The sequence below is a fragment of the Pelophylax lessonae genome (genome assembly GCF_965119305.1).
Source record: "Pelophylax lessonae genome assembly, chromosome: 1".
Classification (NCBI taxonomy): domain Eukaryota; kingdom Metazoa; phylum Chordata; class Amphibia; order Anura; family Ranidae; genus Pelophylax; species Pelophylax lessonae.
This window is the reverse complement of record NC_138768.1, coordinates 381049948-381194126: the sequence shown is the minus strand read 5'-3', so window position 1 is coordinate 381194126 and position 144179 is coordinate 381049948. Positions and strand designations below refer to the sequence as shown.

The 144179-nt window shown below is 43.2% G+C and overlaps 2 protein-coding genes across 3 annotated transcripts in view; one reads left to right on the top strand and one right to left on the bottom strand.

The window, feature by feature from the left end:
- Positions 1 to 39566: 39566 nt before the first annotated feature.
- On the top strand, positions 39567 to 115724 carry BRD10 (bromodomain containing 10). The gene is made up of 8 exons (XM_082272863.1): positions 39567 to 40077; positions 55311 to 55514; positions 62350 to 63740; positions 71889 to 71968; positions 88274 to 88363; positions 94175 to 94290; positions 97767 to 97933; positions 111999 to 115724. The coding sequence occupies exons 1-8, from the start codon at positions 39704 to 39706 to the stop codon at positions 115271 to 115273; spliced, it is 5697 nt and encodes a 1898-aa protein (XP_082128989.1). The 5' UTR covers positions 39567 to 39703; the 3' UTR covers positions 115274 to 115724.
- Positions 115725 to 143998: 28274 nt separating this feature from the next.
- The window catches only part of MLANA (melan-A), a gene marked incomplete at its 5' end in the record, with an annotated part of 22105 nt that continues 21924 nt past the window's right edge, over positions 143999 to 144179 (bottom strand). For both annotated transcript variants that reach the window (XM_082246328.1, XM_082246327.1), the window contains one exon: positions 143999 to 144121. In XM_082246328.1, coding sequence (XP_082102454.1) covers positions 144053 to 144121 — 69 coding nt within the window. In that variant the 3' untranslated portion in view covers positions 143999 to 144052. The remainder of the gene's footprint in view (positions 144122 to 144179) is intronic.

Here is a 144179-nt window from a genome sequence, read left to right as displayed (position 1 = left end):
CTCCTTTGAAGTTTAGTTTTTGAGAGCAAAAGATCTCTTGACTGTCAAACCCCTGATATATTTATTGCAGTCCACAAATATCTCAAACAGGTTGGGGGGATATTTGGGGGTAAAATTAAGACCTTTTCGTAATAAGTCCAGCTCCGTAACGGTAAATACCGAGCTGGACAGATTATAAATCTTAATGGTGAAATGTTCCTGCGTTACCTACTTCTTCTTTTTGATGTTCTTTTCCCCTCTCCTCCCTCTCTTCCTCCTTCTTGTCTTTTTCTCACTGACTGTCTCTGTGGGAGTGAGCTGTGATGACTGGAGGCTGCTGGAGTGAGTCCCTCGGCAGCCCCCAGCTCTAAAAAAAGGGGGGTCATTGTGGGACTCTTGATTCCGGGGGAGACTAGATGTGAGTGGGGCTGAGTTTGCAGAATGTGTAATGTTCTTTTTGTGTCCAAAATCCCCACGTTGTGTGGAAATGTAGGTTGCACCCCTTGGTTCTGCATCCCCTTCAGAATTCTTTGAGTTTCTGGAGGGGCCGTTCGTATAGTTATCTTTTTTAGGGATACCGGAAGCATTGGTATTAGTATTCCTAGTACTCTGTCTAACACCCCACTTCCTGGTTGTGCTAGTGTCCCTAGGGTTTTTCTTTGGTTTCTTGCTCTGATGGAAATTCCATCAATTTTTTCCTTTAGAATTTGTTCTTTTTGGTTCCTGGGCACCCGAGGAAGGAGATCTGTTGTCCTCCTCCCTTTTGGAGTAGTCCCCACCTGCTAGGTATGTACATGGACCTTTTCCAATTAAATTCCCACCCCTGCTGGTAGTCCAGTCTATCCCTTTCGAATTTCCCTGATTTTTTGCTAATCAGATCAGTTTCGAAACGAATCATCTGATCATTCATGCTGTTGTTACAGGTATTAAAATATTCTATATCTATATACGAGACAAATTTTTCTTGCACACCTTTTAGATCTATGCAAATCTTCTTCAAGTTCCTTTTTCTTTGTGTTATTATGTATTGAAGGAGTAGCTTACTACATTCCTTCAACTTCCTTATCCATTCTATTTTCAAGTCAGTCTTAGACCTCTCTGTATTCTGTCCACCTTTAAATACTTCTCCAGTAGTAGGATATCCCTCCACTGGGTCATTTCTTTCTCCAAAGAATACTTCAAATTATAGAACAAAGACACCATACTGTCTTCCCTACTTAATGAGTCAATACTTGTTGTTGGGACTTCATATATTATTATCTGTTGTTCGTAGGAATCAATACTCATAGAAAAGCCTTTAGCCAAGGACAATCACCTAAGTTCTCTTTCTTCTTTAGACGGTACCATATTGGGCATATATACAGTAGTAGTCACGCCAAAAACTGTTAGCAATTCCTTATGCCCCACAGGCAATGTAACTTCTTCATCTTTTTTATACGATAAAGCTTTTTACATTAAGGATAATGCACTAGGCCGGTGCACCCTCTGTTAATTTCTTAATTCCATTGGATAGTTAGTACAGGGGCTCCTGCTGAGTTCTTCAATTTTGTCTTCGTTCAGCCTGCTACAAGGAAGACCGGGGGAAGATGGAAGCCTCTGCAGGTGTTGACAGCAGGGGGGGGGGGGGACTTTTTTTTTTTATACAGTTTACTACCGCTTTAAACTGCAAAGGTAGCAGACAGAGGTGTTCACATGCCATGGTCGTGATATTTTGCTTCGCGCTCCCAGCATAAATGATTGCACCTGCCACATTCAAGCAAATAGGGATGTGCTGTAAACACCCTGTAACTTTGTGCAGTTGCAAATAGTAAGAGAGTAATTATTTTACTAGGGTTCAAAATAATGCTTATTATGCTAACTGGTCCCTATGATAGCTGGACCCTATCTAATGGGCCCTCCTCCTCATGTGATGGCATTTCACTGGTGTTGTGCCGTGCACTTTAATACTATTGCATCCTGATCCAAATCATTATGTGGAGGGGAGATTATGGCGTGGGGTTGTTTCTCAGAGATTGGGCTTGGCCCCTTAGTTCCAGTGAAGGGAACTCTTAAGGCGTCAGAAAACCAAGACATTTTGGACAATTTCTTGTTCCCAACTTTGGGGTTGGCCCTTCCTGGTCCAACATGACTGTGCACCAGTGCACAAAGCAAGATCAATAAAAACATGGATGAGCGAGTTTGGGGTGGGGGAACTTGACTGGCCTGCACAGAGTCCTGATCTCAACCCAATAGAACACCTTTGGGATGAATTAGACTGCGAGCCAGGCCTTCCCGTCCAACATCAGTGCCTGACCTCACAAATGCGCTTCTGGAAGAATGGTCAAACATTCCCATAGACATACTCCTAAACCTTGTGCACAGCCTTCCCAGAAGAGTTGAAGCTGTTATAGCTGCAAAGGGTGGGTCAACTCAATATTGAACTCTACGGACCAAGACTGGGATGCCATTAAAGTTCATGTGCGTGTAAAGGCAGGCACCCCAATACTTTTGACAATATAGTTTATGTGAACCCAGCCTTATAACAGAAAGTAAGGGAACAGCTCCCAGAAAAGCTGGACGTTCAACAGTAGTATCCAGCAAACTAATAAACAGATTATAAACAAAGGCATTGTAAATATTATACAACCCATTACATGAGAGAATTTTTTTGCCTTAGGGATTTACATAAACGTCTGTGGCTGGAGTTGGCCTTTATTTTGTTTGTCTTTTACTCCAAGTGATAATAAAGCCATTTTTTTAAATGCTGATAGCGGCGCTTACATGGTCTTGCTGTTTTTTTTGTCCGGCCCCCTAATCTACATGCAGGGTGTCGGACGCATGGAGTTCAATGGGGTTTTTGTTTTTTTTGAAGCACGTGATTAGAGCCAGAGGCTCTAATAGGCTTCAAAAAAGGATGGGCTCGGGGCGCAGAGCCCACCCAGTTGTGTGGCAATAGCGAATTAATATTTGCTATTGTCACACGGCTCCTCCTCCTGGCCAATCAGGAAGCGGGTCCTTAGACCCGTTTCCCAATTGGCCAAAAGGAGAAACCATGCCATTGGTCATGGAGGAGGAGGGAGGAGACGCAGAAGACTGAGGGGGAAGAAGCCGCCGCCGCCGCCACTGCTGCTGCCGCCGCTGCCTGCCCTCCCTCCCTCCACATGTCCAGGCAGGGTGAGTGAGCCGGCGACCTGGGGGGGGGGGGTGGTATGGTGTTTCCGGCACAAGTGAAGTTTTCCAACTCAGATCTGGCTGGATGGGGAAGGAGCTGCTGGTGATTTGAAGGGCATGGCGTGCAATGGCCAGTTGGTGTCTGGAGCCAATAGAAAGAGGCTGTTATGGCAGGCAAGCTTCAGCTACAGGTTCTAACCTTTATGGGATGCTATTTTGAATCCTGAACACCGCATGCAGAGGCAGGGGGTACAAACACAGATAAATCATTTTACTTTATGTATTAGAAAGTTTTGTGCTTTTGCATTCTGAATTTGTAAGGGAATAGCTTTTACCATCAACCTATTATCCAGATTTGTCCCAGCCCATCTAAAGCCATCCCGCCAATGAAGGACTTGGATTCCAGCAGATACCCTTAAGATGAAGTTTTCCTTCGGAAGTTTTTTTCCATCTACATCAACCATTCTCAACCTTTTTAGCCTAGAACAGTGGCCTCCAAATTGCGGGCCTTTGCCTGCCTATATCTGGCCCTTAGGGCACTATTATTCCCAGTGACACAAATAAGAGGGCACAATTCCTCCCACTGACACCATTTGCAGTGCATTATTACTTCTCCTGACACCAATGATGGGGCACTATTCCTCCCACTGATACCAATGATGAGGCACTATTCCTTCCCCTAATATCAACAATGGGGTACTATTCTTCTCACAGACACCAATGATGGGACACTATTCCACCCACTGACACCAATGATGGGGCACCAGTCCTTCCACTGACACCAATGATGGGCACTATTCCTCCTACTGACACCAATGATGGGGCACTATTCCACCCACTGATACCAATGATGGGGCACTATTCCTTCCACTGACACCAATGATGGGGCACTATTCCTCCCACTGACACCAATGATGGGGCACTATTCCTTCCACTAACACCAATGATGGGGCACTATTCCTCCCACTTACACCAAGGATGGGTCACCATTCCTCCAACTGACACCAATAATGGGGCACTATTCCTCCCACTGACACCAATGATGGGGCACTATTCCTTCCACTGACACCAATAATGGGGCACTATTCCTCCCACTGACACCAATGATGGGGCACTATTCCTTCCACTGACGCCAATGATGGGGCACTATTCCTCCCACTTACACCAAGGATGGGTCACCATTCCTCCAACTGACACCAATAATGGGGCACTATTCCTCCCACTGACACCAATGATGGGGCACTATTCCTCCCACTGACACCAATGATGGGGCACTATTCCTTCCACTGACACCAATGATGGGGCATATTCCACCCACTGACACCAATGATGGGGCACTATTCCTTCCACTGACACCAATGATGGGGCACTATTCCACCCACTGATACCAATGATGGGGCACTATTCCTTCCACTGACACCAATGATGGGGCACTATTCCTCCCACTGACACCATTGATGTGGCACTATTCCACCCTCTGATACCAATGATGAGTTCTTTCCACTGACATCAATAATGGGACACTATTTTATGGTGTGCTGGCTGGTGATGTCCGGTGGGGGGGGGGGGGGTATAGTGTGGTCCGTCTGCCACCCGCCGGCCCATGGAGCACCAGCCGCCACTGTTCCCCAGCCATGCTGCAAAACTTCAGGTATGCTTTAAACACAGCTCAAGAGTCGCTGTCAATGACCACTGTGGAGGAGAGGTGTGGCTTTTTTTTCTGGGTCTTATGTGCTGCCTGTGTGTGCAGTGATGTAATTGGCTGCACAAAGTGGAGACCCTGGAAAGACTCCATAGGTCCTGGCAGGCACAGGAAGCAACCATATACCTGAAATCAGGCGGCATGGCAAGGGGACAGTATGAGAAGCAAGTGTAGAGGAGAAAAATTTAAACAAAAACAGCTAGAGTATGAAAGTCCAGCTATCAGCATGTTAATTTACAAAACAATGGCTTTAGTATCACTTTAACCACTAGCGGACCAGCCACTGTACATATACGTCATTACTCTGACGTTAAATACCAGGGTTTTGGCAGCTAGCCAGTATTTTTACATACAGTGGGCGATTCGGCTTTCGATAAAAGTGGTCCTGGTGGTGGCGGGAAAGATGCCCCGTGCCCCCTGCGGTCAGAACACAATAGTGTTTGTCAGGTCACCTGTGGCCAGGTGACAACTGCACCCTGTTGGAGGCAGGGGCGCAGCGCAAGGTAGTGAACCCAATAGCAGACTGCTGCAGATGGACCAAAACGTGGACCCAAGATTCCCCAGGGCGCGGAGTCTAAGACCCAGCAGGTGTTCACCAGGGCCTCTAGTGGTGAGGATGGACTTCGCTGCAGCTGGGCCCAGGTCGCGGCCCCTGGGGTCCCCCAGGTCACACTCCGTATGGAGAGAAGGGAAGCAGCCACTCAGGACACACAGAATGGTGATGGGTAAGCCGAGGTCAGGGTAACAGGCAGACCAGGGTAGTCAAGGGACAGGCCAAAGGTCAGGGTAACAGGCAAACAGGAATGGTCGGAGACAAGCCAAAGTCGGTACACAGAAGAGTAGTTCAAGCACACGGCACACAGGAAACAGGAAACGAATACTGTTGAACAGCAAGGCAGGCCTGCAGTGCGCTGGTTAATATAGGCTTCCTGTGATGACCTGGGCGGGCCAGGAACAGGAAGTAGAGGTGATAAAAGCAGCCAGAAGGAAGAGTCTGGCCCTTAATGCAGACATGAGGAACAGGTAAGCTACCAGACATTATTGCATATCCATGACAGTGTTGCAGGAGGAATTCCCCCATCAACACTGACTTTTATCTGGGAATCAAGAGATTCTGGTGGAAGAAAAGAAAAGCGAATCATCTACTGGCTTTGTTCGTTGCTGATGTTCAAAAAAGGTAAATGGTGGCAGGCAGACATACCTATGCTAATAGTTTAAGAATTCACAATTACAGTCATAAAGTCTCTGTCTTTCTTCCTAATTTCAGTGAAGAATGCATAAATCCTACACCACTGCAGTCTACGAATACTAAATCACAGACGGTGTAATTAGTGCTCCTTATACAGTGCCTTGCGAAAGTATTCGGCCCCCTTGAACTTTGCAACCTTTTGCCACATTTCAGGCTTCAAACATAAAGATATAAAACTGTAATTTTTTGTGAAGAATCAACAAGTGGGACACAATCATGAAGTGGAACGAAATTTATTGGATATTTCAAACTTTTTTTAACAAATAAAAAACTGAAAAATTGGACGTGCAAAATTATTCAGCCCCTTTACTTTCAGTGCAGCAAACTCTCTCCAGAAGTTCAGTGAGGATCTCTGAATGATCCAATGTTGACCTAAATGACTAATGATGATAAATAGAATCCACCTGTGTGTAATCAAATCTCCGTATAAATGCACCTGCACTGTGATAGTCTCAGAGGTCCGTTTAAAGCGCAGAGCGCATCATGAAGAACAAGGAACACACCAGGCAGGTCCGAGATACTGTTGTGGAGAAGTTTAAAGCCGGATTTGGATACAAAAAGATTTCCCAAGCTTTAAACATCCCAAGGAGCACTGTGCAAGCGATAATATTGAAATGGAAGGAGTATCAGACTACTGCAAATCTACGAAGACCTGGCCGTCCCTCTAAACTTTCAGCTCATACAAGGAGAAGACTGATCAGAGATGCAGCCAAGAGGCCCATGATCACTCTGGATGAACTGCAGAGATCTACAGCTGAGGTGGGAGACTCTGTCCATAGGACAACAATCAGTCGTATACTGCACAAATCTGGCCTTCATGGAAAAGTGGCAAGAAGAAAGCCATTTCTTAACCGCTTGCCGCCCGCCCGCCGTCATATGACGGCGGAGCGGAGCGACCATTATCCTGGGCCGCCGTCATATGACGGCGGCACTTTAAGCAGGGCAGGCGCGCGATCGCGTGCGCGCCGCCCTGCACTGCCGGTGTCGGGGTGTCCCCGGGACACCCCCCGTCACCGGCAGGGGGGAAACAGCCAATGGGCATGGCTGTTTCCCACGTGATCGGCTGTGTTCCAATGACACAGCCGATCACAATGAAGGCGCCCACAAGATGACCGCGCATGCGCGATCGTGAGCGCGCAGAGAGGTCATGTCGGTGGCACTGTGTTCCGTAGGAACACAGCTGTCACCGGCGGTAGTAAACAGTCACTGACAGTGACTGTTTACTATGTGATCGGCTGTGAATCCATTCACAGCCGGTCACAAAATGTAAACAAAGAGCAGTAACTCACTGTTACTAGCTCTTCTCTCCTCATACAGTTTCCAGTGTGAGGAGAGCAGAGCTAGAAATAGTGAGTTACTGCTCTGTACACCTGTCACAAAGTAAAAGCACAGAAATAAATGTCCCCACACAGTCCTCAGCCCCCCCCAATGTCACCTGTCACCCAACAGTCACCTCATCAGTGCCCAGAAATTGACACCCATAACGTTCACATGTGAGCGCAGCTATTGCGGGCAGAATCACAGCGATTCTGACCGCGATCCGGAAATCATTGCAAATCGCGGGACGCCTGTGCATTGCCCGTGATTTGCAATAGCTCCCCAAACGCTGTGCGATGTTGCCACCATTTCCGCCTGCCGAATCGCGGTAACATCGCGCAAACAACGCATGACGCCCAAAAAAGGTACAAGAGTTTCTTTGGGGCGTCATGCGTTGTTTGCGCGATGTTACCGCGATTCGGCAGGCAGAATTTGCAGCAACATCGCACAGCGTTTGGGGTGCTATTGCAAATCACGGGCAACACACAGGCGCCCCGCGATTTGCAATGATTTCTGGATCGCGGGCAGAATCGCTGTGAACGTAGCCTAAAGTTCACCGGTCACCAGAGACTGCCATCAGTACCGCCTTGCACCATCGCCCGTCACCTGTCACCCATCAGTGACCATCGCCCGTCACCTGTCACCCCATCAATCACCGTCACCTGTCACCCCATCAGTCATCGTCATCTTTCACCCTATCAATCATCGTCACTTGACACCCCATCAGTGATCGTCAATTGTCACCCCATCAATTATCGTCACATGTCACCCCGTCAGTGATTGTCATCTGTCACCCCATCAATCATCGTCACTTGTCACCTCATCAATCATCATCACCTGTCACCTCATCAATCATCGTCACCCCATCAGTCATCGTCACCTGTCACCCCATCAGTCATCGTCACCTGTCACCCCATCAGTCATTGTCACCTGTCACCCCATCAGTCATCGTCACCTGTCACCCCATCAGTCATCGTCACCTGTTTGCCATATACATGCAATCACTTACTGACCGCCAAAGACTATATGCGTCGGCCATTAAAAGCTAAATACTGGGGTTATGGCAGCAGATAGCCCCCATAACCCCGGTATTTTTTGAAACGGCGGGCGGTCGGCTTTCAGATAAGGGTGGTCCCAGTGGCGGATTCGCCGCGGAATTACCCTTACGGTGCAGGGGAAGAGGTGCCCCCCCCCTCCTGCCGCGTCCCAGACGTTTTCCCAGCTTACCGGACCCGCCGGCAGCGGGGAAAACTATCCGGTCCCGGATCCTCAGAGACAGGAAGTCGAGTGAGGGCAAGATGGCCCTCACTCGACTCTATGGACTTGGAGGACCGGAGCTACGTCAAAAGACGTTGCCTAGCAACAGGTTTAAAGGGCCGCTTTTTTCCTCTTTCAACAATTTTTTTTTTTTTTTCTTTTTTAGTGTAGTTGTGAGGTGTGAGGTCTTTTTGACCCCAGATCTCACAATAAAGAGGACCTGTCATGCCTATTTCTATTACAAGGGATGTTTACATTCCTTGTAATAGGAATAAAAATGATCAAAACATTTTTTTTTTTAAACTGTGTAAAAATAAAAAATAATAAATAAAATAAATAGGAAAAAAAAAAATTAAAGCGCCCTGTCCCCGTTAGCTCGCGCGCAGAAGCAAACGCATACGCAAGTCCCGCCCACATATGTAAACGGTGTTCAAACCATACATGTGAGGTATCGCCGCGATCGTTAGAGCGAGAGCAATAATTTGAGCACTAGACCTCCTCTGTAACTCTAAGCTAGTAACCTGCAGAAATTTTTAAAATGTTGCCTATGGGGATTTTTAAGTACCAATGTTTGGCGCCATTCTGTGAGCATGCGCAATTTTGAAGCATGACATGTTGGATATCTAATTACTCGGCGTAACATTATCTTTCACATTAGGGAAAAAAATTGGGCTAAATTTACTGTTTTCTTATTTTTTAGTTCAAAAAAGTGAATTTTTTTCAAAAAAATCGCATTTGGAAGACTGCTGCGCAAATATGGTGTGATAAAAAATATTGCAATGATCTCCATTCTATTCTCTAGGGTCTCTGCTAAAAAAAAATATATAATGTTTGGGGGTTCCAAGTAGTTTTCTAGCAAAAAAAATGATTTTAGCTTGTAAACACCAAGTGTCAAAAATAGGCCCAGTCTTAAAGTGGATAAATGGACAACTTTGTGTAAAGCGCTACTTGGATGTTAGGCCTATGTATGTGGACAGGCTGTGAAAAAGTGTTACACATGTGGTATTGGCATACTCAGGAGGAATAGCAGAATGTATTTTGGGGTGCAATTTTTGCTATGTACATGCTATGTGTTAGAAATATTGCATAAATGGACAGCTTTGTGTAAAAAAAATGTGTTTTCATTTTCTTTCCACATTTTCCAAAAACTTGTGGAAAAAAATGACATATTCAAAAGACTCATTATGCCTCAAAAATTATACGTTGGGCTGTTTGCTTTCCAAAATGGGGTCATTTTATGGGGGTTTCCATTGTCCTGGTGCTCCAGGGCCTTCAAAAGTGCGATAGGTTGTCAGGAAATTATATGTGTATTTTGTGCTCCTAGAATGCCGGACGCTGCTACTTGGAAGTTAGGCCTCTGTATGTGGCCAGGCTGTGAAAAAGTCTCACACATGTGGTATCGCCATACTCAGGAGGAGTAGTAGAATGTGTTTTGGAGTGTAGTTGCAAGTATACATGTGCTGTGTGAGAGAAATAACCTGTTAATACGGCAATTTGTAAAAAAAAAAAAAAATCTTAATTTTGCAAAGCATTGTGGGAAAAAATTACAACTTCAAAAAACTCACCATGCCCCTTATTAAATACCTTGGAATGTCTACTTTCCAAAAAGGGGTCGTTTGGGGGTATTTGTACTTTCCTGACTTTTTAGTGTCTCAAGAAATGAGATAGGCCTTCAGTACATCAGGTGTGATCAAGTGTGATCAAGTGTGATCAATTTTCAATGATTCGCACCATAGCTTGTGGACTCTATAACTTTCACAAAGACCAAATAATATACACTTACTTGGGTTATTTTTTACCAAAGATAAGTAGCAGTATAAATTTTGGCCAAAATTTGTGAAGAAAAATGACTAATTTGCAAAATTTTATGACAGAAACAAAGAAAAATGTGTTTTTTCACGATATTTTCAGTCTTTTTTTATTTATAGCACAAAAAATAAAAAACCCAGTATTGATCAAATACCATCAAAAGAAAGCTCTATTTGTGTGAAAAAAAGGACACAATTTTTGTATGGGTACAGTGTTGCATGACTGAGTAATTCTCAGTCAAAATGTGAGAGCGCTGAAAGCTGAAAATCAGTCTGGTGCAGGAAGGGGGTGAAAGTGCACTGTAGGCAGGTGGTTAAAGATATCCATAAAAATTGTTGTTTAAAGTTTGCCACAAGCCACCTGGGAGACACACCAAACATGTGGAAGAAGGTGTTCTGGTCAGATGAAACCAAAACGTTATGTTTGGCGTAAAAGCAACACAGCTCATCACCCTGAACACACCATCCCCACTGTCAAACATGGTGGTGGCAGCATCATGGTTTGGGCCTGTTTTTCTTCAGTGGGGACAGGGAAGATGGTTAGAATTGATGGGAAGATGGATGGAGCCAAATACAGGACCTCTCTGGAAGAAAACCTGATGGAGTCTGCAAAAGACCTGAGAGTGGGACGGAGATTTGTCTTCTTCCAACAAGACAATGATCCAAAACATAAAGCAACATCTACAATGGAATGGTTCACAAATAAACATATCCAGGTGTTAGAATGGCCAAGACAAAGTCCAGACCTGAATCCAATCGAGAATCTGTGGAAAGAACTGAAAACTGCTGTTCACAAACGGTCTCCATCCAACCTCACTGAGCTTGAGCTGTTTTGCTAGGAGGAATGGGCAAAAATTTCAGTCTCTCGATGTGCAAAACTGATAGAGACATACCCCAAGCGACTTACAGCTGTAATAGCAGCAAAAGGTGGCGCTACAAAGTATTAACTTAACCACTTACCGCCCGCCCGCCGTCATATGACGGCGGGACGGTGCGGCTATTATCCTGGGCGGACGTCATATGACGTGACCCAGTAAATGCACGGCAGGCGCGCGATCGCGGGCGCGCCGCCGTGCACTGCCGGTGTCGGCGTGTCCCCGGGACACAGCCGGTCACCGGCAGGGGGGAAACAGCCAATAGGCATGGCTGTTTCCCACGTGATCGGCTGTGTTCCAATGACACAGCCGATCACAATGGAGGCGCCCGGGAGATGACCGCGCATGCGCGATCGGGAGCGCGCAGCGCGGTCATGTCGGTGGCACTGTGTTCCGTAGGAACACAGCTGTCACCGGCGGTAGTAAACAGTCACTGACAGTGACTGTTTACTATGTGATCGGCTGTGAATCCATTCACAGCCGATCACAAAATGTAAACAATGTGCAGTAACTCAGTGTTACTAGCTCTTCTCCCCTCATACAGCTTCCAGTATGAGGGGAGAAGAGCTAGAAACATTGAGTTACTGCTCTGTACCCCTGTAAAAAGTAAAAAGCACACAAATAAAGGTCTCCCACACACAGTCCTCAGCCCCCCCCAATGTCCCCTGTCACCCAACAGTCACCTCATCAGTGCCCAGAAATTGACACCCATAAGGCTACGCTCACATGTGAGAGTAGCGATCGCAGGCAGAATAACCGCGATTCTGCCCGCGATCCGGAAATCATTGCAAATCGCGGGACGCCTGTGCGTTGCCCGTGATTTGCAATAGCACCCCAAACGCTGTGCGATGTTGCCGCCATTTCCGCCTGCCGAATCGCGGTAACATCGCGCAAACATCGCATGATGCCCAAAAAAGGTACAAGAGTTTCTTTGGGGCGTCATGCGCTGTTTGCGTGATGTTACCTCGATTCGGCAGGCGGAAATCGCTGCAACATCGCACAGCGTTTGGGGTGCTATTGCAAATCACGAGCAACGCACAGGCGTCCCGCGATTTGCAATGATTTCTGGATCACGGGCAGAATCGCAGTGATTCTGCCCGTGATCGCTACGCTCACATGTGAACGTAGCCTAAAATTCACCGGTCACCAGAGACTGCCATCAGTACCGCCGTGCACCATCGCCCGTCACCTGTCACCCATCAGTGACCATCGCCCGTCACCTGTCACCCCATCAATCACCGTCACCTGTCACCCCATCAAAGATCGTCACCTGTCACCCCATCAGTCACCGTCATCTGTCACCCTATCAATCATCGTCATTTGACACCCCATCAGTGATCGTCACTTGTCACCCCATCAATCATCGTCACATGTCACCCCGTCAGTGATTGTCATTTGTCACCCCATCAATCATCGTCACTTGTCACCTCATCAATCATCGTCGCCTGTCACCTCATCAATCATCATCACCTGTCACCCCATCAGTCATCGTCACCTGTCACCCCATCAGTCATCGTCACCTGTCACCCCATCAGTCATCGTCACCTGTCACCCCATCAGTCATTGTCACCTGTCACCCCATCAGTCATCGTCACCTGTCACCCCATCAGTCATCGTCACCTGTTTGTCATATACATGCAATCACTTACTGACCGCCTAACGACTATATGCGTCGGCCATTAAAAGCTAAATACTGGAGTTATGGCAGCAGATAGCCCCCATAACCCCGGTATTTTTTGAAACGGCGGGCGGTCGGCTTTCAGATAAGGGTGGTCCCAGTGGCGAATTCGCCGCGGAATTACCCTTACGGTGCAGGGGAAGAGGTGCCCCCCCCCCCTCCTGCCGCGTCCCAGACGTTTTCCCAGCTTACCGGACCCGCCGGCAGCGGGGAAAACTATCCGGTCCCGGATCCTCAGAGACAGGAAGTCGAGTGAGAGCAAGATGGCCCTCACTCAACTCTATGGTCTTGGAGGACCGGAGCTACGTCAAAAGACGTTGCCTAGCAACCGGTTTAAAGGGCCGCTTTTTTTTTTGCTTTTTTTTTTTTTCCTCTTTCAACAATTTTTTTTTTTTTTTCTTTTTTAGTGTAGTTGTGAGGTGTGAGGTCTTTTTGACCCCAGATCTCACAATAAAGAGGACCTGTCATGCCTATTTCTATTACAAGGGATGTTTACATTCCTTGTAATAGCAATAAAAATGATCAAAACATTTTTTTTTTTAAACTGTGTAAAAATAAAAAAATAATAAATAAAATAAATAGGAAAAAAAAAAAAAAATTAAAGCGCACTGCCTCCGTTAGCTCGCGCGCAGAAGCAAACGCATACGCAAGTCCCGCCCACATATGTAAACGGTGTTCAAACCATACATGTGAGGTATCGCCGCGATCGTTAGAGCGAGAGCAATAATTTGAGCCATAGACCTCCTCTGTAACTCTAAGCTAGTAACCTGCAGAAATTTTTAAAATGTTGCCTATGGGGATTTTTAAGTACCAATGTTTGGCGCCATTCTGTGAGCATGCACAATTTTGAAGCATGACATGTTGGGTATCTAATTACTCGGCGTAACATTATCTTTCATATTATGGAAAAAAAATGTGCTAAATTTACTGTTTTCTTATGTTTTAGTTCAAAAAAGTGAATTTTTTTTCAAAAAAATCGCATTTGGAAGACTGCTGCGCAAATATGGTGTGATAAAAAATATTGCAACGATCTCCATTTTATTCTCTAGGGTCTCTGCTAAAAAAAAATATATAATGTTTGGGGGTTCTAAGTAGTTTTCTAGCAAAAAAAAATGATTTTAGTTTGTAAACACCAAGTGTCAAAAATAGGCCCAGTCTTAAAGTGGATAAATGGACAACTTTGTGTAAAGCGCTACTTGGATGTTAGGCCTATGTGTGTGGCCAGGCTGTGAAAAAGTGTTACACATGTGGTATCGCCATACTCAGGAGGAATAGCAGAATGTATTTTGGGGTGCAATTTTTGCTATGTACATGCTATGTGTTAGAAATATTGCATAAATGGACAGCTTTGTGTAAAAAAAATGTGTTTTCATTTTCTTTCCACATTTTCCAAAAACTTGTGGAAAAAAATGACATATTCAAAAGACTCATTATGCCTCAAAAATTATACGTTGGGCTGTTTGCTTTCCAAAATGGGGTAATTTTATGGGGGTTTCCATTGTCCTGGTGCTCCAGGGCCTTCAAAAGTGCGATAGGTTGTCAGGAAATTATATGTGTAATTTGTGCTCCTAGAATGCCGGACGGGGCTACTTGGATGCTAGGCCTCTGTATGTGGCCAGGCTGTGAAAAAGTCTCACACATGTGGTATCTCCATACTCAGGAGGAGTAGTAGAATGTGTTTTGGGGTGTAGTTGCAAGTATACATGTGCTGTGTGAGAGAAATAACCTGTTAATACGGCAATTTGTAAAAAAAAAAAAAAAAAAAAAAAAAAAACAAAATCTTCATTTTGCAAAGCATTGTGGGAAAAAATTACAACTTCAAAAAACTCACCATGCCCCTTATTAAATACCTTGGAATGTCTACTTTCCAAAAAGGGGTCATTTGGGGGGTATTTGTACTTTCCTGACTTTTTAGTGTCTCAAGAAATGAGATAGGCCTTCAGTACATCAGGTGTGATCAAGTGTGATCAATTTTCAATGATTCGCACCATAGCTTGTGGACTCTATAACTTTCACAAAGACCAAATAATATACACTTACTTGGGTTATTTTTACCAAAGATAAGTAGCAGTATAAATTTTGGCCAAAATTTGTGAAGAAAAATTACTAATTTGCAAAATTTTATGACAGAAACAAAGAAAAATGCGTTTTTTCACAATATTTTCAGTCTTTTTTTATTTATAGCACAAAAAATAAAAAACCCAGTATTGATCAAATACCATCAAAAGAAAGCTCTATTTGTGTGAAAAAAAGGACACAATTTTTGTATGGGTACAGTGTTGCATGACTGAGTAATTCTCAGTCAAAGTGTGAGAGCGCTGAAAGCTGAAAATCGGTCTGGGCAGGAAGGGGGTGAAAGTGCACTGTAGGCAAGTGGTTAAGGGGGCTGAATAATTTTGCACGCCCAATTTTTCAGTTTTTTATTTGTTAAAAAAGTTTGAAATATCCAATAAATTTCGTTCCACTTCATGATTGTGTCCCACTTGTTGTTGATTCTTCACAAAAAAATTACAGTTTTATATCTTTAAGTTTGAAGCCTGAAATGTGGCAAAAGTTCGCAAAGTTCAAGGGGGCCGAATACTTTCGCAAGGCACTGTATTTTAGTAGATCAGACCACTTCACAGTGCTTACATGAAAATGAGCAGAGAGAAAACAGAACATCACAAATAATGCCACATGTCCAGTCATGTGATTGGTTTTGTGGCAGTGGGAAAAAGAACAAAAATATGTTTTCATTTCAGCAATTTGTTATTGCCTCCTTTTAAAAATAAAATTTTAATTTGCATGAATCTGGATCAAACTTGGATTTAGCAGAATTGCCTATATGAGCATTTCATGACCTTCTTACCTCAGAGGAACCTTTAAAATAATTATCAGGTCTCAGATAACCCCTTTTAAAATTATTATATGTATTATATCTACAGCTCATGGTACCTTTTCGTTGTACCTTTTTGCTAAGGGTTTTACAGTTATTCCATCCACATTTATTATTTCCTTTTGTCATTGCAGGCACCAATGAAACCTATTTTAATGAAGTGGTCGTGCAGAGATATTTACCTTACTAAATCACAGACGGTGTAAATAGTGCTCCTTATACAGTGCCATGCGAAAGTATTCGGCCCCCTTGAACTTTGCAACCTTTTGCCACATTTCAGGCTTCAAACATAAAGATATAAAACTGTAATTTTTTGTGAAGAATCAACAACAAGTGGGACACAATCATGAAGTGGAACGAAATTTATTGGATATTTCAAACTTTTTTTAACAAATAAAAAACTGAAAAATTGGGCGTGCAAAATTATTCAGCCCCTTTACTTTCAGTGCAGCAAACTCTCTCCAGAAGTTCAGTTAGGATCTCTGAATGAACCAATGTTGACCTAAATGACTAATGATGATAAATAGAATCCACCTGTGTGTAATCAAGTCTCCGTATAAATGCACCTGCACTGTGATAGTCTCAGAGGTCCATTTAAAGCGCAGAGAGCATCATGAAGAACAAGGAACACACCAGGCAGGTCCGAGATACTGTTGTGGAGAAGTTTAAAGCCGGATTTGGATACAAAAAGATTTCCCAAGCTTTAAACATCCCAAGGAGCACTGTGCAAGCGATAATATTGAAATGGAAGGAGTATCAGACTACTGCAAATCTACGAAGACCTGGCCGTCCCTCTAAACTTTCAGCTCATACAAGGAGAAGACTGATCAGAGATGCAGCCAAGAGGCCCATGATCACTCTGGATGAACTGCAGAGATCTACAGCTGAGGTGGGAGACTCTGTCCATAGGACAACAATCAGTTGTATACTGCACAAATCTGGCCTTCATGGAAGAGTGGCAAGAAGAAAGCCATTTCTTAAAGATATCCATAAAAATTGTTGTTTAAAGTTTGCCACAAGCCACCTGGGAGACACACCAAACATGTGGAAGAAGGTGTTCTGGTCAGATGAAACCAAAACGTTATGTTTGGCGTAAAAGCAACACAGCTCATCACCCTGAACACACCATCCCCACTGTCAAACATGGTGGTGGCAGCATCATGGTTTGGGCCTGTTTTTCTTCAGCAGGGACAGGGAAGATGGTTAGAATTGATGGGAAGATGGATGGAGCCAAATACAGGACCTTTCTGGAAGAAAACCTGATGGAGTCTGCAAAAGACCTGAGAGTGGGACGGAGATTTGTCTTCCAACAAGACAATGATCCAAAACATAAAGCAACATCTACAATGGAATGGTTCACAAATAAACATATCCAGGTGTTAGAATGGCCAAGACAAAGTCCAGACCTGAATCCAATCGAGAATCTGTGGAAAGAACTGAAAACTGCTGTTCACAAACGGTCTCCATCCAACCTCACTGAGCTCGAGCTGTTTTGCTAGGAGGAATGGGCAAAAATTTCAGTCTCTCGATGTGCAAAACTGATAGAGACATACCCCAAGCGACTTACAGCTGTAATAGCAGCAAAAGGTGGCGCTACAAAGTATTAACTTAAGGGGGCTGAATAATTTTGCACGCCGAATTTTTCAGTTTTTTATTTGTTAAAAAAGTTTGAAATATCCAATAAATTTCGTTCCACTTCATGATTGTGTCCCACTTGTTGTTGATTCTTCACAAAAAAATTACAGTTTTATATCTTTAAGTTTGAAGCCTGAAATGTGGCAAAAGTTCGCAAAGTTCAAGGGGGCCGAATACTTTCGCAAGGCACTGTATTTTAGTAGATCAGACCACTTCACAGTGCTTACATGAAAATGATCAGTGAGAAAACAGAACATCACAAATAATGCCACATGTCCAGTCATGTGATTGGTTTTGTGGCAGTGGGAAAAAGAACAAAAATATGTTTTCATTTCAGCAATTTGTTATTGCCTCCTTTTAAAAATAAAATTTTAATTTGCATGAATCTGGATCAAACTTGGATTTAGCAGAATTGCCTATATGAGCATTTCATGACCTTCTTACCTCAGAGGAACCTTTAAAATAATTATCAGGTCTCAGATAACCCCTGTTAAAATTATTATATGTATTATATCTACAGCTCATGGTACCTTTTCGTTGTACCTTTTTGCTAAGGGTTTTACAGTTATTCCATCCACATTTATTATTTCCTTTTGTCATTGCAGGCACCAATGAAACCTATTTTAATGAAGTGGTCGTGCAGAGACATTTACCTTATTACTTGCTCCGTCAAGAGTTCACTCACAAATGTCACCATAGCAGCTTTTGGTTCCGCTCCTGTGGAGGGGAAGGGGGGGTGAAGAAGACTCTCTCTTGCTGCCACTGGCATGATGTATTGGCGTTTTAATGTACTGATGTTAATTTCTGGTGCATTTACGGGCTTGTCCATTTTGTCTTCTGAAGGCAGAGAGAAATTAGCAGAATAAATAGCTCTCAGGCTGTTGAGTTGAAGCAGGTGGTGAAAAGAGAGTGGAAGAATATAGATCATGGAGGTCTTTGGTCAAGGTCGTGTTTGGCCTTATTAGCAGGGAAGTTGGCCGCTGGAAATCAAGTCGACTGACAAGGTGGATCATCAAGTGCAAAGATGGGCTTGTGTTACAGCAGAACCTGAATTTTACTGTCTTTTAGTGGCCTAGTCATGCAATGCCCATCCATGTTTTGGTATGAAGACTGTGCTACCAGGTGGGTTGAAATCAGGCAAAAATAAAGAAGATCCCATCCTAGCAAAATCAGAGCCTAATGTGTTCCCCTGAATATTGGGTGTTAGTACCCCAATTACAGTTTCATAAATATATAGCGCTACCCCTGTAGGAGCTGCTGGATAGGATGGGTCTTTCTTTGCCTCAACTGTCTCAAGAACCTCAGCCCCTCTGACACACAAGGTTAAGTGTACAAACGTACAATATCGCTGGGATGACTGAAAGTAATACTTAGTGCCCAATAGTAGTGCTATATGAAAGAGATGAGGCACCAAACAAGGTAGTAAGGGCAAACATAATATATTGTCACCCAATATGGTCGGTAACTAGACAAATATAAAATGGATTCACAATTGTAATAACACAATTTAGCATTCAAAGTGATTAACAATATAGACTAGGCATGAGATGACATGTAAAAAATTCCTAAGGTTCACGCTTGGCCGCAATTAAATTTAGACTGCTGCACCAAATATTCCCTGTATACTAGGACTGTGCAAATTTTATAAAACTGTTAATGATGCGCTGTCTCAAAAAACAAAATGTGCATATAAAAATCACCTTGTAACCATGAATAACCTGCAGCATCAATTGGTAATGCCACATCTAGTTATACAAATAATATTTAAAATACAGATTATGTGCTAAAATCCAAATATTAGAGTGCAAACAATATGCAAAAAAGTTTATTTAATGCACTTTTTCTAAAGAGTACAACGTGCAAACTTCAGTAATAAATAATTATTCATATACAAACAATACAATCCAAATAAACTTCATCTAAGTGAAAAAGAAAAAAATTATAATACAAAGTTCATACAAAAAAAAATGGAAAATTAATATCCCAATTGAGTTCATCCACATGCAGAGAAAAGTGCTCTCGTGCAAACATAATCACACATAAAGTGCAGCTCTGTCACCACCGTGCTCTTAGAGACAAATGGCCCACTTGCCAGACCATTAGATCCCACAAAGGAGATCATAAGCGCATAAGAATATTCCCAGCTAGGAAGCCGTAGCTTGTTCCTGGACGGCCCCTAAGTGTCAGGATAGATTTCACCTTCCGACTCTTGCTGTTACAATTAAGTTTTTTCCACTTCCTGGTTGAGTGAAATAACTAGGGCCTCACAGATGCATCCTGGGAAATTCCTGTCATATGTTCCAGGAGGCAGACCCAGAGTTCCAGGCAAATTATGAGGATGTGAAGGACAATAGATTTATCTACCCCATAGCTCTAACCGATATGACCTGTCTTCATCCTGCAGCCTAGAACGCAGACAGGTCATTTCTGTTAGAGCTCACTGGCAGGGGAAGATTCAGACAGAGGTGCTCTCTCTTAAACCCCCTCAGTGCCAAGTGGAATAACTTTCCCTGGCAGTTTAATCAAAAGCATCTCTCTACTCCTCCTACTGCACAGTGCATATTGGAATGTGAAGTGTAACTATTACAATATGGCTACCATCTCAAACTACAACTCCTAGGATTCTCAGCACTCTACATAGAAGTCTATGGGCTTGCTTGACTTTAGCTCTCCCCCTGTTGGCAGGAGGAGGATGGTGGAACATTACATTTACCACTTGCCGACCGGCATAAACTGCAACAAAGTGGCGATATTGTGCAAAACAACGTACCTGCATGGCATTATGTGCCATAATTGGCTAGCAGGGATGTCAATCAATGTGTCCGGTGGACTCAATATCCGCCGGCCACCCGCGATCATCCCCAGGAGAGGCAGTACGGCCATCTGCCTATGTAAACAAGGCAGATCGCTGTTTTGCAAGGGGACAAGATGGAGACCTTGTGTTCCTCCTAAGCAGGAACCAGGATCTCTGTCTTCCCCCAATCAGTGTAACCCCCCCCCCACAGTTAGTAAGCACCCCTAGGGACACACTTAACCCTTTGATCACGCCTGATGTTAACCCCTTCCTGCCAGTGTCATTAGTGCAGTGACAGTGCATTTTTTTTAGCACTGATCACTGTAATAATGTCCCCAAAAAGTGTCAAAAGTGTCAGTTAGATGTCCAATGTGTCTGCCGCAATGTCGCAATACCACTAAAAATCGCTGATCGCCACCATTACTGATAAAAAATAAAAATTACATAAAAATATTGCATCGTTTGTAGACGCTATAACTTTTGTGTAAACCAATCAATATACACTTATTGGGATTTTTTTTTTTTTTACCAAAAATATGTAGCAGAATACATATTGAACTAAACTAATGAAAAAATTTGATTTTTTAAAAAAAATTTTATTGGCTGTGTTTTATAAAAAGTATAAAAATATTGTTTTTGTTTTTTTAAATTGTCGCTCTTTTTTTGTTTCCAGCGCAAAAAATAAAAACCGCAGAGGTGATCAAATCCCACCAAAAGAATGCTCTATTTGTTGGAAAAAGGGACATAAATCTTATTTGGGTGCAGCGTCGCACGACTGTGCAATCGTCAGTTAAACTAACGCAGTGCCGTTTCGCAAAAAAATGGCCTGGTCATTAAGGTGGTAAAACCTTCCGGTCCAGAAGTGGTTAATTTCATAGTAGATGAAGAGAGGCAAATAAAGAGCAATGTCTCCTTCTCCATGTTGTTGTAGCCAAGCACCTGGCTATACTTACATAGAGCAACAATGTAAGATAGGCAGACTGAAGTCATAGCAGAAATGGGCACCCACCCAAGAATACATACAAAAATTAAAGTGACCTAGTGCAGATGCGCCTTTAAGTGTAATCAACACTTTACAATTAAAATGGTGACAAGAAAGAAGACACTACCCAAACAAAAGTATTAATAAATACAAATTATCACCAAAAACATTAGGGTAAAAAAACAAGTCCAAAAATATCAAATAGTGTCTACACAGGATATAAGAATATTTCCAAACACCATGCTTTCAAAAACAGTGAAGTGTAAATTTTTCTTACAATTCAGGCACCACGTGTAGAAAAATTAATAACCCACCAAATGTTTATGGCCAATAAAAGCCTACCACGTATTTGTTTTAAAACCACCAAGGTGGAGGAAAGATGGGTCCGATGGCACTACAAACTGTACAGCAGGTTTTCTCTAATAGGTGACAAACAACATAAGCCCATGTAGCACCCTCCTAGGCAGGTGCTAGTGAGAAAGTATAGTTTTGAGCTCTGTCTGCTTGCCAGAGGGGCTGCAGGTAAATCTATATCGTTCTCTGCCTACCAGAGAGCAGGATCTATTAGTGAGGTCTGCTCATTGTGCTCAGTATGCGATTCATTCAGTCTGGAAAGTGTTTCACGCTGGTCCAATAGGGAGGCGTGTTGGACAGTGGGAGGAAACCTGACAAATGGGTGCATAGGCTTTTGATATAGTCCTGATGATTGGCTCGGTGCATGCTGGGATACTGTATAAAAGCCAGGAGCACATGTGCTCAGGGTCTTTCGTTGGAGAGCGGAGACCCAGATGGAGGGGGTGGGTGCAGCTGCCTCCTCCTCTGTAGAGGTGCCATACCGATGCAGGAGGAAGTGCTACACCCAGATAAATAATATCTTTATAGTGTAGTATATTTATTAAAAAGTAGGGAACACAGAGATAAAAAGTTTTGCACTCACCTGAAGGGCACCAATACAAACAGCATGCAGTGGATAATCTGCAAACACTGCCACTTGCAACCACACAGCTAGCGTGCATTCCAGGGACTGGAAGTGACGTCAGAACAGGACTCGAATATGATGACAGCAGCCCAGCCTCAATGCATTTCACAAATGTATTTCCTCAGGAAGTTAACTAGTGTTAATTGTGTAGCGCTCTCCTAGATAGGTTGCTAGGTAAATTTAATTTTTGGCTTCTCTGTATTCAGTGGAGTGTTGTTGATTGCTTTTGGCTGTTCTTGTTTTCACAGGCTGCAGGTTTGTTTGCTCTCCCCTGCCTTCTAGAAAACTGTGTGTTGTTCTGGAAGATAGGTGTGGAGCAGGACAAATGGGCATTATTTAATTTTTTGTTATCGTGCACTATTGGGATTGCTGGGCCATGTAGTTCCTCTCCTGAGAGCTACATAGTTTGTGAAAGACAAATGTAATAAAAGACAAAGGAGTGTGCGTGCTAAGTACGAGCCTCACGCATGCTCTGAAATACATTGTGGTTCTCCCCCCTTCCTGGTGACATCACAAACCAAGCGGCGCTGTGCTCCAAGCTGGTCCACCTCAAACTGCACCTGGAAGACGCTGATCTGCCGGCACTCTCCCGTCCCCCGTGGTATTGCGGCTGACTCATTCTTGGACCGAAGGCGCTTTTTTGAAGGAAGTTTGTCATCGGCGTTATTGCCCCCTGATGAGCCCACTTTTTATCAGCTATAATGTGAGTGTTCATTTGTCTGCCTGCCTGATCTTTTAATAAATACTGCACTGAGAGGCCCTTTTCTTTCCTTTGCACTGGTAAGTAGGATGTATATACTAACCTTGTTTTGCTGTAGGCCATGAAGACTGATGTTTCAGCTGAAGTGTTATGTGTGCTAATACTGAAATGTGTTGACTAACCCTTTAGCTAGTGGTAGGGCTCTACCTAGTGTGACGGGAAGTCAGGTAAATCTGTGAGTGGTGTCACAGATGGGAGATACATTTCCACCTGGTTTAGAAAATTCACCAATTACTATAGGGTGTCGGCTGCAGAGGAAGCCAGGACGGCTTAAGGAAGTTGAAAGGCCTTCAGCTGTTCGGAATGAGGAAGTTAAGGCCTCTATAATTTGTACAAAGGAAGTCTATTGATTGCTGCCTCCTGATGCTGTGTGAGCTGGGGAGAGGAGGACAGTCAGATGTGTGCCTCCCAACGCTGTGTGAAGCCTGGGAGAAGGATTGCTGCCTCCTGACGCTGTGTGAAGCTGGGGAGAGGAGGACAGTCAGATGTGTACCTCCGGACGCTGTGTGAGCATGGGAGAAGACCTCCTGGAGCGATGTGCGCTGAGGAGGGTAAAAAGGGTGAAGACTTCTCAAGGTGAGAAAATGAACTATTTCTATGTGGAAGAAATAAATGAACTGTTTGCTATGTGAAGAGACAAGCAAAGGAATGGTTGCTATGTGAAGAGACAAACAAAGGAATGTGTTCTATGTGAAGAGAAAAGCAAAGGGACATGTTCAATGTGAAGAGGAAAAGGGACATGTTCAATGGACATTTGTTGTGTGAAGAGAAAATACATGGACTATTGAGTGTCTGCTGTAGGATCAGCAAAGTTTGCCCAACAGTAGGTCGGAGACAGACTCCGTAGGTAGGTTCCTATATGTGAGAAGGTAGCCGCCCACAGTGGCAAGGATTTATTTTGATGTTTTTGAGGCTTGCACTTGTGTGAAGTAAATTGCAAGAATAAACCAAACTGTTGTTTGCAACCACTTCTCGGCTATCTCCCTGTGTAAAAGCACCCCGCCAAGGGGTCATCCATACCCGCCACCGAGCTAATCTCCCACACTAGCTAGACTTTTATCATATCTGAAAATGTAAACATGTGTATATACTTTATAAGTGATAAAAGAAAAAAGGTGCGCAAACAGATGATGGAGCTATCAGCTGCAACCAAAACTCCAACCTATATGGAGTGATATGAAATGAAAAGAAGGGTATAGGTGCGCTTGATATGTGCTGAATGATCACTGTGTGAGTTGTGAGAAAACTCTAAGTGAAAATTAGTATGTGTCTGCAAAGATATACACAAATATAACACAGCAAAACTATAACACAAATTAAAGCATGAAAATATTTATAAAACAATCTCTGTGAAAGGTATAAAAGTGATGGATGAAAACAAGTCCCAATAAAGTCCAAAAACTTGTGCAGGTGAGTTATTCTTGATGTTTAAGGTGCAGATAAACCAAGGTGCAGATTTTGAATATACAAATCCCCCACAGCACCACGTGTGGATGAGGAAGAGGTACCCTTACCGACTGACAACTTTAGCATGCACTTATGATGATATAATGAACCCGTTAGGCACAGCAAAAGAATCTTCCCACTGACCAATCCTTCACCCCGTGTAAAAGTGTGTATGGACTCTTACCGGATGTCTGACAATCAATGATCATTAGGAATGGGTATCTGTATTCCCCGCTCTCCAAAAGTGGGTGTTCCTTAGGTGGTCCTGCCCTGGCTCCTTAACAGTAGGAATGTGCACTTCCTCCCTAGGGTCACTTCCAAAGGATATCCGCAGAATAGCTCCCCATATAACAAAAACGAAGGCAGGCAATAGTGCATTATCCTCTAGGTAGGATTTTATTAAAGGAAACACACTTACATTGGGTAGAAAAAGAACGAACAGAAGTATAATATGTTCGCGGCCGCGCACTTACGGTTCTTCTTATTTATTTAATAAAGTCGTAAGGATAATGCACTATTGTTCCCCCCTTTTTTATTTCTGGTGAACACCTGTGACCACCGGGACGGAGTTTAACTCCACGGGATAACAGGAAGCCATAGATTTGGGGGAACATCCAGAGTATACGCTGCTGATTGTGAGAGAAAGAAACCCAGAGGCTATCTTAGCACCTTGATTTTGATTCCATCTGGTAAGAGGCTATTTACTCTTGACCATACACAAGGTGGGCAGAGCTGGTTTTTCTATATCACTGCACCGAATGATCTTTGGAAAAGTATACTGCACCTTATTTTCACCCGTCTGGTAAGGGGAAAACCTGATAGGTGTTGGGATTCACCTGCACAATTTAAAGTATTTATTTTTGTCACAAGTTCACCTGCTGTAACTGGGATCTTCACTCAAGCACTGGTGTGACTGAACACATAAGGACTTTTATGGACTTGCTTATGGATTTATGTTTTTAGATCCCATCCTAATTTATACATTTTTGATTGGTGTCTACTCCTATATACGCATATTGTTTTAGTGTATTTTTTACACTGCTTATTTATTTATTCAGTGCACTACTATATTTATTTATCAAGAATAACTCACCTGCATAAGTTTTTGGACTTTATTGGGACTTGTTTTCATCCATCACTTTTTTACCTTGCACAGAGATTGTTTTATAAATATTTTCATGCTATAATTTGTTTTATAGTTTTGCTGTGTTATATTTGTGTATATCTTTGCAGACACATACTATTTTTCACTTAGAGTTTTCTCACAACTCACACAGTGATCATTCAGCACATATCGAGCGCACCTATACCCTTCTTTTCATGTGTATATACTTTGATGTTAGAGCTTACCTATTCAATTTGGCGTCATTCTCCTTATTTATTGTACAAAAAATTCTTTGCATTAAAAAATGTATTTATTCTGTGAAATGCCACGTGCACATATGTTAATTTGTTCTTTTCCTTTTCCCTCCAAGTTTTTATGGGATACTCTTTTCTTGGGCACAAGAGTTATTTTTGTAGTCAGGCCAATGAGGACGTCGCCTATTTTTCGTGGAGGGTGGATGTAGCACCCCTCCTAGATAGGTTGCTAGGTTGTTAGGTAAGTTACATTTTTAGCTCCTCTGTATTCAGTGGAGCATTGTTGATTGCGCTTTGCTTGTTCTGGTCTTCACAGGCTGCAGTTTTGATTGTTTGAACATAATTCTGGACTATCCCATACAATTCCCTATATCTATCTAAGTTACCCCCAAAGAAAAAAGAAACAAAAAAAAAAGAAGAAAATACCCCAAGACTGTTTATTGAGCCAATTGGACTGACTGTTGCTGTGTGTCTGACTGCCTCTGTACTAACTGGATAGAACCTCGAGACCAAATCAGCGGATCCTTTAGGGGGTGAGTGCTACCGTTGTATGAATTGTTAAAAATGAATGCTTTAGGGAAGGAAACAAATAAGTCATATGAAATAAAATGTATCCAAGATAATATATATATATATTCTGAAATAATTTATTTTTCAAAGAGTGAATTAAAATATATCTTTGAATTCTTAAAGGTATTAGGAAAAAGTGGAAAAAGAAACGGGTATAGTATAGATCAAGAAGAAGATGAGTTAGGAAAGATGAGAAGAAGATAACAAGTGCAAAATATTCTAACATTTTGAATTAATTATTGTTATTTGCAAGATACTATAGCCAAGGTTTCCATGTTTCATTGAATAAATCATTCATTTTTCATATGTTCCCTACTGTTTCAGTCTAGTCACTGGATTACATCCTAAATCCAGGCAGTGCACTTAGGTCAAGGCATCTGCATTTCCCAATTGTGATCACAGTCTTATGTCTTACTAAAAACCTATAATTTTAAAGGCTAGGAACAACATAGCGAGCCTTCTAATTTTAGGGAAGGATGTGTGATCAATTCAAAATGTTGTCTTAGATGGTATTATCTGAGAAGTCCCAGTGGTCTTTTATATACAAATTATGTACGCTCAGAAATCACATATTTTTCTTTATGATTATTTCGTTTCCTACTGAGGTTTATTATTGAATGTTTCTCTTTGTTTCACGTATGCAGTAATGCTGATCCTACATCTATTTCATAGGTAATTGTCTGTAAAATAACTGTTTTGTAGAACTTAATGCCTCCAACATTAGCTGAAAACACAGAAGCCTAAAAATGACTTTGGCAACCCATAAGTCACTACCGACTATCTTTCTTCAGTTATGACTTTTAACTTGCAGTTATATTTTTTAGGCTCAAACAAAAGTATTAAATTAATAATTGATATTAATGATAATAATCAATAATAGATGTAAATCCTGTGCTACCAATACTACAGTGTATTTAAATAAAGTGAAATCTGTCTGACAGAGGAACAAACAATGGTTTCTTCAGAATAACAAAAGAAAGTGGAGAGGAGCCATTATAGAGATACTCCTAGAGGCTGTGCTGGATCCATCCATCCGTCCAGGGGATATTGCCTCAGCTTAAGGCTTGTTTTTATCCTTGATTTGGTGAGTGCATCCCCATAGGGGGTTTTTCTTCAGAGAGCACTTGGGCACTTATGAGGATCACTTGAGCACCTTTTCAGCACCTTAGTTCCATTCAAGGGAACCATTTTGGACAGCACTTTAATTCAATATTTTTGCACTACTGCATATGGTTGCACTATGGACAATTCATGATTGCTCTTTATTTATGCACTTTAATATATATGAATTCTGTATCTATTGATCACATTATGCACTTTATTTTGTATATATTTTATAATTTTTGATTACACTATACACGGATTAATTTATTAATATTCACATCATATGTATTTATATACCTGTTAGCGCTGCCTTTTGATTGATTTTACCAATTATCTCATAGTTCTCCTCGTGCACCAGAGCTTCCAACTCACCGATTTTGCTTGGCAGACTTCTGGCATTGGTGAACAAACACTTTAAATCGTTATCCCATTTTGCACACTTATTTTGCATGTTTTTAATTTTGGTACAAATAGTACCATTTCCAATGGTTGTTTGTAACATGGGAACCTTCTTATCCTCTGCCATAACTCTCCCCCATCTTTCCCCATTCCACCCACCAATAGGGGCTGACCCCTGTCTGACCTGTCTGCCCCATTATAATCTAATTCACCCTCCCCCTCAATCCTAGTTTAAAAACTCCTCCAGCCTTTCCATAAACCTCTCCCCCAGCACAACAGACCCCCTTCCATTTAGATGCAAACCATCTTTAGCATATAGGTTGCACCCCAATGAAAAGTGAGCCCAGTGCTCTAAAAACCCAAATCCCTCCGTCTTACACCAGGTCTTTAGCCATGCATTCAGCTCTCTAATCTCCCCCTGTATTTCCTGTGTTGCGCATGGCACAGGCAATATTTCAGAGGGTGGTGGGTTTTCACATTGAAGTTGAAGAAATCTTGCATTTTGTGGAGCACCAGTTTGATTTTATCATATATGGACACTCTTGATTGATGCATTATGGACTTTTGAAACACACCATTCACTTAATATCTAACATTTGTTTGATTGTAATTTTATTTATTTTAGTTGGATTCATATATTTGTTTTAGCGCACCCTATTTTATCATAATATTTCAGAGAATATAACCTTGGAGGTCCTTCCCTTCAACTTGCAGCCTAGTTCATTAAATTGGTTCTTAAGGAGCCTCCACCTTCCATATATTCTGTCATTGGTTTCGATGTGGACCAAGACAGCTGGGTCATGCCCAGCCCCTCCCAGTAATTAATCAACCCGGTCCACCACATGCCGTTTGTATTTAGCCCCCTTTACTCTGATACCCCTAACTAAAATCTTGTGGAACCAATTGCCTTCAGAAGTCAGCTAATTAGTAAATAAAGTCCACCTGTGTGTAATTTCATCTCAGTATAAATACAGATGTTCTGTGAAGCCCTCAGAGGTTTGTTGGAAAACCTTAGTGAACAAACAGTATCATGAAGGCCAAGGAACACATCAAACAAAAAGTTGTGGAGAATTTTAAAGCAGGTTTAGGTTATAAAAAAAAATATAGCACTGAACATCTTACGGAGCACTGTTCAAACCACCTACTAAAAATGGAAAGAGTATGGCAGAACTGAAAACCTATCAAGACATGGCCGTCCACCTAAACTGACAGGCTGGGCAAGGAGAGCATTAATCAGAGAAGCAGCCAAGAGGCCCATGGTAACTCCTGGGGAGCTGCAGAGATCCACAACTCAAGTAGGAGAATCTATCCACAGGACAACTATTAGTCATGCAATCCACAAATCTAGCCTTTATGGAAGAGTGGCAAGAAGAAAGCCATTGATGAAAAAAAGCCATAAGAAGTCCCATTTGCAGTATGCAAGAGGTATGTGGTGGACACAGTAAACATGTGGAAGAAGATGATCTGGTCAGATGAGACCAATATTGAACTTTTTGGCCTAAAAGCAAAACGCTATGTGTGGCAGAAAACTTACACTGCACATTACCCTGAACACACCGTCCCCACTGTAAAAACATGGTGTTGGCAGCATCATGTTGTGGGGATGCTTTTCATCAGCAGAGACAAGGAAGCTGGTCAGAGTTGATGAGAAGATGGATGGAGCCAAATACAGGGCAATCTTAGAAGAAAACCTGTTAGGTTCTGCAAAATACTAGAGACTGGGGCGAAAGTTCACCTTACAGCAGGACAACGACCCGAAACATACAGCCACAGCTAAAATAGAATGATTTAGATCAAAGCATATTTATGTGTTAGACTGGGCCAGTCAAAGTCCAGACCTAAAGCCAATTGAGAATCTGTGGCAAGACTTAAAAATTGCTGTTTACAGATGCTCTGCATCCAATCTGACAGAGCCTGAACTATTTTACAAAGAAGAATGATCTTGATCCAGCTTGCTTCCAACCATTCCTGTCTGCTACTTGTCCTGACCCCTGGCTTCACCTCGGATTCTGTCTCTGCCTGCTGCACCTGTTGATCCTGCATCTGTTGCTGACTCTGCCTGTGACCCGACTACGCTGCTGTCTGCCCTACATGCCCGATCTGTCCGTCTGTTACCGACCCGGCTCGTCTGACCCTGCTTCCTGCTCTTTCAGCCTGCTACAGCTCCTTCAGTCCAGCTCAGCATCTTCTGGCACCTGCTTCCTACTGTGCATCCACAGTCTGTTATCAGCCAAGCCAGTCTGCCTGCTTCCAGCTATCCTACTGGCACGTCTGCCTGCTGTCTTATCTGCCTGCTGTCAGATACTCCTGGCTTCCTTCCCAGCTACTACCTGCACAGACTACTGGAATGATCTTAGGCGCTCTTACTCCACTGTACTCCAGCGGCTACTGTTTCACTACCAGTGGCCCTCGAGCTGGAGCTGTACAAGAGGCCTTCCTCCACACGTCAGGCTCACCAACAAGGTACGTGACAGATATAAATACTTTTTCAAGGCACTGTATATGCTTCTGTTAGTTTAGTTAAGCCTGTGCCTTTTGGTCTGGGATTCTATAGCTAGTTTTAGCTCAGGGTTGAATAATCAGCATAGGCTACAGACAGGTTAGACATCTGATGGCCACTCCTGGTAATTAGAGGTTCATTTGCTTGACAGATTAGAAGCTAATAGGGACTAAATGCCCCTACCGCAATCAGAAAATCGTACGAAAAATACAGTTTTCGAATTGATCGTACAATAATCTGGTCGTTAGTTAACACAGCTTTCGAGAGCCGATCATGACAATTCGTCTCATATTATCCAATCAGCAAGCATGAAGATTTTTCTTGTACAATACCAGATTGTACGATTTTCATTCAATCAGTACAGTTGTTGTTCAAAATATACAATGCAAAAACACTACAACACATTACATCACTTCCGAATTTTTATTCTGTGGTACAAGAATTTTTGTAATTTAGTAATCTCTTCATTTTTTAAATGAGCCAAAAAAAGGACGATCATTCATCCAGTAATCTCATTGTGTGTACTAGGCTTTAGACACAGAGTAGCTAGGTTGACTCTGAGTTCCAGTACCACACCACGGTTTCTGCTGGTGGGAAGCGCAATCCTGACTGGTAGGACATTGGCTGGATAATGTCTCCATCACTTCTGCTGTTGTCTTCAGTGTCAAGATGGACACTGCAATGCGATCCTACTCAGGGGTCCCTGCAACTGAAGTTTGCTGCAAGATTCATTTGGAGATATCTCTGTTATTAATTACACTGCTTAAAGAAATAAAAGGAATACTTTTTAATCAGACCATAGCATCAAGTGAAGTAAACACCTGGGATATTGATCTGGTCAGTTAAGTAGCAGAGGGGGTTGTTAATCAGTTTCAGCTGCTTTGGTGCTAATGAAATTAACAACAGATGCACTAGATGGGTAACAATAAGACGACCTCCAAAACAGAAATGGTTTAACAGGTGGAGGCCACTGACATTTTTTTTCCCTACTCATCTTTTCTGACTGTTTTTCCCTAGTTTTGCATTTGGCTAGGGTCAGTGTCACTACTGGTAGCATGAGGCGATACCTGGACCCTATAGAGGGTCCAACTCCTCCATCATGGCACATCAATACGTGCCATTGCCATAAGGTTTGCCGTGTCTCCCAACACAGTCTTAAGAGCATGAAGGAGATTCGAGGAGACAGGCTCTAGGAGAGCTGGACAGGGTTGTAGAATGTCCTTAACCCATCAGCAGGACTAGTATCTGCTCCTTTGTGCAAGGAGGAACAGGATGAGCACTGCCAGAACCCTACAAAATTACCTCCATCAGGTCACTGGTGTGAATGTCTCTGACCAAAAGTGCTCTGTGCTTTCTTCAATTAAAAATTAATACAATACTGTGTTTCATAATGTCCATATACATAAATCCAAACGGTAAGGTGCAATTCTATTCAATATCTTCAAAAGTGCTCTCATGCAAAGGAAAAGTGTTGTGACTTTCTACTTCCACCAGGTGTCACATCTAGGTGCTCTGGACTCTCACCTTAATAAGGTGTATATTGCGCCTATTCAGGGCCGGCCCTACCATGGGTCCCGGTGGGACCATGGGACCCAGGCGGCACTTAGAGAGGGGCGGCCCCCGGCCGCCTCTTCTCTTCGGCTATTGCTAAAAAAAAAAAAAAAAAGGTCCGCGGCTGGCCTGACATGCACACTGCGCATGTGCCGCCGGCCACCGCCGCTCGGAAAAGCCCGTAAAAGTTCGGCTATTTCCGGGAATAGCCGAACATGTACGGACTTCACCGAGCGGCGGCGGCGGGCGGCACATGCGCAGTGTGCATGTCAGGCCAGCCGCGGACCTTGTGCCGACGTTCGTTTCCCCAGGCACTCGGCTCTGATCGGAACTCCGCCTCCCCAGCACACATGGATTCCGCCCCTCCAGCTTCCTCCAGCCTTCTGAACTCCAGCTCCGCCTCCCCAGCCATTTTTAAAACCTAAGGCGCCCTTTAGGAACAGGTAAGTGAGACTGCTCCATACACAGCCACACTACCTGCCATTATGTGGGGCTGCATGCATGCTACAGAAGATGCAGTGCTGCGGGCATGGTACATGCCCACAGCACTGCATCTCCTGTAGTATGCCCGCAGACCCGCATTCTCCTGCACCATGCCCGCACCCTGCATTCTCTTGTACCATGCCCGCACCCTGCATTCTCCTGCACCATGCCCGCAGCCCCGCATTCTCCTGCACCATGCCTGCAGCCCCGCATTCTCTTGTACCATGCCCGCAGCCCCGCATTCTCCTGCACCATGCCCGCACCCTGCATTCTCCTGCACCATGCCCGCACCCTGCATTCTCTTGTACCATGCCCGCACCCTGCATTCTCCTGCACCATGCCCGCAGCCCCGCATTCTCCTGCACCATGCCTGCAGCCCCGCATTCTCTTGTACCATGCCCGCAGCCCCGCATTCTCCTGCACCATGCCCGCACCCTGCATTCTCCTGCACCATGCCCGCACCCTGCATTCTCTTGTACCATGCCCGCACCCTGCATTCTCCTGCACCATGCCCGCAGCCCCGCATTCTCCTGCACCATGCCCGCAGCCCTGCATTCTCCTGCACCATGCCCGCAGCACCACATTCTCCTGTACCATGCCCGCAGCCCTGCATTCTCCTGTACCATGCCCGCAGCCCCGCATTCTCCTGTACCATGCCCGCAGCCCTGCATTCTCCTGTGCCATGTCCGCCACCCTGCGTTCTTCTGTACCATGCCCGCAGCCCTGCATTCTCCTGTACCATGCCCACACCCCTGTTTTCTCCTGTACCATGCCTAGAGCCCTGCATTCTCCTGTACCATGCCCGCAGCACTGCATTCTCCTGTACCATGCCCGCAGCACTGCATTCTCCTGTTCCATGCCCTCAGCCCTGCATTCTCCTGTACCATGCCCGCAGCTCTGCATTCTCCTGCACCATGCCCGCAGCACTGCATTCTCCTGTACCATGCCTGCAGCTCTGCATTCTCCTGTACCATGTCCGCAGCACTGCATTCTCCTGTACCATGCCCGCAGCACTGCATTCTCCTGTACCATGCCCTCAGCCCTGCATTCTCCTGTACCATGCCCGCAGCACTGCATTCTCCTGTACCGTGCCCTCAGTCCTGCATTCTCCTGAACCATGCCCGCAGCACTGCATTCTCCTGTACCATGCCCTCAGCCCTGCATTCTCCTGTACCATGCCCGCAGCCCTGCATTCTCCTGTACCATGTCCTAGGCCCTGCATTCTCCTGTACCATTCCTGCAGCCCTGCATTCTCCTGTACCATGCCTGCAGCACTGCATTCTCCTGTACCATGCCCTCAGCCCTGCATTCTCCTGTACCATGCCCGCAGCACTGCATTCTCCTGTACCGTGCCCTCAGCCCTGCATTCTCCTGTACCATGCCCTCAGCCCTGCATTCTCCTGTACCATGCCCTCAGCCCTGCATTCTCCTGTACCATGCCCGCAGCCCTGCATTCTCCTGTACCATGTCCTAGGCCCTGCATTCTCCTGTACCATTCCTGCAGCCCTGCATTCTCCTGTACCATGCCCGCAGCACTGCATTCTCCTGTATCATGCCCTCAGCCCTGCATCCTCCTGTACCATGCCCGCAGCACTGCATTCTCCTGTACCATGCCCGCAGCCCCGCATTCTCCTGTACCATGCCCGCAGCCCCGCATTCTCCTGTACCATTCCCGCAGCCCTGCATTCTCCTGTACCATTCCCGCAGCCCTGCAGGGCACTGTGGCATTATAGACAGTAGAAAGCCTGGTGCGCTCATCTGCCCAGTGTCAACTGCTCTGTCCTGCTCTTGCTGTCACTCCGTACACACTCACACCCCTCTGACTGCTTTCATAGTCCTATAGAATGTGGGGGCCTTTTGGAGGGCGTGAATTTTTTTTTTTTTGGGGGGGGCAGCATTTCATTCTCGGACCCAGGCAGCACAATGTCTTGGGCCAGCCCTGCGCCTATTATATACAACTTGGTCTCCGAATCGATAGTTGAGGGCTTTTTTATCGTTCCGATATCCTGTTATGACCACGGGTGTTTCCTGTCTTGTCCGTGTCTGGGGGGTTATATGCTTTCTAGCGTCCTTAACTCCTTATCGTACCTCGGGCTGTGACATGTTGCCGCTCTGGGTGATTCTCGGTCCGAGAATCAACCAGAGCGGCAACATGTCACAGCCCGAGGTACGATAAGGAGTTAAGGACGCTAGAAAGCATATAACCCCCCAGACACGGACAAGACAGGAAACACCCGTGGTCATAACAGGATATCGGAACGATAAAAAAGCCCTCAACTATCGATTCGGAGACCAAGTTGTATATAATAGGCGCAATATACACCTTATTAAGGTGAGAGTCCAGAGCACCTAGATGTGACACCTGGTGGAAGTAGAAAGTCACAACACTTTTCCTTTGCATGAGAGCACTTTTGAAGATATTGAATAGAATTGCACCTTACCGTTTGGATTTATGTATATGGACATTATGAAACACAGTATTGTATTAATTTTTAATTGAAGAAAGCACAGAGCACTTTTGATTGATTTTGAAGAAATATTTATATTGAGTCAATTGGATATTTATTTATTTTATTTGGAACACAAGCACCCAGCACTTTTTGATATATATAGAGACAGATTGGAACCATTTAATTATTTATTTATATCTTGTATTATATTTAATCACGGTACAATTTTAAGTGACCAACTATTTCTCAGCTAAAAAAGAACACATTTTTATTCAAGGATTATATACAGATTCACATCAGTTTATAAGGCATTTGTATTTTCACTTCCGAAGCGCGCCACAAACACACAATATTTTTACCTATATAAACTGGTTTCTGGTACCAGCACCGTGGGGCTGCAGTAAGAAGGAAAATATACACCACCTCAGATAGCGCAGGAACCACCCATACATATTAAGAATGTCTCCGACCAAACAATCAGAAACAGTCTTCATGAGGGTAGACTGAGGGCCGGTGTCCTCTAGTGGACCCTGTGCTTACTGTCCGGTACCGTGGAGCTTGATTGGCATTTGCCATCGAGCACCAGAATTAGCAGGTTCGCCACTGGCGCCCTGTGCTTTTCACAGATGAGAGCAAGTTAATGCTGAGCACATGTGAAAGATGTGAAAGGGTCTGGAGAAGCAGCGGAGAACATTATACTGCCTGTAACAGTGCTCAGCATGACCGTTTTGGTGGTGGGTCAGTGATGGTCTGGGGAGGCATATCCATGGAAGGACACACAGACCTCTACAGGCTAGATAATGGCACCCTGACTGCCATTAGGTATCAGAATAAAATCCTTGGACCCTTTGTCAGATCCTACGCTGGTGCAGTGAGTCCTGGGTTTCTCCTGGTGCACGACAACGTCTGTCCTTATGTGGCGAGAGTATGCAGCCAGTTTCTGGAGAATGAAGGAATTCATACCATTGAAGGGCCCTCACGCTCGCCCGGCCTAAATCCAATAGAACACCTCTGGGACAATATGTTTTAGTCCATCCAACGCTGCCAAGTTGCACCTCGGTCTGTTTAGGAGCTCAGTGATGCCCTGGTCCAGATCTGGGAGGAAATACCCCAGGACACCATCCGCTGTCTCATTAGGAGGATGCCCCGACGTTGTCAGACATACATACAAGCATGTGGGGGCCATACAAACTACTGATTACCATTTTGAGTTGCTGCAATTAAATTTCAGCAAAATGGTCTAGCCTGCTGCATAATTTTTTTCACTTTGATTTTCGGGGTGTCTTTGAATTGAGCCCTCTCTAGGTTGATCATTTTCATTTCCATCAAACGATGTGGTATCTTTTCAGTACTAGCACATTACCCAGTTTAGATATCCAGCATGATATTTTTCCCTATTGAGATCTGATATGTTTTGAAAGTGTTCCTTTAATTTGTTTGAGCAGTGTATATATACCCAGGTATATGTTCACAATCCCACCAGGATTCCTATCGGGCCCTTCTCTAATAATACCTGTTTGTACATTGGATGTATGTACTATTATTAATCTTTTCTCATATGAAGCTTGTATTATTTCTATACTGGTAGGCATATATATACTTATGGTAATGATATATTCTGGTTGCAGTAATCCCAATTACTTTGATTAGATCAGTGCTCTCAAACCTTTTTATCGCCGCGGACCGGTCAAAGTTTGATCATTTTTCCGTGGCCCGCTGGGAGGGGGACGTCAGTGCAGAGTGACCAGCATGTCCCCAATCAATGCAGAGTGCCCACAGCATTGCCCCCAATCAATGCAGAGTGCCCACAGCATTGCCCCCAATCAATGCAGAGTGCCCACAGCATTGCCCCCTATCAATGCAGAGTGCCCACAGCATTGCCCCCAATAAATGCAGAGTGCCACAGCAATGCCCCCAATAAATGCAGAGTGCCACAGCAATGCCCCCAATAAATGCAGAGTGCCACAGCATTGCCCCCAATAAATGCAGAGTGTCACAGCAATGCCCCCAATAAATGCAGAGTGCCACAGCAATGCCCCCAATAAATGCAGAGTGCTACAGCAATGCCCCCAATAAATGCAGAGTGCCACAGCATTGCCCCCAATAAATGCAGAGTGTCACAGCATTGCCCCCAATAAATGCAGAGTGCCCACAGAATTGCCCCCAATAAATGCAGAGTGCCCACAGAATTGCCCCCTTTCAATGTAGAGATGCCAGCGTGCCACCTTTCAATGCAGAGTGCCAGCATTCCCCCCACGAGACCCGTCCGTGCACTTACCTCACTTCTCTTCAGTTCAGTCCTCGGCTTCCCGCGTCTCCTCAGTCCTCCTGCGGCGCCTCCTCCTCGGCCAATGGCGTGGGGTTTTCCTTTCGGCCAATCAGGAAGCGGGAGGACCCGCTCCCTGATTGGCCAGGAGGAGGATCAATGTGATAATAGCGAATTTTCATTCGCTATTGTCACAATGGGCGGGCTCGGGGGGGGGGGGGCGCAATGCTCTGCGTCTCGGCCACCACAGTGAAATAATTTAAAGTTCCTCGGGCGGCCCGGTACCGTTTGATCCATGGACCGGTACCGGTCCGTGGCCCGGGGAACACTGGATTAGATAACTGATTCATTTCCTAGGAAGGGAATCCCCTCTGTTCTCATAGGCTCTGTCACAGGTGGAGACACTGCCAACTTTATTATCAAACCCACTCTTCCTCTTAGCGAAGGTTCTGGTTCTCTTATTTACCTACAGGTTTACGGCAATATCCTGTTTAGGGAGGGTCATTTCTCATAACCCCCCCAAAAGCGGACTCCATACTGCAGCGCAGTGGCGCCGTCCCCCCATCCAATGCGTCCGGCCCCATAATCTGCATGCAGGGGCGCCGGACGCATGGAGTTCAATGGGGATTTTTTTTTTGGCATCACCTGATTAGAGCCAGAGGCTCTAATAGGGCGATGCAAAGGGTGGACCCGGGGGGCAGAGCAGTGCGTCCCGAGCCCACCCATTGTGTGACAATAGCGAATGAAAATTCGCTATTGTCACACCGATCCTCCTCCTGGTCAATCAGGAAGCGCGTCTGATACGCGCTTCCTGATTGGCCACAAGGCAAACCCCATGCCATTGGCCAAGGAGGAGGTGGGAGCGGAAGGACTGTAGGAGACGCGCCGCCGGTCATCGGGACTGAGGAGAAGCCGCCCGCCGCCGCCGCTGCTGCTCCAGGTAAGTAAGGGGGCATGTACGCTGATCTCTGCATTGGGAGAATGGTATGCTGGTCACTGCATTGAAGGGGGCATGTATGCTGGTCTCTGCATTGAGGGCATGTATGCTGGTCACTGCATTGAAGGGGGCAGGCACGCTGATCTCTGCATTGGGGGCATGTATGCTGGTCACTGCATTGGGGGCACGCACACTGATCTCTGCATTGGGGGAATGGTATGCTGGTCACTGCATTGAAGGGGGCAGGCACGCTGATCTCTGCATTGGGGGCATGTATGCTGGTCACTGCATTGGGGGCATGTACGCTGATCTCTGCATTGGGGGAATGGTATGCTGGTCACTGCATTGAAGGGGGCATGTATGCTGGTCTCTGCATTGGGGGCATGTACGCTGATCTCTGCATTGAAGGGGGCATGTATGCTGGTCACTGCATTGAAGGGGGCATGTACGCTGGTCACTGCATTGAAGGGGGCATGTACGCTGGTCACTGTGCATTGAAAGGGGGCACGCTGGTCACTGTGCATTGAAAGGGGGCACGCTGGTCACTGTGCATTAATAGGGGGCAAGCTGGTCACTGTGCATTAAAAGGTAGCACGCTGGTCACTCTGCATTGAAAGGGGGCACGCTGGTCACTGTGCATTGAAAGGGGGCACGCTGGTCACTGTTCATTAAAAGGTAGCACGCTGGTCACTCTGCATTGAAAGGGGACACGCTGGTCACTCTGCATTGAAAGGGGGCACGCTGGTCACTCTGCATTGAAAGGGGGCACACTGGTCTCTCTGCATTGAAAGGGGGCACAATATACCTTAATTACTGAAGGCCCCTTTCACACTTTTACGACCTCAAAGTCAAGCAATTTTTTACAGCGTTTTTTGCCGCAAAGCAATGCCTATTACATTTTTCTGTTTGCGCCCCCCCCCCCCCAAATTTTGAGCACCAGCCGCCACTGCTGCAGCGACAATTGCAGCCTCATTGCCCATGGACTAACAGCCGCCCTCGTGCTAAAGCGATGTATTTAACCATCGGGTGCTATGTGAACAAATCTATACAGCCATGAGTCACTGACCCAAAACAGGTATGCAGATCAATATATGTTCTAACTATGCTTTATTTGCTACATGCTTGTTTTCGGTCTGTAATTTAGAGACAGGCAGAAAACGACATTTTCAGAATGATGTCAGGAATGGCAGGCCACACAATTCTCTCGCTATATAATCGCATTTATCACACTCCTGCCATTCTCAATACAGCCGATCAGGTATTCAATTGTTGCCTTCTCGCACCTGTCTTAGCAATGCCAAGGTGAGAGCTGTCAAAACAAGCTGGCCCCAGCCAATCAGCTCTCTCCTCTCACCTAGCAGCCGCGGGTAAATGACGTCCTGTGATTGGCAGGCGGCGTCCAAGCTCTCCAGTGGCTGCGTTCAGCGCGGAGGGCGGGGCCGGGGAGACAGCAGGGAAGTGTTTAGCTCCTCACCTCAGTGCTTCCGGTACACCGGATTCTTCTGTGTGTGAGGCGGCGCTGTACCGGCTCCGGGGGGGTGGCTGCCGGTAGGAATGAGTCAGTGCGGGACGGGAGCGGATGTGTCAGCTGTTCCGCTATGGCTGAGGTGCCGGGTGCGGTGCTGTCACCTTTAGAGAATGCCGGAGGGACGGCGGTGGGGCGGACGCCCGGCACGGGGGCTGCGGAGGAGGTCAGCAGCAGCTCAGCGTGTGAGGAGGGTGACACCGAGCCGGTTACCGGGAGTCCGAGGGCTGCTGGGCAGGCTGAGGAGGAGGAGACGGGCACCATGTCTCTCCTCAGAATAGAAGAGAAGTACTTCGCGGGTCAGTACCGCGCTATAGACCAATTCGTCACTGACTTCAGGAGCATGCTGGAGGGCTGCTACCGGCTGTACGGCGCTGACCAATGGCTGTCCAAGCAAGCCCAGAAGCTGGAGCTCATGCTGGAGCAGAAGCTGGCACTGCTGCCCCGGTGAGTCAACACTAGGAAGCCTGACAGCTGTGCAGCCTGACCAGGGAGGAGGGCTTATTATACTGTGTACACTTTATCAATGGGCAGTACTGCTCATCTACTTCTTATATACACTCACAGCTGTGCAGCCTGACCAGGGAGGAGGGGTATTATACTGTGTACACTTTATCAATGGGCAGTACTGCTCATCTACTTCTTATATACACTCACAGCTGTGCAGCCTGACCAGGGAGGAGGGGTATTATACTGTGTACACTTTATCAATGGGCAGTACTGCTCATCTACTTCTTATATACACTCACAGCTGTGCAGCCTGACCAGGGAGGAGGGGTATTATACTGTGTACACTTTATCAATGGGCAGTACCGCTCATCTACTTCTTATATACACTCACAGCTGTGCAGCCTGACCAGGGAGGAGGGCGTATTATACTGTGTACACTTTATCAATGGGCAGTACTGCTCATCTACTTCTTATATACACTCACAGCTGTGCAGCCTGACCAGGGAGGAGGGCTTATTATACTGTGTACACTTTATCAATGGGCAGTACCGCTCATCTACTTCTCACATAAACTCAGTTGTGCAGCCTGACCAGAAAGAGGTTCTTATACAGACACCTGCTATAGGTCATTGATAAAGGAAAAGGAATTGGCAGAACTCCAGGTTGAGTCAAAATCCAGATTTATTGACTGGACATCCAAATATGACAATCGTGACAAGGTAGACACGTTTCACACACTGACTGTGTGCTTAATCATTACCTAATCGTAATGATTAAGCACACAGTCAGTGTGTGAAACGCGTCTACCTTGTCACGATTGTCATATTTGGATGTTCAATCAATAAATTTGGATTTTGACTCAACCTGGAGTGCTGCCAATTCCTTTTCCTTTATCAAGTTTTCACGGAGGCGAGCCGGGGCATGCACCGGTGTGAGTCATCAGGCAATTACACCACCTTGAGCAGTGAGTTCTTGTCTCTTCAATTGCTATAGATCATTGGCAGCATCAGTCATCTACTTCACATGTATACACTCAGCTGTGCAACATGACCAGAGAGGAGTTCTTATACTGACATCTGCTATAGATCAAAAGCCAGCACCAGTCATCTTTTACTCTTTTACTTCTTGCATACTGTTCACATGCTGTGCAGCCTGACCAAGGAGCAGCATATGCACTCACAGCTGTGCAGCCTGACCAGGAAGGTGTTCCTTTACTGATGGCTGCGCAGCCTGACCAAGGGAGGATGTCTTCTGCTGTATACTCCTGATCAATGGGTAGCGCTGGTCATCTCCTAACCCTACCTTTTTTTTTATATAAATACACATGCTGTGCAGCCTGACCAGAAAGTAGCATATGCAACCTGACTAGGAAGGAGTTACAGTGCCTTGCGAAAAGTATTTGGCCTTGAACTTTGCAATCTTTTGCCACATTTCAGGCTTCAAACCTAAAGATATAAAACTGTAATTTTTTTGTGAAGAATCAACAAGTGGGACACAATCATGAAGTGGAACGAAATTTATGAGATATTTCAAACTTTAACAAATAAAAAACTGAAAAATTTGGGCGTGCAAAATTATTCAGCCCCTTTACTTTTAGTGCAGCAAACTCTCTCCAGAAGTTCAGTGAGGATCTCTGAATGATCCAATGTTGACATAAATGACTAATGATGATAAATAGAATCCACCTGTGTGTAATCAAGTCTACGTATCTGCCCCCGTTCACACTGGGGCGACCTCGGAGCGGCCGGCACGGACTTCATAACATTGAAGTCTATGCAGGTCGCTCCGGGTCGCCCCAAAGAAGCTCCGGACCCTTTTTCTAAGTCGGAGCGACTTGTGTCGCTCCTATTAGAACGGGGTCCGCAGCTTCTCTATGGAAGGCGACCTGTCAGGCGACCAGGTCGCCTGACAGGTCGCCCCAGTGTGAACGGGGGCTAAATGCACCTGCACTGTGATAGTCTCAGAGGTCCGTTTTTAAAGCGCAGAGAGCATCATGAAGAACAAGGAACACACCAGGCAGGTCCGAGATACTGTTGTGGAGAAGTTTAAAGCTGGATTTGGATACAAAAAGATTTCCCAAGCTTTAAACCTCCCAAGGAGCACTGTGCAAGGGATAATATTGAAATGGAAGGAGTATCAGACCACTGCAAATCTACGAAGACCTGGCCGTCCCTCTAAACTTTCAGCTCATACAAGGAGAAGACTGATCAGAGATGCAGCCAAGAGGCCCATGATCACTCTGGATGAACTGCAGAGATCTACAGCTGAGGTGGGAGACTCTGTCCAAAGGACAACAATCAGTCGTATACTGCACAAATCTGGCCTTTATGGAAGAGTGGCAAGAAGAAGCCATTTCTTAAAGATATCCATAAAAGTGTCATTTTAAAGTTTTCCACAAGCCACCTGGGAGACACACCAAACATGTGGAAGAAGGTGCTCTGGTCAGATGAAACCAAAATCAAACTTTTTGGCAACAATGCAAAACGTTATGTTTGGCGTAAAAGCAACACAGCTCATCACCCTGAACACACCATCCCCACTGTCAAACATGGTGGTGGCAGCATCATGGTTTGGGCCTGCTTTTCTTCAGCAGGGACAGGGAAGATGGTTAAAATTGATGGGAAGATGGATGGAGCCAAATACAGGACCATTCTGGAAGAAAACCTGATGGAGTCTGCAAAAGACCTGAGACTGGGACAGAGATTTGTCTTCCAACAAGACAATGATCCAAAACATAAAGCAAAATCTACAATGGAATGGCTCACAAATAAACATATCCAGGTGTTAGAATGGCCAAGTCAAAGTCCAGACCTGAATCCAATCGAGAATCTGTGGAAAGAACTGAAAACTGCTGTTCACAAACGCTCTCCATCCAACCTCACTGAGCTCGAGCTGTTTTGCAAGGAGGATTGGGCAAAAATTTCAGTCTCTCGATGTGCAAAACTGGTAGAGACATACCCCAAGCGACTTACAGCTGTAATCGCAGCAAAAGGTGGCGCTACAAAAGTATTAACTTAAGGGGGCTGAATAATTTTGCACGCCCAATTTTTCAGTTCTTTATTTGTTAAAGTTTGAAATATCCAATAAATTTCGTTCCCCTTCATGATTGTGTCCCACTTGTTAATTCTTCACAAAAAATTACAGTTTTATATCTTTATGTTGGAAGCCTGAAATGTGGCAAAAAGTTCAAGGGGGCCGAATACTTTCGCAAGGCACTATCTCTACAGCTGTGCAGCCTGACCAGGGGGGGGAGCGCGTACATTGACAGCTGTGCAGCCTGAACAGGGGGGAGCGCGTACATTGACAGTTGTGCAGCCTGAACAGGGGGGAGCGTGTACATTGACAGCTGTGCAGCTTGATCCAGGGGGGGGAGTATGTACATTGATAGCTGTGCAGCCTGACCTGCAAGAAGTCCAATGGATTTAGAAAATAATCACCCTCCCTTTTTTTTTTTTTTTTTTTAAATCCCATTTTGTTGCTTTGCAGCTTGAAATGAAGACACACTGTTGTTTTTGTTTTATCCAGCTGTATTTACCACTCAAGTGAAAAGCTATACCAGCAACATGTCAGAAAAAAAACTTCAAAAACAGAATCACGGAGTTGGGAAAAGGATCACTCTCCTCCTAAAAATGACTTGTAAACTCATTCAGGTGTAGCTAATCATCTTCTCAATGGCATACAAAGCCATTTGACTTTCAACTGTGGTCATTTTGATTAGCTCAGCATGAAAATAACTTTCCTGGACCGTTTCAGTCCCTGGTAGTGCAACAGAAGCAATCCACTATGGGCAAGGCACTGTAAAAAGATCTCTGGGCTAAAGTTGTGGACAGGCACAGGTCAGTGATGGATACAAAAAATGTCAGACTTTATCAATGCGATAAAGCATCGAATCGAAGCATAGTGGAAGTCTAGTATTAGGAAGTGGAAGTTATTTGGTACAACACAGATCCTCCCGGGATCAGGACGTCACTCCAAACTGGATGAAAGAGCCAGGAGAAGACTGGTCAGAGAGGCTACCTAGAGGCCTACAGCAAGTCTGAAGCAGTTGTAGGAATTTGACAGAGTGGTCATTGTGTGCATGTGACAACCATATCACAATTTCTCCACAAATGTGGCTTGTATGGGAGGGTTGCAAGAACAAAGCCATTCCTTTAGAAAGGCCACATGGAGTCGCCACTGAGCTTTACCAAAACTCACCTCGAAGATTCTGAGACCACATGGAAAAATGTGTTCTGGCCAGATGAGACTAAAATTCGTATATGTGGCCTCTACACCAAACATTATGGTGAAAATTCAATACAGCTCACCATCCAAAAAATGCCATTCCTATAGTAAAGCATGGAGGTGGTAATATCCTGTTATGAGGGTGTTTCTCTGCAGCAGGGACTGGAGCACTTGTCAGCCATCAAATTCTTGAGGAAAATCTGCTGCCCTCTGCCAGAAAGTTGCCAATGGGAAGAAGGTTTAGCTTCCAACATGACAATGACCCAAAGCACACAGCAAAAATGACCACACAGTGGTTGAAGGAGAAAAAGGTGAATGACCTTGCACGGCCCAGTCAGAGCCCAGACTTAAAGTGGTTGTAAAGTCAGAAGTTTTTTTTTTTTTTTTTTTTTATCTTAATTAGGATAAAAGGGCTTCTGTGTGCAGCAGCCCCCTAATACTTACCCGACCCCCCCCCCCTCCTCTTGATCCAGCAATGTTCACGAATGCCTTGGTTGTCCGGGACTCTCCCTCCTGATTAACTGAGACACAGCAGTAGTGCCATTGGCTCCCACTGCTGTCACTCAAACTCAGCCTATGAGGGGGGAGAGGGGGTGGGCTGAACCACAGCTCTGTACCTGAATGGATACAAGGAGTTGCTGCTCCACTTGGGTGCCCCCATAGCAAGCTGCTTGCTGTGGGGGCACTCAACGGGAGGGAGAGGCCAGGAGCTCCAGCCAGGGACCCAAGGAGAGGAGGATCTGGGCTGCTCTGTGTAAAACCACTGCACAGAGCAGGTAAGTATAACATTGTTATTTAATTAAAAAACAAAAGAAAAGACTTTCACTTAAAATCCTATTTAAAATCTGTGGAATGACTTGAAGACTGCAGTCCACAAGCAGTCGCCATCAAATTTTACTGAACTTGAGTGGTTCTGCAAAGAATTGGGGGCAAATATTGTAAGTCTAGATGTGCAAAGTTAGTAGAGACAACCCAACAGACTCAAGGCTGTAATTAAAGCAAAAGGTGGTTCAACAAAACTCTGACACAATGGAGTGATCCTTTTTCCAACTTGGTAAGTCTGCTTTTTTCATTTTTTTTTTTTTTTTTTTTTTTTTTTTTAGGACTCAAAAGTTCTTTCACTTGGAAGTTATAAGTTGCACAGTAAACACAGCTGCATAAAACAAAAACTGTGTCTGTCTTCATTTCAAGCTTCAAAGAAACAAAATGTGATTTGTCCAAAGGGGGGTGATTCTTTTATATACCCACTGTACATACGTTGTTAGCTGTGCAGCCTGACCCAGGGAGATGTTCCTATACTAACACCTGCTATAGATCAATGGTCCGCACCAATCATCTCTTCCCCCATACCTACTTCTACATACACTTGTCACTGGCTGTGCAGCTTCCACTCCAAGTAAAATGAGTTCACAGAGCTTAAAGTGGTTGTAAACCCTTACATATACCCAGCGAAGTGACTGGCCTCAGGTGATTCACTGACATGAAACAAATCCTCCTGCATAAGTTGTACCTGTTTTATCTTCTGTCTTCTCTTCTCAACATCTGTTCAAAATTCATACAGCCTGTCCAAGTTTCCAGAAAGCAGGAAGCAGGGGGTGGGGAGCTAAAGTTGCAGCTCAGTGAGAAGAGCTGATGGAGAAAAGGGACCCCCCCCCCTTCACACAGCACACAACAACAGAGCTGCCAATCGCAGGCTGTGTGCTGGAAATACCCCATGCAGATAGCAGAGGAAGGAAGCATCAGACAGAAATTACATAGTGCTCTGAATTAAGACAAGTACACACTATAGAAGGATATGCTTTGTTCATATTTTATGTCAGGTTTACAACCACTTTAACATCTCACATTTTAAATGACTGATTTTCCTAGTTTGTGGGCATGTTGACGCCTAACTGAACTTGCAGTTTAAATCCGCAAATAAACAAGTTAAGTACATCAACTTTGCTGATTTGCAGAGTTCTAGGTCTAAATTAGCAGAAGACCTGTTGAACTTCTGCAGGGAGACCACTACTTATACACACAGAGCAAGGGTTCATCTTTGCAGCATACATTTTCGGGCTCATGCACAGGGGCAATTAGGGCCATGCACTGCCCAAGTTAGTGTATTTCTGTGGCAGATGTGACCAGGTGTTTATCAGCCAGAGACAAGAAGCCTGTAGAAATCAATGGCCATGTGATGGTGTTTGCATGAGTACATGAAGCCATTACCTGCGGTTAGGAATGGATGTGCCAGCCCCAGAAATGAACTATCTGCATCCAGGGGCACACATCCATTCCTAACCCTAGATAGTGGCTACAATCAAACAGCCACAGACTGTTAGACTTTGGTTGGTTTGTACAGGCTTCCTGTGCATGGCTGATCAGAAAGATCTGGTTAGAACTGCTGCAAAAATGCACTGATATGGGCAATGCATGGCCCAAATTGTATCTGTGCGCATGAGCTCCTACTCAGATTGTGGCTGCTTTTTAGTAAGATTATGAGCATCTTTTGTTTTTTCTGTACCTGGAATCTTTTAAGGGGTTTGAACTGAAAGTTTAGTTGGGCTTTAAAGCTGAACTCTGGAATGAGGCTACATTCACACAGATATTTAGCCTAGTGAAATTTGGAGTGGCAGGAATTTTCTGATTGCTTCTAGGTTAAATGCTATATAGAAATAAAAAAAAAAAAAGGGAGGGGGAGGGAAGAGAAGGGAAAGGGGAAATAGGGGGGTAAATTGAGTTTAGGTCTCGAACTCTGGGTTGGCGGCCACACTTTTTTGTTTTTAGTTCATGCTGGGAGAGTTCAAGTCCTGATAGGTTGATGAATAGAAGAAAGCAGTCCAAGAAGTGCACGTATCCTGGAACCTCTTCCCCATTGATGGATGGAGGAAGCAAGGTCCTGTATTTGTTGAATTTCATTTTAATTAAGCTAACCTTAAGAATTTTTTTTTTTTTTTGGGGGGGGGGGGGGTACCAGACTGTTTCCACCTTTTTATAGGTATGCAAACCCGTGTGGCATTAAGAAGAGGAACAGCCCGAGGGATTTTTTTGTAACAAATTAGTGGAATATAGTTAACGTGAAGCAAGTAATTCATGGCCTAGGTCCATCAATGGTGCACAAACTTTTGTACTACAGTAGTGTTATAACACCTGAGACAGTGTCCATTTAAAATGTACTACTCCTCCCAAACATCAGACTCATTGCCCTCCTAGTATTGTATATCAGAGCTAATCTTGGTTTGAAGGGGAAGAAGATTAGCCCTGTACATTTTATCGGGGTCAGCTGTGAGGCTGATGGGCAGGTATTTAAAGTTGGAACAGGCCCACTGAAAAAAGAAAGGGTTGTCTAATGCCTCGTACACACGCGTAGATAGTTGGCCGTGAATTTTCGGCCAGCGTCCGATCGGCAGATTTTCGGCTTGTTAGTATGATGCTTTCGACAACCGACTCCGACTTTTCGGCCGAATAAAATCTGGTGTGCAGGCTATAAAATTTTTGTTGGCTTTGGCCGTCAACACAACGGACGATTTTCCGTCAGTCAGTACAGATTTAGGCAGACAAAAATCTGATGAGCAAGACTGGGCATGCTCAGAGAAGAAAAAACACACAGAAAGTAAAGCAGCACATGACATCACTTCTGAAGTTGGTTTTTGTTGGCCGAGAAAATTTGTGCGCAGTCTAGAGCACATTTCAACCAACACAACAACACTGGACAAAAGACCAAGGCATTCGATTACCTGCTCTAGAGGGTTTGATGGAGATGTTAAGTGCGTCTGAATTGACATTGTTTATTAGAATGTCAAAGATGTCTCTATAATTAGACAGGTCCCTGAAGGTTCATCAAATTTGAGCATGCCACATCAGGGTTTGAGATGAAGAGTAAAGCCCCGTACACACGTACCGATGGTCGGCTTACAAATGTTCCTCTTTTCTCCCCGGGATGTCGGTGTCTGCTGAAAAGTGCAAAGACAGCACAAGGACAGCACAAGAATTTTGTCCGCCGACTGCAGAAGTGATGTCATGTAATGGTTAACTTTCCCTGTGTTTTCTATTTTCTGAGCATGCCCAGTCTTGCAAATCTGCGGTCTGTCGGCCGAATTGTGTACTGACAGGCGAACAATCGTCCGTTCTGGTGTCGGCATACAAATATTTTCATGTTTGCACGAAAGACTTTTGTCCGCGGATTGTGCGCAGACATCTGTCGGAGGCACCATACTAACACGCGTACAATCGGCAGATCCTTCGTCCACCGACGTTTGTATGCCGACGATCGGTACGTGTGTACGGGCCTTAAGAGCCCCTTCAGTGCCTGACTGCCACTTTTTAAAAAAAATGTTTTACATTTAACTTTATTGCTATCAGATGGGGTTAACAAGCATCCTATATAATAGCTTTGGGCAGGTGACAGGAAGGCCCCTTTCATATGGATCCTTTCTTAATGCATTAAGATAAAAAACCTTCTGCCTTTACAACCACTTTTACCACTTGCTGACCCGGCCATAGCCAAATGATGGCTACAGCTCATTTGGCTTATTCTGGCAGGGCATACAACGTCCTCCCAGAATCGTGCTTTCCGTGCGCCCCCTGGGGTGCGCACACGGAAGTGTCCATGCTCACCGGGTCCGAGGGACCCGGCGCATCACAGATCCTGGTAAAAGGCCAATGACAGCGACCCTTTACCACGTGATTGCTCTGTCCAATGACGGCGCCATCAGTTGTCAACAAACCGGCGCATGTCCAGTTTAGTTCTCTCCTCGCACGCTGTACACAGCACTCTATACAGCATGAGAGGGAGGCTGCAGCACAGCTCATCCGTGCCTCGATCATGCCCATCCTTGCCAGATCTATGCCTCATCTGTGCCCACCCATGCCACATCAGTGCTCATCCCTGCCTCATCCATGCCATGTTGGTGCTCATCTGTGCCACAAAAGTGTAATGGTTAGTCAGGAAATTACTGTGCTCCCTGAATGTTGGGCCTCTGTATGTGGCCAGGCTGTGGAAAAGTCTCACATGTGGTATAGCCATACTCAGAAGGAGTAGCAGAATGTATTTTGGGGTATCATTTGTCATTTTTGCTATGCTTTAGAAATATCTTGGACAACTTTGTGTTTAAAAAAAAAAAAGTTTTATTTTCCTTACACATTTTACAAAAACATGTTGGAACAAAATGACATGTTCAAAAGACTCATTATGCCTCATAGAATGTGTTGAGGTGTTTGCATTCCAAAATGGGGTCATTTTGTGAGCATTTCCATTGTCCTGGTGGTGCTCCAGGGCCTTCAAAAGTGTGATGGTTTGTCAGGAAATTATATGTGTAATTTATGCTACTTGGATGGTGGGCCCTCTGTATGTGGCCAGGCTGTGTAAAAATCTCACACGTGCCATACTCAGGAGGAACAGCAGAATGTTTTTTGGGGTGTAGTTGCACGTATGCCTATACAATAAGTGAGGAATAACTTGGTAATATGACAATTTTGTGAAGAAAAAAAAAATTCTTAATTTTGCAAAGAATTGTGGGAGGAAATTACAACTTCAAAAAACTCACCATGCCTCTTACTAAATACCTTTGGAATGTCTACTTTTCAAAAAGGGGTAATTTGGGGGTTAGTTGTACTTTCCTGACTTTTTAGTGTCTCAAGAAATGAGGCACGTATATCAGGTGTGATCAATTTTCCATTATTGGCACCATAGCTTGTAGACTCTATACCCTTCACAAAGACCAAACAATATATACTTATTTAGGTTATTTTTACCAAAGATATGTAGCAGTATAACTTTTGGCCAAAATTTATGAAGAAAAATTTACAAAATTTGCAAAATTTTAAAACCGAAACGAAGAAAAATGCATTTTTTTCTTTTTTCATTTATAGCGCAAAAAATAAAAAATCCAATGATGATTAAATACCACCAAAAGAAAACTGTATTTGTGTGGAAGAAAAGGATGAACATTTTATATGGGTACAGTGTTGTATGACTGAGTAATTGTCATTCAAAATGTGAGAGCACTGAAAGCTGAAAATTGGTCTGATTAGGAAGGGGGTTTAAGTGCCAAGTGAGTAAGTAGTTAAAGCAGTTCTGAAGGCAAAAAGGGGTCCAACCTGATACTACTAAGGTGTACCTAATAAAATGACTGGTGAGTGTCTATTATACACATGTGGCTTCCAGAATATATTTATCGTCAGAATGTGTATGAATTGGTGCCAGGACTCACAAGACTTAATGATCTCTCAATGCAATATAATATAGTAAAATAAATCAATTTGCATGCATTAATAGATAAACATTTCAAAAAACACAAAAATACTAGTTACATGAGCCCAATGTGAACAAATGGTGCACTGTAATATCTAAATAGTGTGATATCTTGTGTGTGGAAAAAAAAAAAGCCAAGGTATCCATAACTCTGTGTAGTAGTGCACTCTCAGGTGAATGACCACTACTGTCCACTTAAGGGTAAATGCTCACCCCCAACTCCTTCTGGTTGGCATGTCCAGTACGTGATCCAGCCTGTTCCAGGTTGGGGCATGCTGTGCACCGCTCCCGTGACCGCTGGATTGACTGGTTATGGCAATCGAATGATAACAATGTAAGCAAACTCATGAATGGATTTCCATTCATGAACCACTTGCATACAGTTGTGATCTGTAATTGGCGCAAAGCAGTGATATGGCCCCTGGCTACCTCTTCATGACAGCCAAAACGATTGCTTATTCAGTGTTCATCACTGTATAAGCAATAACAGTGTAAAGAAAAATAAAAAAAATCCCTCCCAGTAATAGTGTCACGATGGTGACCCTGAACTACTTTGAAGAAAAAAAAGTCACTAGTCTGTATCCCTGAATACTGCCACACCAGTCATATGATGCCGTTGTACTGCACTGGTGACAGTATGTAAAAAAAACAAAAATGACAATTTCTAAAAACTAGCTATGCCTCTTACAAAGTACTTTAAACTTTCTAAAAAGGGGTCTTAGGGGTACTGCCCTGGCATGTTGAGGGCCTCAAGAAATTAGACCATTAGTACATCCGGATTGATCAAAATACAGTTGTGCTCATAGGTTTACCCTGGCAGAATTTATGATTTCTTGGCCTTTTTTCAGAGAATATAAAGAACACAAAAACTTTTCCTTCACTCATGGTTAGTGTTTGGCTGAAGCCATTTATTATCAATTAACCGTGTTTACTCTTTTTTTAAATCATGACAACAGAAACTACCCAAATTACCAAAAGTTTACATACCCCAGTTCTTAATACCGTGTATTGCCCCCTTTAACATCAATGACAGTTTGAAGTATTTTTCGGTATTTGTGGATGAGGCTCTTTATCTTCTCAGATGGTAAAGCTGCCCATTCTTCCTGGCAAAAAACCTCCAGTTCCTGTAAATTCTTGGGTTGTCTTGCATGAACTGCACGCTTGAGATCTCCCCAGAGTGGTTCAATGATATTGAGGTCAGGAGACTGAGATGGCCACTCCAGAACCTTCACTTTATTCTGCTGTAGCCAATGACAGGTCAACTTGGCCTTGTGTTTGGGATCATTGTCATGTTGGAATGTCCAAGTACGTCCAATGCGCAGCTTCCGGGCTGATGAATGCAAATTTTCCTCCAGTATTTTTGATAACTGTAGCGGAATGGACACTGAGAGTGTGGTTTGTGCTGAAAGAGTGACCATAATATTACTGAACAGTGTCCCTGAGGAAATATATAAAGATATATTGCAGATTGCTAGAATATGGCAGAGGTGTTTCACAGACCCCTGCTAGTGGGGTGGGGTCTGTTATTGTGAATACCTGCATTCCATTCTATTGTTCCTGTCTGATTTGTAAGCATATTATGGGATGTGTGTTTGTGTGGAATGACTTGAAGAGGGAGGGGTTTTGGCAGAGTGTAAATCTCTTGTGTTTTCAATAAACAGGGCATTCTTGTTTGACTCCCAGAACTGTGTGGCGTCCAGTTACTGGGGGGGATTTTGCCATGGATATTGTAGCACTTCCTCAGCTCCAAGGAGGATGCAGCGGAGATACCTAGGCTGGGTATTGGAGCTCCGTTACAATAACATACTGCATTTATCTTGCCATAAATTCTGACCAAATGTCCTGTGCATTTTGTAGCTCACACATCCCCAAAACATCAGCGATCCACCTCCATGTTTCACTGTAGGAATGGTGTACCTTTCATCATAGGCCTTGTTGACTCCTCTCCAAATGTAGCGTTTATGGTTGTGGCCAAAAAGCCCAATTTTGGTCTCATCAATCCAAATGACTTTGTGGCAGAAGGTTTGAGGCTTGTCTCTGTGCTGTTTGGCATATTGTTAGCCAGATACTTTGTGGCATTTGTGTAGTAATGGCTTTCTTCTGGCGACTCGACCATGCAGCCCATCTTTCTTCAAGTGCCTCCTTATTGTACATCTTGAAACAGCCACACCACATGTTTTCAGAGAGTCCTGTATTTCACCTGAAGTTATTTGTAGGTTTTTCTTTGCATCCCAAACAATTTTTCTGGCAGTTGTGGCTGAAATTTTAGTTGGTCTACCTGACTGTGGTTTTGGTTTCAACAGAACCCCTCATTTTCCACTTCTTGATTAAAGTTTGAACACTGCTGATTGGCATTCTCAATTCCTTGGATATCTTTTTATATCCCTTTCCTGTTTTATACAGTTCAACTAACTTTTCCCACAGATCCTTTGACAATTCTTTTGCTTTTCCCATGACTCGGAATCCAGAAACATCAGTGCAGCACTGGATGAAAGATGCAAGGGTCTGTCAGGAGTCCAGAAACCCATTGACCTTTTATACACACACAATAATTACAAGCAAACAGATCACAGGTGAGGATGGTTACCTTTAATAGCCATTCAAACCCCTTTGTGTCAACTTGTGTGCATGTTATCAGGCCAAAATCACTAGGGTATGTAAACTTTTGATCAGGGTCATTTGGGTAGTTTGTGTTGTCATTATGATTTAAAAAGGGTAAACACAGTTGATTTGGTAATAAAAGACTTCAGCCAAACACCAAACATGAGTGAAAGAAAAGTTTTTGTGTTATTCATATTCTCTGAAAAATGGCCAAGAAATCATAAATTCTGCCAGGGCATGTAAACTTATGAGCAGTGTGTGTGTGTATATGTGTGTGTGTGTATGTGTATGTATATGTGTGTGTGTGTGTGTGTGTGTGTGTGTGTGTGTGTGTGTGTATATATTGTAAAGTTTGGGGGTTCTAGCTCCACCGGATTGAGTGCACAACCGTTTAAAACATAAACAAAAAGGCTTTATTTCAGCAAACTTGAACAGGCTTCCAGCAGTGCATAAATCAAACACAAAATAAAGTCCGCTTTTCTTCAGCACAAAGGAATAAAGTAAGGAAAAAAGCACATACGGTTTTGTGGATGGGTCTTCACCCCAAGGTTTGTAACAGTCCTTAATAGACCTCTCAGCAGCTTCCAGCAAACTTGCAGCTCCTTCAGACAGGTGCAACCACCAAACTACTCCTCCTCCACACTCACCTATTGCTGCTTCCTGTCTCTTAAGGACTGCTTCTCATGGGTCTTAACCCTGTGTGTGCTGGAATCCCTTATGGTCAGGGGTGGGGGCTCTTTCCCACCCGAATATCACTACAGAGCCCCCCAAATTCCAGGTCCCAAATATCTCTCTATTCAACACAGAGAGAACTGCGATTCAGTCCTCCTGATTTTAGCTATTTCCAGGAATTTCTCACCCGTCTTGGGTGACCCCCTGAACATTTCCCAACTTCCCTTAAAGAGACCACAACCCAAACACAGGAGATATATAGCGACTGTCCAGGACCCAACCTTGGCGTCCTGTACAATATATATATATATATATATATATATATATATATACTGCTCAATAAAATGAAAGGAACGCTTTGAAAGCACATCAGATCTCAATGGAGAACAATATCATGCTGGAGATCTATACTGATATGGACTGGGTAATGTGTTAGTAACGAAAGGATGCCACATTGTTCGATGGAAATGAAAATTATGAACCAATCAATCCAATTTAATGATTTTAGTGTATTTTTAGCAGAAATATTGGTTTGATAAACAGTAACGCAAATATTGTGGTGTCTTAAATAGCAGTAGCACCTTTTTAATTCTACTGGCCATGTGCTTTCAGAAAATATGTGGTTTGGGGGCTCTTTTCCAAACTGAAAGCTGTAAGTGAAAAACAAAAACCTCCAGATTTTTTTGAGAAATTTTTGCATACGTCCGAGTTTTAATATTTTTCAAAAAGGTGCAATTTAAAATGTACAAATATTTGTTATTTATTAACTTTAATACAGGTTTAGCTTTTATATTTCGAAGGGACGTAGCAGGAATTTTTTAAAATTTGCTGTGTTTGTATTTGCGAATAATGATTTTAGTGTATTTTTAGTGAAAATATTGCTTTGGTAAACCTTTGCGCAAATATCGTGGGGCCTTAAAAATCAGTAGCGCCTTCCTTTCAGAAAATATATGGTTTAGGGGTTCTTTAACAAACTCTGAAAGCTGTAAGGGAACAATGAAAACCTTCATATTTTTAGAAAAAGGTGGTCATTTTATATTTTTGCATATGTTAAATTTTCACCATTTTGCAAAAAGGTGTAATTTAAAAATTACAAATATTTGTTATTTACTAACTCAATACAGGTTAAACTTTTATATTTAGCAGGAATTTTGTAAAATTTGCTTTGTTTATATCTGGTAATAATGATTTTAGTGTATTTTGTGCGAAAAATTTATTTTGATAAACATTTGCATAAATATTGTGCCCTAAAAATCTACAGTAGCACCTTGTTTGTATTCTACTGGTCATGTGCTTTTATAAAATATATGGTTTGGGGGTGTCTTTAACAAACTCTCTAAGCTGTAAGGGATAAATTAAAAAAAGCAATGAAAAAATTACAAAAATGACCCGGCCAGATAAGTTTAAAAGTGGAGCACAGGGCCTGCCTGGCAGCGAAGGGTTAATCAAAGCAGTCTTTGATTCCTGTAAATTAGTTAATGTATATATTTCAATCTTATAGGAACCTTCGAGATGGAACCTTGTCAACTGCATCATCTACAAGTCTCTGTGGAGTGGAGGAAGATAAAGCATCAGAGTGCGCAATAACAACAAGACGGAGATCATCGGCCAGAAGTTTAGCCAGTGTTAACACTGGAGCGATGGAATCTTTAATGGTGCAGGTTCTAAAGCAAGCTGAGTTTCTGAGAGCAAAAGAAGAAAAAAGGTATAAAATGTAACCAGTAATTAAGCGACACATTGCAACTTAATTGCAATTGGATTGTACATATATGTAATGCAAGGACTTAGTTTGCTATAAATTCAAGTTGTAGAAAGTGCCTTCTAGGGTTTCGTTTTTGTAAATCTTTAAATGAGATTGTTCAATCAGGTAATGCCATGCAATCAAGTCTTGATCTGTCCTATCAACCACAGTGTTCCTGTTTGCATTTACACAGATGTTGGCCAATTTTGTTTATCTGCCACTGAAGCCACCTGTTAATGAGTTTTCTTTGTAGTTTGCCCGCACAGTATTAACACGCTTTTCCTGCTGGTGTACTCCATAGTAAAGCTGAACTTTAGGCCAAAAAAAAACAAAAAACCCTTTAAGATTAACTCCAGACAATTATTTTACATTCTGTACAGTGTTAGGGTCCATTAATGCTGCAGTTGTAGTGATGTCATAAGCAGTTGACCAACTACTCCAGGCACAGACTGCAGCAGTAGATTTGCCAGTCCTCACTCCCAAAAGCTGCGCCGACAAGGGACACATGACTAAGTTAGGTGAGTATTTTTTTTTTTTTTCCCTTAATCTGCCGAATGAGGAGGTTGCTTAAATAGGGATACCTGTTGTAGGAGGGTATTCTTTAAGTTTGGAGGGATTGTGTCATGCACAGGAACAAATAAAAGCATATGTTTTGTCTAGGGATGCACCCATACCAGTTTATAAAGACAGAGTACCGATTCTCAAGTACTCGCTGTTACCAATTACCGATACCTATTTATTGTGTGGTGACATTTTTTTTATTTATTTATTTTTAGAGTTTGTTTTACATCATGCATGCATGAAAACTGCTGGGAAAACAGCAGATTTCACTTGCAGAGACATCAGTTTTCATGTACATTTTCAGTGAGTTTTTACTGCCTGTTCACATACTGGCCCGCACGTACAGTGCTCAGCATAAATGAGTACACCCCAAGAGATTTGTCAGAAAAATTTTACTTTTAGAATCAACATTTTCTATGAAACACTATTCTACAAAATACTTCCACGAATGCGGGCCATTGATTGCAACCAAGATTTGCTAATTTGCACACACAAGTATTTTTCCTAACCCATTCATTCAAGACCATGTTGCAAAAATGAATACACCCCACTGAAAGCCTTAGGCCCCTTTCACACATACGGTCCGTTTGTCCATTTTTCATCCATCTGTTGACGGATAAAAAACAGACATCATTGCATCTCTATGTAAAAACGGATGACAATGGTTGATCATCCGTTTTTATCCGCTTCCGTCAATGTCCGTTTTTTTGGAACGGATGAATGCCTATTTTTCATCCGTCAAAAAAACGGATCGGACGAAAAACAGATGTAAACGGACAAACGGTCCGTTTTTCATCCGTTTTTGCATTGGTAGTGGATGTAAAAAAATAAAAACAGATTAAAAACGGACGCAAAATGGATGAAAAACTGATACATTTTGACATGACTGAACTGATGAACTGAACAGACCGTATGTGTGAAAGGGGCCTTAGGAGCAAAGCTAAATGTTAGACAACAAAATCCTAATTAGCAAAAATTGAACTACAGGTGAGTCTAATTATTCATTAAACAGGTGTCCAGCAGACAGCTGATTATAAAAGGGTCAGCAATGGCACCTCCATAGAAGAGAAATTTCACAAGGCCTGAGAAAGAGAAAATGTATTTACACAAGAAAGGTGAAGGCTGCAAGATAATCAGCAAAGCTTTACTTATCAGTCAGTATACTGTAGCAAAAGTAATATAAAAATGTAACAAAGATGGAACTGCAACCATCTCACAGAGAAGTCAAGGCCATCCATGGAAGCAAACGCCTGGACAGGAGCATTTTCTGATGAGAAGGGTTGAAGAAAATCACCATGCAAGTTCACTGCAGTTCGCTAAAGAAGTAGAAAGCTAAACTGGGGTAATTGTTTCCGTGAGACAATACGGCATACACTGCAGAGGAATGGCTTGCATGGGTGTCGTCTACAAAAGCAGCCTCTCCTAAAGCCCATGCACAAATAAGCCCACCTAGAATTTTGCCAGGCCCCATTCTGAAAAATAATACTACTGGGGACTATATTCTGTGGAGTGATGAGGACAAGATAAATGTTTTTAGAACTTATAGCTTCAAAACTGTATGGTGTCGCAAAGGTGAGGAGTACAAAGAAAAATGCATGGTGCCCACAGTAAAACATGGAGGTGGCAGTGTCCTGTGAGGCTGCATGAGTGCTGCTGGGTCGGGGAGCTGCATTTCATTTGATGGTATTATGAATTCACAGATCTACTACTCTATGTTGAAAGAGTTGCTACCATCCCTCCATGCCCTTGGTCGTTGTGCACTTTTCCAACATGACAATGATCCAAAACACACATCTAAGGCCACTGTTGCATTTCTGAAAAACATAAGGGCGAAAGGGATTCAGTGGCCAACTATGTCTCCTGATCTGAACCCAATTGAACACATATGGGGAATTCTGAAGAAACAAATTGAGCATCACTCTCCATCCAGCATCCAGGCTCTAAAAGAGGTCATTCTTGAAGAATGGAAAAAGATAGATGTTGCAGTATGTCTCCAACTTATTAATTCCATGCCTAGAAGACTTGGTGTTGTCCTTACAAATAATGGAGGTGATACAAAATACTAGGTGTAGTAGTTTTTGTTGTGGGGTGTATTAATGTTTTCATCAACCAATTTGCGTAAAACTGAAGATTTTGTAATCCAAGTTATATTATTAACCTTGCTTTCATGTAATGAGCTAAACAAATGTTCTATAAAACTCAGTTTTGTCAAAATTTTGGAAGTTGTTCTTGTGTTCATTGAGATATTGATCAAAATCTTACTTTTCAAAAGGGGTGTACTCATTTATGCTGAGCACTGTATGTGAACCGAGTCTGAAAGTATCGGTTTTAGTACTGGAGAATTTGTACAAGTATTCTAACAAATGCTTAGTATCTGCACCAATACCAGTGTCTGGGCAACGCTAGTTTTATCCATTTCCTACTCTACCCAAAACTAACAAAAAAAAAAAGTTTTGGCTAGATATAAGCTCGAACATGCAAGAAAAAAGACATACTGCTAGTGCTGAACTGGAAACAGAACTGTAAGATGTCCTTGCTGAACAGGCCAACATTCAAACCATCTGTGGCCGCTTTAACACTAGACGGAACCTCCTTTCCTTAGGAGAGTAGTGCAAAGGCATGTTCTTATCAATGTGCTGCCATTCTTCCATTGTCTAATCACAGTCTTGGGAAGAGGGGGTAACTAAGGCTAAGTTCACCCTATAGCGTTAACCCACATTTTTGACTAATTTTAACATGCTCTAGGCCAGGGGTGCGCAACCTTTTGAAGAGCGAGGGTCACTTAAGTGATATGGTAACCAGTCATGGGCCACAATGAACCATGGGGTTTTTCCGCCTTGCCAAACTATAAGAGCCCTTACTGCCCTGAGCCCCCTATAAGACTGCTTTCATATTACTGCGCTGTGATTTACCTGCACTGTGGGTGCAGCACATTGCACGTGCAGCTTTCCCGTGGTTGGATGTGCTTTGCTATAGACTTCTATTATATCTTGCTTGTGTGGTGCAGCTCCAGCCTGTCACATTTGACTGGGAGCAGGGCTGAATGAGGGCACCAGAAGGGAGATGCAAGAAGATTCATGTCCGAGCCGCCAATACCCTGAGTATATACCCTGAACCATCTCAGGTTTATCTGCCCCTATTGGAATACTATACTGGTCTTCCGATTATCTGGATACATGTGTAATTCCAACTGGATCTGAGGCTTCCAGGTTTTCACCTACATTGGGATATCCTGATTTTTACTGGCACCATAATCACAGTTCTCTGATAAGCACATTACCATAGGGATTTCCATTGTGGACATCTTTATTCGTGAATTATTATTTATGGACTTTTATATGGACATTTAATTCAGTTCAATTAATTCACTTATTTTTAGCGCAACTTATATATTATTTAAACCCACGGGAAAGCTTAGGTGCACTGTGCTGCCCCTGTGGATCAGTATGAAAGCAGCCTAATAACCCCTTCTTTTTTTTTTTTCTAAGTGCCAATATGTCCATTGCAGAAGCGCAGTGTATGTGTTTAAAATACTGACCTTCTCCTCTTCCAGCATCAGCTGGCATCGCGCTCCAGGCTGCTAGAAAGGTCCAGGACGAAGTGCACTTGGTATTACTGTGCCTGGGACAGGAGGCGGTGCTTTAGAGAAAGCATTGGCGTATCTGGCTCCTGCTCCCGCCGCGGCTGCCTGCTTCCATTGCTGCTCGCACTGGCACAATGCACTCTGATGCTCTGGGATGTCGGGTTGGTAACCCATTTATTGTGATCTGGGATTGCCAAACCACCATCCCAGAGCATGGGTTTCCATGGTTTGAGGCCACAGGCCACATCAGGGGACTCCCTTGGCCACAGGTTGAGCCCCCCTGCCCTAGCCCCTCCCAAGTGTTTTTTTTTTTTTTTTTTTTTATTTTGTTTTTGTTTTATTTTGTTGACAACTCCTCCCAGACTTGACATGTAGTTTTGTTTTTGCAGCGCAGCGACACGGTGTTGCAAATGATACATGTTTTTCAAATGTGAACAACTATGTTTGCTGTCTATATCATCCATAGTAGGCTTGTTTACTAGGTGTTTGGGGTGCTGCAAAAACCCCAAATGTGTTTTTCTTTTTTTTTTTTTTATGCCAGGGTGAACAGGGCCTTTTGCAGCTATTTTTTTCCCTATGATCATCGATTCCATAAAGTTTCTTATATTTTTGGGGACGTTTTTCCATCTATACTACCAGTTGCGGAACAAGCACTTTACGCTTTATTGCCAGCCCAAGGGGGCAATCCAGTGGTTTTGTCGCATTGTAAAGGAGGTTATGTCAACTGAATCATTAGCCAAGGGAGTTGCGTCCTAGAGGCCCATAGCCTTCTGGTGAGAAGCCCCTTTTTTATCAATGGGTGGAGGAGCACCATGCACTAGCACTTTATAAGAAGATTACGGAGTGCCTGGCACTTTTTTGGGGAGATTTGATGGATTTTTGTCCATGTTATGGACTTCTAGACATTGATTTTTATCAATTGTTTTTCAGACTGCACTGTTGTATTTATTCATTACACAATTTCCCATCCAGCACTCAGCACTTTGTGATTTACATTTTATTACACCATTTTACAGCGCCTCAAAATTATATCTATTCCCTTATTTCAAAATAGATTCAATTCTTTATTTTCCTCAGAATTATACAAAGAATCACCCATAATGACAACATGAACATAAGTATTCACAGCCTTTGCCATGGCACTCAAAATTGAGCTTGGGTGCATCCTGTTTCCACTGATCATCCTTGAGATGTTTCTGCTAGGAGTCCACCTGTGGTAAATTCAGTTGATTGGACGTGATTTTGAAAGGCACACACCTGTCTATATAAGGTCCTACAGTTAACAGTGCATGTTAGAGCACTAACCAAGCCATGAAGTCCAAGGAATTGTCTGTAGACCACTGAGACAGGATTGTATCAAGGCATAGATCTGAGGAAGGGTACAGAAAAATATCTGCAGCATTGAAGGTCCCAATAAACACAGTGGCCTCCATCCTCTGTAAATGGAAGAAGTTTGGAACCACCAGGACTCTTTTCCTTGAGAGGGCTGCCCGGCCAAACTGAGCGATCGAGGGAGAAGGGTCTTAGTCAGGGAGGTGACAAAGAACCCGATGGTCACCCTGGCAGAGCTCCAGCGTTGCTCTGTGAAGAGAAGAGAACCTTCCAAAAGAACAACCATCTCTGCAGCACTCCACCAATCAGGCCTGTATGGTAGAGTGGCCCGACAGAAGCCACTCAGTAATAGGCACATGACAGCCCGCCTGGTGTTTGCCAAAAGGTCCCTGAAGGACTCTTGACCATGAGAGACCAAATTCTCTGGTCTGTTGAAACAAAAATTGAACTCTTTGGACTGAACGGCAAGCATAATGTCGGGAGGAAGCCTGGCGCTGCTTATCACCTGGCCACAGTGAAGCAATGTGGTGGCAGCATCATGCTGTGGGGATGTTTTTCAGTGGCAGGAACTGGGAGACTAATCAGGATTGAGGAAAAGATGAATGCAGCAATGTACAGAGACATCCTTGACGAAAACCTGCTCCAGAGTGCTCTAGAACACAGCCAAGATAACAAAGGAGTGGCTACAGGACAACTATGTGAATGTCCTTGAGTGGCCCAGCCAGAGCCCAGACTTGAACCTGATTGAACATCTCTGGAGAGATCTGAAAATGGCTGTGAACCAGCGCTCCCCATCCAACCTAATGAAGCTTGAGAGGTCCTGCAAAGAAGAATGGGAGAAACTGCTGAAAAATAGGTGTGCCAAGCTTGTAGCATCATACTCCAAAAAACCTGAGGCTATAATTGGCGCCAAAGGTGCTTCAACAAAGTATTAAGCAAAGGCTGTAAATACTTATGTAGATGTGATTTGCATAGATTTCAAACAAACTTCTTTCACGTTGTCATTATGGGGTATTGTTTGAAGAATTTTGAGTAAAATAATGAATTTAATCCATTTTGGAATAAGGCTGTAACAAAACAAAATGTGGAAAAAGTGAAGTGCTGTGAATACTTTCCGGAAGCACTGTAAACCTGGCCAACTCAACAGAAAGCCGGGCAATATAAAGTGGGATTGTTCTTTATCTTAAGTCTTATTTATGCTATAATAGTGAATGTGGGTGGGGGTGGCAGAACCCATACAGGATTATTTATACATCTGTGTATTACCAGAAATGTGAAAATGCTGTACATACATGCTGTATTTTGTCTTTTATGTCTACACAGACTTAAGGAACAAGAACGCAAGGAAGCAGAGGAAGCTAGCCAAAAAGAAATGGAAGAATGGGACAAAAACCTCCTGGCTCTTGCTGCACCTTCATGCATGGAGACAATGTGGGAAATTCCAGCCATAGGTCATTTCCTTTGTTTAGCACAACAAATATTAAATCTTCCTGAAATAGTATTTTATGAACTAGAAAGATGTTTATTCATGCCTCAGTGCAATGTATTTTTGTCAAAGATAATGACTTCTTTATTAAGCCCTCCACATCGCAGACCAACTTTACACCGTAGGCCTAATCTCCCATACCGAGCTTGGGAAGCAGCACTTAGGCAAAAGGTTCAGCAATGGTATACAGTTATTGGTCAGGCAGAGAACCCTGAGAAATGTGCTGAGAAGCTTGGACTTTGTTCTCAATTCTTTAAGGTCCTTGGGGAAGTTAATCCTCTTGAGCAAAAGACATTTCATGAACTGACATTTCATCAGAAGGTATGGTTACTTAAAGGTCTTTGTGACTTTGTGTATGAAACACAGATCGAAGTACAGGATGCAGTTCTTGGACAGCCAATCCATGAATGTAGAGAAGTGATTTTAGGTTATGATGTTCAAGAAAATTCCTATATTCACTTCCCACAATTTTGTGGTGCAGATGTACGTGTTTACAAACAAAGGCCATTGAAAGCCCCCGAGTTTCCTATCCCTCCAATTAAAATTAAAAGAATACCGAGAGCAAGATTCAGTAGATCCAAATGTAAATTTCCAAAAAAGAAAAACGGTCAGTTTAAAACTGTTAAGCCAGTAGTAGTTCCAAACACAAGAATTAATGTGGAGCTAAATGTTGACTGCCCTGGAAACTGTCATATGGACAGTTGTGTGAGTAGCACAAAACATGATATAAAGACAGTCAGGAAGAATGAAGATGGAGATCCTTGTGACATAAATAAACCTTGTCCTTGCAAAGAGAACTTAGAAAAGCCTAGTAGCCCTGGAGAACTAGTGGGATACGGAGAACCTCTGAGTCCTGGAGAAATCAGGATTCTGGAAAATGTAGAGAAATATTCAGATACTGCCCTTCTCAAAACTGACACTAGTCCACTAAAAGAAAATGCACTTAAAACTTTTCAAGTCCATGTGAATGGCAACCACACCAACAACACTGAAGGATTTTGCCACCGAGTGGCAATGGATATTATTTTAGATCACTCTGCACTGAACCACGAAAAGCTGAAACTTCGGAGAGCAAAAAAGAAGAAGAAAAAAATAAAAGATTTTTTTGCAGAAAATACACAGGGTAGATATGAAAATCTTCAAAACACATTTAAATCTTTTAAGACTGAAATGCATAACAAATTGTTGCTTAACAAAAAAAGAGCCAAGCACAAGAAGCACAAGTCTGGTAAGTTTTTTATAAAAAAAGTTATTTGGTCAACACTAACTTAGAAGCCTTACTATTTTCAGGTTGTGATCAAAGTAACCATTGTGATTAAAAAAATAAATAAATATATATATATATATATATATATATATATATATATATATATATATATATATATATATATATATATATATATATACACACACACACACATGCATTCAAATGTAGACAAATTTGTTGGTACCTTTCTATGAAAAAGAACCCATGATTTTCTACTGAAGTAATTGGCATCCACATCCATCATTTGTTTATTTTAATTTCAAATTAAAAGAACACTTTGAAAACACATCAGATCTCAATGAGGATAAATATGCTGGATATCTACACTGATATGGACTGGGTAATGTGTGGGGTACAAAAGGATGCCACATCGTTTGATGGAAAAGAAAATGATCAACCTACAGAGGGCTGAATTCAAAGACCCCCTGAAAATCAAAGTGAAAAAATTATGCAGTAGGGTAGTCCATTTTGCTGAAATTTAATTGCAGCAACTCAAAATGGTACTCAGTAGTTTGAATGGCCCCCACATGCTTGTATGCATGCCTGACAATGTTGGGGCATACTCCTAATGAAATAACAGATGGTGTCCTGGGGTATTTCCTCCCAGATCTGGACCAGGGCATCACTGGTGCAACTTGGCGGTGTGGGATGGACCAAAACATAATGTTCAAGAGCTGTTCTATTGAATTTAGGTCAGACGAGCATGGGGGCCATTCAATGTTATCTATTCTTCATCCTCCAGTAACTGGCTGCATACTCTCTCCACATGAGGCCGGGCATTGTCATGCACCAGGAGGAACACAGTACCCACTGCACCACCGTAGGGTCTGATAATGGGTCCAAGGAGTTCATCCCCATACCTAATGGCAGTCAGAATGCTATTGTCTAGCATGTAGAGGTCTGTGCGTCCCTTCACGGATATGCCACCCCAGACCATCACTAACCGGTCATGCTAAACGATGTTACAGGCAGCATAACATCCTCTATGGCTTCTCCAGACCCTTTCACGTCTGTCACGTGCTTAGGGTGAAGCTATTCTCATCTGTGAAAAGCACAGGGCGCCAGTGGCGGACCTGCCAATTCTGGTGTTCAATGGCAAATGCCAATCGAGCTCCACAGTGCCAGACAGGCAGCACAGGGCCCACTAGAGGATGTCTAGCCCTCAGGCCACCCTCATGAAGTCTGTTTCTGATTGTTTGGTCAGAGACATTCATACCAGTGGCCTGCTGGAGATCATTTTGTAGTGCTCTGGCAGTGCTCATCCTGGTCCTCCTTGCAAAAGGAGCAGAATACTGGTCCTTCTGATGAGTTAAGGACCTTCTACGGCCCTGTCCAGCTCTCCTAGAGTAACTGCCTGTCTCCTGGAATCTCCTCCATGCTCTTGAGACTGCTGGAAGACACCGCAAACCTTCCGGCAATGGCACGTATTGATTGCCTAATGCTACCAGTAGTGACACTGACCCTAGCCAAATGCAAATCTAGTGAAAAACAGAAAAGAGGAGTAGGTAAAAAAGGTCCGTGGCCTTCACCTGTAAAACCATTCCTGTTTTGGAGGTTGTCTCATTGTTGCCCATCTAGTGCACCTGTTCATTTCATTAACACCAATGCAGCTGAAATTGTTTAACAACCCCCTCTGCTACTTAACTGGCCAGATCAATATCCCAGAAGTTTAATTGACTTGATGCTACACTCTTTTGACTTTGATGCTTACACTGCTTTCCTTTCTTTTGATTCAACAAAATATTTTGGATAAAACAAATGACAATGTCATTGACAAAAAGAATATCCTTATAGCGTATCTAAGCCCAAAAGAAAAAGTGGTCCAAAAGTTGCAGTTAGAGGACTGAGACAAACCATTTAACATTGACAGGGGTGCTTACAGTGGTCAGATTTTATTCATTTACATAAAACCTTTATACCAAAAGGTAAAAGTTGCTGTAACTGCTTAAAAATTATTATCCAGCCCCTAAGGAGTGGTGGCTGTGGTCAGGACAGGGCTGTCCCAGATTGTGATCACAGCTCACCTCCTGCTGTGCGGCCATGCCTGTGTCCCCTCTACCCTATGTCATCCTATCAGCAGGGCAGGGGGCAGGAGGAGCTGGAGATTTGCACAGAGAATGGGAGTCTTCTATTAAGGGGTGTCAAGCTCAATTTCATCGCGGGCCACATCCCCATTATGGTCGCCCTCAGAGGGTCAGTTCTATCTGTAGCCCAGCACTAACAGAAGTCAAGAGCCCCCCACCCTCTCATCCCTTACATCACAGCGCATTACCTTTACCATGTGCTGCTGCTGGGAAGAAGCTGGAGGCAGAGCTGGGAAGCAGCAACAGCTGTGTCCGGAGGAGGGCTGCAGCCCGCTGCTGGAGTCTGCTGTATGCTAAGACCAGTGGAGGTGGAGAGGAGGGGGTGCTGCAGCTGCACAAAGAGGTGCAGGATCTGTAGGAGGAGTTGTGTCCTCCTCTCTCCTGCCAACTGCTAAGTTGGAGGGGGGGGGGCGGTCCTCTCTGCAGCTGCAGGAGGAAGCACAGGATCTGGCAGAGGAGATCTGTCCTCTCTGCTGCCATCTGCAGAGACAAGGTGGGGGCAGAGATGAGGGAGATGCAGCTGCAGGAGAGGTGCAAGGGCCACATGAAATGGCCTGGAGGGCCGGATTCGGCCCGCGGGCCTTGTGTTTGACACCTGCGTATTAAGCGGTTAGGTAGGACTATGCCAAAGGTAGGACTGTGCATGGGAGGCAGAGAGTGAAAGGGGGCACTGTGATTAGAGAGAAAAAGGGGGGGGGCATTGCTGCAAGGGGCAATGTGATATAAAGGGAACTGCAGTCCCCTTTACAGCACCTCCCATCAATGCCCCCCCCTTTATAGTGCAGTTTGTGTTACATTAATGGAAAGGGGACTGCACTGTGATGCACAGAGGATTTCATGGTTATGGGGCACTGTAGTCATTACAGATCAGTCCCCTTTACTAACAGTGCACCTTTACAATGCAGTTCCATTGCCATGCACAGCACATTGAGGGATAAGTGCTTGGATCACATTCACCTTCCCTTTTTAAGTTTGAATCCTTTGATCTTGTTTCACATTGATTGCACGCTTATATGGACTAGAATTTTTGGACTGTCACGTTATTCATTTATTTTCATTTGGCACCTTGCAGATTGTTTTTTTCATGTTAATTTGTTTGATTACACCAGGGTGTTAGTGATCACTGATCACAATGCATATGTTCAGAACATTGTTGCACTAGTACTTTCACCAATTTCATTTTATTTATTACTGATGGAATGATTAATATCATTTTTGATTAATGTTATAATTAGCGCACCTTCACTTTTATACCACAATTTAGATTCCCAATATTCAGGGATTTTAGGTGCTGCTTTTTTATCCCATGTTTAGCGCATCTATTTTTTCTTATCATGCAAAAAAAGAAGCCATATCTGAACATGATCCAGAAACGCTACCATCTCCTCTGGGCCAATAGAAAGGCCTTGCATATTTCATCAAGACATAACAACAGCATGGTTTTGTAGTGGAAGAGTCCTGAAAAATATTTGGCGCATCTTGAAATGAAAAATACATCAAAGAAAGACCCAGGACTGTTAAGCAGCTAGAATCCTATATAAGGCAAGAATGGGACAACATTCCTCTTCTAAAATTCTAGCAACTGGTCTCTTCAGTTTTCAAACATTTAGGCCCCTTTTCACACTTGTGCGACCTGTCCAGCAACTTAGGACTGCCAAGTCGTATGACAAGTCGTACCCCATGATTTCCAATGAGTACCATTTTATATCTGTGCAACTTCAAGTTGCAGTGACTTTAAAGTAGTCCCTGCACTACTTTGATCTGACTTTAATGCAACTTGAGGTCCATAGACCTCAAGATTACATAGGCTTTGCTTCAAATTGCTTCAAAGTTGCACGACTTTCAGGCCGTATAACTGTGAAAGGGGTCTTACAGAATGTTGTTAAAAGAAGAGGGAATGCTACACGGTGGTAAATGTGGTCCTGTCCCAACGTTTTTGAGATGTGTTGCTGCTATCAATTTCAAAATTAATTCATTTTTTTCTTAAAATGGTACTTTCCCTCAGTTTAAACCAGTGGTTGTCAACTTATGAGCTAAAGGTGGCCTCAAATGTGGCACCTGACCTCACCAAAAGGCCACACATATGTTCAGTTTAATGTAATGCTTGAGAGGACTGTCAGAAACTGCAGACCTAATAGAGGAAATGAGGGTCAGAGAGTGTAGACATGCTACATTTCTAACTGGGGATATGCTGCAGAAGACAATATAAAACATGTTGCATGAGACTAGTAGAGACCAATGCTATTATCCTAATCACTGTTCTCACTACAAACTGCTGAGGTCAGAGGGCCACACATATACCAAAGGGCCAAATGCAGGCACCAGGGATTAAACATTTGATATGTTTTCTATTGTGAAAAAATCATGGGTTTATGAGATTTTCAAATCATTGCATTCTTTTTTATGTAACTCTTACACAGCGTCCCTACTTTTTTGGAATTGGAATTCTAGGGGTACCAATAAATTTGTCCAGGTAGTTGTAGAATATCTTTGTAGAATAAGCAGTATTTTCTTTTTTTACCTTTTTTTTTTATTTGCGCCAACATACTAAATGCATTCAAGTGCACATGAGACAATTGCTTTTCATTTTAGTTGTCCCTTTTGCCAGTTTAAGGGCCAGTTCACATCATGGAAATGCAGTCTGGATGTGTTCCAGATGCTTTTCTGCATGCGCATTTTTGATGTGTTCCAGTACGTTTTCATGCAGTCCAGTGCATTTTTTCCCTTTTCTTAACCTTAACCACTTCAGCTCCGGAAGGTTTTACCCCCTTAACTACTTCCGGACCACCTGCCGCTGATTTACTGCGGCAGGCTGGCCCTCCTACCGAACTGACATAGGTCTACGTCGGTCGCGGGCCTGCAACTGCTTTTTTTTTCACTTTCTGCTATAAAACATTCCCAATAAAAAAAAAAATCAACTTTTTTCATCAGTTTAGGCCAATTTGTATTCTGCTACATATTTTTGGTAAAAAAAATCCCAAAAAGCTTATTTTAATTCGTTTGCGCAAAAGTTATAGCATTTACAAACTACGGGATAGATTTTTGGACTTGTTTTTTTTTTTTTTATTAGTAATGGCGGCGACCAGCGATTTTTAGCGGGACTGCGACATTGCGGTGGACTGATCGGACCCCTAACTGACATTTTTGACACTTTTTGGGGACCAGTGACATTAATACAGCAATCAGCGCTAAATAATATGCACTGGTACTGTATAAATGACACTGGCAGGGAAGAGGTTAACACTGGGGATGATCAAAGGGGTTAATGTATGCCTAACTGTGCTTACTGATTGTGGAGAGGAAGGGCACTGTCACAGGCACAGAGAGATCGAAGTTTCAGCTTAGCTTAAACTCCTGATCTCTCTCTGCCTGTGTGACAGAAGACCTGTCTGCTTTGTTTGGTAGGTCTTCTGTCAGTTTCTCTGATGATCGCAGGATGCCAGCCGTGATGGCCGCCGCTCCTCCCACTGCCCATCTCCCGCTGTGTCTAATCACTGGACTGCATGAAAACGTACTGAAACACAGGCGGTCCACTGCTGCGCTCCGCAGCTCCAGTGGCACGCATGCGCCGCCGAGACTGTGTGCACAAAATCACGTAGATCTATGTGATTTTGCGCAGCCAAGCCGCCCTGCCGCAGTAAATCTACGTGGGGCGGTCGGCCAGTGATTAAATAAGGACGTGTGTTCCAGTGCATTTAGATGCGTTTTACAGCGTTCCAGTACAGTCCAGTGCAGGAAAAATGCAGCATGATCTACTTTTTTTCTGGAACTGGAATGCCCTAGGAACTGACCTCACTGGTGTGAACTATGCCATTAGAAACCATATAACCTACTTTTGCATGCGTTTTTTATGCAGAAAAAAAAAGCACTGGACTGCATGCGATGTGAACTGGCCCTAAAACTGTATAAAACTGCTCTTACTGCAATATCTGGGTTCTAGAGCTGTCCCATGCAGTAGGACAGACTGAGTACATCCCCTGAGTACAGAGGTCACGGGCCTGCCCAATGAGGAGGCATCAACACAAACACTCTGTACTCACAGTGCAAAGATGCAGAGAACAGCGCTAATGTCAATGTGTGATGTCATTGCATTACTACTGCTCTCTTTCAAAGACCGGGGAAGAAAGAAGTTTAGAAGACATCTGGAAAAAGGTAAGTAATAATAAAAAAAAAAACATAGGGGAAGGGGTGGTGTCCTTGTCGCAGGCACAAAAAGAAACTCTATGGCGCTAAGATAGCTAGGGTGGTGGGTGTGGATAAAGTCACAGGGCAAAAGGGAAAACACACAAGGTGTGTTTGGGGTAGTAAAAGTATGTGCTTATATGCGAAGTCCCAAAATTAATGTGTCTGCTTGAAATGGCTGCAGCTCCTCTGTATGTATTTAGGATATTAACTCTTGCACTGTCAAAATAAAACAAACAGAGGGCTCCTCCATCTAAGTGTAGGTTTATTGAATACAGTGCTATTAAGTGTTATTATTATTATTATTATTATTATACAGGATTTATTTAGCGCCAACAGTTTGCGCAGCGCTTTACAATGTGAAGGAAGACAATACAGTTACAATACTGTTCAAAACAGGAGGAACTATAGGGCCCTGCTCGTTAGAGCTTTTACCTTTTTTATTGTTTTAACCACTTCCATACTGGGTGATTTCTGGCACTCCGCTCCTACATGTAAAAATCATAATTTTTTTACTAGAAAATTACTCGGAACCTCCAAACATTATATATATATTTTTAGCAGAGACCCTAGGGAATAAAATGGCGGTCATTGTAACTTTTTATGTCACACGGTATTTGCGCAGAAATTTTTCAAATGCGTTTTTTAAAAAAAAAAAAAAACTTGTGAATTAAAAAAAATCAAAACACTAAAGTTAGCCCAACTTTTTTGTATAACGTGAAAGATGATGTTACGCAGAGTAAATAGATACCGGACATGTCACGCTTTAAAATTGCGCACACTTGTCGAATGACGCCAAACTTCGGTACTTAAAAATCTCTATAGGCGACACTTTAAAAATTTTTACAGGTTACCAGTTTAGAGTTACAGTAAAGGTCTTGGGCTAAAATTGTTGCACTCGCTCTAGCGTGCGTGGCGATACCTCACATGTATGGATTGAATGTTGTTTACATATGTGGCCGCGACGTATGCATGCGTTCGCGTCTGCGTGCGGGGACGGGGGAACTTTTAATTTGTTTTTATTTTTTTTTTTTTATTTTTTTTTTTTTTATACCTGTATACTTTCTCTTTTTAATTTTTTTTTTCACTTTTATTCCTATTACAAGGAATGTAAACATCCCTTGTAATAGGATCAGTGAGTGACAGGTCCTCTTTATGGGGAGATATGGGGTCAATAAAACCTTTAGATCTCTCCTACAGGCTAGAAAGCCTGAAATTAAAAAAAAAAAAAAAGATCTCAGCTGAATGCCGAGATCAGTGCAGTATTGAAACTGCCAGGCCAGGCGTGACATCATCACGTCGTGCCGGGGCCTCCGAGAGTCATAGAGACAGCCGGGGATCATCTGGTCCTCGCAGTCTCTATGGTACATTTTCGCCGGCGGCCGATTCCTTCCCCGGCTCGTCGATCGCACGGGCGAGCTGGTAGAAGCACCGGCGGGAGGGGGGGAAATCTAAATGCCGTTTTTAACCTACTTGAAGTCGTCAGTGCTGAATCCAGCAGTCCCCCCACACCAGAACCAGCAGCAATGGAGATGGGTGAGTATATCTGCTACCTGTCTCTTTGGCTATTGTAAGTCTTCTTTTAAAAAATATATTTGCTATATAGTATATGTAAATAGGAATTCTCTTTGGTTGTGTCATATTGATTTCTCCGAATTGCACAGTAGGTACAAAGAATCATGGGATGCCTGACTCTGCAGCATCCAAATCACCTTATTACATTTGAAAAAATGTTTGTATGATTTGTTTTATTTTTGCTGACTATTTTATATTGACAAATATGTAAGGATCGACCAGTTTGATGTAACTGAATACTTGTTATTTCCCTATTAATTTTTGGAAGGAAAAAAAACTCTTTCTACAAATATGGTTGTAAAGAAGAAGAAAAGTGCTGTGGCTTCATCTGCTACTCCAGAATTCCAGGTAATACATGACTGCAGTTGCAGCAGCCACTTTTTTTTTTTTTTTTTAAGCAACATTACTACCCTAAAGGTCTATAATTTCAGGAGTTATATAAAAAAACTAAATCAATTCTTAGAATTTGAAACTGATTGGGGATACATCAAGCAGATAGAAAGTCACACACGACATGCTTGAGGAACAGACCTACCCAGTATACAGTGCATTGCGAAAGTATTCGGCCCCCTTGAACTTTTCGACCTTTTGCCACATTTCAGGCTTCAAACATAAAGATATAAAACTGTAATTTTTTGTGAAGAATCAACAACAAGTGGGACACAATCATGAAGTGGAATGAAATTTATTGGATATTTCAAACTTTTTTAACAAACAAAAAACTGAAAAATTGGGCGTGCAAAATTATTCAGCCCCCTTAAGTTAATACTTTGTAGCGCCACCTTTTGCTGCGATTACAGCTGTAAGTCGCTTGGGGTATGTCTCTATCAGTTTTTCACATCGAGAGACTGAAATTTTTGCCCATTCCTCCTTGCAAAACAGCTCAAGCTCAGTGAGGTTGGACAGAGAGCATTTGTGAACAGCAGTTTTCAGTTCTTTCCACAGATTCTCGATTGGATTCAGGTCTGGACTTTGACTTGGCCATTCTAACACCTGGATATGTTTATTTGTGAATCATTCCATTGTAGATTTTGCTTTATGTTTTGGATCATTGTCTTGTTGGAAGACAAATCTCCATCCCAGTCTCAGGTCTTTTGCAGACTCCATCAGGTTTTCTTCCAGAATGGTCCTGTATTTGGCTCCATCCATCTTCCCAGCAATTTTAACCATCTTCCCTGTCCCTGCTGAAGAAAAGCAGGCCCAAACCATGATGCTGCCATCACCATATTTGACAATGGGGATGGTGTGTTCAGGGTGATGAGCTGTGTTGCTTTTACGCCAAACATAACGTTTTGCCTTGTTGCCAAAAAGTTCGATTTTGGTTTCATCTGACCAGAGCACCTTCTTCCACATGTTTGGTGTGTCTCCCAGGTGGCTTGTGGCAAACTTTAAACGACACTTTTTATGGATATCGTTAAGAAATGGCTTTCTTCTTGCCACTCTTCCATAAAGGCCAGATTTGTGCAGTATACGACTGATTGTTGTCCTATGGACAGAGTCTCCCACATCAGCTGTAGATCTCTACAGTTCATCCAGAGTGATCATGGGCCTCTTGGTTGCATCTCTGATCAGTCTTCTCCTTGTATGAGCTAAAAGTTTTAGAGGGACGGCCAGGTCTTCGTAAATTTGCAGTGGTCTGATACTCCTTCCATTTCAATATTATCGCTTGCACAGTGCTCCTTGGGATGTTTAAAGCTTGGGAAATCTTTTTTTTATCCAAATCTGGCTTTAAACTTCTCCACAACAGTATCTAGGACCTGCCTGGTGTGTTCCTTGTTCTTCATGATGCTCTCTGCACTTTAAACGGACCCCTGAGACTATGACAGTGCAGGTGCATTTATACAGAGACTTGATTACACACAGGTGGATTCTATTTATCATCATTAGTCATTTAGGTCAACATTGGATCATTCAGAGATCCTCCCTGAACTTCTGGAGAGAGTTTGCTGCACTGAAAGTAAAGGGGCTAAATAATTTTACATGCTCAATTTTTCAGTTTTTTATTTGTTAACAAAGTTTGAAATATCCAATAAATTTCATTCCACTTCATGATCGTGTCCCACTTGTTGTTGATTCTTCACAAAAAATTACAGTTTTATATCTTTATGTTTGAAGCCTGAAATTTGGCAAAAGGTCAAAGTTCAAGGGGGCCGAATACTTTTGCAATGCACTGTAAATGTGAGGGGAACTCTGACGTCTGGCTGCAGCTGTTGTGCAGAACATTCTTTTTCTCAACTACAGTTCTTAAACTATAACTAAAGGCCCTTTCTTTTTTAGTTTGGATAGAGTGGAGATGGATTCGATCACCTGTTTTATGGCTACCTCTTCCCCTCCCTATTTGTCCTGTTTATAGTTCTCATCAAAAGAAAAACCCAAATTTTGGGTTGTCCCTAGAACAGTAAAGGAAGGGGAAACCTTCCAATTTGGCCACTAGTTCTGGTGACCAGAGGGCTCCAATGGATTCCCTTAATTTGCAGAGATTTCCTACCACTATTTTGGCTATGGGACAGGAACGCAAGGAGACACAGATGGCAAAAAACATTTTTTGCCAGTAGTTCTACTTTAATTACCCCAATACAAGTGACTGGAGTTCAGTTTTAAATAATATGAATTTATTTAGCTTTTAACCAGTTCTGGACCGGAAGGATTTGCCCCCTTAATGACCAGGCCATTTTTTGCACTTCTGTACTGCCTTACTTTAACAGACAATTGCACGGTCATGCGACACTGTACCCCAAAAAAATTGATGTCATTTTTTCCCACTAGTAGAGCTTTCTTTTGGTGGTATTTGATCACCTGTGCGATTTTTATTTTTTGTGCTATAAACAGAAGAAGAGCGTCAATTCTGAAAAAAAAAACAATATTTTCTCTTTGGGGTATTGACTTCCTCTCCACAGGAGTAGCTAGGCATAAGACTTGTTAAAAGCAAAGCATTTACATAGACACACCCATGGGGGCTGTCCCACTGGTCCAATACCCCCCTGCAATTAGCCATCCCAACTTTTTCTTCTATTTTATGATTTTATTTTCTGCAAATGTCTTTTTTTCTTTGCATTACTAGCTGTTTTATTTTGTCAGCGTTAGACGGATCTTCGGATGAAGACGGCGTTCGCGGAGCTGGGAGTCGGACTGATCATCCTGGTTCTCCAGGACAGAGGGTCAGATGGAATCCCAGCCCGCCATCGAGCGTTTAGTAGGCTATGTGTTCACCCTGGCCTCAAAAACGACCCATCCCTGTCCTAAGGGATGCAGCCTGTGCGGTGGCTACCTCACCGGACATATCCACGGTTCGTCCGTGCACTACTGGTGTCCTGCGTTTTTTGGTTGACGGCACCCCTTGCCATCTGAGGGTGGGCGGTTTCCCGTTTGATATGAGGCTCCCCACGCCATCTAGTACAGGTAAGTACACTCTGTGTGGGGCCTCTGTCTGGGGCTGGCAGTCCTGTGTGTCTGTGGTATCCCCTATGTCTGTGCGTTTTGGGCTCCCTGATCCCGGTCCCTGCGGGGGTTTTCTCTCATAGCCAGCGCTGTGTGGGGTTTTTGGGGGTCCCTCTCCCGTGTCACTTTAGGGTGCTTGGAGGTACAGACACGTGCGGCGACCGGTGCGGGGTTAAAAAACGCCGGTCCGCCATTTTAGGTGTGGGCAGCATGTATGGCTTCACTATGGGCGCTTATACAGCATAATATGTAGTGTATTTTGGCGCTTTGCGGCGCCATCTTGTGTGTGGCAAATGATCGTTCCGAGCACATGTCGGCGGCCATTTTGCCGAAGCCTCCCATTACTCTCTATAGGCAACCATTTTTCCTTAGCCTGCAGCCTCAGTTCAGTCTCTGGCGGTGACATCACTTCCTTCTTTCACTCGGGAGCGACCGACTGCGGTGGTAACATACTTGTGGGGCTCTGTTCTGCTGTCCTTCTTTTATTCCCTTGTACAATCTTCCTGGCTTTCAGTTTGTCCCTGCGGGGGGTCTGTGTTCCACAGTCATTGTAGCGGTGTGCTGCGGGGGTCCGCGGCGCGCCTAAAGGGCCAGTAACAAAAAAAAAAAAAAAAACTTTTTTGCAATGGAATCCCAGGACAGCAAATTCCCTCCAGCCTTGGTGGGGGATTCAGGTTCCTCTGAATCCTCTGCCCTGACTAATTTGGCTGCTGTATTGGCAACTTTGGTGTCAAATGGATGTGCTGATGACTGAATGTGCTGCTAGAAAAAGGCCTAGGATTTCTTTTTCTTCTGATTCTGAATCTGACATGGTTGCTGTAGGTAGCGTGCCTCTGGATGTGTGTAAGAAGAAAAAGCCGCACTCCGAGTTGAAGATGAATAAAAATCTGTTTATTTGTATCAAAAAAATGATAAAAACATCTCAAAGTACATCCATAATAGCCAGAGACACAGGGGGGGCGCACAGCGGTTGACGCGTTTCACGGAAAACGTCTGCTTAGTTGTAACCATGGTTACGACTAAGCGGACGTTTTCAGTGAAACGCGTCAACCGCTGTGCATCCCCCCTGTGTCTCTGGCTATTATGGATGTACTTTGAGATGTTTTTATCATTTTTTTGATACGAATAAACAGATTTTTATTCATCTTCATCTTCAACTCGGAGTGCGGCTTTTTCTCCTTACACACACCTATTGTCTGGATTGTGGATCCTTGCCTGCACCTGTTCTTGGATGTTTTTGGGATTACTGCATCACCGGAGCGGTTTTCTTTGCCCTTGATCTGTGAGCGTGCCTCTGGAAGTGTCTCGCTTTTCTCAGTCTGAGGGGGAGGTGGAGGTTGCAGGGGTGGATGATTCCCCCCCCCTGGGACGCCCGAAGAACGCGCAGCTATGGATGTGCTGATTCTTGCCGTGAAAGAAACACTACATTTAGAGGATGAGCCCAATCCTCCGGGCGTTGTGTCCTCTTTTGGTACACACAGGACCCTCAAGACGGCGCAGGTTTTTCCTTGCCCCGCTGAGTTTCATCGCACAGTGAATGAGCAATGGCGCAGTTTAAAACACACCTTCACGGTGCCAAAAAGGTTTCAACTTCTTTACCCTTTTGCATCTCCTACGGTTTCGCGCTGGTGTGTGGCTCCTCAAGTGGATCACACTGTGGCCAGATTGAACAAGGCTACTCTGGTTCCCACTGAAGATTCTCCAGTATGTAGGGATCCTACGGATAGGAGGCTGGAATCACTTGCCCGCCATGCCTACATGGTGGTGGGTTCCATGCTAAAACCTATTTTTGCCTCTGTCATGGTGGCTCAGGCTGTGGCGTATTGGACCAAGGTGATAAGACGCACCCTCGTTACTGATTCTGCCCCCCTACTACCTTGGAGATGGTGGACCAGGTTTATCAAGGGGTCATATATTTGTGCGATGCGTGCTTAATCGTCGACTGATCTGGTTAAAAAGCTGGTCGGCTGACCAGAAGTCCAGAAAGATGGTGGCTGACATTCCATATGCGGGGTCTCCCCTTTTTGGAGACTCCCTGGATGAATTGGTTAAAGGAGTCACTGGGGGCAAGAGCACTCTGCTGCCCCAGAATCCTAGGGGCAAGTTTTTCCGCGGCAAGCGGGGTCCCGCCTTTAAACCAAATCAGGGGTCCTTTCGTGCCTTTAAGACACAGAACAAGGGTAAACCCTTCAAGGGCCAGGGTGGCCAGTGAAAGCCCTGGGCCGGCAAACCAAAATCCGGCCACGCTGGTGCGGCGGCCCAGTCCGCCTCTGCCTGAAGGGGAGCCCTCACCCATTTCAGGGGTGGGGGGACGTTTGCGCGGTTTCCTCCAACCTTGGCTGCTCCGAATTCCAGACAGGTGGGTTCAGGAAATCATTCGATCAGGGTACAAGATCGAATTTCTTTCTCGGCCAGCGGACAGATTCTTTCCCTCAAATCTTCATTTAACCCCAGGGCGGTTACAAGACCTGCACCAAGCGGTACAGGACCTCCTCGTCCAGGGGTTAATCGTCCCGGTGCCTCATCAGGACAGCTTTCGGGGGTTTTACTCAAATCTGTTCACTGTTCCCAGAAAGGAGGGCAAGGTTGAATGCGTCCGATTCTGGACTTAAAAGCTCTGAACCGCTTTGTGCCAGTTCGGAAGTTCTGCATGGAATCGCTCTGCTCAGTGGTGGCCTCCCTGAGTCCAGGGGAATTCCTGGCCTCTATCGACCTGAAGGATGCTTATCTACACATCCCCATTTTCGAGGGTCATCAGAGGTACCTCCGCTTCGCTATCGCGGAGGATCATTATCAGTTTGTGGCATTACCTTTCGGTCTTGCTTCGGCTCCAAGGGTCTTTACCAAAGTGTTGGCGCCTGTTCTGGGCCTGTTGCGGGCACAGGGCATTGCGGTCTTGGGATATCTGGATGATCTCCTGTTAAGATCAAGTGCCAGTCAGAGCCTGTTGCACGATCTGGCCATCACAGTCCAGACGCTCCAGGAGTTCGGATGGACCATCAACGTTCAGAAGTCGACCTTGTCTCCATCGGTTCGTCTCCCATATTTGGGAGTGGTTCTGGACACTGCTCAAGCAAAGGTGTTCTTACCGGAGGACAAGCTCCAGACCCGGCAGTCCAAGGTCAGGTCCCTCAGGGACAACGACTCCTCGTCACTCAGGACCTGCATGCGGTCCCTGGGGTTGATGGTGTCAGCCTTCGAGGCGATACCATTTGCACAGTTTCACACGCGATCTCTCCAAGCAGAGATCCTGGCTAGGTGGGACAGACTACCTCAGTCCTTGGACCTGAGAGTGTCACTGAGTCGCCAAACCAGAAGGGATCTCCTGTGGTGGCTTCAGTTCCCGGCTGTGTCGGAAGGAAAATCCTTCCGGCCGTTACTGTGGACGGTGATTACCACAGATGCCAGCCTGTCGGGCTGGGGTGGCGTCCTGGGCAACCTGTCTGCCCAGGGCACTTGGTTGGAGGAGGAATTCTCCCTTCCGATAAACATATTGCAATTGAGAGCGATAAGGCTGTGCCTGCTTCACTGGTCGGATCGTCTTCAGGGCCGTCCTGTACGGGTGCAGACGGACAATGCCACTGCGGTGGCTTACATCAACCACCAAGGGGGCACCAGGAGTGCCCGGGCGGCCCAGGAAGTGACCAGTATTCTGTCTTGGGCCGAGACTCATGTCCCGGCGATATCGGCAGTTCACATTCCGGGTGTAGAGAATTGGCAGGCCGATTATCTGAGCCACCAGACCCTGGACCAGGGGGAATGGTTCCTGCACCCGGAGGTTTTTCGAATGCTGTGTGCGAAATGGGGATCCCCGGATGTGGAACTGTTCGCATCTCGGCTAAACCACAAGGTGGAAAGGTTCGTGGCAAGAACGCGTGATCCTCTGGCAGACGCCTCGGATGCGCTGGTGGTGCCTTGGCATCAATATCAGCTGATGTATGCCTTTCCTCCGATTCAGTTGTTGTCCAGGTTCCTTCGCAGGTTGGCCTCGGAACAAACACTGGTGATTCTGGTGGCGCCGAACTGGCCACGCCGGTCCTGGTACGCGGACATCGTTCACCTGGCCGTCGAGCCTCCATGGCGGCTGCCGATGCGAGAAGATCTACTGTCTCAGGGACCGATCTTACATCCTGCTTTACAGTCGCTGGCTTTAACGGCATGGCTGTTGAAAGCCAGGTCCTGAGAGACAGGGGTCTCTCCTCAGAGGTCATTCCTACTTTAATCAAGGCTAGAAAAGCCTCGTCTGGTAAGATTTATTACCGAACATGCAAAGCTTATTTTGCCTGGTGTGAGTCCAGGGGCTTCCCTCCTCGTTCACACTCGGTGGCGAGAGTGTTGGCTTTCCTCCAGTCTGGTGTGGACCAGCGCCTTGCGCTGTCCACGATTAAGGGCCAGGTATCTGCGCTGGCTGTTCTTTTCCAGCGCCCTGTGGCATCAATTCCTTGATTCACACCTTCATCCAAGGTGTGCGTCACTTGGTCCCTCCTAGAAGGGAGCTCTTACCTCCATGGGACTTAAACTTGGTTCTGTCCATGTTACAACGTTCCCCGTTTTAAAACATCAGGGAGATCTCATTACCTCTGCTGTCTAAAAAGGTTGCCTTTCTGGTAGCGATCACTTCTGCTCGCAGAGTGTCGGCGTTGTCTTGCCGCTCCCCTTACCTGGTGGTTCATAGGGATAAGGTGGTCCTGCGACCTAACCCGTCCTTTCTTCCGAAGGTGGTTTTGGATTTTCACCTCAATGAGGACATTGTTTTACATTCGCTCTGTGCGAATCCTAAGCATCCTAAGGAGGTTGCCTTGCATTCTTTGGATGTTGTCAGGGCGATCAGGGTTTACCTGTCGTCGACTGAATCCTTTCGAAAATCAGATTCCCTCTTTGTCCTTCCTGAGGGACCTCGGAAGGGTATGGCTGCGTCTGCGGCGACCATTTCAAAATGGATTAGACAGACAATTGTACAGGCCTATTAGTTGAAGGAACGGTCTCCGCCCTTCCCTGTCAAGGCGCACTCTACCAGGTCGGTGAGTGCTTCCTGGGCCTTACGGCATCAGGCCTCGGTGGCCCAGGTGTGCAAGGCCGCGACTTGGTCGTCAGTGCACACCTTTTCAAAATTCTACAAAATTGATGTTCTGGCATCAGCTGATGCCTCCTTTGGCTGCAAAGTTCTCTGTGCAGTAGTACCGTAGGGGACCCTGGTTGTGTTGCAGGTCCCTGGCTGTTGGGGTTGTTTACCCCTTTGGTTTTTGCTTTCCTGGGTTGTTGCTCCTGTTGGGCTTTTTTGTTACCCAGAAGGTTACCTTGCTGTTCTTGTAAGGTTCCTTTCTCTGATGGGTACTGCGTTGCCTTTTCTGACGATTGCGTTTCCCACCCCTCATGTCTACATTGCTTTGGGACATCCCCATTGGTGAAGACTGTGTGAGTGGGCAGCGACTGTCGGAGGACGTAAGAGAAAACTGAATTTTTGTAAAATCTTAACGTAAAAATCCTTTCTCTGAGTCCCTTGACAGTCGCCGCCCCCGCCCCTCTTTTGGGGTTCTTATACACTTAACTGCTTGCTACCAAACTGAGTTGGGATGGCTAATTGCAGGGGGGTATTGGACCAGTGGGACAGCCCCCATGGGTGTGTCTATGTAAATGCTTTGCTTTTAACAAGTCTTATGCCTAGCTACTCCTGTGGAGAGGAAGTCAATACCCCATTGGTGAAGACTGTATGAGTGGGCGGCGACTGTCGGAGGACTCTAAGAAAGAAATTTTACGGTAAGATTTTACAAAAATTCAGTTTTTCACTTTCTGCTATATATCATTCCCAATAAAAATTAAAAGTCAATTTTTTTCATCCTTCTAAGCCAATTTGTATTCTGCTACATATTTTTGGTAAAAAAAATGGCAATAAGCATATATTTTGATTGGTTTGCGCAAAAGTTATCGCGTCTACAAACTAGGGGAAAGATTTACTTCATTTTTATTTATTTGTTTATTGTTTTTACTATTAATGATAGAGATCTGCAATTTTTAGCAGGACTGGGACATTGCGACGGACAGATCGGACCCCTAACTGACATTTTTTACTCTTTTGGAGGGACCAGTGATATTACTACAGTAACCAGTACTAAAAATATGCACTGTTACTGTAATAATGACAATGGCAAGGAAGGGGTTAACCTAAGGGTGCTCAAAGAGTTAATTGTGAGCTTAGGGGAGTGTTTACTAACTATGGGGGGATGGACTTGTGAAATTATCATAGAGACCTGTGACAGGCGCTCTGTGATCATTTCAGAGAGAACAACAGTCAGCTGTGTTTACACCAGCTGACCAATTTTCTCTGTCAGCGGGGAGCGATCGCAGGTGGCCAGCGGCAATTGGTGCCGCCGGTCCCCTGCATCGGCATCCCTGCTTCCTGGTGGGGGTGGGGGTGAGAGTGTGCTCCCGTGGATTGCAGTACAGGTACGGCGATTCACGCGGCATGCGGTCGGCAAGTGGTTAAACATTGAGCTAAAAAGAATATTAACCCTAGTAACACATATTCCGTGTCAAGGAGGTTTGAACTGGGGCACCGCATATGTGTTCCTGATTGTGCTGGGAGTGCGCCGCTCTCTCACTGAGTGCCCTGGGTCTCATATAATGTTTGGAATATAGAAAGTGAAAACAGGTGATCAAATACCACCAAAAGAAAGCTCTATTTGTGGAAAAAAAAGGACTTCAATTTTATTTGGGTACAGCGTGTGTTCTGTTAAAATAACGCAGTACCAAATCGCAAAAAATGGCCTGGTCATTAAGGGGGCAAATCCTTCTGGTCCAGAAGTGGTTAGGTAGTAATTGTCCTGCCTAAAGCTAGCCACACACATAGTCTGATTGTACAGTCTTTCTAAGGCTGTCCATACACTGTACAACCTACTTTAGCTCTACCATCAACTGTGTAGTACAAAGGCCTGCCTGATTGGATACAATGATTGGTTGGAATAGGTAGGACCTTTTATTACATAGTTAGTTTTAATAAATCTAAAGTTGATTTCATGGGGCAGTTTGTAACGTACACTCACCCGCCACTTTATTAGGTACACCTTGCTAGTACCCGGTTGGACCCCCTTTTGCCTTCAGAACTACCTTAACTACTTCCGGACCGCCCCTGCTGCAAGAAGCGACATAGGTCTACGTCGGTTGCGCGCCTGTAGCTAGGGGGCGAGCATGGCGCTCCTGCCCCCACTTGGCAGCGAGGACTCCGATGCATGGGGCAGGCGGCTCAGATTAACGTCTGCCACCCGCGATCGCTCCCCGCTGAGAAGGAAGGAACGGTCAGCTATTGTAAACACAGCTGACCTTTCTTCTCCCTGGAATGATCACAGAGCGCCTGTGATCCTTCTATATAGGATCACAGGTCTCTGTGATCATTTCAAAAGCCCAACCCCCTATACAGATAGAAACACTCCCCTGGTCATTAAGGGGGCAAATCCTTCCGGTCCAGAAGTGGTTAAAGAGGTTGTAAACTCAAGAAAAAAAAAATGAAAAAAAAACCTGTATGACAAAGGCATAATGAGCTAGTTCGTTTACTAGCTCATTATGAAATACCTTAGAACGAAGCCTCCACAGTGCTCAGCAGAGACACAGCCGACATTTTTGGCAGTACTACTTCCTGGTTCGCGTCTTCCAGCCATCTGATTGGCCGGAGGCGCAATGACATCACTCCTGCGCATGCGCACGAAAGCCGACATTAACGGCACAGGGCTCTGAAGCAACGGCATGGGTGGCCGTTTCTTTAGAGCGCATGCGCCAATGACATCATCGGCTGCATGAAAAGTAAATAGCTCCAAAAGGCGCAAGTTTAGGAGATATTTACTGTACTTACTGCGCCAACTGCACTGGATCATTGGGCAATGTCCTAGTATTACAAGTCAGCAGCTACAGTATTTGTAGCTGCTGACTTTTAATTTTTAGTTTCTAGGTTGAAGAACTGCTTTAAGCTCTACTTACAGCCATTGCATTATCAAGTGAAACTGCTAGTTGGTGGGGCTTTGCCAACATTTCTGGCTCCAAAAGAAAATTAAACAAAACCGGAGTGAGTTTGCTTGCTACAATGGGTAACATCAGCTGTCTTGTAGGCACAACTTTCTTGTACAATTTTAAACTGGAGAGGAGCTGTACAACTAGCAAGTACTTTACTGAGAGGAAGCTGTTGGAATGGCCTCTGCCTTTCTAAAACAGACGTTTACAGGTCAAAGTTCCAAAGAGATGTAATTGCAAAGCAGGTCAGTTTTTGTTTGTCTTAAAGTAGAACTATAGAGCAAGGAAGGGTTATAAACCCTGTCTAATTTTTTTTTTTTTTGCCATCTGCGTTCCCATTGTGGATATTTACCTTCACTTCCTGTCCCATAGCTAAGCAGGAAGTGAGTGGAAATCCCTGCAAATTAAGGGAATTTCTTGGGAACCCCCAGGTCATCAGAACTAGTGTCCTCACTGGAAAATTTATCTTGGGCCTCTTGCACATAATTCTCCTGTTTGAGCATCTACTTTTTCAGACCTTTTTTTTAATATGCATTTGTGCGTATATGCCTATACGCAAAAACGTATTCTCGCATTCTCGTTCTGCATAATTTGTAAATGTGCATTTGCGCTCATTTGTGCACATTTGCGCACATGAGGCGTAGATTACTAAACCAAAAAAGCTGATTTTTCTATTTTCTTTTTTTTTTTTTACTGAAAAATGCATGGCACTTGTTTACTTGCCTGTGTGGATAGCACGTTACATTTGGTGGGCTGTATTTTAGCTCAGTGGAAAAAAAAAACTGTACTGAGCTTTTTCAAGCTGCAGTGTGCAAGATGCCTTACATTACTTTTCTGGGGACAGCCCAAAATTTGTGATAATGGTAAACTGGACAAATAGAGAGGGCAATTCTCTTTAACGGGGACACAGAGCAATAAAACCTGACAGGTGTTCTAATCCACTCTATCCAAAACTAAAAAAAAAAAAAGTTTGCCTTTAGTTATACTTTAACTACGGTAGTTAGATGATCCTGTTTCTCTATATTCATGCTTTAATGCTTCTCTTTAGAAAAGTGGCACCATGTATGTAAGAGAGACTGTCAGCTGTCCCCTGGAGAGGCCAGGATTATATATACAGTGCCTTGCGAAAGTATTCGGCCCCCTTGAACTTTTCAACCTTTTGCCACATTTCAGGCTTCAAACATAAAGATATAAAACTGTAATTTTTTTGTGAAGAATCAACAACAAGTGGGACACAATCATGAAGTGGAACAAAATTTATTGGATATTTCAAACTTTGTTAACAAATAAAAAACTGAAAAATTGGGCGTGCAAAATTATTCAGCCCCTTTACTTTCAGTGCAGCAAACTCTCCAGAAGTTCAGTGAGGATCTCTGAATGATCCAATGTTGACCCAAATGACTAATGATGATAAATAGAATCCACCTGTGTGTAATCAAGTCTTCGTATAAATGCACCTGCACTGTTATAGTCTCAGAGGTCCGTTTAAAGCGCAGAGAGCATCATGAAGAACAAGGAACATGCCAGGCAGGTCCGAGATACTGTTGTGGAGAAGTTTAAAGCCGGATTTGGATACAAAAAGATTTCCCAAGCTTTAAACATCGGAAGGAGCACTGTGCAAGTGATAATATTGAAATGGAAGGCGTATCAGACCACTGCAAATCTACGAAGACCTGGCCATCCCTCTAAACTTTCAGCTCATACAAGGAGAAGACTGATCAGAGATGCAGCCAAGAGGCCCATGATCACTCTGGATGAACTGCAGAGATCTACAGCTGAGGTGGGAGACTCTGTCCATAGGACAACAATCAGTCGTATACTGCACAAATCTGGCCTTTATGGAAGAGTGGCAAGAAGAAAGCCATTTCTTAAAGATATCCATAAAGAAAAAGTGTCGTTTAAAGTTTGCCACAAGCCACCTGGGAGACACACCAAACATGTTGAATAAGGTGCTCTGGTCAGCTGAAACCAAAATCGAACTTTTTGGCAACAATGCAAAACGTTATGTTTGGCGTAAAAGCAACACAGCTCATCACCCCTAACACACCATCCCCACTGTCAAACATGGTGGTGGCAGCATCGTGGTTTGGGCCTGCTTTTCTTCAGCAGGGACAGGGAAGATGGTTAAAATTAATGGGAAGATGGATGGAGCCAAATACAGGACCATTCTGGAAGAAAACCTGATGGAGTCTGCAAAAGACCTGAGACTGGGATGGAGATTTGTCTTCCAACAAGACAATGATCCAAAACATAAAGCAAAATCTACAGTGGAATGGTTCACAAATAAACATATCCAGGTGTTAGAATGGCCAAGTCAAAGTCCAGACCTGAATCCAATCGAGAATCTGTGGAAAGAACTGAAAACTGCTGTTCACAAACGCTCTCTATCCAACCTCACTGAGCTCGAGCTGTTTTGCAAAGAGGAATGGGCAAAAATTTCAGTCTCTCGATGTGCAAAACTGATAGAGACATACCTCAAGCGACTTACAGCTGTAATCGCAGCAAAAGGTGGCGCTACAAAGTATTAACTTAAGGGGGCTGAATAATTTTGCACGCCCAATTTTTCAGTTTTTTATTTGTTAAAGTTTGAATTATCCAATAAATTTCGTTCCACTTCATGATTGTGTCCCACTTGTTGTTGATTCTTCACAAAAAATTAGTTTTATATCTTTATGTTTGAAGCCTGAAATGTGGCAAAAGGTCAAAGTTCAAGGGGGCCGAATACTTTTGCAATGCACTGTGTGTATGTATGTGTATATATATATATATATATATATATATATAATATATACATACAGTGGGTACGGAAAGTATTCAGACCCCCTTAAATTTTTCACTCTTTGTTATATTGCAGCCATTTGCTAAAATCATTTAAGTTCATTCTTCTTCCTCATGAATGTACACATAGCACCCCATACTGACAGAAAAACACAGAATTGTTGACATTGTTGCAGATTTATTGAAAAAGAAAAACTGAAATATCACATGGTCCTAAGTATTCAGACCCTTTGCTCAGTATTTAGTAGAAGCCCCCTTTTGATCTAATACAGTCAGGAGTCTTTTTGGGAAAGATGCAACAAGTCTTTCACACCTGGATTTGGGGATCCTCTGCCATTCCTCCTTGCAGATCCTCTCCAGTTCTGTCAGGTTGGATGGTAAACGTTGGTGGACAGCCATTTTTAGGTCTCTCCAGAGATGCTCAATTGGGTTTAAGTCAGGGCTCTGGCTGGGCCATTCAAGAACAGTCACGGAGTTGTTGTGAAGCCACTCCTTCGTTATTTTAGCTGTGTGCTTAGGGTCATTGTCTTGTTGGAAGGTAAACCTTCGGCCCAGTCTGAGGTCCAGAGCACTCTGGAGAAGGTTTTTTGTCCAGGATATCCTTGTACTTGGCCACATTCATCTTTCCCTCGATTGCAACCAGTCGTCCTGTCCCTGCAGCTGAAAAACACCCCCACAGCATGATGTTGCCACCACCATGCTTCACTGTTGGGACTGTATTGGACAGGTGATGAGCAGTGCCTGGTTTTCTCCACACATACCGCTTAGAATTAAGGCCAAAAAGTTCTATTTTGGTCTCATCAGACCAGAGAATCTTATTTCTCACCATCTTGGAGTCCTTCAGGTGTTTTTTTTTAGCAAACTCCATGCGGGCTTTCATGTGTCTTACACTGAGGAGAGGCTTCCGTCGGGCCACTCTGCCATAAAGCCCCGACTGGTGGAGGGCTGCAGTGATGGTTGACTTTCTACAACTTTCTCCCATCTCCTGACTGCATCTCTGGAGCTCAGCCACAGTGATCTTTGGGTTCTTCTTTACCTCTCTCACCAAGGCTCTTCTCCCCCGATAGCTCAGTTTGGCCGGACGACCAGCTCTAGGAAGGGTTCTGGTCGTCCCAAACGTCTTCCATTTGAGGATTATAGAGGCCACTGTGCTCTTAGGAACCTTTAGTGCAGCAGAAATCTTTTTGTAACATTGGCCAGATCTGTGCCTTGCCACAATTCTGTCTCTGAGCTCTTCAGGCAGTTCCTTTTTTCCTCATGATTCTCATTTGCTCTGACATGCATTGTGATCTGGAAGGTCTTATATAGACAGGTGTGTGGCTTTCCTAATCAAGTCCAATCAGTATAATCAAACACAGCTGGACTCAAATGAAGGTGTAGAACCATCTCAAGGATGATCAGAAGAAATGGAAAGCACCTGAGTTAAATATATGAGTGTCACAGCAAAGGGTCTGAATACTTAGGACCATGTGATATTTCAGTTTTTCTTTTTTAATAAATCTGCAACAATGTCAACAATTCTGTGTTTTTCTGTCATTATGGGGTGCTATGTGTACATTCATGAGGAAGAATGAACTTAAATGATTTTAGCAAATGGCTGCAATATAACAAAGAGTGAAAAATTTAAGGGGGTCTGAATACTTTCCGTACCCACTGTATATATATATATATATATATGAAGTATATATATACTGCAGCGCTATAAAAATGTGAATAAATGTGTACAAATAAATGCTAAACACATATATGCATATTCAATCAAAAAATTAGTCCAAAAGAAAAACAAATGAAAAAATAAGTCCAATAAATCCACAAGGAAAAAATTGTGACTTGAAAGGATAATGAGTCCCACACAGAAAATATTGACTTGAAGAGGTGATAAATCCCACACCAAAAGAATACAGATATGCTCACCAGATGGTATGGACCCAAAATACTGAACAGCAAATGGGTCATACAGGCTGAATGTACAGGTGTCCGTGGTACCAAATGATGGGAACCTCTGCAGCGTCTCTGGATCACAGGTGTAGGTAGATATCCTCAAACAGCTCCACACGGACCACACGGAAATGCCTGGGAATCCCCACTCACGGATATGTGTAAAGGGATAAACCAAAAGACACCATAGTGTGATACCGTATGGGCAATTTATTAAAGGTAAAAGAAATACACTTACAAATTGTCAGATGGTAAGAAGCATTCAGTTAAATACTGGCACTCATGATACTCCTAACGCTGCACTATATATATATATTTCATTTGGTTACCATCAGTGTCGGTTGGAGTGCTAACAGCTATTTTCACTTCTTTTATCACCGAGACATCAATATTTTTTAGCATAGCGCAGTTTGATTCACATTTTTCCGTATATATATATATATATATATGTGTGTGTGTGTGTGTGTGTATACATTCTTTATTAGTGTTTTCTCTTTTTAGCTTGTTTGTACGAATCTTGATGAACTCAGGGGCCTGATTAAGAAAATTGATGGAGAGCTCAAAACATTGGAAAACAACAAAAAGAAATCGGTGAGAGCTTTTTGATTAAGTAAAACTATAAAACATGTTACCTGTAAGCTGCTAATACCATTCAGCATTATACATTTAATGTTCCTATGTCTGGTAAAAAAAAAAAAGAAAAATATCTGGCCTTGCATTTTATTGTAATGTGTGAAGGACTTGTATTTGCTAAACTGTGAATACTCATCCACAGCAATGTTGTCAGTCTGGAATTGGTGTTACATGTATTATTATAACATGCAAGTCATGTGTTGTCTGTATAATGATCTTTCAGTTTAGTTCTATCTGTTGTTTTTGACAGCTAAGGTAATTTCTGGGCTGTAGCCACGTGTTGCTGCCAGCAGATTTGTTCAGCTTTTTTAAAGGTTGCTTTTTCTCTATCGTTCATTGCCAAACGCAGCTTCATAGCTTCTTGACCATTGGGTTATGCTGTCCCCTACAGGAGTAGGACACTAGGCAGGAAAAAGCTTCACCACGCCTATGGGGCAGTCCCTGCAGGCATAACCCCACACACTCTGCTACAGCCCTCAGTTTGTTTCTGCCTAGTGTAGAAGTAGGACCTAGTTCCCTGCTGGGACTTTGGTATTAGCTGTTATTTTTTTGGAACCTTTTTTGTAATTTATTTTCTTTTTTGAGTTCCTGGAGAACTACAAGCAACAGCCGGCTGGGTTTCGGACTGGATATACTAGATCCTTAAGGTCTCCCAGCCTGGCCAGCGAGCGTGTGCAGGTTATAGACCAGCACTAGGCCTCGCCATACCAGAGCCCCTGGGGGCTGCCATTTTGCTGTAGACTTTTTTGCTCTGCATGTTAAATGTTTCCTCATTACAATGCATGGGCAGCCATCTTTTGATAGTTCCCCATAGGAATGCATTTAGCGGCCATTTTCTTGTAGTCCACGATCACTGGACAGCAAAGGAAGACACTAAAGACTCTAGGCATGACCCTGGTGCTTTTCTATTTCCTGTGTCAGATCATTTCTTTCTGCTGCACAGAACGTTCCTGAAAGCCTTCTGATTTGTTTGGTAATGTTTTTGGGGTCCCTTTTAGGTATTCCTCACTCACACTGCTGACAGACTGTAAAAGAACAAGCCAGAGGGCTATCAAGAGCGTGCCATAGTCCTGGTATATATAGAATAAAATGACAGATTTGAAAAACACATCCCTAGAAATGGAATTTAAAAGCCTTTAATGTCCATTTATACGGATGTGTTTTTCACATCTGTCATTTTGTTCTGCTGACAGATGTGTTAGGCTGGGACTTGCGATACCGCTAGTGCAGCAGTGCGATCGCGTTTTTGCGACTTTTTTAAAGTGACACTGCATCTTTTTATTTTCGGTGTAAATGGAGTCCCAGGACAAAATTTCACCTACAGACCCCATCAATGCAGCCCCTGTCTGCTTCTACAGAAGTTTTTAAAAGATTGGTGTCAAAAGTGGATTTAGTGTTAAAAAGTGCCGCTAGCCGTAAGCGCCCTTTGTCTTCGACTCCCTCTGTAGTATCTTCAAATTCTGAGGCAGATATGGCCACCGCAGACACACTCCACCTTGGTGGATCTGTGTCATCGCATTCTGATGGCGAAGAGGACATGTTCTCGTCAGCCGCCGCACAGGAAAGCACATTGGTGGAAGCACTTACAGTTTCAGTGCGAGAAACTTTAAAAATGGTGGATGAGTCTACAGCGTCAGGAATGCAGGTGTCTTTTGGCACCCGCAAATCCCATAAATCGGGCAAGGTGTTTCCCTGCCGGAACATTTTGACAATATTGTCAATGAACAGTGGAGGGCGCATCAAGCACATGTTATTGGTGCCCAAGCGCTTTAAACAATGTTATCCCTTCGTGGATGCAGTTTCCACTCCCGTGTACTGTGCCGCCAAAGGTGGATCATCCGTTTTCCAGACTGAAGTCTATTGTGGTCCCGGTGGAAGAATCCCCGGCCTTTACGGACCCCGTAGATAGACAGATTCAGTCTGTGTTCCGCCATTTACATGTGTTAACGGGCTCTATATTGAAACCAATATTTGTGACCACCCTGGTGTCACAGACCATCACTGAATGTGTGAAGTTACTTACAGGTGACTTGGAAATGGAACAGCTCTCTCCGGGGCAGATTGAGCGCATGGATCAAATGGCTCAAGCCCTGCTGTATAAATGTGATGCGTCGCTGAATGCGGCTCCCTTGGTGACCAGAATGTCTACGGTTAGGATTGCTATTAGACGCATGATAAGGTTAAAGAGCTGGTCTGCGGACCAGGCTTCCAAAAAGGCTCTTTCTTACCTTCTCTTTACGGGGGAGAGGTTGTTTGGATCCTCCCTGGATGAGTTGATCAAACACCTTACAGGTGGGAAGGCCTGGAAAAAGGAAAACCATTCAGGTCTTCTGGGGGTTCCAAGAAGACCTGGTAAGGTAAACCGAAGACAGGCCAGTCCGAATCTGCAGACAAAGCCTCGTCTGCATGAAGGGGCGCCCTCATCCGTTTCTGGGGTGGGGGGACATCTTCGCTTCTTTCCGGAACCATGGACTTCCTTGTTTCAGGACAAATGGGTTCATAAACTGATCTGATCAGAGTACAAGATCAAATTCCGGTCTCAACCGGCGAACAGGTTCTTCCCGTCCAATCTGCGCCTATCTCCAGAACGGTTAGGGGATCTACGAGAGGCGATACAAGATCTGCTGCCGCAAGGGGTGATTGCGCTGGTTCCCTCGCAGGACCTCAGGGCTTTGAACCGCTTTGTGCTGGAACAGAAGTTTTGAATGTAATCCATTCAAATGGTAGTGGCGTCCCTACACCAGGGAGACTTTTTGGCCTCCATAGACATCAAAGACACATATCTACACATCCCTATCTATGCTGGACACCAGTGTTTTCTTTGCTTCGCTATAGGAGAGGAGCATTATCAATTTGCAGCATTAACCTTTGGTCTCGCCTCCGCCCCCAGGGTCTTTACCAAGGTGCTGGCCCCAGTGTTGGCATTACTGCGCCAACGGGGAATTTCGGTACTGGGGTACCTGTACGATCTCCTATTGAGGGCGCACTCTCATTCAGACCTGTTGGGCGACTTGACGATCACTGGTTGGAACATCAATTTAAAAAAATCCGCCCTGCTACCTTCATTGAGACTAGATTATCTAGGCCTGACTCTGGATGCCGCTTTGGCGAGGGTCTTTCTTCCCCCGGACAAGTTGCAAAAGTTGCAGGGGGCAATCTGGTTGCTGTTGGCAAGCAATCTGTCCTCTCTGCTGACTTGCATGCGAGCCTTGGGTCTGATGGTTTCAACCTTCGAGGCGGTTCTTTTACAAAGGGGAATTCTTAAGTGGAACAAGGATCCAAAATCCTTGGACACTTTGATTCAGTTGAGTCACAACACAAAGTCTGCTCTTCAGTTGTGGCTTCACTTGTCAGCACTACGCCAAGGCAAGTCCTTCCTTCCCTTGTATTGGATGGTGGTAACCACAGACGCCAGCCTGTCAGGCTGGGGAGGATTGCCGGGGAGGCTCTGATGCTGATAAATTTCTTGGAGCTCAGAGCGATAAAGCTTTGCCGAAGACACTGGACAACTCGTCTTGAATGTTTTCCGGTCCAGGTTCAATCGGACAGTGCCACGGCCGTGGCATACATCAATCCTCAAATGGGCACCCAGAGTGTTTTGGCGGCCCGGGAGGTGGCAGAGATCCTGGATTGGGTGGAAAAGTTTGTTTCAGCTCTCTCTGCTGTGCACATCCCAGGTGTGGAGAACTGGCAGGTGGATTACCTGAGTTGTCAGGTGTTGGATCAGGGGGAGTGGGCCCTACATACGGAGTTGTTTTGAGGTCGATCTGTTTGTTTTTCGTCTCAACAAGAAGGTTCAGAAGTTTCTAAAGTTTCTAGCCAGGTCCCGGGATCCTCTGGCCGATGCCACAGATGCACTGGTGGCTCCTTGGGGTCAGTATCAGCTAATTTATGCCTTCCCTCTGTTAAAACTCCTGCCAAGGTTTCTTCGCAGGATAGAAGTGGAAGGGGTTCCGGTCATTCTGGTGGCCCCAGACTGGCCTTGCCAGTCTTAATACGCAGACCTGGTAAGGTTGGTCGCCGATGCTCCTTGGAGACTTCCTCTCGGGGAAGATCTGCTGTCTCAAGGGCCGATTTTCCATCTTGCTTTGCGGTCGTTGGCTTTAACAGCGTGGCAGTTGAAAGCCAGGTATTGAATGATAGAGGTCTTTCTGACTCAGTGATTCCTACACTATTGAATGCCAGGAAGTCTACTTCCAAGAACATCTATTATCGGACGTGGAAATCGTACGTTTCATGGTGTGAATCGCTGAAGGTGCACCCTCACTTGTTTTCGGTATCTAGGGTTTTGACCTTTCTTCAAAAAGGGGTTGAACAGCATTTGGCTTTGGGCACTATCAAAAGCCAAGTGTCAGCTTTGGCTGTTTTTTTCCCTTTAGCTACGCATGCCCTGATTCGCACTTTTATTTAGAGGGTGCGTCCTATGGCTCCTCCGAGGCGATCCCCACTGCCTCCATGGGATCTGAATTTGGTATTATCTGTTCTTCAAAAACCTCCTTTTGAGAACATTAGGGAGATTTCTCTGCATTCATTGTCTCAGAAGGTTGCCTTTTTGGTGGCTATCACTTCTGCCTGCAGAGCGTCTGAATTGGCGGCGTTGTCCTGCCGCTCACCTTATTTGGCGGTCCACAGAGATAAGGTGGTACTTCAACCTAATCAGTCTTTTCTTCCTAAGGTGGTTTCTGATTTTCATTTGAATGAAGACAATGTGCTGCCTTCACTTTGTCCTAAGCCCAAGCATCCCAAGGAAATTGCATTGCTTTTTTTGGATGTGGTTCGGGCAATTGGGGTTTACCTGGCGGCTACTGAGTCTTTCAGGAAATCGGACACTCCTTTTGTCCTTACCGAAGGACCTCGTAAAGGATTGGCTGCGTCTGCTGCAACCATATCCAGATGAAGCAGGCAGACGGTAGTTCAGGCTTATTCACTAAAGGGTCAGGTTCCGCCTTTCCCAGTGAAGGCGCATTTTACTTGGGCGCTGAGTGCCTCTTGGACTTTTCGCCATCAGGTGTCAGTGATGCAAGTTTGCAAGGCGGCAACTTGGTCGTCGGTGCATATGTTCACAAATGTCTACAAGGTAGATGTGTTGGCATTTTTGGATGCCTCTTTTGGCCGCAAGGTTTTGCAGGCTGCTGTCTAAAAGAGAACTTTTTTTTTTTTCTCTTTGAGGGTGTATTTTTTTTTTTTTTAGGTGAGCTCCAGTTGTTCCTAGTTGAGCTCCTTGTTACCTGGTTGGCTACGTTTAGCCTTTGGGGAATTACGTTCTTCTTTGTGTTGCTTTTCCCAGCCTTCATGCAAATACTGCTTTGGGACGTCCCAATGGTCAAGAAGATATGAAGCTGCGTCTGTCAATGAATGATAGAGAAAACTGGATTTTTGAATTCCGTAAAACCGTGAAAACCTTAAAATCCTTTTCTCTGAAGTTCATTGACAGAGGCAGCACCTGTCCCTCTAATTATGAGTGGAATGGGGTTGTTGTCTTCTAAACACTGCTTGCAACGAAACTGAGGGCTGTAGCAGAGTGTGTGGGGTTATGCCTGCAGGGACTGCCCCATAGGCGTGGTAAAGCTTTTTCCTGCCTAGTGTCCTACTCCTGTAGAGGGCAGCATAACCCAATGATCAAGAAGATCTGAAACTGCATCTGTCAATGAACTTCAGAGAAAAGGATTTTACGGTAAGTCAAAAATCCAGTTTTTTTTATAGCTTTTAAGAGCTGTATATATATTTTTCATTTTCTTACAATGATTTGTACTTCAATTATTGTTTTAGGGAAAATGGCACTTAAGAAGACAAGGTGTAAAAGAGCTTCATGGCACCTTGACACGTCTTCTAAATGAACTGTTGCCTTGGGAACCAAAGCTACTGAAGGCTTTTCAAAAAAATCGGTAATAACACACTGTAAACCTAGCAAATGTGATCATTGCTTACTCAAGACAGTACGTAATATGCTGTTTAGCAGGTGTATATCGCATTTTACTTTATTGTAAATGTTCAATAGCTGAAAACTGAATCTTATACAGCGCATTCGGAAAGTATTCACTGTGCTTCACATTTTCCACATTTTGTTATGTTACAGCCTTATTCCAAAATGGATTAACTTTATTATTTTCCTCAAAATTCTACAAGCCATACCCCATCACAATCTGAAAGAAGTATGTTTGAAATCTTTGCAAATTTATTGAAAATAAAAAACAAAAAAAATTACATGAACATAAGTAATCACAGCCTTTGCCATGACACTCAAAATTGAGCTCAGGTATATCCTGTTTCCACTGATCATCCTTGAGATGTTTCTACAACTTGATTTGGAGTCCACCTGTGGTATGTTCAGTTGATTGGACATGATTTGGAAAGGCACACACCTGTCTATATAAGGTCTAAGTTAACCGTGCATGTTAGAGCACAAACCAAGCCATGAAGTCCAAGGAATTGTCTGTAGACCTTCGAGACAGGATTGTATCAAGGCACAGATCTGGGGAAGGGTACATAAAAATTTCTGCAGCATTGAAGGTCCCAATGAGCACAGTGGCCTCCATCATCCGTAAATGGAAGAAGTTTGGAACCACCAGGACTCTTCCTAGAGCGGGCCGCCCCGCAACACTGAGTGATCGGGGGAGAAGGGCCTTAGTCAGGGAGGTGACCAAGAACCTGATGTTCACTCTGACAGAGCTCCAGCATTTCTCTGTGTAGAGAGGAGAACCTTCCAGAAGAAAACCATCTGTGCAGCACTCCACCAATCAGGCCTGTATGGTAGAATAGCCAGACTGAAGCCACTCCTCAGTAATAGGCACATGACAGCCCGCCTGGAGTTTGCTAAAAGGCACCTGAAGGACTGTGACCATGAGAAATAAAATTCTCTGGTCTGATGAAAGAGATTGAACTATTTGGCCTGAATAACAAGAGTTACAGTGGGTACGAAAAGTATTCAGACCCCCTTAAATTTTTCACTCTTTGTTATATTGCAGCCATTTGCTAAAATCATTTAAGTTCATTCTTCTTCCTCATGAATGTACACACAGCTCCCCATATTGACGGAAAAACACAGAATTGTTGACATTGTTGCAGATTTATTAAAAAAGAAAAACTGAAATATCACATGGTCCTAAGTATTCAGACCCTTTGCTGTGACACTCATATATTTAACTCAGGTGCTTTCCATTTCTTCTGATCATCCTAGAGATGGTTCTACACCTTCATTTGAGTCCAGCTGTGTTTGATTATACTGATTGGACTTGATTAGGAAAGCCACACACCTGTCTATATAAGACCTTCCAGATCACAATGCATGTCAGAGCAAATGAGAATCATGAGGTCAAAGGAACTGCCTGAAGAGCTCAGAGACAGAATTGTGGCAAGGCACAGATCTGGCCAAGGTTACAAAAAGATTTCTGCTGCACTTAAGGTTCCTAAGAGCACAGTGGCCTCCATAATCCTCAAATGGAAGACGTTTGGGACGACCAGAACCCTCCTAGAGCTGGCCGTCCGGCCAAACTGAGCTATCGGGGGAGAAGAGCCTTGGTGAGAGAGGTAAAGAAGAACCCAAAGATCACTGTGGCTGAGCTCCAGAGATGCAGTCAGGAGATGGGAGAAAGTTGTAGAAAGTCAACCATCACTGCAGCCCTCCACCAGTCGGGGCTTTATGGCAGAGTGGCCCGACGGAAGCCTCTCCTCAGTGTAAGACACATGAAAGCCTGCATGGAGTTTGCTAAAAAACACCTGAAGGACTCCAAGATGGTGAGAAATAAGATTCTCTGGTCTGATGAGACCAAAATAGAACTTTTTGGCCTTAATTCTAAGCGGTATGTGTGGAGAAAACCAGGCACTGCTCATCACCTGTCCAATACAGTCCCAACAGTGAAGCATGGTGGTGGCAGCATCATGCTGTGGGGGTGTTTTTCAGCTGCAGGGACAGGACGACTGGTTGCAATCGAGGGAAAGATGAATGCGGCCAAGTACAGGGATATCCTGGACAAAAACCTTCTCCAGAGTGCTCTGGACCTCAGACTGGGCCGAAGGTTTACCTTCCAACAAGACAATGACCCTAAGCACACAGCTAAAATAACGAAGGAGTGGCTTCACAACAACTCCGTGACTGTTCTTGAATGGCCCAGCCAGAGCCCTGACTTAAACCAAATTGAGCATCTCTGGAGAGACCTAAAAATGGCTGTCCACCAACGTTTACCATCCAACCTGACAGAACTGGAGAGGATCTGCAAGGAGGAATGGCAGAGGATCCCCAAATCCAGGTGTGAAAGACTTGTTGCATCTTTCCCAAAAAGACTCCTGGCTGTATTAGATCAAAAGGGGGCTTCTACTAAATACTGAGCAAAGGGTCTGAATACTTAGGACCATGTGATATTTCAGTTTTTCTTTTTTAATAAATCTGCAACAATGTCAACAATTCTGTGTTTTTCTGTCAGTATGGGGTGCTATGTGTACATTCATGAGGAAGAAGAATGAACCTAAATGATTTTAGCAAATGGCTGCAATATAACAAAGAGTGAAAAATTTAAGGGGGTCTGAATACTTTTCGTACCCACTGTATGTCTGGAGGAAACCAGGCACTGCTAATTACCTAGCCAATACCATCCCTACAGTGAAGCATTGTGGTGGCAGGATCCTGCTGTGGGAATTTTTTTTAGTGGCAGGAACTGGGAGACTAGTTAGGATCAAGGGAAATATAAATGCAGCAATGATGGAACAGAGACATCCTTGATGAAAACCTGCTCCAGAGCACTCTGGACCTCAGACTGGGGTGAAGGTTCATCATTCAACAGGACAACGACCCTAAGCCAAGTGAACAAAGGAGTGGCTACAGGACAACTCTGTGAATGTCCCTGAGTGGCCCAGCCAGAGCTAAGACTTGAACCTGATTGAACATCTCTGGAGGGATCTGAAAATGGCTGTGCACCGGCGCTACCTAATGCAACCTGATGTAGCTTGAGAGGTCCTGCAAAGAAGAATGAGAGAAACTTCCCAAAATTAGTGGTGCCAAGCTTGTAGCATCATACTCAAAAAGACTTGAGGTTGTAATTGGTGCCAAATGTACTTCAACAAAGTATTGCACAAAGGCCGAGAATACTTTTGTACATGAATTGAATCCATTTTGGAATAGGGCTGTAACATAACAAAATGTGGAAAAAGTGAAGTGCTGTGAATACTTTCCAGATGCACTGTAAATCTCTTAATTGTTGCCCATAACACAATAGAACTGAATTCTACTTTTAGTTGGTATCCACATTCAGATCTTCTATTCACCTTTTGTATCATGTAGCATGAGACATTGGTCCTGGTTGTATTGATAGCATTATTAACACAGAAGAATGGTAGTTGCTGACATTTTTTACATGTCCTCTTGCAGTGCACGTCTGAGAAAGGACTATGATGATTTTCGAAGGCTGCAAGAATCTGACAATTTTACCAGAGAATCATCTTCTCATGGTAATTGTGAGCTAAGCAAATCTCCAATTTCTGTACCTAAATCATCTGAAATCTGTCACAAGGAAATCGAGAAGAACAATTGTCATGGTATGATTTAAAACAAAACTGCAGTCAAACAGCTAACTATGTATGTGTGGGATCTGTTTTACCTGGCAGAATATTTATCAGTTAATTTAGTTTTTTCTTTCAGGCAGTCCTGCAATATTCTATAGTTAGGGAGTATCGCCGGTTTTTAGTATTGCTGCTCTGCACTTTTCTATTTCACATTTTCCTGTCCAGCACGCTTAAAGTGGAACTAAACCTGCATATCCTTTACAGCCACAGGAGGTTCCCTTTTGGCCTTTTTTTGATCGTCAGTTGCCATGATGCTAACATACTCACACTAGTAACTGTAACAGTTGTCATTCAAGCCATGCCTTAAATTTGAACTAAAGGCAGAAATAAATGGATTTTTAATACATACTTACCTGTAAAATCAATTTATTGAAGTACATCACAGGACATAGAACCATAAATCCTAACATTTGGGTTATATAGCCACCTACAGGTGAAGGACACTGGCAACCAATGAGAAAGGACGTCCCCCTATAAACCCCTCCCACTCAGAAAGTACCTCAGTTATTTAGCAAGCAATAAAAGCCCCATAAAAGAGGGGAGGAACCTCTGTGTCCAGTGATATACTTCAAGAAATGGATTTTACAGGTAAGTCTGTATTAAAAATCAATTTTTCTTTTCATACATCACTGGACACAGAGCCATAAATCATAACATATAGCATGTCCCAAAGCAATGCATCTGAGGGGAGGGAGATACCAAAAATACCGCCATCAGACCACAAAAAAGGACTACACCGCTGCCTGCAGAACACTGCGGCCAAATGCAGACTCCTCCTGGGTCCCAACATCCACTTGACAGAAACGAATGAACGCATGCACCGATGACCAGGTTGCGGCCTTGCAATTCTGAGCCATAGAGGCTTGATGGCCAAGTGCCCAAGAGGAACCTACTCCTCTAGTAGAATGTACACCTTTACAGGAAAAGATGGAACCTTCCCTTCTTAACCATACACCTGGATAATAACCTGGCGAATCCAATGAGAAATCCTAGACTTAGATGCTGCCAACCCTTTCTTGGGCCCTTCTGGCAGCACAAACAAGAGATCGATCTTATGAATCTGAGCTGATCTTTCCAAGTACATTTTAAGTGCACGCACTATATCAAGAGAATGCAACAACTTTTCCTCCTCTGTTTTAGGATCCGGAAAAAAAGAAGGTAGTATAATGTCCTGATTCAAATGAAAGGTGGACACCACCTTGGGCAAAAAACCTGGGAGTGGATGTAGAATCACCCTATCTTGATGAAAAATCAAGAATGGCTCTTTACAAGAAAGAGCTGCTATTTCCGATACCCTTCATGCCGAAGTAATCACAATAAAAAAAAAAAAAAACATTTTCCTGGTAAGAAGAACCAGCCAGACTGAGTGCTCGGATTTCCAGAATGTTGATGGGGAGACTTTTCTCTACCCAAGACCATTTCCCTTGGACAGTGGCTTCCTCCAGAACCGCTGCCAAGCCAGAGAGACTGGCATCTGTAGTTCTTCCTTAGATTTCTGGTCAACAACCACCAATTCAGACTAACATACTATTGGTAGCAGAGATAAATGTGTCGTCTGTGCACACATTCACAAAGTTTTATAAGGTGGATGTGCTTGCATCTTCAGATGCTGCATTCAGCCGCAAGAGGCTCCGGCCTCTTGAGGGTGTACTTTTTCCTGGTAGTGAGTTCCAGTTGTTCATGGTTGAGCTCCTGGTTTTCCTGGTTGGCTATGTTTAGCCTTTTTTAGGAATTATTTGTATTGCTGTGTTTTTCCCACCCCTCATATTGACACTGCTTTGGGGCGTCCCAAGGGTCTAGGAAGATATAGAGCTGTGTCCGTTAGTAAAAGAAAACTGGATTTTTGTTATACCATAAAATCCTTTTCTCTGAGGTTCACTGACGGACACAGTATCCTCCCCTCTTTTGACTTGGGTTATGTATTCTTCTGACAATGCTTGTTACTTTATTTTTGCAAAAAGCACCAAAAAACGCATAGGTGTGAACCAGGAGACGTTTAGTCGCAGCAGCATGCTTTTTTTGTATCCCCAGTTATAATGGGGTTTAAAAACAAAAATTAGCCCTTTATAGTACAAAAAGATAATCGCTACTATAAGGAGTTCATTTATACTGTGAAACAGTGAAAGTAATAATATATGTTATATCATATATAATAATAAATACACCCAGAAGTAAGATATATGGGCATTTTAACTAGGAGTCAGACATGAAGCTATATGAAGGGCGGAAGGAAAATCTAAATGTTTATAATGAAGTAGTGCTAAAAGCTGAGACCTTCTTTTTTTTTTTTTATCATTGATATGATCATTTTAACTATAATGCACAATACTGGTATAAGTTTGCTTTAAATGTAATTGTAATGCCTTATATTACCTTCTGTTTATCAGCCTTCAGCTTCTCTTCAGATGCTGATCTTCCCTACACTGAGCCTTTGACCACTTGCCGCCTGCCCAAATGACGGCGGAGCAGAGCAGTGCGGCTCTCGCTCTGGGACAACGTCATATGACGGCGCCCCAGAACAGCCACTCTTACCTCAGCCGCCCCCCAAGTGGGCGTACAGTGTGGCGATCTCGGCAAGCTGTGTTCCTAGGCTCTGCAGCTACTCGTTACTGACCTTTAGTTTGTTTACTGACTATGCTGTTTAATCCTTACTGGGAATATCCGCTTCTGGACTCTGGCTTGTTCACCCCCTGGTGGGGTGATCCTGAGGACCATGACCTGGTACTGACATGCACCTACAGTCAGGTCCATGAATATTGGGACATTGACACAATTCTAATCTTTTTGGCTCTATACACCACCACAATGGATTTGAAATGAAACAAACAAGATGTGTTTTTTTCTGCAGATTTTCAGCTTTAATTTGAGGGTATTTACATCCAAATCAGGTGAAAGGTGTAGGAATTACAACAGTTTGTATATGTGCCTCCCACTTTTTAAGGGATCAAAAGTAATGGTACAATTGGTGGCTCAGCTGTTCCATGGCCAGGTGTGTGTTATTCTCTCATTATCCCATTAACAAGGAGCAGATAAAAGGTCCAGAGTTAATTTCAAGTGTGCTATTTGCATTTGGAATCTGTTGCTGTCACCTCTCAATATGAGATCCGAAAAATCTGTCACTATCAGTGAAGCAACCCATCATTAGGCTGAAAAAACAAAACCAACCCATCAGAGAGATAGCACAAACATTAGGGGGTGGCCAAATCAACTGTCTGGAACATCCTTAAAAAGAAAGAACGCACCAGTGAGCTCAGCAACACCAAAAGACCAGGAAGACCACGGAAAACAACTGTGGTGGATGACCGAAGAATTCTTTCCCTGGTGAAGACACCCTTCACAACAGTTGGCCAGATCAAGAACACTCTCCAGGAGGTAGGTGTATGTGTGTCAAAGTCAACAATCAAGAGAAGACTTCACCAGAGTGAATGAATACAGAGGGTTCACCACAAGATGTAAACCATTGGTGAGCCTCAAAAACAGGAAGGCCAGATTAGAGTTTGCCAAACAACATCTAAAAAAGCCTTCACAGTTCTGGAACATCCTATGGACAGATGAGACCAAGATCAACTTGTACCAGAGTGATGGGAAGAGAAGAGTATGGAGAAGGAAAGGAACTGCTCATGATCCAAAGCATACCACCTCATCAGGGAAGCATGGTGGTGGTAGTGTCATGGCGTGGGCATGTATGGCTGCCAATGGAACTGGTTCTCTTGTATTTATTGATGATGTGACTGCTGACAAAAGCAGCAGGATGAATTCTGAAGTGTTTTGGGCAATATTATCTGCTCATATTTAGCCAAATGCTTCAGAACTCATTGGACGGCGCTTCACAGTGCAGATGGACAATGACACGAAGCATACTGCAAAAGCAACCAAAGAGTTTTTTAAGGGAAAGAAGTGGAATGTTATGCAATGGCCAAGTCAAGTCACCTGACCTGAATCCGATTGAGCATGCATTTCACTTGCTGAAGACAAAACTGAAGGGAAAATGCCCCAAGAACAAGCAGAAACTGAAGACAGTTGCAGTAGAGGCCTGGCAGAGCATCACCAGGGATGAAACCCATTGTCGGGTGGTGTCTATCCATTCCAGACTTCAGGCTGTAATTGACTGCAAAGGATTTGCTACCAAGTATTAAAAAGTGAAAGTTTGATTTATGATTGTTTATCTGTCCCATTACTTTTGGTCCCTTAAAAAGTGGGAGGCACATATACAAACTGTTGTAATTCCTACACCGTTCACTTGATTTGGATGTAAATACCCTCAAATTAAAGCTGAAAGTCTGCGGTTGAAGCACATCTTGTTTGTCACATTTCAAATAAATTGTGGTGGTGTATAGAGCCAAAAATATTAGAATTGTGTTGATGTCCCAATATTTATGGACCTGACTGTAATCCATCTCCACCATCCGGAGCTCTGGTGAACACTGTTTAGTACTTAGACCCCGCACCTCAGACGAGCCTGCGTCGTCCACCAGGGTGACCTGTTTATCCTGCTTGTCGGTGGAAGCCCCACTACTGCTATAGCAACAGGTCTTTGAGCCTGACACCTGATTGGGACAGGATATTCCGGCCCAAACACGGAGGCTGCTATAGCAAACGTTGTGGCTCCTCTTAAGCTGCAAATTACTGAGCAGCAGGAATTCAGTGTTACCTACCAGGAAAAAGTTGCCAAACTAGAAAGTATGGTAGAAAGGCAAAAGGAGGAGATTCATATCTTCAGAGACTAATGCTGGACCGAGATGATACTAACACACATACAGTCGTGTTCAAAATAATAGCAGTGTGTTTAAAAAAGTAAGTGTAGCAATATTTCCAGGCATTTGGCCTGACGTGGGTCTGCCATGGTCACCGGTAACACCAACAGCACATTTAAACTTATTTCCCAAGTGTGATATCTGAGTCAAAGAACAGTCCGGCATCTTTGGTTTGTTTTGTTTATTTGATAAAGGGATGGGAGAAGGGAATGAGTGGGATACTCCTCTGGCTCAACTAGGTACAATTTAGGACACTTGAGAAAAAAATGCCTTTCAGCGCTGACTTGACGCCAGCTGGATGCCGACCAACGCTTGCTGGCGCTTGAAATCACTGACTTGCTTGCTCTGTCCTGAAGACTGACTTCTGACACTCTGGTTAGCTCAAAAGTCCTTGACACTGCTCCCTCCAGTCCTTCCTGACTGAGGTAGCCTTTAGTAACACTGCTGCTGCAACTCTCAACACTGTACACTGCACGCTGTACACTTCCACTGTACACCTCCACTATACACTGAATACTTCAGAACCCAACCACTTGCACCCCCTTTACTTTTCAGGCTCAACACTGGCACCCCCTTTTACTCTTCCTGCACCGGCTAGCTAGCTCCCAGATCCCTCCGACCTTCTCTGGAGTGATCCCCTCTCACTAGGCAGACCCCCAGGGGTAGTTTGCAGTACTCACGACTGGGAATGCTTTCCTGAAACTCAACCCCTCTCAGCTCTGCTGGTCCTCAGTACACCAGATCCTCTCTGCAGCTCAGCTCAGCCCTCTGTCCCCTCAGGCAAGCCGCCTGGGCAACCCGATTCCTCTTGACAGGAGGAGAGACAGCCATACTCTCCCTCCTGGGACTCTGCTTCCTGCCAAAGATGCTGCGTCGTGTGCTCCTCTCAAACCTATACCCACTCCCAGAATGCTGTGCGGCAGAATCTGCCTTTCTGGGGTAGATACAAGCCTGGGTGTGCCATTGGCCGGGTTTTCTCCACTGCCCAATGAGAGCCCTCATTGAGCACAGTGGGGAGACTCCCCAGTCTCAACAGCCACACCTGGGAACCATGACAGCCTAACTGAAAATCATGGCCCTGCTAATAAGCAGACAAGGCCTACTACACTTTACCTAGCACCTACCTTGTAGGGTGCTACATAAGTAAAGCTTAAAATCCTTATAATGGCTTTTATTTTCATACACACAAATGCATTGGGAACACTGCACAGTCTATTCCAAATCAAAACATGAAAAAAAATGTTCCAAATGTGTTATTACTTTACAGAAAGTGAAGTGACTCTTTGATCAGCAGGAAACTTGTTTGATAAAGTGCCTGCATTTTTCTTTAAAAACTCAAACATTTACTATATAAACTGAAAAATACTTGGAGATTTAGCTTTCCTGTGAATAATTGAGCTAATATTTAGTTGTATAACCACTATTTCTGGGAACTGCTTTGCATCTGTGTTGCATGGAGTTGACCAACTTCTGGCACTTGTGAACAGGTATTCCATCTCAGGATTATTGCACTACATTCCACAGTTCCTCTGCATTTCTTGGTTTTACCTCAGAAACAGCATTTTTGATGTCACCCCCACTAGTTTTCTATTGGATTTGGTAGGCTCCAGGGATTGAGCTGGACACTCCATAACGTTAATCTTGTTGGTCTGGAACCAAGATGCTTCTCTCTTACTGCTGTGTTTGGGGTTGTTGTCTTGTTGAACCCACAGCAAGCATGTCATGACAGTTGGGTCTGTTAGTTTTCTATTACTCTACTACACTTACTAGTAAATGATTTGCCATGTAGAAATATAATTTATACCAAAAACAGTGATTGATCTGGTTAATGATGTTGGACTGCTATTATTTTGAACACAACTGTATGCCTCAGCCTCAACCATCTAAGTTTAATGGAGCCCGCCGCCATTACAAGGGTTTCCTTAATCTGTGTTTATATATATATATATATATATATATATATATATATATATGCACCCTGCTGCATTTCCTTTTGAAAAAAAAAAAATAAGGTAATGTTTATTCTCGAACTGCTGACTGATGAAGCTCCAACTTGGGACCGCAGATACCACTTGGAACCCTGCAGTGCAAAAAAGCCATTTCCGCCAAGGGCTTTCTGAACAGCTGAAGGGTGAGCTTGCCAGAGTAGATACTCCTAAGGATTCCAAGGCATTCGTCCAATTTTGTATCTAAATTGATCAGACTTACAGAAAGGAGGGAGGAGAGACTGGGATTGTTCAGAAGTAATGGTGACATGCGTTTCTCTGCCTCTCCTAATCCATTTGTTCAGCGGGATTCCAAAGTTTCTTCAGATTCTAACTAACTTAGCAATCCCTCCATCAACTGGGGAGCACAAACTATAGATTTACGCCCCCCCCCCCCCCATTGCAATGAATACTTTAAGGAACTTTATCAAACAAGTTTTCTGCTGATCAAGGAGTCACGAGTGGCCGTGCAGTCATGGGACAACCTGCCTCCACAATATCATGCATTCCCGGATATCTATGATAAGAAAAATGCCGATCTATTACCTTCTTGTCTCCCATATAAACGTCCCATTGAGCTGCACCCAGGGGCAGAAATACCTTTTGGTCATCTTTTCAATCTGTCATAACCTGAATTAAGGATGCTTAGGGAGTGGCTTAATGATACTTTAAAGAAGGGCCTTAGACACTCAACATCTTCTGCAAGAGCAGCCCTGTTCTTTGTTGAAAAGAAAGACTCCACCTTGTGTCCATGCATCGATTACAGGGTCTTGAATAACATCACTATTAAAAACCGTTATCCACTCCCCTTGATCGCTGAAATGTTGGAAAGACTCCATTTTGCCAAAATCTTTATAAAACTAGACTTACTGGTGGCATATAACCTTGTCCGCTTGCGTCAAAGAGATGAATGGAAAACTGTCTTTAGAACCGAATATGGGCATTTTGAGTCCTTGGTTAAGCCTTTTCAACACTTCATCAGCCATGTTTTTCAAGATCTGTTGGACCAGTTTGTGATTGCCTATCTGGATAATATTCTCATCTTTTCCGATAACCTGGAGGAGCATTGCAAGCATGTTTTGCACTGTTTCTTAAAGGTTAAGGAATACTTTACATCAAACTGGAGAAATGCGAGTTTGAACGATCCAAGATTCAGTTCTGGTATATATTATTTCTCCAGAAGGAGTGAGCATGTTTCCTGAGAAGATCAAACAGTGGTAGATTGGCCAGCCCCTAGAAGCGTTAAGGAAACACAATGATTTTTTGGGTTTGTCAACTTCTACCGAAAATTCATAAGAAACTTCTCTAAAGTGATAGCACCAATTACACAGCTGAAAAAGAAAGGTGTGGTCATCTGAGGCACAGCTTACTTTAAGGCTGACCATACACTTTACAATTTTCTTATTCAATTTTCTTTAGATTTACCTTCAACTATGTAGTGCAAGGGAATGCCTGATTGCATACACATTGAAAGTGTTTAGGTTTGACCTCATATTATATGGATTTGTTAAATCTAAGGAAAAATTGGATAAGAAATTTGTATAGTGTATGACCAGCCTTAGTACTCTAAAGACTCATCACTTCTGCACTAGGATTAGTACATCCTGATCCCGAACAAACTTTTATCATGGAAATGATAAGACTCTCAGACTCTGCTGTGGGAGCTCTCCTTTGTCAGTGAAGTGGAAAAAAGATGCGGCTTCATCCTTGATCTCTTCAGCCGAAAGGAATTATGACATTGGGAATAAAGAGCTGTTAGCAATTAAGGAAGCCCTTTCTGAATGTAGGCATCTGCTGGAAGGGGCTAATCTTCCAGACAACAACGTTGGTCTCTATTCTTTTCCAGATTAAATTTTATTATCTCGTATCGACCTCGATCAAGGGGTGGTAAGGCCGATGGCCTATCAAGGATGCTGTCTGAGGCCTCTCCAGGAAGGCGACTCTGAATGTACAATCCTACCTCAAAAGAACTTCCTAGGGGCCACAAGTTCCAAGACATTCTTGGTTCTCCTCAGAGGGGTATGAGAATGACTCGCTTCTTTATCATCTCCTAAGGACATTACCCTGCAATACAAGAATGGCTTTTGTACTCAAGCACATCGTCTCTATGTACCTAAATCTGCTCAGGTTGAAGCCCTCAGGTTAGTTTATGACTCTAAACTTGAGGGGCATTTTGGGATTTCTAAGACAGAAGAACTTTTGTCACGTTCCTTTTGGTGGTCTGGTTACAAGAGAGATGGCAGAAGCTATGTGGCCACATGCCTGAGCTGTGCATGCAATAAGACATCCCAAGCTTCTCTATTGGGGTTGCTCCAGCTGCTCCCTGTTCCATCAAGACAGTAGGGGTCAATTTCTATGGACTTTGTGGTCGATTTACTTTTCTGAAAAGAAAGGACCACTGTCTTGGTAGTCATTGTCTCACTAAGATGGCTCTTTTTTACCAGTCAAGGGGGTACAAACTGCGGAGTTGATGGTCGAGAAATCTTTAAACTGCATAGAATTCCTGATGATGTGGTGTCGGTTTATCTCAAGTGCGGTTTATCTCAAAATTTTAGAAAAGCTTTTGTTAAGCCTTAGGTGTAACTATTATCCTGTCCTCTGCTTTTCATCCTCAGTCTAATGGTCGGACCGAGAGCATCAATCAAACTCTGGAGCAGTACCTTCAATGTTTTGTCAGTTATCTTCAGGATGACTGGGTGGACTTTCTTCCTACGGCAGAGTTTGCTTTTAACAATTCTAAACATAACTCCACTTCTCAAAGTCCTTTTTATCTAAACACTGGGTATCATCCAGTTTTTATTCCTGATCTCCCCATCTCAACTCCGGTTCTTGCTGTTACCAATAGACTAAGTACATTACAGGAGATTCGGGAAAGTCAGAGCCTAGACTTGAACCTGGGACCTCTGCTGTGACTGGCAATGACTCTTCTCGCTGAGCAGCTGGACAGCACCCTCTCTGATTCATTGGACATCCCTGCCTTGTGCCTTGACTTCTTGTGAACCCTAAACTCCTTGCTCCTCCCATGAACTTCCTGATTTAAGCCATGTCTCTGCACTTTCTGTTTGCCAGATTATTGTGCTCTCTTCAGCCAATATCGTGCTCTGTCTTCTCTGCTGCCATCCATATCTTTGCTGCCACTGATTACCTACCCTTGGCTTGTTCCTCGACTACGCTTATGCCTGATCCCAACCTGCAACTACTTGTTACTGACCTTTTTGGCTTGTTTACTGACTGCGCTTCTATTTAATCCTTACCTGGTATATCCGCTTCTAGACCCTGGCCTTCTCGCATCCTGGTGGGGAGATCCTGAGGACCGCAACCTGGTACTAACACTCAGCTAAATCTATCTCCACCATCAGGAGCTATGGTGAACGCTGGTTAGTACTTAGACCCCGCACCTCAGATGAGCCCATGTCATCCACCAGGGTGACTTGCTTATCTCGCTGTCGGTGGAACCTGCTACTGCTGTAGCAACTGGTTTTCAAGCCTGGCCCCCCCATCGTGACATTCTGTTTGCCTTTTAGTGCTGATAGAATATAACTGGCAATTCTCAAGCACCACCAACTGATCATGTTGTTTTCCATCTTAAAGCCTATCGTTATACAGTTTTTTTGCTTTAGATAGTTGGGGGGATTAGTTTGCTAACCTTTTTCTTTTATTTTATCTTTAATCCCACTGGGGATGGGATGGGACTGACACAATTTTTATCATATTAAAAAAAAAAAAAAAAAAACAACCCACTTAACTAAAAATAATGTGCAGTAATACGTTTTTTTTTTTATATAGTATTGCACTCGCATAATAAGGTAACATAATGTCATAAAAACTGTTAACCTTCAGCTCGTACCAAATTGATTGAACGTGTGTGAGGGGAAGTAGGGGTCAAAACCATGTGCCCATGGAGGGTATCATCCTTTTTTGAAGTATATATAGAAAAGCAAAAAGTAAATAGGATCTTATATACTCCTCCATAGCACAGACAAATGCACTGCATATATAAACAATACAAAAATGTTTTATTAATAAAATATCTAAAACATACAACATGTAAAGTACGCTTGCATATTGATTCTACCATCTATGACCACTGTGAAACTGTGTGGTATATGATCGATATACAGAATTTAGGTCTACGTGTTTCGCAATAAAGTACCGCTTCTTTGGGACCATAGAAAATGTTTCTAAAGGTAGAAAAACATATATCAGTGAAATTTGTATCATAATATATTCATTGAATAATTTAATTCATTGAATAAACCTTCAGCTCGTAGTACGCAGTCCCGTCTCGCTTCCGGTTTTGGCGCCTACATCACCTGGCTCCGTCCTAATGCGTTAGTAGTTAGTGGTGTTTGATGATGCATTATTTTAACCATTTTACTGCCATAGACCTAAAGTATATGGCAATCAAAGGGAGAAATAGGTAGCGCTGCCTGAGGAACAAACTACGCATGTATCCAAGCAGTAGATAAAAATACGGATCTGTAGTAAAATGCTACTAGAATAATGTGTTGTGTCTATAAGAAATAGTAACAAAGTACAATAAACAATCATAAAAGCAAAATAGTTCATAAAGTGCTCAGTGCAAAATATTCTCGACAAAAAAAAGAAGTATGCAAAATGTTAAAAATATTTCAATTGATTTCATAAATCCAAAGAAAAGTCCATCAAGTTATAGAGTGCCAAAATGAAAACTCTGAGCCAGTGATTTGCAATCTTCAGTGATCAACTGTGAGTGTGGATACACTAGTGCTACTCCTTAAGAGATTGGCATTTGTGGTCCATATCAGAGGTCTCTACTGTTGGGCATATATAGGAGAAGACCTACAGTTATGTGATCGATGCCTATGACCCCTGCAGGGGTTCCTCTTTTTGGTGAGTGCAGACTAGTGTATCCACACTCACGGGTGATCACTGAAGATAGCACTGGCACCGAGTTTTGATTTTCACACTCTATCATGTGATGGACTTTTGTGGAAAAGTCATTGCGACTACAAACTAGGGGAAAGGTTTGTTATTTTTATTTTTTGTCTACTAGTAATGGCGGCGATCAGCGATTTTTAGTGGGACTGCATCATTGTGGCGGACAGATCGGACCCCTAACTGACATTTTTGACACTTTTGGGGGGACCAGTGACATTACTACAGTAATCAGTGCTGAAAAAAAAGGAATGTTACTGTAATGACACTGGCAAGGAAGGGGTTAACCTAGGGGTGATCAAAGGGTTAAATGTAAGCCTAGAGGAGTGTTTTCTAACTGTGGGGGGGAGGGACTTGTAAAATGATCACAGAGACCTGTGCTCCTATATAGAAGGATCACAGGCGCTCTGTGATCATTTCAGAGAGAACAACAGTCGGCTGTTCGTCGGGGAGCAATCGCAGGTGCCAGGCGGCAGTTGGTGCTGCCGCTCCTGTGCATCAGAATCCCCACTGCCCCCAGGACTGCTCCCGCGAGCCGACGTACATCAGTTTGCGCAGCCGAGCCAGCCTGCCGCAATAAATCTGCGGCAGGCGGTCGGCAAGGGGTTAATCGATTGAAAGAATTTTTTTTAACATACTTCTTTTTTTGTTGAGCATTTATTTATATATATATATATATATATATATATATATATATATATATAATTCCTAATTGACTTGCTACTGTCACCGTATTGGCACTAAGTTACTTTATATTGACACTTGTTCCTCAGGCAGCGCCACCTATTCCTCCCTTTGATTTCCATCATTCATATCCCTTTATCGTGATATGTAAGGTAGGCTACAGCCTGTCACTTATATCCCAGCGCAAAAAATATCCTTTTTCATAAAGTATATGGCGGCACAGAAATGTTTCCAGCTGGCCAGGTCAGTATGCCTTACATTGGCTGCATTTTCCATTCTGCTGTAAGCTCAAGATAACTTTAGTTACCACGAACCTTCAGCAGAATTGTTCAGCAGATTCTGCTGAACAAAAGAATAGTTGTGATCAGTGCTGAGTAGCCACCCCTGCGTGTTCCCAGCACAGTCATCGGCATACTTGTGATTGGGCTCTTAAAGGGTCGGGAGGCAGTGGCAGGAGAGGATTAAGCTTTACAATCACTTTAATCTCAGCAAAGCATAAAGAACTGCCTACATGGCTTCAAAAAAACAATTATATTCAAACATACACTGGAAAATTAGAATTGAATAGTGAAAATTTGCATCAGGCAAACATGGGTTGATGATAATTATTGATTAAATATTACGTTAATAATCAGCACTATATCAGCTGTCTATTTATTTATTTTTAAACCGAAAAAGCTGTCTTTATCTACTTTGTAGAAACAAGCATCTATTTCCTCAGAAATGGTGGATACTGTAGGTTGCTTAATCACTTCGCTTTATCTTTGACGACTTTGGAATTTTTGGCTATTTAGCACTAAGTTACTTTAAGTGGCAGTTGCGCAGTTATGCAATTTTGTACGAGAAATTCAATTTTTATAATTTTTTTCACGCAAATAGCTTATTTATTGTGGTAAATAATCACCACTGGGTTTTGTTTTGTTTTTTTTTTGTTTTGTTTTTTACGATATAAACAAAAAATTACCAGAAATTTTGAAAACAAATATTTTCTACTTTCTGTCATATTCAATATACAATAAAATCAAATTGTATCTTAAATTTAGGCCAAAATGTATTTTGCTACATGTCTTTGATGAAAAAAAAACAAAAATGCCATTAAGCCCCGGTTCACACTTATGCGAGTGCAGGGTTCGCATGTAATGTCGGAGCGCACTGCTCCTTCATTACATGCGATCGGCTGTGCGGTGCGAGTTTAGCCATACACTTTGTATGGCTAAATTCGCACCGCACCTGCAGCAAACACGCACAGGACCCTTTTTTGCAGCCGCACAGCGGTTCACACTTGTGCGATCCGATCCTGTGCGAACTGCAAGATCGCACTGCGATATGCGATCAAACTGGGGGTGTCGTTAAGATTACATTGACACCCCCAGCGTATCGCATATGGCAGTGTGAACTGCCGGGGGTGCGTGTGCGATGCGGGAACAGGCTGCGGAATCGCAGCCTTCCCGCATCGCATAAGTGTACAGTGTGTATTGTGGCCCGTCGGTAAATGGTTACTATGTAAGATTAATTGTTTACAAATGTGACATTTTTACTGCCTCACTTTACAGTATCTTTCTTGTCAGTATACAGGAATTGGGTTTATGTATGGAAAATAAATTAAGGTTGTTATGTAGTGCCTAATGAAACTAATTTAACTTAGAAAATTGTTTGGACAGCATTATAACATAATACTTGTTTTGTTGTCTGTTACAGATAAATTAGAGCACACTGAGACAGACATCTGTGGAAAAGGCAAGATGCCTAAGAAGGAATATCTGTCAAAATCCCAAACAAGAAATAGTAAGCGTCAGCAGCTTAGATTAGAAGATACTGAAGATAAAAGCATGTTAACACAAAAGACAATCAAATTAAGCACCCCTGAGATTTCTTCTACATCCACAGAAGGAGAAACACCTGCAAACAGTGTTGCAAGTGAGCTTCAGAAAATTGAGGCAGGAGTTCTAGAAATGAGCCGAGAAGCTCTTGGTACTTCACCATTTAGTGTATATAAAGGACCGAAACTGACTGAAGCTTTGCTGGCAAAGAATATGACCTTAATGAGTCAGCCAACACACACTATTAGCAATACTGTGCCTTGTGCTGAAAGTACACCGTCTTCACCTACAGCCCCACACCCTGTGAAATCTCCCTTGTTTTGTCAGACTTCTTTAAAAGCTCCCTTGCAGATGATTTATAAGCTCCCCGATGGACAGTGTGTCCCAGTTGATCTTCAGAATTCTTCTGTGAAGATTCAGATGCAGCCTGTGGTAGATGCTAAAACTGGAGATAGGCTCATGCAGCAAGTCCTGGTTCTACCTAAAAACCTTTTTATACAGCAAAAAGATGACAGAACACCCCAAGTAAACCAACCTAGTCAATGTGACGTAGCTCATCAGCATTGTGCAATTAATGTGCCATTGTCCAGTTCCACCACAGGCCACACTGGTTCTAGGGCATTGACTTCTTGGCAGAGCAATTTAGGTTCCACTAAATGTGCTACTCTTCCAGTTTCCCAGCCACAAGTTACCACATTTGCAAGCAGTACATCAATGTCAACATGTGAAACATATAAAAACAGAGCTCCAGATTTTCTAGCAACGGTGGCATCATCCAATTACAGCCAGTCCTTACATATTAAGTCTGACTTTGGACGTGTTACATCAAGCACAGGCAATCCTGCTGTGCAAATGGCAAACTCGTCTCCAGTACCTCAAAGGGAAATATCCGAAGCAAAGCAAGAATTAAGAACTGTATGCATTAGAGATTCTCAGTCAATTCTTGTGAGGACACGTGGTGGTAACACTGGTGTTGTAAAAGTACAATCAAACCAAGATCAGGGTGCTTCTGTTATATCTCCTAGTCCTATATTCACTTTTACGCCACAGCTGCAGTCATTCCTGGTGTCAAGAACTAAACCCTCCGCAACTTCTGCTTTCACTCCTGTAACTACATCACAAACCCAACCAGCGTTCTCGTCAGCATCTGTTGGTATAGACCAGGTGACAGAATCAAACACTAACTGGGCACAAGTGCAGCATCCTGCTCCTAGGGTAACTAATCAGACTGTTGGTAACCCTATGCAATCTACCTTTCTTCCAATTGTTTCACAAGCAAGCACTTGTCCTTCTACAAGTTCCATTATTAATACAGCAGCAGGGACTGTAATGCCAATTTCCTGCTGTAGTACCGGGCAGGACTGTAGTGTCATTAGGAAGGATGGAACAGATTTAAAGCAAGCTGAAACCAAGACAGCCAATGTTTCTGTGGTACAGCCTGACAGTACTACTCCATCAAAGAATGATTTTATGAGTGGATCTTCCATACATCAAGTCATGTTACTTACAGCACCTTCAATACATCCACCTGCTACTTCACAAAATGTGGGCATTGTTGCTTCGCCAACATTGGCACAGGCATCATCAAAAAATGTTGTTTTTATTAATACCCAACTTCCAGCCAGTTCAAGTGCAAATATGACATCACTAGCTTCAAAGCAAGCTACTAATACTAATATTGGTAAAACATATATCAGGCCTCCTGAACAGCAGCAGGTTTACCTAATTCCTTCCACCATGGGGTCACCAATAAAAATGAGCTCCCCACCTATTGTTTCTCAAGTTAAAGATGTAAAGATTGGTCTAACCATAGGGCAGACTATTGTTAATAATACTGCTGGCATGAAAAATATTCTACCAATTAACATTTTGCAGAATCGATTGGGAAAAGGAGATGTAGGCAATCGGAAGGAGTCTGCTGTGATAACACCACCTACTCTTTCAAAAGTACACAATGAACAAGTAACAAGTTCTAATATTACTTGTGATTATACTGTAGCTTCTACAAAGGGTTCAGCGTCATGTGCTGTAGTAACACCTGCCAATACAGTCCAGTATAGTGCCACTGAAGGAAAAGGGAATGACTTCATAAAGACTTTAACATCTGTGTCTAGCAGATTACCTACAGCAAGTTTAGGGAGTACTGTTGCCATTTCAACTGTGAAAACTGGGCATCTTTCATCATCTGTTCTGCTGTCAACTAATCCAATGACAAAGCATACATCATCATCATTGCCGCGGCCAGTATCATCAACTTTGCCTGGGTCAACTTCAGGCTCAGGAGCAAATCCTATTGCATCTATATATCAGCCAACATTGAGAGAGAAGAGTGAAAATAATATCTCCATGTCTCAAAGCATTCATAAAACAGTGTCAACAAATCTGACCATCCCTTCAGCCACAATGTCATCTTCTTTGCTACCCACATTATGTAAAACTGGGCCTTGGCATACTTCATCACAGACCTTGCCACCATTGCCTGCATCTACTCTAAATCAAGTTAGGCCACAAATGAATGAATCTTCAGCTCATCATAAACTGGTTATTAACACTAGCACACCACTCGCTCCTGGAACTCAAATCACAATTAATGGTACACGATTTATTGTACCTCCCCAAGGTCTAGGAGCTGGCAGTCACGTGCTGCTACTGTCAACTAATGCTAAGCAAGGACCTCCTTTATTTGGTAGTGCACAAGTGGGCCATGGTCCTGCTGTTGTTAGTACTACAGCACCACAGCCTGCTTTGAAACAAAACATACCACCACGATACCCAGTACAAAAATATACGTGCACTGCTGCACCTGATTTATCCAAGTCTCTACATAATATACAACCTGCATCTCCGATTTTGAATCTAACATCTGGTGATTTCTCTCCATGCTCTATGCCTTTAGTGAACAAAACCCCGTCAACAACTGCACTTCAACCACTTCTTGATCCTTGTATACAAAGCGGAAGGGTTCCACAGCAAACCAACATGGCACCAATATCCAAAGGTACATCATTGACGGAGGCAATCATGTTGAACATTACAAGCCCTCCTAATAATCTCTTGCCTACATCTGCCGTGTCGGAGAGCAAGAGGGAAGATACTGATAGTTTTAGGCATCAGTCCTTAACAACGGATAAGCTGTACACTGTAGCAATGTAAAGCAGACTTAAATATGGGGAAAATAGTACGCTATGTAGCACTTACTTTACTGAACTGACAATGTATTGTTGGTTGTTTCCTATGTTGTTCATGAAGAGTTTAAATGGTTAACCTAAAGTTTTTTTGTTTTTTTTAAAGTTCAGTTTCTTTTCCGTGAACAAGAAAGTTCATTTTCAACAGCCAGTACCATTTTATAGTTTGACCTTTATAGTCTAGCTATTTGCACAATACGTCTTGGAGTTTGTTTAGAACAGTATTTGTCTTTTTACATTTGTAAAGAAAACCAATTTTTTTTCATCAATATTTATGCGTTCTGAACATTTTAGGCGAAATATAAACTTGTATATATTCTTTACCTTTTATCATTCTTAACTAAACCATATGTATAAAGAGCATTGTCTTATTTATGTTTTGTTTACATAATGTATAGTTTTTTAAGTATTTTGGAGATCAGTGTACTGTTTAGCATTAATGCAGACTCCTCTGCATGTAGTAAATAAACAAGAGTCACTGTATTTTTTTGTATGTTTTTGTCTATAGAAAAAGGATTAGTCCTATCTCTATGATCTAATTTTATTGCCAATCTATGTAAATGATTGTATAATACTAGCTTTTCAATAAGGGGAAGGGAATAGATTTTGTGGTTTTATTCCATATTATAAAAATCATTTGTGGTATTAGTTTACATTATAAAAATCAAGGCGAAAAAAAAGAAAAGGCCTATTCAATGCAAGAGTATAAACCCCTCACAATTCTTTTTGCCCAAACCACCAATTTGAGTTAAGATCACAATACCCAGCAGCAAGTTCTTTGGTTGTGAGAGGAAAGTGCACCACTTGGAGGAAACATGCGAAGGTATAGGGACATCATGGAAACCCTGTGCAGATTGTTTTGGTATGGTATGCTATGGTATGGGTGGTATGGCAAGCCAGTCTTGCGCCCCTGTTTCATCGGTTTCACGCAGATATGGTTAACATAGTGAGCAATAACATGCCGCATTGTTGTGTGTAGTACACTCACACTCCCCTCTGTGTTCCTGCCTTTTTTCCTTCAACATGAGGTAGCTTCTTGTCATTGCTCCTATCTGGAAAAGACAAACTGTTTCACCTCAGTTGGTCATTGCTGCCAACTACTGTTAACTATTTGCTTCTGGCTTTTACCCTCCTATCCTTAAGCAGTTAGTTGTAAATAAACCATGGGTTTTACCTAGTGTTTTCTCTTAGTTCTTGTTTACAATATACTTCATGTCCGATTCCAAGCACAAGGCTAGCAGTCCCACTGCATCAGGTTTTTATAGCTGACAATCCACTAACGGTTCCAGGGGCGACCTTAAGTTTCCCTCCTAAAGGACCTGATGCGGATAGCATGGATTTACTTGAGTCAACTCACTCCTTGGTGTCTCCCAAAAGCTCCGTCAGGTGTGCCCCAGCCCTCTCATCTGCTTTATCTGGGGAAGAGTTCTGTGCAGCTGTGCTAGTGGAATTCCAATAAAAAAAAATAAAAAAAACGACCCTTTATTTCTATGTATAATATGATTAAAAAACAAGTCTAATCTAGATATTCAGCAATTCTCCTCTACTTCACTAACAATGGTTTGCATGTTAAGCTGAATGTAGCTGCTTACAGGCACTTTCTGGTACTGTTGTTTGGTCTCTCTGCAAGTAGCACAGTTCAGCCCCGACCTGCCTGCCCAGACCCTTTCCCTCCTAGTCCCATCTATGATGTTATATATTTTCTAATGAATGAGGATGTACAGGCATCCTCATTCATTAGAGTGCTCTGACAGGAGGGAGGAGACACACCCACTAGCCACCCTAGCTGTATGAACCGAGAGGCATTGCATTTACTTGGCTGCAATGCATTAAAATGAATAAAAGCTAAATACACACAGTTTTAAAACAAAAAATTGAAAAAAATAACGATGGATTACCATGTTTAATTGATTATGGGTATGGGGAGGTAATTGAACACAAGCCTTTTCCTCCACTTTAATGGGCCAACCTCCAATAATGATTGCTGCAAGTGTAGTACAATGCCTTTTCCTCCAGAATCTTTATCTTGCATTCCTGCAGCCACTGGGATTTCTGCTATGGATGTACAGCCCAGGCCAAACATTTTAGAGAATGACACAAATATTAATTTTCACAGTCTGCTGCTTCAGTGTTTTTAGATCTTTTTGTCAGATGTTCCTATTGTATACTGAAGTATAATTACAAGCATTTCTTAAGTGTCAGTCTTTGACTGACAATTACGTTAAGTTTATGCAAAGAGTCAATATTTGCAGTCTAGACCCTTCTTTTTCAAGACCTCTGCAGTTCGCCCTGGCATGCTGTCAATCAACTTCTGGGCCACATCCTGACTGATGGCTGCCCATTCTTGCATAATCAATGCTTGGAGCTTGTCAGAATGTGTGGGGGTTTTCTGTTGAGGATTGACCACAAGTTCTCAATGTGATTTAAGGTCTGGGGAGTTTCCTGGCCATGGACCCAAAATGTTGAAGTTTTTTTTCTCCAAGCCACTTAGTTATGACTTTTGCCTTATGGCAAGGTGCTCCATCATGCTGGAAAAGGCATTGTGCGTCACCAAACTGTTCTTGGATGGTTGGGAGAAGTTGCTTTTAGAGGATGTTTTTGTACCTTTCTTTATTAATGGCTGTGTTCTTAGGCAAAATTGTGAATGAGCCAAGTCCCTTGGCTGAAAAGCAATCTCACACGTGAATGGTCTCAGGATGCTTTACTGTTGGCATGACACAGGGCTGATGGTAGCGCTCGCCTTTTGTTCTCCGCACAAAGTTTTTTTCTGGATGCCCCAAACAGTTGGAAAGGGCATTCATCAGAGAAAATGACTTTACCCTAGTCCTCAGCAGTCCAATCCCTGTACCTTTTGCAGAATATCAGTCTGTCCCTTTTTTTTTTCCTGGAGAGAACTGGCTTCTTTGCTGCCCTTCTTGACAACAGGCCATCCTCCAATAGTCTTCGCCTCACTGTGCTTGCAGATGTACTCACACCTGCCTACTGCTATTTCTGAGCAAGCTCTACAATGGTGGTGCCCCAATCCTGCAGCTGAATCAATGGTAGACTTCACTAGACTTTCTTGGGCACCCTGAAGCCTTCTTCACAACAATGGGCACCCTGAAGCCTTCTTCACAACAAATGAACCTCTCTCCTTGAAGTTCCTAAAGATCCAATTAAATGGTTGATTTAGGTGCAATCTTAGTAGCAGCAATTTGTCCGTGAATCCTTTTTTTTGTGCAAAGCAATGACTGCACATGTTTCCTTGCAGGTAACCATTGGTAACAAGGGAAGAACAATAGATTCAAGCACCACCCTCCTTTTAAAGCTTCCAGTCTGTTATTCTAACTCAATTAGCATTGAAACTAGACTATCTGGGGCTGACTCTGGACTCGGCCTTAGCCACAGTATATCTTCCTCCGGACAAACTTGTTCAGACACTGCAGGTTGCAGTTCGTCTCCTTCCGGACTTGTATGCAGGTATTGGACCTGATAGTGTTAACCTTCGAGGCGATCCGGTTTGCGCAGTTCTATGTGGGGTCCCTGCAACGGGAGATTCTCATCACATGGGTTGAGAATCTACAGTCTCTGGACAACCAAATCCAGCTGAGCCGGGGTACGAAAGAGTCCCTGATTTGGTGGCTTTGTTTCCTGGTGCTCGGGCAGGCAAAATCCTTCCTACCCTTGTATTGGACAGTGCTCACCACGGATACCAGCCTGTCCGGGTGGGTAAGTGTCCTTGGCAGAAGTTCTGCTGAGGGGGTCTGAACCCTGGAAGAATCCAGACTACCGCTCAAGGTCCTGGGTTCCATGTGATTAGGTTGTGCCTGAAACATTGGATGGATCATCTACAAGGCTGGCCAGTGCACATTCAATCAGACAATGCCACAGCTGTGACTTATGTCAGAGGGGGCACAGGAAGTGTCCTGGCGGCTCTAGAGGTAGCCTGCATTCTCATTCGGGCAGAACATTCCGTTCCAGCCCTCCCTGCCATTCACTTTCCCAGACTGGAACATTGGCAGGAGTTGGACTAAGGGGAATGGCCTCTTCATTCGGAGGTGTTTCCTCAGTTGTGTCTACGTTGGGGCACCCCCGAGGTGCATCTGTTGACGTCTCGGCTCAACAGTAAGGTACATAGGTTTGTGGCTCATTTACGGGATCCTCTGGCGGACGCCTCAGGCGCGCTGGTGGCCCCGTGGGGCCAGTATTATCTGATTTAGGCCTTCCCTCCTCTCAAGCTTCTGCCAAGACTTCTACAGGCTCGAGGCAGAAGGGATTCCGGTCATTTTAGTGGCCCTGGCCTGGCACGCCGACCTTGGCATTTTGTCTTCCAACGACCCTTGGCTAAGTCTCTGGTGTGTACCTCTCTTCATGGTGTTCGGCACTTGGTCCCTCCGGTGTGGTCTCCTTTGCCGCCTTGGGACCTCAATTTGGTACTTTTGGTTCTCCAGAAGTCCCCTTCTGAGAATCATTGGGAGTTTACCCTGCTTACGCTGTCCCAGACGGTGGCCTTTTTGGTGGCTATCACCTCTGCGTGCAAGGTGTCGGACCTGGCGGCAGTATCCTTTCGTTACACCTTACCTGGTGATTCACAGGGATAAGGTGGGGCTTAGCTCCTGTCCATCATTCCTTTCTAAAGTGGTCTCTGATTTTCATTTGAATATAGACATTGTGTTGTCTTCCCTGTGTCCTAGGCCTAAACATCCGATGGAAATTGTCTTGCGTGTCTTGGATGTGGTCCGAGCAATTAGGGTGTACCTGGCAGCTGTGGAGTCTTTCAGGAAATCAGGCTCTGTGTTCACGGATGGCCTCGTAAAGAGTTATCCACTTTCTCTGCGACCATTTTTAGATGGCTCAGAGAGGGCCTATTCCATCAGAGGTCAGGTTCCTCCTTTCCCTGTCCAGGCACACTCTACTAGGACCCTTAGTGCCTCCTGGGTGTCAGTGACACAGGGTTGCAAGGCGGCCACCTAGTCGTCAGTGCACATTTTTAAAAAGTTTTACAAAGTGGAAGTGTTGGCATCTGCGGATGCTTCCCTTGGCCGCAAGGTTTTGCAGGCTGCTCTTAAGGCTGATCTGATTTTCTTTGAGGGTGTATTTTTTTTTTTCAGGTGGGCTCCAGTTGTTTGGTTGAGCCCCTGTTGCCTCGCTGGCTAATATTTAGCCTTGGGATTTTTTTTTTTTTTTTTTTACTGTTTCCCACCCCTCATGTTTAATAAACTGCTTTGGGACGTCCCAAAGGTTAAGAATACCAGACTCTGTGTCCATCAATGAACGAAAGCGAAAAATTTGATTTTTGACTTACCGTAAAATCCATTTCTTGGATGTTCATTGACGGACACAGTGGAGTTATAATTCTCCTGATACTGCTTGTAACAAAACTGAGTGGTTATAGCAGAGAGGGAGTATACCCCCTGGGACTGCCCATGGATGTAGCCAGAATTTCTTCCTGCCTTGTGTCCTACTCCTGTAGGGCAGTATAACCCAATGGTTACGAATACCAGAAGCTGTGTCCGTCAATGAACATCAGAGAAATGGATTTTACGTTAAGTCAAAAATCCCATTTTTGTTCATAATAGAAAACATATCAACTGTTTGAACTGAGAAAATGTACCATTTTATGAAAAAAAACAAGATAATTTTGAGATTGTTGGCAGCATCTCGTCTCAGCAGGGCCATGTTTACTACAGTGTAGCATTCCCTCTGCTTTTAACAACACTCTGTAAACTTCTGGGACCTGAGGAAACCCGTTCCTGGAGTTTGTGGGGCGGAATATTGTCACGCTCTTGCCTAATATGAGCATCTAACTGCTCAACAGTCCTGGATCTTTGTCATATTTTATTTTTTCAAGATGCAACAAATATTTTTAATTGGTGTAAAGATGTGGACTGCAATCAGGTCAGTTTAGTACCCAGACTCTTCTACTACAAAGACGTGCTGTTGTCAGAGATGCAGTATGTGGTGAGGCATTGTCCTGCTGAAATATGCAAGGCCTTCCCTGAAAAAGATGTCATCTGGCTGGGAGCATATGCTGCTATAAAACCTGAATATTTACTTTAAGACTGCCACAGTACTTTTTATGTGAGCAGGTGGCATGGGTAGGCTGGATCATGTACATCATCCAGCCTGTTCTGGGTTTGGGATGCACAGCACGCCGCTCCCATGACCGATGTGTCCACCAGACCCAGCAAATTGCAGACCCTTTTACCTGCCCACTTTTGCTGGCTGGGGGATCATGTGATCGCTGATGGGCTGCCAGAGATAAATGACTAGTCGTGCCGCCTGCAGTAGAAAGACTGCCCAGGAATCGAGAAGTCATACAGCACAAGTGAGTCTTACACAAAGTTTGTCCTTTCGGTGCAGCTCTTTGTTAGGTATCCAGAGGTAGCCAGCACCTCTCTCCCCCGCCGTCACCCTCCTTCCCCACCACACAAGTCAGCGCAGCACCAACCAGGCACAGCAGCACTCCGGAGCCCTGCTCTCTGCTCCGCCAACACTGGCTGATACCACCCTGCTATCTGAGCCAGGCCACCGCTATCATTGGCCCTTTGTGTTGTCAGCTGATTGGATAAGATGCTGTAGACTGCATGAGTTATGTGTCTGCATATTGCAAAGCAAAAGCCAGAATACCAGAACCCCTGTATTATTTCTATGTCCCTGTTGCAGATTTTTCCTTACATCCTGTCTGGTGGAAGTGATGGTATATAACTTCCTTGCAAAGTACACCTCCATACCCCCCCCCCCCAGCACACCTTTGTACTCCACACCTCTGTCCCTCCATTACACCTCCATACCCCAGCACATCTCTGTACTCCAAGCATACCTCTATACCTCAGCACATCTCCAAGGGCCAATGAGAGTGGTAGCCTGGCTCAAGTAGCAGGGTGGCCTCAGCCAGTGTTGGTGGAGCTGAGGGCGGAGCTCCGGAGTGCTGCTGTGCCTGGTCGGTGCTGTGCTGTCTCACTTGTCCTCTATGACTTCTCTATTCCCAGCCAGTCTTTTTATTTTGTTTTTAATCTTTATGTTAATTTTATTTACTTTATTTTTATAGGTGTATTGGTACAATATGTACAGATATGGTTTTTCTTGGAAAGGTCTGATAATAAGCAAGGTAACATGACAACCTGGGTTTCTGCTCTTTCAATACATTGGCTTTTACCTTACACATTTTTATATACACAGCCTTTTACATATTGTTTTATAGATACAATATACAATATTATTATACAATAATTAAAATATTGTTTTACTGATGTTATAGAAATTGGGAATATTAGAACACACCGTGTTCTATAGCCGTGACTATAATTGTATTCAATATGGCCACCGATCACATGTATCAGGATACTGTACACTATATAAGCTGGAGGGAGCAGCAATATGTCGCCGCTCCCGATGACGTTAGAGTGAGGAAACACGTAGGGCAGTACCTAGTGTCATTGTGCAACTTCTGGTTTCGTGGTTTGGGTCCGTGGTGCGCACGGCGGCCCAGACTTCCTGGAATTACACACGAGTGCTGGGTGTGAGTGTCAGCGCTGCTGTTAGTGACAAAAATATAATAAATAAACAGTCCTCTAAAATAATATGTGTTATAAAGTGCACAGTACAAACTGTGCAAATGTATATTCATATGACCCTAAATATAAATGTCCTTATGAATATCCTTCAAATATCACTAAAAAAGTGCTGGGTATGAGTGTCAACGTTGCCACTGGTAATTAAAATAAATAATTTTAAATATATGCTGTGAAAGTGCTCAGTGCAATACTGTGCAAATATATATACCTATCACTGTTCTTATGCAAAATGTTTGTCCTTCAAATATAGTTCCAATATGATAATTCCAATATCTGCAATGGTGGTGACAAAGTGCTGCAGTGCTCTACTCCAAAGCAAAAGTGCTTGTGCTCCCCTTTTGTTAACCCACTCACCAGAACATGGAGTAGAAATGGCTTGTGTAGTAATATAAAGTAGCCTTATTCAGTATCCTCTTCCAAGCAGGCTATCCTTTAACTGCTGTGTCCCCAATCTCCTCAATGTGGGCGGTATGTCCTGCTACGGCTGGTGTTGCTGGCCAGAATCCGCCTCATTAATATATAAGAATGATATACGCCATGGTGAAGTATGTAAAAACCGCTTTATTCAATCAAAAAATATCCACTTACATTTAAAATCAAGATGAACAGCAAAACTGCGGCACGGTGGTTCTACTTCCTGTAGCGTGCGCTCCACCGGCCGGATATGACGTCAGGCGCTTCTGATTTGCTAGATGCGTTTTGCCCTCCCCTTGGGCGTCATCTGTAGCTAGCGTCATTATCGTCTGCTAGGCTTATATAGTGGCTCCTACTACACCCAAAGCCTCCTCTTACACCCTTAATCATACTCAGAAATGGCCGAAAGCAGCCTCTCAGGTGTATATTCGTTTTCATACTACTCTGCTTAATATTCCACTAGTTTTAATAGTAATTGTGAACTCAAATCCAATATATTTGGGGAAAATTAAACTTATATTTACATTTCAATTCATGTCTAAGTAATAGGCAATCGCTGTTCACTAGCAGCCCCTTGTGGTGAAATAATAGAATAATTCCTTTCCATTTCTTAACCTCCCTGGCGGTATGATTATGTCAGGAATTACATACCAAAAGCGGTACAATTGTTTTCATGGAAATTTGGCGTTATGTATTATAGGCCTACAATTCTTAGTAATTACTGACTTAAACCTGACCAAAACAAGAGTCTAGTAGACATCCCAGATGTGATATAAATTTGAAACACAAACACGTGAATTATAATCGAATCAATAATATTATTTTATTATTTAATATATATAATAAAATTATATTATTGATTAGATTATAATTCATGCATTATATATTATAGATATATGTGTGTGTGTATATATATATATATATATATATATATATATATATATATATATATATATAAAATATATAACGCATGAATTATAATTGAATCAATAATATAATTTTATATATATATATGTGTGTGTGTGCATATATGCGCATATATATATATATATATATATATATATATATATGCATACATGTATATGCATATATATATATATATATATATATATATATATGCATATATATATATATATATAATACAAAATGTGTTTTGTGTTTTGTGCAACGTTTTTTTTTTTTTTTTTTTTTTAATTTCCCTCCCTAGTTCCGCTCCCATGCAGCATTGCTGCTGCAGGGAACGAAACTAGGAAGTGATCAGACCGACGGAGGAGCGGCGGAACTCTCGGCTGGCGATCTCAGCAATGAGAGATCATCGCTGGATCGCCAGGATAAGGTAAGAGAACACCGCTGCGCTCTCTGCAATCCACCCCGAGCGAGACTCGGGGTTACCGCTCCTGATATGAAAATACCGCCTAGGAGGTTAATCTCCTCCCTTAGAATAACATGTTATATATACACTTTCTTATACTTCACTAATGCCACAATCTTAGTACACTAAATATATATATATACACACACACATACATATACACACACATTAAAAATATTAAATAAATATGTGAATATATGAAAACCATTTAAAAATCACTAATAAAACAATTTAAACCTGAGGCCCCGTTCACACTGGGGCGATCCGACTTCCCGGGGCGACCTCACCGGTCGCTCCAGGTCGCCCCAAAGAAGCTCCGGACCCTTTTTCTAAGTCGGAGCGACTTGTGTCGCTCCTATTAGAGTGGGTCCACAGCTTCTCTATGCCCGGCGACCTGTCAGGTGACCAGGTCGCCTGACAGGTCGCCCCAGTGTGAACAGGGGCTAAAGGTGTCATACTGCGTAATTTATGAATCCACCTTGTTTCGTTCTGAGAGATGGCTTTCTTCATATTAGTGCCTCTCCAATGTTTGTCTATCTTATCTCTTCCACAAAATTTTAATTTTCTTGAATCCTTATTGTGATGCAGTTTGAAATGGTTAGATAAACTGTGCTTGTGGAAGCCCTTTTTGATAATACTTATGTTCTCTTAATCTGGTCCTTAATTCCCTTGTGGTCCTCCCCACGTATTGGAGACCACATTCGCACTCTAAAAGATACGTGACGTGGGTGGTACTGCACCTAATGAATTTATCAATCTGATATCATTGTTATGTGATATTAGACTGGAAATGTGTCACTTTTTTTGCTTTGTTATTAAATGTGCACGTGCAGGAAATAACGCATCTGCCACATTTAAAAAATCCTGTCTGGTCCAAGAATGTAACAGTTTTTTTGGGGGGGTCTGGTTTACTCTTTACTATTTTGTCCTTCAAGATGGGTGGACGTTAATAAACAAATTTGGGTTTATGTTGTAATAATTGTTTGAATGTGGGGTCCCTCAATAAAATAGGCCAATGTGATTTAATAATCCCTTCCAGCTGTTTAAATTGTTGGTTAAATTCCGTGCAGAAAGCTAGTTCATACTTTTTTTTTGATCTTAGGTTTCTGTGTTAATAAATCCCTTCTATTAGTTTCATTGACCTTTTGTTGTACCCGTTATAATTGTGTGGCTTTATATCCCTTATCAATAAACCTGTCAATTAGTGTTTGTGATTGTACACGATAATCTTCTTCTGAATAGCAGTTTCTTTTTATTCTTAGAAGTTGTCCTTTTGGGACTGCTGAAAGCCATCTTGGATGGTGCCCACTACTGGTAGGAATATAGCTATTCCTATCTGTAGTTTTAAAATATGTTTTCGTGGCCATATGTTCATTCCATTTAAAAATTGTAACATCCAAATAATTAACTTGTTCTGTACTAAAATCAGCTGTAAAAGAGATATCAAATATTGTTGTTTATATAATCAATAAAATCTTTCAAAGTGTGTTCCAGGCCTCCCCATACTATTAAAATGTCATCTATGTGTAATGTTCCGGTACCTTTAGTACCCTAAATTACACTTTCCACAAGTGTATGCGCCCCACCATTTACTTTTGGAAAGGTGCGCATACACCTTTAAGACTGGAGCTGTCATCACCCAGCGCCGGACTAGATGGCTATTTAAAGCGCCGGTTCTCACTCACATGTGTTCGTTCAAACACCCTTACCTGGATGCTAACCTTGCTTGAAGCTTCCATGCTTGCAAGCTTACTTCGCTGACGGAACCTCGCTGCGCTGATCCCTGTATCCCGCTACTGGATCATCCGCCTCTCCTGAACCACCCTTCGGCTGTATCGCTAATAGTGCTAAGTACCCAGCAGGGGAATTCTCTATAAACTTATACTAAGCTTACACTATCTAGCTCTGCATAGTAAAGACTGTTTATCACATCTGCATAACTAGATTGCTAGCTCTTGAGACTACTGCTACTTTTCTGCACTGGGTTGATGTCTTTTGTATGTCCACCTGCTATTCTATCATCTGCTATCATACAACATTGCTAAACCTTCCTGCATCCATCTGCTACTGTCTCACCTTCAAGTGTCTATCACCTACCACCTCCACTCAACCTATCCCTCAACCTTCATCATTGTGTTACCACATACATAAAGTCACTCTAGGAACCAGTTTGCTAATTGTGTGTATTTACTGGCTGAAATAAGACCTTCCACACATGATGAGTCATTGAGGTTGGGAATGGTGTCTCGGCATATCTCTTACATGACTGCTGACGTGGGACTATTTCTGCAGCTGAAAATCCACACCATATAGGAGACGCAGGAGCGTTACACTATGTACCGTTTGAAAGCTTTCAAATGTGGATGAGGGTTGTTAAAAATGTATTCTGACTCCCATTTGTTCATAAATATATTTGCCACCGTGGGAGCATATTTTGCTCCCATGGCTACCCCTCTGATTTGTTTGTAAAAGTTATTGGAATGCCAGAAATAATTGTTGCCCATGGCTGTTTCCAATATGTCCAACATGAACTCAATTTGGGGTATAGGCAGTTTATGATCATCTTTTAATGCCCATTCCACTAGTGTTAGGGCATCTTTTTGTTTAATGTTAGTGTACAGGAAGTGGACATCCACACTAGCTAATATTGTGTGTTCCGTTACCGTTCGTCAATATAATTGAGCAATTATGATTACCCCATAAACCCAAATTCGTTTTTTAAACGTCCACCCATCTTGAAGGACAAAATAGTAAAGAGTATACCAGACCCCCCCAAAAAAACTGTTACATTCTTGGACCAGACAGGATTTTTTTTAAATGTGGCAGATACGTTATTTGCTGCACGTGCACATTTAATAAGCAAAAAAAGTGACACATTTCTAGTCTAATATCACACAACGATATCAGATTGATAAATTCATTACGTGCAGTACCACCCACGTCACGTATCTTTTAGAGTGCGAATGTGGTCTCCAATACGTGGGGAGGACCACAAGTGAATTAAGGACCAGATTAAGAGAACATAAGTAATATCAAAAAGGGCTTCCACAAGCACACTTTATCTAACCATTTCAAACTGCATCACAATAAGGATCCAAGAAAATTTAAATTTTGTGGAATAGATAAGATAGACAAACATTGGAGAGGCACTAATATGAAGAAAGCCATCTCTCAGAACGAAACAAGGTGGATTCATAAATTACGCAGTATGAGACCTTTAGGTTTAAATGTGGATTTGGATATAAATTGTTTTATTAGTGATTTTTAAATGGTTTTATATTCATATATTTTTTTTAATGTCTATGTATGTACATATATATATATATATATATATATTTATAGTGTACTAAGATTGTGGCATTAGTGAAGTATAAGAAAGTATATATATAACATGTTATTCTAAGGGAGGATATTAAGAAATAGAAAGGAATTATTCTATTATTTCACCACAAGGGGCTGCTAGTGAACAGCGATTGCCTATTAGACATGAATTGAAATGTAAATATAAGTTTAATTTTCCCCAAATATATTGGATTTCAGTTCACAATTACTATTAAAACTAGTGGAATATTAAGCAGAGTAGTATGAAAACGAATATACACCTGAGAGGCTGCTTTCAGCCATTTCTGAGTATGATTAAGGGTGTAAGAGGAGGCTTTGGATGTAGTAGGAGGAGCCGACCACTATATAAACCTATCAAACAATAATGACACTAGCTACAGATGACGCCCAAGGGGATAGTGAAACGTGTCTAGAACATCAGAAGCGTCTGACGTCATATCCGGCCGGTGGAGCGCACGCTACAGGAAGTAGAACCACTGTGCCGCAGTTTTGCGGTTCATCTTGATTTTAAATGTAAGTGGATATTTTTTGATTGAATAAAGCGGGTTTTACATACCTCACCATGGCGGATATCATTCTTATATATTAATGAGGCGGATTCTGGCCAGCAACACCAGCCGTAGCAGGACATGCCACCCACATTGAGGAGATTGGGGTCACAGCAGTTAAAGGATAGCCTGCTTGGAAGAGGATATTGAGTAAAGCCCCGTACACACGTACCGATCGTCGGCCGACAGAACGTCCTACAAATGTTCGCGGCTGGTGTGTTTGTTGTTTGTCTGTTGAAAAGTGCTCTAAACTTGCCCAGGACATTTGTCTTCCGACAGAAAATGACGTCACTACGTTCCACGCACGTTCGCCGCTACAAAAGAGGAAGTGAGTGTTTGGCCGTGACCCTTCTGGGCATCTCGCGCTGATTTCGGTAGCATTTGTTTGGTTGACGACATTTCGCTATTTTCCGAGACATCGTTCGAGAATTTATTATGGCGACCGTGAATTCGTCCGTTGCTGTCGTTAGTGTTGGAGTTTTGGCTCTGAGACGACGTACGAGCAATAGGAAGAAGAAGCGGACCTCCTGGACGAAAAATTGGTTGCTTAACCGTGATCAATTTTCTCATATGTCCTTGCTGAGGGAGCTCCAGGAAAATAATCCTGATGACTTCAGGAATTATTTGAGGATGACGGATCCCATCTTTTACCGTCTTCTTGCCCTGGTGTCCCCCTATATTCTGAAGCAGGATACTTGTATGCGGCTTGCAATTACTCCTGAGCAAAGGTTAATTGCGACGTTGAGGTATCTTGCAACAGGGAGAAGCCTGCAGGATCTGAAGTTCACCACAGGCATCTCCCCCCAAGCTCTTGGTATCATCATCCCTGAGACCTGCTCTGCCATCATCAAGGTCTTGCAGAAGGACTATATCAAGGTATGTTTGATTTTTTACATTACATTACATGTATTACTAGTTTCACCCGAATTATGATGTTTTTGGATGTACAGCAATTGACACAGGCCATTATTTGTAAACTACCCTCTGTCCGCATGCACATAGTAGTAAAGATGTAGATTATCTTTAACCATTTGTAAAATTACCCACTAACCACCCCACCATTCTCTCCTATGTGTCCCTAAACGCATTGCCTGTTAACAGTATTTTGAATTTGGGTCATTTTATTGCTTTCCCTCAAACAATTATTCCTTGGCCAATGTTTTAGTACCTAGTTAATGATTTATCTAAAATACATCAGTCCATCCATTCCCACCTATGATTCTGTATGTTTATGTAATGATGTTAAAACCTTCACTGACCACAAGCCCTTATTGATGTATAAATGCCCAGTTTTACTTACCCATCCCCCACCCACATGCTAAATCTCAAAGTCAGCATATACCAAAGCTCAAGTTCAGAGGTCTTCAAACTATGGCCCACCAGTTGTTCACGAACTTCAATTTCCATCATGCCTAGTCATGTCTGTGAATGTCAGAGAATTACAAGGCCTCATGGGATGTGTAGTTCTGCAACAGCTGGAGGGCCGTAGTTTGTAAATCTCAGCTCTAGCTGGTGAGTATAATGGGCCATACACACTAGAAGATTGTCAGAACAATTTATCCTTCCGATTTACCAAAACCAAATAATATGAGGTCCAACAAACACTTTCAAATCCTATGCAATCTGGTAGGCCCTTGCACTACATAGAAAAGGTAAATCTGCACGAAAAAGTCTTCAGAGAATCTTCTAGTGTGTATGGCCCTTTACAATATAAGAACATTAGGAGGTTGAAAATAAATGTATGTAGATGTTACATCCCCATATCCAAACCTTTGCCTTCCTGTTGTATATTTTTTTAGCAAGTTGCATAAGCATTTAACAGACAACTGTGTGTGTAATTAATAATGTGATGTGCTCAAGCACTAATTTTATTTTTTTTATTTTTTCCCCACAGTTTCCTTCAAACGCAGAGCAATGGCTGGAGATTTCTGATCAATTTCTGGAGAAGTTGAATTTTCCCAATTGTGGGGGTGCTATTGATGGGAAGCACGTCCGCATTGTCCCCCCTCCGAATTCCGGCACATTTTATTATAATTATAAAGGTTTTTTTAGTATAGTCATGCTAGCCATAGTTAATGCAAACTATGAGTTTATTTTTTTGGATATTGGCAAAAATGGCCGCAATTCGGATGGGGGAGTTATTGATCAGACGGAGTTCGCTCGTCGTCTAAAGAACGGCACTCTGAACCTGCCATCCAGGGAGCAAACTGTTGAGGGTATGAGCTTTGTGTTTATCGCAGATGAGGCTTTTGCGCTTGGGGAGCATCTCATGAAGCCCTACCCTCAGAGGAACCTCACCCCAGACCAAAGGATTTACAACTACCGGTTGTCCAGAGCTCGCAGAGTTGTGGAGAATGCCTTCGGGATAATGGCCAACCGGTTCCGGATATTCCTGACGTCCATAAACCTGGCACTGTACAAAGTGGATAATGTGGTCTTGTGTTGCTGCATTTTGCACAACTTCCTACGCAGGAATGCACAAAATTATGTATTGCAGCAACTGGATACTGACCCTGCTATGCCAGGTACAAGTGGAGAGGCCCAACCTTCTAACCAAGTGGAGTCCATGCCGTCAATGGAAGTTGGACGGTCAGCATTGGCATCACACAGGGCCCGTCAGATCCGCCAGGAATATCTGGAATATTTCGTGGGGAGAGGAGCTGTGTCCTGGCAGCAATCACTGTCACAAACACATTAATCTTGTTAAAGATTGGACACACAAGATAAATGTCAGAGATATATTATTTTTCAACACATTAAACAAAAATTGCAATGATTCCGTATTGTGGATTATAATCATTTGGGCACATATGCCAAACACAATTATTTGGGTTAATCATGTGTTATATATGTGTGACTTTGGAAGGGTTAATACATTCATCAGTGTGTTTCTTGACTGTAGTCTCTCACCAGCTGATCCAAAGTGATGATGGCCATGTGTTATTTTTTAGCCAGTGGTGTAAATACAAGGGCCTTCTGCACCCCACAAAATGTACACAAACCCTGTCACATTGAGAACTAGGTCACACCCAAGGTTCATCTAATGTCACCTTATATTGGTGTTCATTGTCCAGAAGTTGCCCATACTATATATTTCAGATAATACATTAGGGTATTAACAAAGTACCTACACCTGTTATGTTGTGTTCATTTATGACATCCTTCTCACTGCCCACCAATGTTAGGATATGTCAGTGTTATGTGAAACTTGATCATTGTTCATCTCAAAGTGTTATATATATATAGGTAATGGAAAGTGAACTAGAGCAACGAACAAGCAATACACTATAGATTACACTGATCTCCCTACACTGATTGCTACTGGCAATATCAATGCCATATTGAATCCTAGGACTGCTAGTACCTTGAGTGTTGAGTCACACTTATGCGATGCGGGAAGTCTGCGACTTTGCAGCCTTCCAGCATTGCATAAGGGTGACCCGCCACTTACTTTTTCCACAGGATTGTATTCCACAAGTGTTAAGCACTGTGCGATCCAATCCAGATACATCAGAAATAAAGGGTCATGTGCGACTTGTATGCGTGTTCAGTGCGAATGTAGCCATACAAAGTGTATGTCTCAATTCACACTGCACATCTGATGGCATGTAATATCGTAGCGCACTGCTCCTTTATTACATGCGATCAGATGTTCATGCGAAAATCAGCTATACAGTTTGTATGGCTCAATTCGCACTGCACTCGCACAAAAGTCGCACATGATGCATTTATTCAGCCGCATCAGGATAGGATCGCACAGTCGTTCAAACTTGTGTGATCCGATCCTGTGTGAAATGTCAGATCGCACTGTGATATGCGTTAAAACTGGGGGTATCTTTAACATTTCATTGACACCTCCAGCAACTTGCATATGGCAGTGTCCAAAATGCTTTCATTAACATGTAAATATGTGAATAGGACAGCCATCATACATTTAGTGCTTCTTTACACAGCTTTAGACCTCGACCCCCCAACGAAAGTCTAATAAAGAATTGAACACACATTGTTGAATGTAAAAATGTTTTAGTATCAAACATTCACAGGGTTAGGGTTAGGGTGTTGGAAAGTGCTTTTCCCAAACTTGGGTACACTCTTTAACATCTGAGTGTCATAAAACTGGCATAAAATATTATATAAAAATGGGAACATCCCAATACAAACAGTAAAAAATTTTAAATTAATTTTTTTTAAAATTTGGCAAGCATGTCCACAAAATCACGCATCTTTCCTTGCAATGCCGTTGCAGTCTCTTTTATTTGCTCGAGGTCTGAGCAGCATTGAAGAGCCTCACGGGTCAATTTGGCCAATGTGCAAGTATGTAATACATGATCTGGAAAATAAAATACAACGGAGTCAATGTGAATCACCTACATGAGGTCATAATATAGAAACATTTGGTGTGCAGGTAATCTTTAAATTCCTCTCGAGTTAATACCTACCCTGTTCTTATGCTCTTTTGCCCTAGGCTCTTCATCTTCCTCCTGACCTCCTCCAATGCTGTTGCTGATGATTCTGCCGGTCTCCTGAGCTTACTATATATTCATTAGGGGTGTGAACGCATGATGACGTCATTGTGAGGGCATGGTTGTAATGTATATATATTAAGATGCAGAGACCAGAGACGGGCAGAATGCACGGCAACAGCATTGGAGGAGGACAGGAGGAAGAAGAAGAGCCTAGGGCAAAAGAGCAGACAACATAAGAGCAGAAGATTGGACAGCAGAAGACTGGAGAGGAGAAGATCCAAAGAGCAGAGTGGAGAAGACCGGATGAAGATCTTTAAGAACATTTCATAAACGTCTCCTGTCGTTATTCACATACACTTCCATTTATGTGGTTAATGTGTAGGGGTACTATGTACCCCATACCCATTCACATAGTGATTGGGGTCTGGGATCTGGGGGCCACCCTTTGTTAAAGGTTGCTTCCAAAGTCCTAGGAACCCCCTGGCCGCATGACCCCCCAAAACCACCAGACAGGGTTGTGGGGATGAGGCTCTTGTCCTCCTCTACATGGGAGTAAGGTGCTTTTGGGTGTGCGGTGCAGAGGCCCCCTGGCCCAAAGCAACAAAACCCCCCCATGTTGAGGGCATGTGTCCTGCTGTGGTCCAGGGGGTGTTTGGTCCGCTTGCTCGTTCTCTTTCCTGGCCTGACAAGCTGCATGCTTGTATAAGGGTCTGGTAGGGGTTTTGGGGGTAACCCACGCTGTCTTTTTGTTGTGGGCATACCCTCAAACTCAATACCACACACAAAAGGCCTGGTTGTGAACTTGGGGGGACACCCACGGTGGGTTCTTCAATTTTTTGGTGTAGTTCCCCCTCAAAAGAATACAAGAATATAAGGTTAAACAATCATTGCAAATACACATATTTCTATGATCCCACTACACAAAAATCTGTGACTACCAACCTTCTTGTTGCTCTGGTGTCTGGTCACTTGTTGGCTCCACCAGAATCACCTCAGGCATAATGTCTTCATCTACATAATACAAAACATTGGCCATATCATAAAAGTCACAAGAGGTACATTTGTTAGGACATGGTGCCCTGCTTGATAGCTCTTTTAGTAACAAATATGAAGACATGTACATGGTTATCTACGAAAAATATGGTACATTAATGTTTGACAGTGCATAGGAACCAATTACCTTTAGTGGAATCTGTGCCACCATCTGGGCCCATGTCCTCCTCTTCTTCCACAACTGCCGATGGAGCTGCCAAACCTCTCCTCCTCCTTTCCCATAGTTTGGCACGGAGTTTACGTTTTTCTCCTATTTAAAGGTTTGAATAATAATCTGTGATTAATAGGAATGTTTGCTGAGAAGATTCGTGCAGGAAAGAACGTTCGTTGCAACACAATACATATATTTTTAACTATGGCTTCCTGACTTTTAATGTCATATACTAAAACATCAACAATAGATCGATCAAATCACGACATGACAACTAAAATGAGTAATCTAACTTTTTACATAGACATTATAATCTAGACATGTTAATACAACATACACCAAATTATAAAAAACATATTGCATGATTAAAAAAATAAAGAAAAAATAAAACTTACTTTTTTTCAAAATCCGATGGATTTGGGAAAGCTGATCCTGCTCACGGTGTTTGAGGTCGGACCACCGTTTCCGAATCTGATCTTTCGATCGCTCGACACCGAATTTTTTGACCAAACAGGCCACCACCTTGTCCATGATGCCATCTTTCCTGGCATTGGGCCGATCGTAATTTGCCAACTTTCCATCGTAATCCATTTTTTCTAAAATGGAGACCATCTCCACCATTTCTGGCTTTGACATGGGTGTAGCCCTTGATTTTCGGGTGGCCCAATCACTTCGGCCCCCACTAATTGAGCTCCCAGATTGTTGAGACATGGTTCGTAATTAAACAATGATTATTCCACTGCCTCAGGTGTGAGTGCCGCATGTAGGCCTGATCTTCGGCACGTACACACCCCTGCACAAGCCCGCCACTGGAGGAGGAGTTGACGCCTGCGCTGTATTTAAAGGACGCCAGATTGTTCGGCCGACGATTCGCTAGCGGACATATCGAGAGTTGGAGCACGATCGAGCGGCGAATCACGACTTTTCCCCACAAACAAAGGTACGACTCTTTTAATAGAAAGTGTGTGTTTTGGGCCCTATACAGCTTTTATTAGGAATATCTTTATTATGTGCCAAAATACATGCTATTTTAATATGTTTTGTGTTGTTTTGTGTCTTGCAGGCATATACTGTCCTGCAATATGGTGGACAATTTCACCACCCACAACTTTCTCATCAGTTTCATTGATGAATTCAGGCAACTGCCGTGTTTGTGGCAAGTCAAGTCCGCAGATTATAAAAATAGAAAACTCAGAAAACAGGCCATGGAACATTTGGTGGCCTTCTACAAGCCCGTCTGTCCTGGGGCAAATTTTACTTATATCCGCAAAAAAATAAACAGTATTCGCACTGCCTACAGGCGGGAGTTAAAAAAAATAGAGGAGTCCACCCAGTCTGGAGCAGGTGCACGGAATGTATATGTACCACGGCTGTGGTACTATGATAACATGCGATTCCTGGCAGACACCATGGAATCCAGGCCGTCAATTTCAACACTGCCTTCTACTTCGGCAGAGGGCTCAGTGTCGGTTGATCCAAGCCAGGATGAGGATTTCCTGGAGGAGAGTTTTACTCAGGTATGGCATTTCACAATATATTGTCTGCTAAAATGTAATCATGTAACAAAATTATAAGCTAAACCATAATTGACCCTTTATGTAAACGGGCATAGCAAGGGGTTGGCATGACAGGCAACCGCCAGGGGCGCAGGCCAAGGGGGGTGGGTCACAAAAACATTGGCATTGTTTTATTGTTTATTTTAACAATCCACTCAGCCTGCACACCCCAGAACCCCCAGTTTGCAGGCGGATTCATGCAGGTGTAAAACATTGAGAGCTGCTTCATGCAGGTGTAAAACATTGAGAGCAGCTGAGCCAAAAGAACAGGAGACTGAGACTGCCTCTCACTGCATCCCCAGCACCCCTCCGGTCTTACAAACACTGCTGCATCCCCAGCACACCTCTGGTCCTAACAAACACTGCTGTAGCCTCAGCATTCCTCTGGCTCAACCTTTTTTAATACAAAACTAACAGCTCCTGCAAATGATCCATCCATCCTTGCTTCCATGTCTCTGGTCTCTCACTCTGGGTCAGCAAGGCAGGTGGCTTCCTTATTCCTGTTTCCCTGCACTGCTTCACCCTCAATGCCCTACATCAAGCCCTCTGCAAGTTCAGGCCCCTCTCTCTCTGCAACCCCCTCCTCTCTCTCTCACACCCCCTCTTTCTCTCCCTCTCTCTATCTCTCAACCCTCTCTTTCTTTTTCACACCTGAGACAATGATTGCCCACTAGAGAGCTCTACACTGGGCAAACAAGGGGCAAATTAGAAACTTTTAATGCCCTTTAATTTTTTTTTGGGGGGGTGGGTTACAGTTTTACATTGATCTTGGGGGGGGGGGGGTTGTTGCCAAATACAGCTCCTCAACAAGGGCACTGGAGACCCTAGATACGCCACTGTATGTAAAGTCTGCTATTTGTTCACAATAATATAACAAACATGCATTTTTATATACACTATAACATTCTAATCAATTGTTCATTTCATCAACAGGGAAGTGTCACTGAGGAGGAGCCAGGTTGCAGCCAGGAGCCTGGGGAGCCTGCGGAGCCTGAGGAGCCTGTGGAACTCTTTCCACCACCACCTCCTCCTGCCAAACGGAGGCAAAAGAGGAAGCACGTGGATGACATCACCGACGAGTTTATCCAGGAGGCCACCATAGCCCTACGTCGGAAACCGGAGGCCAATGAGTCCTTCGGCAACATGACGGCAAAAATTTTGGATAAGGTGGACCTCAGGCAGTGTCAGTATGCCAGAAAAATCATCCTCGATGTGCTGCAAAAGGCTGAAAACGGCATACTTACTGAGCACAGCCATGCATGCCAGGAGCACCCGTGCCCTCCACCTCCACCTCCACAACACCCACCACCTCGCCAAATGCCACATGGCCAGTGGCAATATGGCCAGCAGGATCCAAACCTGCCCTCATGGCAACCTGATTACAGTTACCAGCAACTTTAATTTTTGTAACCCCCTATTATTTATTTTACCCCTGTTTGCCAGTTTCTAGTTTAATTTTGTCCAAATGGACCTTTTTTATGTTTAGTTTATTATACGGAAAGTATTGATGTTTGCTTTTTTTTTTGCTGAGATCCAAAAAATAAAGAAAATGAAAATAAAAAATGGCCTATCTGAATTTGTTAACATGTTTAATATTGTGCATAACCTGAAAAATATGTTTTAGACATTAATTCATACAAGAATAAAGGGTCATATCAATAGTTAGATCTTTGGTGTGAAAATACAAAAATAATGGTGAAGAGTTCAAATTATTTAATTCTAAAATTTGATAGAACAGATAGAATAGACAAACATTATCTTCATCATAACAGAACACATGCCTTTTTATTAGAAAAGTATGGCATTATGAGCAGCATCTTCCTTCTTCTCACATTTATCAAGATGAGCATGTGCTCCGCATTTCACCTATTTCTTGGACTTCCGCGAGCCGAAAGTTCTTTCTGAATAAAATGTTGAGTTTACTAGAGAAAATTCTTCCGGGAACTCATTTGGTTTGATCATGCGTGTTGGGATTTGTAGCTGTGTGTCGGCCGAATTGTGTACTGACAGGCGAACAATCGTCCGTTCTGGTGTCGGCATACAAAAATTTTCATGTTTGCAAGAAAGACTTTTGTCCGCGGATTGTGCGCAGACATCTGTCGGAGGCACCATACTAACACGCGTACAATCGGCAGATCCTTCGTCCACCGACGTTTGTATGCCGACGATCGGTACGTGTGTACGGGCCTTTAGGCTTCTTTATAATACTAAACAAGCCATTTCTACTCCATGTTCTGGTGAGTGGATTAACAAGAGGGGAGCACGAGTACTTTTTCTTTGGAGTAGAGCACTGCAGCACTTTGTCACCACCATTGCAGATATTGGAACTGTATTTGAAGGACATTCATAGGTATATGAACATATTTACACAGTATTGCACTGAGCACTTTCACAGCATATATTTAAAATTATTTATTTTGGATTACCAGCGGCAACGTTGACACTCATACCCAGCACTTTTTTTAGTGATATTTGAAGGATATTCATAAGGACATTTATATTTAGGGACATGAATATACATTTGCACTGAGCACTTTATACACATTATTTTAGAGGACTGTTTATTATATTTTGGTCACCAACAGTAGCGCTGACACTCACACCCAGCACTTTCAAGGCACACACCTTAATTGCCAGCAGCTGTTCACATGATTAAAATTTGTAAGGATAATTAATACTCCTGAGCGCAAGGATTTTTCTTTTTGCAATGCAAGTGCTATACTTTTAATAATAAACCTTGCCTAAACGGTTTTACAATATGGGAGCTGTATCTTTCTCATTTTATTGACCAGTTGGAGGATATCACCATACCAGAACACAAGAGGAGGAGCATAAGGTGACCTAGGAAAATAACACCCAACCAATATACACAGCTGACACACCCCTGATGTAAGGGGTAGGAAATCTGGTGAGTGAGCTACTAGGTAGCTGACAGGAGTGAAAACACTGCATGCTTTTGAGAGATAGATATATACACACACACATCTATCATTGTACCACTCAAGATGTCCCATCGGTGGCACTAAAAGGTGCAACAAGCTTATGAGTGGAATTTATGCACACAGTGCACCTTTGTTTTGTTTTTTTAAACTCAGGACTTGACCATAATTTTTAGCAGTTTATGAATTTTTTTTTTTTCCATCAATAAACCGTGCTTATTAATTTTCACTTAGTGTATTTAGCACCACTAATAATTTGCACATCATTTATGATGATGTATTTTAACCACTTAAGCCCCAGAGGATTTAGCTGCTCAAAGACCAGGCCCTATTTTGCGATTCGGCACTGTGACTTTAACGGACAATTGCGCAGTCGTGCGATGCTGTACCAAAATTAAGTCGAAGTCCTTTTTTTTCCCACAAACAGAGCTTTCTTTTGGTGGTATTTGATCACCTGTGCGATTTTTATTTTTTGCGCTATAAACAAGAAAGCGAGAATTTTGAAAAAAAAAAAAAAAAATAATATTTTTCACATTTTCTTTTAGATGCGATTCTCAAAAAAAATAAAATAAAAACCAAAATTTAACATTAGGCCAATTTATTTTCTGCTACATATTTTTGTTAAAAAAGAAATAAATCGCAATAAGTGTATTATGATTGGTTTGCGCAAAAGTTATTGCGTTTACTAACTACGCGAAAGATTTGTCATTTTATCGTTTTTTTTAACTAGTAATGGCGGCAATCTGCAATTTTTTTTGCAGGACTGCGACAGACAGATCGGACCCCTGACTGACATTTGACACTTTTGGGAGTACCAGTGACATTACTGTAAATCAGTGCTATAAATATGCACTGCTACTTTCAAAAGGACACTGGCAGGGAAGGGGTTAACTCTTTATGTTTTCTATACACAGTTTTAAATTAGAGGGGCAAAGGTTTAAAAGTAATATGAGGAAGTATTACTTTACTGAGAGAGTAGTGGATGCATGGAATAACCTTCCTGCAGAAGTGGTAGCTGCAAATACAGTGAAGGAGTTTAAGCATGCATGGGATAGGCATAAGGCTATCCTTCATACAAGATAGGGCCAGGGACTATTCATAGGATTCAGATATATTGGGCAGACTAGATGGGCCAAATGGTTCTTATCTGCCGACACATTCTATGTTTTTCTATGTTTTCTTCAATTTGTTTTTTTTGCACTATAAACAAAACAGGTGATCAAATATCAAAAATGTTATTTGGGGGCAGTGTTGCACAACCACGCAATTGTTAGTTAAAAGTGACAGTGTCATAACACAAAAAAATGGCCCATCATGAAAGGGGGTAAATCTTCTGGAGGTCAAGTGGTTAAAGTGTAAAGGATTCTGCCTCATGCACACTGGATGTTATTTCTGCCACTCCTAGGGGCATCTGGCATTCTGGTTTCTTCCTCTCTAAATGCCCCTGTATGTTAGCCTATGTGTCCATGCGCAAACAAGCAAGTGTTTTTCTGCCAAAATGTTGCTGCCAGGAGTAAAGGAGCCGAGGAGAGTTAGACAGAATTACACACATGCACTTTAGCATGCATCCACCCCCAATACTAATGCAAAAGTTAGGGGTGGCTTTGCATTAAAACATTGATTGCAAATACAGGTTACATATTGCCACACATGCTGTAACAAAAGCAATAATTCTAAGCCCACTTTTAATCGTTAAATCATTCTAAACTGATGACCTGAGGGGGCTTTTAAATCATTGCCTATGGAAAATATTTGGTACCAAAGCTTGCTGCTGTTTTAAAGTAGCACGTAATTTTAAGCCTTGACACCATTTTACCAAAAGAATTGAAACCATTGCACTTGTGTGCCCTGACCCCTGAAATTAACTTTAGCACATTTTGGAAAACTAAAAGTCCTCCCTTGCAGTGCAACCATCCTGCAAGTGTTAAGGCCTGTACACACGATTTCATCCAATGAATGATCTGCTGATTTTTGGATTGTTAGTATAGTGCTTTTGGATTGTTAGTATAGTGCCGTCGACAGCCAATTTCACATTTTCATACAAAAAAAAAAATATGCATGCTATAAAATTTATCGTTCTGAACACAACATCCAATTTTCATATTCGTACAGTTTGTCTGGAAAAAAAATATATAAAAAAAAAATCGTAAGAGCAAGACTACGCATGCTTGGAAACAAAAGAATGCATACAAAAATGAAATTTAACACATGACATCACTTCTGAAGTTGATTTCTGTGCCACGAAAATTTTTGGATTAAAGTAACCTCTTCCCTTTCAATACTATACTAGCATGCAAAAAAAAAAAAAAAAAGAAAAGTTGTCTGATAATCTGGTTGTGAATATGAGGCTTCAGTTTATGTCTGGAGGTAAGTGCTTTTACCGCCCATACTCTGGAGTGGACTGTCCCTCAGCATCTTCAGTCCAATGCAGCGCTACATTGTTCTTGACAACATCAGAGGTCAAAAGACAGCCAGGGCACAGCATGAGAAGAAGCGTCAGGGACTGGTCTAGCAGTGCAGAGCACAGCTTTAATCAGTCAAGGTTTTATTGCAGGCTGTCCCATTTAGGATTTCCCCCTCAGCCTGTTTGAATTATGGCACAGTCCCCTGCAAGCACCACCTCGCTCAAAAAAAATAAATCCACATTCCTCTGGCCCCATTAGCTCAGCTTGGCTGAGTTTACCTGTGCAGCAGTTCCTGATGAAACTAGAATACTAGCCTCTTCTAGGCCAATCTGCTGAAGCAATCCAGCCAATTTATAAAAAAAAAAAAAAAAAAAAAAAAAAAAAAAAACACACACACACACCACACACAACTGTCCTGGCAAATCCAGGAGAGTTGGCAAGTATGGTTAACTAATGCCCTAAGGACTGTCTGTTCTAAGGGACTGACAGGGCTAACTGTAGTGAATGTGTAAATGACCCAGGCATTAGGGTCTGGGTAATAGCCTTTGCCCTCATCCTCCATCTTCAACTGTGCTTGCCTCCTAGTGAATAGTGGCTAAACTAATCCTATCTATGGCACATGCTGCTTTCTAAATCGTTGCAACCAGCTTACTCTGCAACTATTCTGCCTGTACAATATAGCAGGAGTCTCCAAATTGCAGCCGAATGTGGCCCTTATCCAGCCCATGGACACCAATGATGTAAAATTGGCCCTTTGTGCCTTCAACCTTTATGGACAATTGGCCAACTTATTGAGACTTGTGCGATTTGGTTTGACTAAGTTTGTGAGCATCTGCATGGATGCGTCAACAGAGGCCCAGGCATGGGCAATTTGACAGGTGAAAACATGGTTATTTTTTTATTTTTATTGGTAGGAATTGGAGCTCATTTTTTTAATTGAATAAAGCTTAACCACTTTACTACCGCTTACGGGAATACTACTGCGGCAGAGTGGCTCGTTCCCGTCCAGTCACGTAGTATTAACGTGACTGGACTCCTCCCCTTCTGGGCGGCGCTTGCGCGCCGCCGGAGGCTCGCTCCCGCTGTTTTCATTCACAGCGGGAGTCGGGCCAGGGGAGGAGCAGCGGCGATCGCCGCTGCTCTTACCCGATCGTCGGGGATCGAGTCTGGAGATCCGCCCGCTGTGTGTAAACACAGCGGGCGGATCTCCATAGTGACAGGGAGTGACAGATCGGACTGTTCAGCATAGCTGGACATCCGATCTGTCCATGAATCACATAGTCACCTCCCCCCCTACACGTCAGTAAGCACCAGGCATACATTAACCCCTCCCTCTCCAATAAAATTAACCCCTTCCCTGCCAGTGTCATTTTTACAGTAACAGTGCATATATATAGCACTGATTACTGCAGTAATGTCACTGGTACCCCCAAAAGTGTCAAAAATGTCAGTCAGGGGTCCGATCTGTCCGCCGCAATGTCGCAGTCCCGCAAAAAAAAAAATCGCAGATCGCCGCCATTACGCGTTAAAAAAAAACACCAAAAATGACAGAAATCTTTCCCTTTGTTAGTAAACGCAATAACTTTTGCGCAAACCAATCAAAATACGCTTATTGCGATTTTTTTTACCAAACATATGTAGCATAAAACAAATTGGCAAAAAACTTTTAAAAAAATTGGTTTTTACATTTTTTGGGGGGAATTTCATATAAAAAAAAATGTGAAAAATATTGTTATTTTTTCAAAATAAACGCTCTTTTTTTGTTTATAGCGCAAAAAGTAAAAATCGCACAGGTGATCAAATACCACCAAAAGAAAGCTCTGTTTGTGGGAGAAAAAGGACGTAAATTTCGTTTGGGTACGGCGTCGCACGACCGCGCAATTGTCAGTTGAAGTCGCACAGCGCCGAATCGCAAAAAGTGGCCTGGACGGAAGACAGCAAAATCCTCCGGTTGTAAAGTGGTTAAGCAGTTTTGTGGCAATGCCTCAGCTCAACCTCTTATGAAGCTTCTTTCTGGTCTGGACCCCTTGGTCCCCCACTCTTCTGGTCTGGACCCCTTGGTCCCCCACTCTTCTGGTCTGGACCCCTTGGTCCCCCACTCTTCTGGTTAAAGTAAGCAGTAGGCTTTAGAGGAATTAGTCCCAAGGTGCAGAGACAGACCCACAGCAAATGTAAAAAAGGCTTTGGCTGTAGTTTATCTTTAAATGCAAAACTAAGTTTTATTCTTTTATGAAAAAGATGATCGTACAATAGATGAGCAAATTTAACAAATTTAACAATGACTTCCTTGATTTGTGATATTCCCAGACAAAGTTGCCATAGTTAACCGGTCTCAAAATGCTAGTTCAATGGCTGTCATTACAGACTTAACCTGGTGCAGAGACCTTTTGACTTGTGGAAATGTTTATCCCTAGCTTAGAAACAATATGGAAGCGTTTATCCCTAGCTTAGATACAATATGGAAGCCAGAAACAGCCAATGGTTGCTCATGTTCTAGAATCCATTAAAAATAAATTCAGGCAACAGCCATTTTGATGTCTATATACTAAATACAATGGGTTGATACTCCTGTTTCACTACTAGCAAGTCATTGATACAGAAAATGTAGCCAGTGAAACAGTGAGATCACTTTCAACTGATGCACTTTTCCAGGGTAGCTACTTGCCAGGCAGTGAGTTTACCAATGAGGTATAGTGTGTAGATTGAGAATTTCTTAGCAATGAGAATTCCATATTTCACTTCTACAGTTTAGGTAGGCAGTAGAAATTAAACAATGTACTAAAGCATTTTTTATAATTCATAAATATTTATAGCTTTAAAGGCTAAGAAAAACACACCAACGCTTATAACAGCCATCAATTCTTTTAATAAAGACTTTTTGCCAAACTTTATTTGGCAGTCATCCATTAACGCAGAATGATCACAGGCACATGGCAACATTTGGTTCAGGGAGTATATGGTGGAGGCTGAGCTTCTGCAGAGACCTTCTCATATGCTGGTGGAGCTCCTGGAGCCTGCAAATTCAAAACATAAGGCAATTAGTAAACAAATTTAATTCTTGGGTCTCACCTT

Coding starts and splice junctions, on each gene's coding strand:
- BRD10 (XM_082272863.1), top strand. CDS start 39,704: ATGGCTGAGGTGCCGGGTGCGGTGCTGTCACCTTTAGAGAATGCCGGA. Junction 63,741..71,888: donor GCACAAGAAGCACAAGTCTG/GTAAGTTTTTTA, acceptor AATTTTTGGAAG/GAAAAAAAACTCTTTCTACA. Junction 94,291..97,766: donor AAGGCTTTTCAAAAAAATCG/GTAATAACACAC, acceptor GTCCTCTTGCAG/TGCACGTCTGAGAAAGGACT.